At 46.4% G+C, this 131,951-nt stretch overlaps 1 protein-coding gene across 1 annotated transcript; it reads right to left on the bottom strand.

Moving 5' to 3' along the window:
* Positions 1-12,068: 12,068 nt before the first annotated feature.
* wnt2bb (wingless-type MMTV integration site family, member 2Bb) lies at positions 12,069-82,281 on the bottom strand. The gene is made up of 5 exons (XM_072480152.1): positions 81,566-82,281; positions 61,128-61,348; positions 47,023-47,300; positions 37,039-37,303; positions 12,069-13,136 (listed from the first exon to the last, which is right to left on the bottom strand). Exons 1-5 carry the CDS (start codon positions 81,751-81,753, stop codon positions 12,907-12,909), a joined length of 1,182 nt encoding a protein of 393 aa, XP_072336253.1. The 5' UTR covers positions 81,754-82,281; the 3' UTR covers positions 12,069-12,906.
* Between the last annotated feature and the right edge of the window lie 49,670 nt (positions 82,282-131,951).

The following is a 131,951-nucleotide window of genomic DNA, read 5'->3' as shown; positions in this document are numbered from 1 at the left end:
ATACGGAACCCCTTAATAAACAGCATTACCCCAATACAGAACCACTTAATAAACAGCATTACCCCAATACAGAACCCCTTCAAAAAACAGCATTACCCCAATACAGAACCCCCTAATAAACAGCATTACCCCAATACAGAACCCCTTAATAAACAGCATTACCCCAATACAGAAGCACTTAATAAACAGCATTACCCCAATACAGAACCTCTTAATAAACAACATTACCCCAATACAGAACCCCTTAATAAACAGCATTAGCCCAATACAGAACCCTTAATAAACAGCATTACGCCAATACAGAATTCCTTAATAAACAGCATTACCCCAACACAGAACCCTGAAATAAACAGCATTACCCCAATACAGAACACCTTCAAAAAACAGTATTACCCCATTACAGAACCCCTTAATAAACAGCATTACCCCAATACAGAACCCCTTCAAAAAACAGCATTACCTCAATACAGAACCCCTTAATAAACAGCATTACCCCAATACAGAACCCCCTAATAAACAGCATTACCCCAATACAGAACCCCTTAATAAACAGCATTACCGAAATGCAGAACCCCTGAATAAACAGCATTACCCCAATACAGAACCCCTTAATAAACAGCATTACCCCAATACAAAACACCTTAATAAACAGCATTACCCCAATACAGAACCCTTTAATAAACAGCGTTACCCCAATACAGAACCCCTTAATAAACAGCATTACCCAAATACAGAAGCCCTTAATAAACAACATTACCCCAATACAGAAACCCTTAATAAACAGCTTTACCTCAATACAGAACCCCTTAGTAAACAGCTTTACCCCAATACAGAACCCCTTAATAAATAGCATTACCCCAATACAGAGCCCCTTAATAAATAGCATTACCCCTATACAGAGCCCCTTAATAAACAGCATTACCCCAATACAGAACCCCTTAAATAAACAGCATTACCCCAATACAGAACCCCTTAATAAACAGCATTACCTCAATACAGAACCCCTTAATAAACAGCATTACCCCAATACAGAACCCCTTAATAAACAGCATTACCCCAATACAGAACCCCTTAAATAAACAGCATTACCCCAATACAGAACCCCTTAATAAACAGCATTACCTCAATACAGAACCCCTTAATAAACAGCATTACCCCAATACAGAACCGCTTAATAAACAGCTTTACCCCAATACAGAACCCCTTAATAAACAGCGTTGCCCTAATACAGAATCCCTTAATAAACAGCATTACCCCAAACAGAACCCCTTAGTAAACAGCATTACGCCAATACAGAACCCCTTAGTAAACAACATTACCCCAACACAGAACCCCTTAATAAATGGCATTACCCCAATACAGAACCCCTTAATAAACAGCATTACCCCAATACAGAAACCCTTAATAAACAGCTTTACCCCAATATAGAACCCCTTAGTAAACAGCATTACCCCAATACAGAGCCCCTTAATAAATAGCATTACTCCAATACAGAGCCCCTTAATAAACAGCATTACCCCAATACAGAACCCCTTAATTGACAGCATTATCTCAATACCGAACCCCTCAATAAACAGCATTACCCCAATACAGTGTCGTGTTAGGTACACTGGTCTAACACTGGCTGCAACTGTATGCAGCTTAGATCAGAAAGATACTCCAGACCTTGAAGTTAGTTCAATCAGGTTTATTGAACTAATAGCACAGTTAGCACAGTTCTCTGTGAGTTTGACTCTCTGCTATCTTAAGTGTGATTACTCTGTCTGACTGAGCCAGACTAGCTCTTAGCCACGTGGTGGATGTGTGAGATTGTAACAACACCGTTGACTGACTCTCTCGATGTTCATCAGTGGAAAGAGGCGGAGTGTGAGTGTCTTGTGTCTTTTGTAGTAAGATCTCACCCCTGAGTGTCCTGCTTGCTTATTGGTCATGTTCTGTTCTCTGTGTCCATTAGCTGCTTGTCTGTATCTCATTATGTGTGTCTGCATATCATGACATACAGAACCCCTTAAATAAACAGCAATACCCAATACAGAACCCCTTAATAAACAGCATTACCCCAATATAGAACCCCTTAAATAAACAGCATTACCCCAATATAGAACCCCTTAAATAAACATCTTCATCCCAATACACAACCTCTTAATGAACAGCATTACTCCAATACAGAACGCAGAAATAAATAAGATTATTCCAATACAGGATCACTTCAGTATAAAGCATTGTCCCAATACAGACCCTCTCAGTACCCATTCCACCCTAACCGACCCACCAAGATATGAGCAAATCCACACTATGCAACAACAACTCAAAGAAAAGGACAGTGCTGCAAACTTAGAATTCTGAAGCTTCGAGCCACGCGCCACGCTTGCGGACTGAATGGTGGTCACCCAATCTGTGCCTGGTCTCCCCAATGTCGCAATGTCGAGGGGGCCACGAATGCAGTATACTAGATTGAAAGAAGAATTTGTGGCCTTGGACTCCTTCCAGATAAACGGTGTTAGGACGGGAAACCATATGGGCCCGATTATGCCTGTTTTTCAGTGGACTATATGAAACATTCCTTGTTCGAGTCCTACTCAACTCCCCCCATCTATCAACCCCCCCCCCCCAATCATTTTCTGGTAGGTTGGTGACTTCATCAATGCCATTTTCTGCTCTCATCCTGAACTGGGTAATCTAAACAACTGTGCTTCCTAGCTTGCACCCTTCTCACACTTTCACGTGTCCCATCTTCACACTGTCACGTGACCCATCTTCACACTTTCACGTGACCCACCTTCACACTTTCAGGTGACCCATCTTCACACAGTCACGTGACCCATCTTCACACTTTCACGTGACCCATCTTCACACTTTCACGTGACCCATCTTCACACAGTCACGTGACTCATCTTCACACAGTCACGTGACCCATCTTCAACACTTTCCTTCACTTCCTTGAATTCTCTGTCTCTATTTCTGAATGTGGAGATGCCGGCGTTGGACTGGGGTGAGCACAGTAAGAAGCCTTACAACACCAGGTTAGAGTCCAACAGGTTTGTTTCGATGTCACTAGCTTTCGGAGCGCTGCTCCTTCCTCAGGTGAATGAAGAGGTCTGTTCCAGAAACACATATATAGACAAATTCAAAGATTCCAAACAATGCTTGGAATGCGAGCATTAGCAGGTGATTAAATCTTTACAGATCCGTCGACAACCCGAATGAACGGACATCGCGCAACAATCGCCAGGCAGGAATGTTCCCTTCCAGTCGGGGAACACTTCAGCAGTCAAGGGCATTCAGCCTCTGATCTCCGGGTAAGCGTTCTCCAAGGCGGCCTTCAGGACCCGCGACAACGCAGAATCGCCGAGCAGAAACTTATAGCCAAGTTCCGCACACATGAGTGCGGCCTCAACCGGGACCTGGGATTCATGTCGCATTACATTCATCCCCCACCATCTGGCCTGCAAAATCCTACCAACTGTCCTGGCTTGGTACAATTCACACCTCTTTAACCTGGGGTTACCCCATCTCTGGATCTGTAAAGATTTAATCACCTGCTAATGCTCGCATTCCAAGCATTGTTTGGCATCTTTGAATTTGTCTATATATGTGTTTCTGGAACAGACCTCTTCATTCACCTGAGGAAGGAGCAGCGCTCCGAAAGCTAGTGACATCGAAACAAACCTGTTGGACTTTAACCTGGTGTTGTAAGACTTCTTACTCTATTTCTGAAGATAGATTATCGATGAATAGACGCTATAAACCCACAGTTCCCACATCCTTATGGACTACTCTTCCTCATATCCACTTCCTGGAAAGACTTTATTCTATTCTCCTGGTTTTTCTATTTGTGTCCCATCTGCTGCGACAATGCCACCTTCTACACCAACACTTCTGATATGTCTTCCTTTTACCTCAATGATGATTCCCCATCACTGCAGTTGACAGGATCCTCCACCTTTTCCTTCCCATTTTCCTGCACTTCTGCTCTCTCCCACAGCCTCAATAAGGTTGCCCTTATATCAATTCCCAGCTTACCAGCCTCCACATCCAATGGGTCATTCTTCACCGTTTTCACCACCTTCAGTTTGATTCCACCGCCAAACTCATCTTTCCCTCTCCTCCTCTTTCAGAATTTGGGAGAGATTGTTCCCTCTGCAAACCTCTGGCCAATTCTTCAGACACCGCCAGCATCCCCACCCTTTCCCAGTGCACCTTCCCAGACAAAGTGCAGGCGATGCAATGCCTGCCGTTTCACCTCCTCCCTTCCCACTGTCCAAGACTCCAGATAGAACAGCAACTTACTTGAACTTGGTCACTTCAGAATACTGCATTCGCTGCTCATGATGTGGCCACCTCTACATTGGGGAGATCAAACATAGATTGGATGATTGCTTTGCGGATCACCTCCATTTAATCCGCAAGGATAACACTAAATTAGGTGGGATAGTAAGTTACAATGAGGAAATAAGAAATTTAAAATGGATATGGATACGTTAGGTGAGTGGGCCAAAATTTGGCAGATGGAGTTCAACGTGGATAAGTGGGAGGTTATCCATTTTGGTCGGAAAAATGAAAAAGCAACTTATTATCGAAATGGAGAGAAACTTCAAAGTGCTTCAGTGCTGCGGGATTTTGGGTGGTTCTTATTCATGAATCACAGAAAACTAGTGTGCAGGGTCAGCAGGTAATAAGGAAGGCAAATGGAATTTTAGCCTTTATAGCTAAAGGGATTGAATATAAAAGTAGAAAAGTGTTGCTGCAACTGTACAAGGATTGGTGAGACCGTATCTGGAGTACTGTGTACAGTTTTGGTCCCATCGCTTGAGGACGGATGTAGTTGCATTAGAGGCAGGTCAGAGGAGGTTCTCTAGATTAATCCAGGGAGAGAGGTTTGCCTTACGAAGGGAAATTAAGCAGTTTAGGCCTATACTCTCTCTTGGGTTTAGAAGAACGAGAGGAGATCTAATTGAGGTGTATAAGATGATAAAGGTATTGACAATGTAGACGTCGAGCGGATACTTCCTGTTATGGGGCAATCTAGAACGAGAGGGCATAGGTTTAGGTTAAGGGGGAATAGATTTAAAACAGAGATGAGGAGAAATTACTTCTCTCAAAGGGTCGTGAATCTGTGGGATTCACTACCCCAGAGTACGGTGGGTGCCAGGATTTGAGTAAATTCAAGGAGGAGATGGATTTTTGATTAGTTGAAGGGTTATGGAGATTGGGCGGGAAAGTGGAGTTGAGGTCGAGAGGCAATTGTCATGATATGCACGCATGCACATAATGAGATGCAGACAGGCAGTGACAGATACCCAGTACAGCCAATCAACACACAGGACAGAACACAACCAATCACCAGGCAGAACACCAGAAGGTGGTCTCCCACTATATAACACACGAGGCATCAACACTCTGCCTCTTCCCACTGGTGACAACTGTAGAGACAGGGTGTATATATCAGTTAGCACCTTCTACACGTGGCTCAGAGCTAGTGTGGCCTAGTTAGTTATAGTAAGTATGCTTAGATTAGTAGAGTGTCAAACCCACAGTGAACTGTGTTCACTGCTTAACAAGTTCATTAAAGCGTATTGAACTAACATCAAAGTTTGGAGTCTACTTTCAAGTACAACTGCATCCAGTTGCAGTCCGTGTTACTCCAGGGTGATTAACACGACATGGTTGCCAGCAGTCTACTATCTCTAAGTGGTTTACCTCGAGTGATTCCGTGACGACCAGCAAGTGCCTTCCAGCGGCATGGAGAAGATCCAGGCCCCTCCACAGCTATGGATCTCCGGCAATCTCGGCGCCAACTGGCGGGTCTTCAAGCAAAGGTTCCTTCTCTACATTGAGACCTCAGACCTCGAGGATGAGTCTGATGCCAGAAATATCGCGCTGCTCCTATCAACTGCGGGGGACCAAGCCATCCAGATTTTCAACTCGCTTAATTTTACCAACGGCCCGGACAAGACCAAATTCAAGACTGTTTTGGAGAAGTTCGACAGTCACTGTGAAGTCGAAACAAACGAGACCTTTGAGCGCTATATCTTCCAGCAACACCTTCAGGGTAAGGATGAACCTTTCCAATCCTTTCTATCTCATCTCCGTATATTAGCACAGTCCTGCAATTATGGTGCAACCGCTGATTCCATGATCAGGGATCAGATCGTGTTTAGGGTGCACTCCGATTCCTTGCGAGAGCGACCCCCAAATTAAGCTCATGACCCTGCCAGTCGCAATTGAGACGTGTATAGTGCGCGAGCATGCGAGAAATCAGTATTCCCGTTTCAAATCGGCAGAATACGAAAACTTGCCTCCCACGAAGCAGAGAGTGTACAGCCCATTGCCCGGATACAGCGCCTCAGTATCGATGGAAGCAGCCATTTCGCGCGCTTTTCCCGGGGCCCCACGCATGCACAACACGAACAGGAGAACGAAGTGGGCGAAAACCAAATGCGCAGGTGCGAATGTCGGCTGACCGCACTGCGTATGTGCGATGACGCACGGAGCGTAACGACATCAACGTCATGACGTGCCCGAACTGCGGCACCGCCCACTTAAAGTGGCAATGCCCTGCAAATGGCAGGTGATGTTTAAATTGCGGTAAGCCTGGACATTATGCAGCCTTGTGCAGGTCTGCACTGCCAGTCAAGGGCCAGCGATCCCAATTCCACGCAAGCGCGCTCGATGTGTACAGCAAGGTTTACTGGATTCTGATACTGGTAGCACTACGGATCCAGAGGACGACTGCCTGGAGTCCCCCTATTGTGTGGGCATCATCACTACATGTGAGTTTGCCTACTCAAATATAGCAAGATGCCTATCTATCCTCAATGTGGATTCCGCGGACGAATGGCGTGCTGTCATACACGTAAATCAATGCAGCATCCAGTTCAAGCTGGACACTGGTGCTTCTGCCAATCTCGCATTAAAAAGCATTTTGACCGCATTAAAAAGTAACCCAAAATTCTTCCGCCAGCCTGCCAGCTCCTCGATTATAATGGCAATGCCATAACTGCACTAGGATCTTGTCATCTATTGGTCTCCAACAAGACCATCAATGTCACACTGCGATTCAAAATCGTCAAGCCTGATAAGGCATCCCTGCTTGGTGCCTATGCATGCCAGCTACTCAACCTCGTACAGCGAGTCCATGCCATGTCTTCTTCCAATGTGGATCTTCAGGCTGACATTGATGACATCCTTGCTCAATATCCAGATGTGTTTGATGGAATGGGCACTCTGCCAAACTGCTACAAGATCCTACTCAGGCCTGATGCCACGCCTGTAATCCATGCACCACGCCGGGTGCCGGCTCCTCTGAAGGAACGTTTAAAGGCACAGCTACAGGAGCTCCAAGACCAGGGCATCATCTCCAAAATGACGGAACCGACTGACTGGGTCAGCCCGATGGTCTGTGTGAAGAAGCCCTCAGGAGAGTTGCAGATATGCATAGATCCCAAAGATCTTAACCAGAACATAATGCGGGAACACTACCCGATCCCGAAGTGGGAGGAACTGACCAGTGAGATGGCACACACCAAATTCTTCACGAAGCTAGATGCATCGCGTGGTTTCTGGCAGATACAACTGGACGAGTCCAGCAGGAAGCTCTGCACGTTCAACACACCATTTGACAGGTGTGTTATAACTGTATGCCGTTCGGCATTGTCTCAGCCTCTGAAATCTTCCACAGGATCATGGAGCAAATGAAGGAGGGCATTGAGGGTGTGCGTGTCTACGTAGATGATGTAATCATATGGTCCACGACCCCTGAGGAACACATATCTTGTCTCAAACAAGTCTTTCGGCGTGTCCATGCAAACGGCCTCAAGCTGAACAAGGCCAAGTGCTCCTTTGGCATGTCAACCATCAAGTTCTTGGGCGATCAGATATCCCAGCAGGGTGTGAGACCAGATTCGGACAAGGTCAAGGCCATTAACGCCATGAAGACCCCAGAAGACACAAAGGCGGTACTATGCTTCCTCGGTATGGTAAACTTCTTGGGAAAGTTCATTCCCAACTTGGCCTCACACACCACGGCTCTCAGGCATCTGGTGAAGAAGTCCACTGCATTCCAGTGGCTACCCACGCATCAAGCAGAGTGGCTCGAGCTCAAAGCAAAGCTCACCACTGCTCTAGCGTTTTTTGACGCGGACAGAGAAACAAAAATCTCCACGGACGCAAGCCAGGACGGCATTGGTGCGGTGCTACTCCAGAGGGATGACTCCTCGTCTTGGGCTCCAGTTGCTTATGCGTCAAGGGCCATGACTCCTACTGAACAGAGGTACGCCCAAATAGAAAAATAGTGCCTGGGCCTCCTAACCGGCATTGTAAAGTTCCATGACTATGTCTATGGTCTACCAACATTCACAGTCGAGACTGACCACAGACCCTTGGTCCATATCATTCATAAGGACTTGAATGACATGACGCCCAGGCTTCAGCGCATTCTCCTTCGACTCCGAAGGTATGATTTTGAGTTAGTATACACACCTGGCAAGGAGCTGATAATTGCAGGTTCCCTGTCCCGCTCCATCACCTCACCCTGTGAACAGGTTGACTTCATCCGCCACATTGAGGCACAGGTGCAGCTGTGTGCCAGCAACCTCCCGACCTCAGATGAAAGAGTGATCAGCGCTCGTGAAGAGACTGCCAAAGACCCTCTTCTGCAGCGTGTAATGCACCACCTTGCAAATGGCTGGCAAAAAGGACAATGCCCTCAGTTCTTTAATGTGAAGGACGACCTGACAGTCGTCGAGGGGATCCACCTCAAGCTCGATCGTATCGTTATTCCTCACAGTCTGCAGAGCTTAGTGCTCAAACAAATCCACGAGGGACACTTAGGTCGAAAAGTGTAGGCGCGGAGCCCGGCAGGCTGTCTATTGGCCTGGAATCAGCCAGGACATATCCAACATGGTCCTCAATTGTGTGACCTGCCAGCGTTTCCAGCCTGCTCAAACAAAAGAACTCCAACAACACGCGATCGTGACCTCTCCGTGCTCCAAGGTGGGAATCGATCTTTATCACGCCAATGGGCGTGACTATGTGCTCATCATAGACTACTTGTCAAATTACCCCGGAAGTGGTGAAGCTGTCAGACCTCACATCAAGGACAGTCATCAAGGCCTGCAAGGAGACATTTGCCAGGCATGGTATTCCACTCACTGTCATGAGTGACAATGGTCCTTGCTTCCACAGCTAAGAGTGGTCCAATTTTACCACATTACCTCAAGCCCACACTACCGCAGCCCAATGGGAAGGTTGAGAAAGGGGTCCATATAGTGAAGCAACTGCTCTGCAAAGCTGCAGACTCTGCTTCTGACTTCAGCCTTGTGCTGTTGGCGTACAGGGCAACCCCTCTATCCACCGGTATGTCTCCTGCTCAACTCCTCATGAATACAGACCTGCGGACGACTGTTCCAGTCATACACTTACCAGATCTGGATCACCTCCCAGTGCTGCAAATGGTGCAGCAACTCAGGAACCAGCAAAAGCTGACGTACGATGCTCATGCTACCGATTTGCCTGTGCTATCTCCGGAAGATGCTGTTCGGATCCAGCTACCTGATGGAGGCTGGTCAGCTCCAGCTGTTGTTGTTCGACAGGCTGCTCCCAGATCGTTTGTAGTTCGTATGGCTGATGGCTCCATTGTCAGGCACAACAGAAGGGCACTACGCAAAGTTGCCTGCCCACCAATAGATCCTACTTTTCCATATGTTGTTATGCCTCCTCCAGATACCTCACACCACGAGGCCACCAATCTGGCAGCAATCCCGCCTGTCAAGGCGCCGTCATCCCCACCTCCACCTCTCAGGCGGTCGATAAGGATCAGACGCAAGCCCCAAAGATTGGACTTATAGACATTTATCTTGTAAATTTTGTTCTGTATCTGCATGCTAGACACCTCTTATGTATATATTCATCCATTCGCTTTCATCCACTCGCCATTTAATGTAAATAGTTCTACATGTAAATACAGTCGCATATACTCCAAGCAACCAACATTTATTTTTTTAAAGGGGGAGATGTCATGATATGCACTCATGCACATAATGAGATACAGACAGGTAGTGACAGACACCCAGTACAGCCAATCAACACACAGGACAGAACACAACCAATCACCAGGCAGAACACCAGAAGGTGGTCTGGCACTATAAAACACACGAGGCATCAACACTCTGCCTCTTTCCACTGGTGACAACTGTAGTGACAGTCAGGGTGTATATATCAGTTAGCACCTTCTACACATGGCTCAGAGCTAGTCTGGTCTAGATAGTTATAGTAAGCACGCTTAGATTAGTAGAGTGTCAAACCCACAGCGAACTGTGTGCACTGCTTAATAAGTTCAATAAAGCGTATTAAACTGACATCAAAGTTTGGAGTCTACTTTCAAGTACAACTGCATCCAGTTGCAGTCCGTGTTACCCCAGGGTGATTAACACGACAGCGATCAGCCCTGATTGTATTGAACAGTGGAGTGGGTTCAAGGAGCTGAATTGCTGACTCCAGCTGCTAGTTCTTATGTTCATATTCTATTACAACAATCAATACACTGCAAAATAATATAATTCAGTTCAAAGTACTTTGAAACATCCTGAGGTTGTGAAGGGCTATGTTAACGCACATCTTTCTTTCTCAAGATCTGTGTAAGCCTCCATTCTTCTCCTCCCCATTTCTTGCATTTCTACTGTTGTGGTAAACTGGCATGGATACTTCTTACTATGTGACCGCAGTGTTGGGTGTCCGTAAGCCGCTCAGTGGAGTGGGGACCAGGATGTATCCAATCATCCCTTCTCTATACACGTCCTGTGTTCAGCTGAAGTAAATGGACAGTGATGGGGATGTAGTAATCCCAGGAGCATTGAGCCTCTTTGCTTCACCTTCACTACTATCTTGACTGAGGATCAGCTAACACAACACAGATTAGGGATGGAATCTGGGGCTGTTGGTGATAGGATTCAGCACCACACCAGGCATAGCATCAGAGGAACAGGAAGGAGCGGGAGTAGATCATCGAGCTCCTCGAACCTGCTCTGAAATTCCTGTTGTGGGGCAATCTAGAACGAGGATCATAGCTTTCTGATTGTCTACCTCAGCTTCACCTCACACTATCCCCATGCCCCTTTGTACTCAAAGAGCTAGCACCCTTCATCTTGAATCTACTCATTGATTGATTACTCACAGCTCTCTGGGATAGATAATTCCAAAGATTCATAACCCTCTGAGTGAAGAAATTTCCCCTCAGCTCAGTGCAAAATGCCCGACCCCCTTATTCTGGGGCTATGACCCAGTGAGGAGAAACATTTTCTCACATGATCATTGTGGTACCCTCAATAACGACGCTTAAAGTGTAAACAGTAAAGAAGGCTTTAATAAACTAAGAACTAGACTGGTGCTGAGACGTGTGCTAACAGCTGCACTGCCCACAAGGCGGCCCCTTATATACGGCTCCCAGATGGGCGGAGCCGGAGGCGGAATTCCCCAGGGTTCCAAGCCCGGTCTTAAAGGGGACATCACCTTACATGATGACATTACATGATGTTACAGTAACCGTTCATCACAATCATCAACCCTGTTAAGCAACTTTATGAATTAGATATTTTTTAATGAGATCACCTCAAGTCTGTTGCACCATTTGAAGACTGGCCTGTACCTCGATTCCTCTCAGTGGCCATTGCTTCATACCCTTTCACACGACAAAAAAAAAGTCCAACCATCTCAGCCTTGAACATTTCAATTTCTAGTTTCCACAGTTTTTTGAGGTGGAAGGTGTAGTGGGTTGTAGATTTCCCCTACCCTTAGTGTAAAAACGAAATTCTAATCTCACTTGCAAATTGGCTGAATTGTAATTCGAAGATTGTACTCCCTCCACCTCTGACTGGAGATGGAACCTAGAACACACATTGCAGAACGTGGGCTTCAGCCGAACTATTTTGCGAAATTACAAACAGAATACTCCAGTGGGGTGCCTTCAGACCACAGTACAAGGCCGAATTCATTTTCTTGCATCAGCTTATGACTGTAGGAAGGCCCCTTGCAGACTGCCAGACATTAACATACTGATAGCAGCGTAAGCATAATTACAATATTCTTTTTATTAAAAAAAAACATTCTTAAACCATAAAAAAGTTCAGGTGAGTTGCACTATTGAAACCAGCAGCAGCAAACCAGAGCTAAACCTCATTCTTAACGTCTTCACAGGCTTCCCATTACAGTTTGAAGGCCGTAGCTATGGACGCGAGTTAGAATCAACGGATAGATTAGTCGGAACCAGGCAAGTCACTCTATCCCTCACACTCGCTTCCTCTCCCTCTCTGCTATCCTCTTGTAGCTAATGTTCAAAGTGCAGGTTGTCTTGTTAATACAGAGTTATACAATTGCCTTCAGAAAGTGCAGGCCCTTGTTGCTGGTACAGAATTGCAGCTTCACATCCTCTGGCTGACCGTTACGAGTGGTCAGCAGCTTTTCCACTCAATAATAAGGCATTGACGTACCAATAATAATTTTTTAAAAATCAAAAAGAAATACCAGGTTGGAGAAATTAGTCGCATGCAACCGGTGTTACAGGGAGGTCCTCATCACTTGACAACTACAGAAGCCGTGCTGTGCTTCACCTTACATAGTCTCTCGTTGAATGGGCAGTTGCACTGTCCCACTCGAAAAAAAATTAACATTGCGAATGATAAGGTTCAGGATTTATGCTTTATATTGCAATTCCCCCTATCGATAAGGAATATGCGATGATTACTGAACATGTCCAGCGGTTCACCATGGTCCCCTGGGAGGTGTAGTCCATTCTTTAGTGCTTCACAGGGTATTAATTAAAAAGAAAAGCCATGCAGCTAAACTACAACTCCCCAAAATGCCACGCGCCTTCACGCATATCCCATATTAAGGCGGCTTTGCTCGCTGAAGTCATGTCTGGTCAAGCCAGTCTGCACGTTTGGGCGCTTTGCAAGTGTGGAAGTCGACTGTCTCTTGGCACTCTTTACACTTGACTGCACAGCACCAGTGGAACTTGCACTCGCACTTTGTGACTCGCGCCACCCGAGTGGTGTCATAGCCCCGGCCGCAGCACATCACTTCGCATCCATCTGTGTCCCTGGAGGACTTGTTGCACATTCTTCCCGCTGTGCCCAAAGACCCTGAAAGAAAGAAAAAGTGGGACTGTTGAAGGATGATAACTGCACTGAGCCACACAAGGCCTTTGCAAAAGTTCTATGTTAAACAGAGGTTAAGTAGCTTTGGAAACCAGGTGACTTTAATTGAGATCACTCATTGGCCAGGTCGTAAGACCATAAGACATTGGAGCAGAATTAGGCCATTAGGCCCATCAAGTCTGCTCCACCATTCAATCATGGCTGATATGTTTCTCATCCCCATTCTCCTGCCTTCTCCCCATAAACACTGATCCCCTTATTAATCAAGAACCTATCTATCTCTGTCTTAAAGACACTCAGTGATTTGGCCTCCGCAGCCTTGTGTGGCACTGAGTTCCACAGGCTCACCACCCTCTGGCTGAAGAAATTCTTCTTCATCTCCGTTTTAAAGGTTCGTCCCTTCAGTCTGTGGCTGTGCCCTCGGGTTCTAGTTTTTCCTACTAGTGGAAACATCCTCTTCACGTCCACTCTATCTAGGCTTCTCAGTATCCTGTAAGCTTCAATAAGATTCCCTCTCATCCTTCTAAACTCCAATGAGTACAGACCCAGTGCCCTCAATCGCTTCTCATATGACAAGCTGTTCATTCCAGCGATCATTCTTGTGAACCTCCTCTGGACCCTTTCCAAGGCCAACACATCCTTCCTTAGAAATGTGTCCCAAAGCTGCTCTCAATACTCCAAATGGGGTCTGACCAGAGCCTGATCCAGCCTCAGAACTACATCCCTGCTCTTGTATTCTAGCCCTCTCGACATGAATGCTAACATTGCATTTGCCTTCCTTTTTTAAAAAAAAATATATTTTATTCAAGATTTTTTGGCCAAACATAACAGTACATGGTTTTTCTTTTAAGCAACAATAAAGCAATATAAATAACAGTGGCCAGTTTTAAACAAGTAAATAAATAATATATAAACAGAAACAAAAACCAAACTAAATGGCAACTGCCTTGTCAAAAATAGTTACTCTCCAAAGATACAATCCAACAGTCCAATATACATTACCTAAAACAAATGTCTATACATATACAATGACATTCCTAAGAGCCCGCCCGGATCCTCCCCCCCCCGGGTTGCTGCTGTTGTCTTTCTTTCTTTTCATTCCCTCTATCATTCTGTGAGGTAGTTGACGAATGGTTGCCACCGCCTGGTGAACCCTTGAGCCGAACCCCTTAATACGAACTTGATCCGTTCTAACTTTATAAACCCTGCCATGTCGTTTATCCAGGTCTCCACGCCCGGGGGTTTGGCTTCCTTCCACATAAGCAATATCCTGCGCCGGGCTACTAGGGACGGAAAGGCCAAAACATCAGCCTCTCTCGCCTCCTGCACTCCCGGCTCTTCTGCAACCCCGAATATAGCCAACCCCCAGCCTGGCTCGACCCGGACCCCCACCACCTTCGAAAGCACCTTCGCCACCCCCACCCAGAACCCCTGTAATGCCGGACATGACCAGAACATGTGGGTGTGATTCGCTGGGCTTCTCGAGCATCTCCCACACCTATCCTCTACCCCGAAAAATTTACTGAGCCGTGCTCCAGTCATATGCGCCCTGTGTAGAACCTTGAATTGTATCAGGCTTAGCCTGGCACACGAGGACAACGAGTTTACCCTACGTAGGGCATCAGCCCACAGCCCCTCTGCATTTGCCTTCCTAACTGCCGACTGAACCTGCATGTTAACCTAAAGAGAATCTTGAGGTTGGAGTACTAAGTCCCTTTGTGCTTTTGAATTCCAAAGCCTTTTCCCGTTTAGAAAATAGTCTACGCCTCTATTCTTCCTACCAGAGTGCATAACCTCGCACCTTTCCACATTGTATTCCATCTGCCACTTCTTTGCCTAATCTCATAGCCTGGCCAAGTCCTTCTGCAGCCCCCTGCTTCCTCAATACTACCTGTCCCTCTGCATATCTTTGTATCATCTGCAAACTTAGCAACAGTAACCTTAGTTCCTTCTTCCAGATCATTAATGTATATCCTAACACCGACCCCTGAGGCACACCACTAGTCACCGGCTCCCAGCCTGTAAAGGACCTATTTATCCCCACTCTCTACCTTCTAACAGTCAGCCAATCCTCTATCCATGTCAGTATCTTACCCTTAACACACGGGGCTCTTAACTTATTTAACAGCCTCTTATATGGCACTTTGTCAAAGGCCTTCTGGAAATCTAAATGGATCATGTCCACTGGCTCTGCTTTGTCTAACTTCCTTGTTACCTCCTCAAAGAATTCTAGCAGATTTGGCAGGCATGACCTCCCCTTGACGAAGCCGTGCTGACCCAGTCCTATTCCAAGTCCTCTGCAATCTTACTCACTCTTCCAACTTCTTCCATCGGGCAGAAGATACGAAAGTCTGGGAACACGCACAAACAGATTCAAAAACAGCTTCTTCTCCGCTTGTGGACCTATTATGTATTTTCTTTTTCTTTTATTTTATTTTCGTATGCTAAATGATCTGTTTGAGCTGCTCGTAGAAAAATACTTTGCACTGTACCTCGGTCGGTACATGTGACAATAAACAAATCCAATCTCATCTTTTTTTAAAATATGTATTTATTCCAAAAGTAGTCAAAAATACAAAAACATAAATAAATCAGAGAACAATCTCCACATCTCACGGTTATAGTTTGTACAAGTTTTCCCACAACATCGGCCTTCCTTCCCTCCACCAGCTCCGGCATTTCCGATACTCCAAAAATCGCCACCATAGGGTCCGGCCCAGCCTCTACCCTGACAATCTTTACTAGCATCCTGAATAACCCCTCCCAGTATCTCTCCAACTTCTCACAACCCCCGAACACCTGCACAAGGTTCGCCGGTTCGCTCACACTTCTCACACTCGTCCGCTACCCCTGGAAGAACCCACTCATCCTCGCCTGAGTCATGTGCACCCTGTGTACCACCTTAAACTGTATAAAACTCATCCTCGCACCTGAGGAGGCAGAATTCATCCTGCGCACCGTCTCACTCCACACTCCCCAACCTATCTCCCCACCGCAACTCCTCCTCCCATTTCTCCTTAATCTTCACCACTTGCATACCCCCCTGCTCCACCAGCCAACCGTATATGTCCCCAATCCTACCCTCCCCTTCCACATCCGGGAGCAACAACCGTTCCAATAAGATTTACTTTGGCAGCTTGGGAAATCCTCTCCATATCTTTCGCACAAAGTCCCTCACTTGCAAATACCTGAATTTGCTTCCCTACAGAAGCTCTACCCTCTCCCGCAGATTTTCCAACTTGTAAACCTCTCCTCCAGGTATAGATCCCTCGCCCTCACCAGCCCCAACTTTCTCCACCTCCTTTACATCTGACATGTGAGAGTGCCTTTAAGAAATGGATGTTTAAGCAATGTACCTTTAAGAAATGCAGTGATGTCAGAGCGTGTGTGGAGCTGGGTTTTAGATCAGCCATTTTGCAGTTTTTAGTTTTCAGTTTTGAGGAAAAGAGCTTGTGTGTGTGTCTGTGTTTGCAGTGAGCTGGATCTGCTGTGATCTCTGCCATGAAAGACTATCTCTGGATCATTTGGGTGATTTAAACTCATAAAAGAAATGCCTTTAACCTGATATGTTTCTGTTTAAAGGCGTTAAGCCTCTTGGATGTCGAAAGGAATAACTGAAGGATTATTTAGTGTTGTATTATTTTCGGGGTTATCTTTGAAGTAAGGGGTGTTAAGAGCTCCAATGTTTATTTAAAAGGTTAAGTTGAGTTCATGGAATAAACATTGTTTTGTGTCTAAAAACCCACGTGTCCATAATTGTAATCCCACACCTGGAGAACAAGCCGTGTGCTCGGAAAAGCAACAATACATTAAAGGGGGAGGTTGGTTGAACTCCATGATACATTTTGGGGTTCTGAAAACTCCTCTCCCATAACACATCCCATCCGTCTCCCCCGGCTTGAACCCGTGGTTCCCACAAAGGGGTGTTAACACCGGTATCCCCTCCATCCTAAAGTGTCTCCTCAGCTGATTCCACACCCTAATTGTGGACTGTATGACCAGGTTCTCCGTATACCTCCTCGGTGCCAGTGCTGTCGTCACCATGGCCCTCAGGCTGGACACCCTACAGGATGCCCCTTCCATTCTAACCCATTCTAACCCCTATCCTTCCCACTATCGCCTCACTTTCTCCACATTCGCCGCACAATAATAGTGCAGCAGATTCGGTAATGCCATCCCCCTTTCTGCCTCTGTAGCGGGGCCTTTTTCACCCTTGGCATCTTCCCCGCCCATATAAACTCCAAAATCGCTGCATCCAGTCGGAATGACTGGAATGAAGACCGGGAGGGTGTGGATACATACATAGAACATACAGTGCAGAAGGAGGCCATTCGGCCCATCGAGTCTGCACCGACCCACTTAAGCCCCACTTCCCCCCCATCCCCACAACCCAATAACCCCTCCTAACCTTTTTGGACACTAATACAAATAAGGATCTTGGCAAGACATTCATTTTTACCATCTAGACCCTCCCCATCAGGTCAGGTGTAACGTATCCCATCTCCTAAAGTCCTCCTTTATCTCCTCCACTAACTTTTTTTAGGTTCCATTTGTCTATCATTGCCCACTCCCCTGTCGCCTGGATCCCCAAACACCTTAAACCTATCCCTGGCGACCCTAAATGTTAGCACCCCCAAATTGGCTCCCCGCCCCGCCTCATTCACCGTAAACGCCTCGCTTTTTCCCACATTCAACTTATAGCCCGAGAAGACACTGAACCTCTCTAATAATCCCATAATTTCACAATCTCATCTTTAATAATGGACTCTAAAATCTTAAAAAGTCAGCTAACCGGCCTATAATTTCGCTCCTACTGCCTCCCTTGCTTCTTAGACAAGGGTGTTACATTAGCCATTTTCTAGTCCTCTGGGGCCCTTCCTGCCTCCAGTGATTCCTGAAAGATCACCACCAACACCCCCACAATCTCCCAGCTATCTCCTTTAGAGATAGTTCATCTGGTTAAGGGTATTTATCCACCTTCAGATCTTTCCGTTTCCCCAGAACCTTCCCCTTAGTGATGGCCACTACATTCACCTCTGCCCCCTGATTCTCCTGAAGTACTGGTATCTCACTAGTGTATTCCCCGTGAAGATTGATGCAAAGTAACTATTCAATTTCTCTGTCATTTCTTTGTTTCCTATTACTACTTTTCCAGCCTAATTTTCCAGTGGTCCCATATCTATTCTTGCCTCTCTCTTACCTTTTATATAGTGAAAAAAACTCTTGCTATCTTTTTTTTATGTTACGAGCTAGCTTACACTCATATTTCATCTTCTCCCCCCCTTATTGCTTTTTTAGTTGTACTCTACTCACTTTTAAAGGCTTCCCAATCCCTGGCTTCCCACTAATCCTCGCCACCTTGTATATTTTTTCTTTTGCTTTTATTCTGTCCCTGACTTCCTTCATCAGCCATGGATGCCTTGTCCTCCCCTTGGCATGTTTCCTCCCCCTGGGATGAATTTCTGTTGTTCCTCCAGAATAACCTCCAAAAATCCCTGCCACTGCTGTTCCACTGTCTTCCCTGCTAGGCTCCCCTTTCAATCAACTCCGGCCAGCTCCTCCCTCATGTCTTTGTAGTTACCTTTATTCAATTTAAACCGTTACATCTGATTCCAGCTTCTCCCTCTAAAACTGCAGGTTAAATTCGATCATATTTTGGTCACTGCCTGATCAGGGTTCCTTCACCTCAAGTTCCCTAATCAGGTCTGCCTCATTATCATCACCAAATCCAGAATTGCTTGTTCCTGAGTGGGCTCTACCACAAGCTGCACCAAAGAAACGGTCATTTCTGAGAATTTCCGACTCTACCTCAAAAACAGTGTGACAAAATTACATCCAGCTGAGTAGGAGATAGAGCCATGCTCTAATGTCTTCTGACTCCCTCAGTACCCACCTTGGCCTAGATTTTGTGTTCAAGTATCATGGGATTTGAACCCACACCTTTTTGATTCAGAGACAAGAGTATGTGCAGCTTAATAGACTGGACTTTGATTTATACACTCGACAGCATAGATATGGATGGTCAAAGTTCCTGTGGAACAGAAAGAGTCCATTTCAACTGAGCTATAGGAAAGTCAAGCTGAATAATAATAATCTTTATTGTCACAAGAATAATAGAATCATAGAATTTACAGTGCAGAAGGAGGCCATTCGGCCCATCGAGTCTGCACCAGCCTTACAAAGAGCACCCTACTGAAGCCCACGTATCTACCCTATCCACGTAACCCAGTAACCCCCACTTTACATTTTTTGGACACTAAGGGCAATTTAGCATGGCCAATCCACCTAACCCGCACATCTTTGGACTGTGGGCGGAAACCGGAGCACCCGGAGGAAACCCACGCAGACAGGGAGAACGTGCAGAATCCGCACAGTGACCCAGCCGGGAATCAAACCTGGGACCCTGGAGCAGTGAAGCAACTGTGCTAATCACTATGCTCCCATGCTGCCCGAAGAAGGCTTACATTAGCACTGCAATGAAGTTACTGTGAAAAGCTCCTAGTCACCACATTCAGAATGTCCAAATTACCTAACAGCACGTCTTTCGGGACTAGTGGAAGGAAACCGGAGCATCCGGAGGAACCCCACGCAGACATGGGGAGAACGTGCAGACTCCACACAGACAGTGACCCAAGCCGGGAATCGAACCTGGGACCTTGGAGCTGTGAAGCAACAGTGCTAACCACAATGCTACCGTGCGGCTTGAATAATAGAATGTTCCACAATTTCATGTTACTGAAATATATTGAGAACCTTGAAACATAAGAAAGGGCAAAAAACAGAAAAGATAATTAAAGTTCATCCCTCAAATACTGCAATTGTCTGTTGACAGCATCCAGTTCCATTCAAAATATCCTTCATAAAAATATCTTTTTTTCTCTCCTATCCTGTACTTCAAATAAATCTAAATGCTTAGTTGAGTCAAGAATTGTTCCTAACTATCTATTTAAAATTTGTTTCTCACTAATTTCTATTTTTACCCTAGTCTTCACTTAATTACTGTTGAAGATCTTGACGTTCAAACACTTAACTTGCGCAGGCCTCATGCGGAGTAACTGTATTCAGTTCTGGCTAGCATGTATCGGGAAGGATGTCTTAGGGGATACAGCGGTGATTCACCAGCATGATAACAGTGTTTAAATTATAAGGACGGGTTGAATAAAATCTGCATGCACTCATGTGAGTTGAGGAAGGGAGCCCACCACCACCTTCTCAAGGGAAATTAGGACGGTGAGTGGCCCCCAGATCGCAGGAACGGATTTGAGGAAAAAGGGTTTGAGGGTGATAAAATCAAAGTTTTTCAAATGGCACAGGGATACGAAAAAACAATTTCCCCTGATGTGGGGAATCCAGAACACGATTGTATCACCTTAAAATTAGAGTCTGAATTAGCGCAGAAGGAGGCCATTCGGCCCATCGTGTCTGCACTTGCTTTCCAAATGAGCAATTTACCTCACCATTCGTCCCCCCCCCCCCCCGTAACCCTGCACATTCTTCCTTTTGAGACCTCTGTCCAATTGCTTTGTGAATGTTTTGATTGAACCAGTCTCCACCACATTCTCAGGCAGCACATTCTGGACCTTAACCACTCGCTGTGTGAAAATGTTTTTCCTCCTTTTGCTTCATTTGCCAATTACTTTAAATCTATGTCCTCTCGTTCTCGATCTTTTCATGAACGGGAACAATTTCTCCCTATCTACTCTGTCCAGATTCTCATGATTTTGAATAACTCTATCAGACCACCTCCAAGGAAAGCAGACCCAACTTCTCCAATATATCTTCATTTTTCTTAAAAATTTAGAGTATCCAATTATTTTTTTCCAATAAAGGGGCAATTTAGCGTGTTCAATCCACCTAGCCTGCACATCTTTTGGGTTGTGGGGGCGAAACCCATGCAAACACGGGGAGAATGTGCAAACTCCACACAGACAGTGACCCAGAGCCGGGATCGAACCTGGGACCTCGGCGCCGTGAGGCAGCAGGGCTAACCCACTGCGCCAACGTGCTGCCCCCAATATATCTTCATAACTGAAATTCCTCATCCCTGGAAACATGCTCGTGCATTTTTTCTGCACTCTCTCTAGTGTCTTCATACCCTTCCTAAAGTGCGGCACCCAGAACTCTGCACAATATGTCAGCTGAGGCCGAATCAGTACCTTCTACAAGGTCAACATAACCTCCTTGTTCTTGTACTGTCTTTCCCTATTAATAAAGCCTTGGATGCTGTTTACTTTATTGACCACTCTCCCAACTCATCCTGCTATCTTCAATTACCTATGGACAGTTAGACACTGCTCCCTCTGCTGCTACAACCCCTTTAGATTTGTATCCTTTATTTTATAATGTCTCTCCGTGTTCTTCCTACCAAAATGAATTGCTTCACATTTCTCTGCATTGAACTTCATATGTCCTCTGCCCTTTCCACTAACTTGACTATGCCCTTTTGAAGTTCTATATACCTTACAGTTTCATATCATTTGCAAATTTTCAAATTGTCCCCTGTACACCAAGGTCTAGGTCATTAATATATATCAGGAAAAGCAAGGGTCCATAAACTGATCTCGGGGAAACTCCACTACAAACCTTGCTCCAGCCCAAAAAACATCAATTAACCACTACTGTCTGCTTCCTGTCACTCAGACAATTTTGTATCCAGGTTGCTGCTGTCCCTTTTATTCCATGAGCTAAAACTTTGTTCACAAGTCTGTTGTGCGTCACTGTGTCAAATGCCTTTTGGAAATCCACATATGCCACATCAACAGCATTACCCTCATCGACCCTCTCTGTCGTTACCTCTTCAAGAAACACCAGCAAGCTTGTAAAACATAATCTTCCCTTAAGAACTCCATGCTGGCTTTCCTTAAGTAACCCACATTTGTCCGTATTTTGTCCCAAAGTATTGTTTTTAGAAGTTCTCCACCACTAACGTTAAACTGCTGCACTTTTCTTTACAGCGTTTTTTGAACAGGGGTGTAATGTTTGCAATTCTTCAGCCCTCTAGCATTACTTCCGCGTCTAAGGAAGATTGAAAAACTATGGCCAGTTGCTACCGCAATTTCCACTCTCATTTCCCTCAGTATCCTTGGATGCATCTGATCGAGACCTGGTGCTTATCCACGGTAAGTAGACAGCCTATCCAATACCTCCTCCCTATCGATCTTAAACATTTCTAGTGTCTGAACTACATCCTCTTTCACTATGACCTAGGTAACATCTTCCTTGATGAGGATAGATTCAAAGTATTTATTTCATACCTCAGCTATGACTGCTCCCTGCAATCGCAAGTCCCTTTTTTTAATCCTTTGTTGGCCCTATGTTAATTCTGTGATCATCCACCTGGCAAAAGAAGAAAGTGGAGCCAGTCTGTCTACGACATGGGTTTATTCACAAAACCCAGTAAAGTTTAAGTGTGAATTATTTTTTCCTTCACTAGTTCCTCCACACAGATGGAAACCGCTTCTTATATATGTGCCCGAACCTTTCCCCAATTAGTCTCAGCTGCTCTTAATCACAACTAGAGCGTGCACTCAATTGCCACAGCATTAAGACCCTCCTCCACCCTTTTGCTTTTATATGCCCTTTTATGTTAACTGCTGGTCTCTTTTCATGCTCCCTCTTTGCTTCTCTTATTTGCTTTTCCATCTCCTCTCTGAATCTTCTATATTCAGCCTGCTTCTCAATTGTATTCTCTATTTGATATCTGTCAGAAGCAAACATTTTCACCTTGATCTTGATTCCTAACTTTTTTTCACCGAGGGAGCTCTGGATGTGTTGGCCATACCTTTACCCTGTGAGGGAATATATCTTGACTGTGCCACTGTCTCCTCTTTGAAGGTAACCCATTGTTCAGCTATCATATTTCCTGCCAACCTTTGACTCCAATTTATTTGGCCCAGATCCGTTCTTACCCCATTGAAGTTGGCTTTTCTCCCGTTAATAATTCCCACTCTGGATTGTTCTTCATCCATTTCCATAGTCAGTCTAAACCTTATGATAGAATGATCACTGTCTCCTAAATTTTCTCCCACTGACACTTAATCTACTCACTGCCAAGAACCAGGTCTAGCAGTGCCTCCTTTATCATTGAACAGGAAACATCCGGATGTTGAAAATTTTCCTGAGCACGCTCCAGGAACCATTGCCACTCTCTGCCCTTTACACAATTACTATCTCAATCTGTATTCAGATAATTATGGTCCCTCATTATAGCTACTCCATAACTCTCTGTAATCTTCTTGAAAATCCGTTCCTCTACATTTTTCCCATTAGTTGGTAGCCTATAGACAACATCGAGCAATGTAATTGCATTTTTTCTTTTTTCTTAGCTCAAGCCAAAGAGATTCTGTCCTTGACTTCTCTGGAACAGCCTCTTTCTCCACCACTGCAATGTCCTCTTTAATAAATACCACCACCACTCATTCTCTTCGTGTAACCATAAAACCATTAGGGTGTGCAGAGGAGATTCACTAGGTTAATCCCAGAGTTGAGGGGGTTGGATTACGAGGAGAGATTGAGTAGACTGGGACTGTACTCGTTGGAATTTAGAAGGATGCGGGGGACCTTATAGAAACATATAAAATTATGAAGGGAAAAGATAGGATAGATGCGGGCTAGTTGCTTCCACTGGCGGGTGAAAGCAGAGCTAGGGGCATAGCCTCAAAATAAGGGGAAGTAGATTTAGGACTGAGTTTAGGAGGAACTTCTTCACCCAAAGGGTTGTGAATCTATGGAATTCCTTGCCCAGTGAAGCAGTTGAGGCTCCTTCATTAAATGTATTTAAGATAAAGGTAGATAGTTTTTTGAAGAATAAAGTGATTAAGGGTTATGGTGTTCGGGCCGGAAAGTGGAGCTGGGTCCACAAAAGATCAGCCATGATCTCATTGAATGATGGAGCAGGCTCGAGGGGCCAGATGGCTTACTCCTGCTCCTAGTTCTTATGTTCATAGGAAAGTTATGGCATAGAAAGAGGCCACTCAGTCCATTGTGTCTTTCCTGAACATCTTGTATCCAAGAATATTTAACACCCAGTTCTGGGTCTTCTTTGAACTAGGTCTCTGTTATCACCACAACATCATGGGCGCAATCTACCCGAATGGGGACAGAGTCCCTTAGCGTGTGAGATTAGCCGGGTGTTTCCCGAAGCTCGGAGCACTGAGAAACACCCTGCTAGCTAACGGCCCCATCCGGGTAGATCGGGGGCGTCAGCAGGGAAGGCTCAGCCGAGGCCGCACTTAGCCCCGTTTTCTGCCTCGGGTCCTAGTGTGCCTCGTTGTTATATGTCAGTGCAAGGAGACACTATAGGGGATCTTGGTAATGTAGAAGCTGGGTACCGGCAGGAGAGACTTACACACTCAGCTTCCTCTTTGCAGTAAGCTAGTTAGTGGCAGTGGATCATGGAACTACACTTGACACATAACAGCACACCGTGGCAAAGCCATTGACGCACACGCAGAGACACAAAGCTAAGAAGGGTAACACCAGGCTACAAATGAATTTTTTGCTCCCGCGACCGAGATGACGGCAACAAGTGCTGCGTCGGACTGGATAAGTATCAGAATGGAATAACAATTGTTACAATCAAAGGTGCCATGGGGCTCATTGCTGAAGACATGGGAATGTTTCCCCCAGAAAGCAACCTTCCTGCGCTGAGTCACTAGGATTGAGGTTGGACAAATATTCTGCAGTTGGTGAAAATTCAGTATGTTTTATGACCTTCCCGTTTTACCATCCAGCTGAGGACTGGTTTCACCTCCTAACTAGTCTGAGATAAGAAGAGAAATTCTTGAAATACCCAGCAGGTTTGGCAGCCTCTGTGGAGAGAGAAACAGAGTTAACGTTTCAGGTCAATGACCTTTCATCAGAACCATTTGGTGAATGGATGATATCCGTACACCCAAAGGCCTCATGTACAGTGAGTTGGCCCCTGGGCCACAACCACCCGGGCATCGATACGTCTGTCGCCAGGACACTGGGACATAGGGAACTATGATCACTCCCCTAAATATAAGGCTTTCAGATGGATTATGGCTGGATTATGGGAATGACTGCCCCAAAGAATAGGCAAGAAAATTATTTCGCGGCCACGAATTATTTCGCGATGCGCATGTGGTGATATTGACACTGAAACCTGGAAGCCAGTCACTGACAGCTGTGGCCTCTGGAGGCTGACTACTGGGAAGGGCATTGGAAGAGGAGGGCAAAAAAACGAAAAGCGCAGCCGGCCAAGAAGAGGGTCTAGAGAAAATCGAGACCAGCGAATTGTATACTTTCACAGACCACTCTCTTCCTCGGCAGCAAAGCAGCACAGATTGGCATGACAGAGTGAAGCTCCTGAACCACATCAGGCGATGCTTAACACAGAGGGGACCACCAAGGCACAAACCATCATCGTAAGAGATGGAAGCGTGCCACACGGTTGAGTCGTTGAGAGGGAACATTTTGTAGGATCGGATTTGATAACCTTTTTGATTAACATGCTTCATTTGTCTTAATGTTCTCATTACGTGCTTCTGAGTATTTGTGCAGACCTCCCTTGGCATTTTTTGAAGGCTCATTTTCTAAATTGAAACAACGTGCGTTGAAACATTAAGAAAATTCAATAATCTGGAGCTGAAAACTAGCCTTGTGCATGTCAAATGTTTGATCTAATACATGGATCGAGTGATTCTCACTTTGTGCGCTAATCTTTACATTCAAAACCTACAAAGCCTGATATGCCAAACCGCCCCCCAGTGTGGTTCTGTTAACATAATGAGTCTAATTCTTGCTTTTGTGCCAATTTAACATAAGACGCAGTAAATTACAAAGGTTACACGTCAGATGCAGTACATTGTGAACTCAAACTGCAGCTTTAATAAATTTGAGCAGAAGCCCTTCAAATATGCAGTCATTGCTAATGGTGCAGATGCACTGACCTCAGGGTGCGGAAACACTGATTTAGGGGATGTAGATACACTGACCTGGGGGGGGTCGCGGGGAGCACATTCAATGATCAAAGGTTGCAGATACACTGACCAAAGAATGCAGACACACTGCTTTAGGGGGTATAGAACAATTGATCTAGGTGAGGAGTGCAGATGTAGTAATCTTGGAGTGCCGATACATTGACATGACAATACAGATGCAGTGATCTGGGAGTGCAGATATCACTGGTTCAAGGATGCAGATACGCTGATTTAAAGGTACAGATAAACTGATGTAGGGGTGGAGATAGAGGGATCCTTAGGGGTAGATATGGTGATCTAGGGGTACAAATACACTGATAAGGGGTGGAGACTCATTGATCATGTGGTGTAGGTAGACTAATCTAGTGGTGCAGATAAACTGATTTACTGGACCAAAAATAATGATTTATGGATGCAAATACATTGGTCTGGGTGCAGATACAGTGATCTAGAGGTGGAGATACATTAATCTAGGGGTGTAGATACACTAATCTAGGGGTGCAGATGCAGTAATCTAGGGGTGCAGATACAGTGACCTAGAGGTGAAGATACATCAATCTAGGGGTGCAGATACACTGATCTAGGGGTGCTGATACAGTGATCCAGGGGTGTAGATACAGTGATCTAGATGTGGGGATACATTAATCTAGGGGTGCAGGTACACTGATCTAGGGGTGCAGATATAGTGATCTAGGGGTGCAGATACATCAATCTGGGGGTGCAGATACAGTGATGTGGGGCACAAATGCACAGATTTAGGGGGTGCATATATACTAATGTAGGGGTGCAGATACACTGATTTGGGTGCAGATACACTGATCTAGGGGTGTAGATACAGTGGTCTGGGGCACAAATACATCGATTTAGTGGGTGCAGATACACTATCGAGGGGTGCAGATACATTAACCGGGGTGGCGGGGGTGGGGGGGTACAATGATCTAAGGGTGCAGATACACTGACCGAGGAATGCAGATACACTGATCCAACAATACAGATGCAGTGATCTGGGAGTGCAGTTATCACTGGTACAGGGATGCAGTTACACTGATCTAAAGGTGCAGCTGCACTGATGTAGGGGTGGAGATATAGTGATCCTTTTTTTAAACAGGTTGAGGACTTCTTTACTCGCTTGCAGGCGCTGTTCCAACACAGAAACATGTCAGTTTCAGCCGTTTGACTTTCCCGTGCTTTTGTACACTATGCTGCACTTAACTTGAGGCATTTTCTTTTACTGAAAGCATGTGCTGCTTTCTGTGTTCTCTTCCTTAATTTGTTTTTTGTAGAAACTCCTGTTTTTTTTTACTTAAGATCTATTTTTTTAAAACTTAAAGCCACACTCTGGGTTTTCAGGGTTATTTTCTCTTGATATTTTTTCTCTATATGTTTCTAAACTTTTGACTGTACGGCCAGTTGAGGTTTGTTCTATGTCTGTCCCTCAGGGCCTGGCAATATCTCAGTGTATCAAATGGGTGTATTCGCCCAAAGAGAGACATTCGGGTTTGTACTTTTTTCCCCAGACTTCAATTAAAACAGGATACTCAAAGGTGTCAGGCTAGTGGCAAAGTCACAATAATTTTATCCTCATTACCAGATGCAATGATGCATTTTCACAACATTCATTTTTGAAAACAAAAAGGATTTATTAATAAGAACTGTTCTGCAGCCTACAGAAACCGCATGGTTGTATCTATGACTCTATCTAGGGTCCTACATGTCTCATAGAGGACTCCAACCCCTGAGGTGACTACCCACTCCCCCAAGCCAGGTGACCCTTACTCTGCTGTGTTGCCCTTAAAGGGACAATCACCACAAATCACCACACTGATCTTGATGTCCAGGTACACTCACCTAGGGGTACACAGACATTATTTTAAAAATATAGAGACACCGATCTTGGAATTCAGATGTATTGATCTAGAGATTCAGATTTAGCAAGTGCAGATACACTAATCTGGAGATGAAGGTACACTGATCCACAATGCAGAGAAACGTGCCTGGAGATGCAGATACATTGATCTATTTGTGCAGTTACACTGATCTGCTGATGCAGATATCCTGATCTAATCGTGCAGATCCTAGGTTTTATAGCTCGTGGCCGCGAAATAATTTTCTTGCCTATTCTTTGGGGCAGTCATTCCCATAATCCATCCATAATCCATCTGAAAGCCTTATATTTAGGGGGGTGATCATAGTTCCCTATTTCCAACTACAAGATAGTGTAACACAGGGGGCCAGGAGAAATATCCGGGAGGATTCTCCGTTCGTGTTGGAACTGAATCGCTTCTGGTTTGCGCCGGCATTGGGAATGACTCCCAGAAGTGATTCACGGTCCTTGCCGTGTAAATATATACGCGGAGGGAATCACAAGGGATTTCCCTCACAAATCTGGCTATCGGGCCAACAATTTGAGCAGGAAGCCCGATAGTGAGGTCCATCGGCTGGCACCCCTCCCCACAACGTGAATTCTGCCCCCTCCCCGATAAGTAGGGGCATCCTACTCCCCCTTCACTACAGGAATTACTGGCTCACTCTCCCCACAGTATGCATGCATTGCTGTATGTAGGTTCCTACATGTCTCAGAGAGGAGGACCCAACCCCGCCACGACCCCCCCCCCCACAACCAGATCCTCCATCGGACCCCCACAATAGACCCCATAAACATCTAAGAGTTAAGTGCTTTCACCTCTTCTTTCTCTCAGTGGAAAGTACTTAACTGCTTTTGATATGATCAGGAGCTGTCAGTCATACCTAGATGTTTATAAATATCGTGGTTAGTTTCACAACAGGCTACTTGAGATCCATTCAAGCCTGAAGGAAAATGAAATAAAACAATTTAGACATCTGCCTGTCTGGAAGCTGTCAATTACAACCTAGTAAATGCTATTTTCCTTTGAAGTGAAGTCTTGCAGATTAAAGGATCTGAAGAGGTTTAAAGCCTTGTGATGTGGTTTTCACTTTCTATGGATTTAGAGCTGCTACTTTCTAGACATCTGCCTGAGGCAGCAGCTGTAAGGGATAGGTGAGTGAAACAGCAGTGATTTTCTTTTCACTGTTTCTGCCTGGACCTCTCTTTAGCTCTCAGACTGGGCTATTGCACCTCAGAGGGCCGGTTTAGCTCAGTGGGCTCGACAGCTGGTTTGTAAGGCAGAACAAGGCCAGCAGCGTGGGTTCAATTCACGTACTGGCTTACCCAAACAGGCGCCGGAATGTGGCGACTAGGGACTTTTCACAGTAACTTCAGACTTGTGACAATAAAAGATTATTATTATTATTTTAGGCATCAGAAAACCAAAATTAGCAGTGATGCTGTCATCATTATGTGTGAAATACTTGACATATTAGTTATAGAGGCAGCAGCACAAACTACCAGGCAGTCAGAGGTCTCAGACATGGGGGGGGGGGTCTCTGGTGGGGAAGTCTCTGTTATAGGGGGCATCTAGTGGGGGGTCTCTGATATGGGGGTCTCCCCTCCCCCCACAATCCTGCCACCCCACCTCCAGCAGACCATCCATCAGACCTCCGCCACGATTCCTGGTCCCCCATTGGCGGTGGCATCGGGGTTCGCTCCCTACGCCCTGCACCAGCGGGAGGATGCGTGAAGGTCACGTTGATTCATTTACATCCTATTAACGGGCTGGACACCAGATTCTCCATGTCTCCGTGATTCTCTGGCCCTCTGGGCCGTGAGCATCGAACAATACAAGTATTTGCCTGTGTGGCCCTGGTGCGGTGGACCAAGGAGGTACGTATTTAATGTAGGTGCCCACAAAGTCCATCGGAGGGCTACCCTCCCCCACAACGCAAATCCTGCCCCCCCAGCCCCACCAGACTCCCCCACCAGACCCCCACGAGATAGTCCCACCAGACCCCTCGCAGCAGACCCCCCCTCACCTGAGACCCCAGAAAAGGCCCCACCAGAGGCCCCAATAAAGGTTCCCACTAAAGGCCCCCACCAGAAATCCTCAAGCAGAAACCCCCACCAGAGACCACTTTGGGTCAGAATTGGAAACGGGTGCCTATCCCGTTTTTTCCGTGAGCCTGGGTCCTCCGCCGTATTGGGAACACCGCTACTGGTGGCAGAGAATCCAGCCCACTATCTCCTCATGACATGAGCCGGATATTTGTACCTTTTGCATGTATATTTCTTCAACCTAATAAAGGGTAGACTGAGAAAGCACTTAGGCAGCATACCAGATGTGAATCATTATATGGTTTTATTTCTCAGCAAGTTAAAATGCGTAACAAAACTTCTCATAAAATTTACTAAATTCAATCAGTACAACTTGTCTTTGCGTAATAATCGGTGAAAATGAATGTACTGCAATGCTTCGCATCAGCCTTACTTGACGTAAACAAAAGGATTGCGAATGAACTCCCTAAATTCCCCTTTGCAGTCGAGCCTAAGTTTTCCCTTGCAGCTTTTCACTTTAAAATCCGATTGCTTTTCTGTGTCTCATCTCTCTCTGCTCATAGCCATGAGGGTCCGGGGACCTCCAATCAGCATGGGTATGTGATGCTTAGCAATTGGACAGACAGGCTAACAAGCGGCTTATATAGTCTAAGGTGAAACAGTCTCGAGGCTCAGTTCGTTAATATTTCAACCATCTAACATCGCTGTATCTTTCTTAATATTATGTGGAGAGACTTTTCTTTAGCAACCAAACATTTAACACAGGAACATAGGCATTAGGAGCAGACGTAGGTGTACATATGTGTCATAATATCCACTCATGCATATAATGAGATGCACACAGGCAGTGATTGACACACAGGATGACCAGTAAGCACACAACAGAGTGCAACCAATCACCAGACAGGACACTACAAAGCCAGAGGGCACTAGGTTTCCCGCTCTCTCTGGACCCAGCCACTGAGTCCCCGAGCTAGCAAGTGCAAACACCATGCGGTAGCTAGTAAGTCTGGTCAGGCTACTACAAGGTCTCCAGTCAGTTCAGTATAGTGTCGACCCACAGCTGAATATGTATATCAGTTCTATCGTTGAATAAAACAGTGTTGGATCTTCTCCAGTGTTAGACGTCTGTTTCTAGCTTCCCTGCATCGCGCGCAGTCCACATCAAACCTACCTGCCTAACACATCAATATGTATGTATGTATGAATGTATCTATCTATCTATCATTTAAAAATGATTCAACATTTTTCCTAATCATTTTTATGGAAGAGATATTGTCCTAAAATCCTGATTTGTGGTAGGGGCATGACATAACAAAAGCGGGAAACTTGTGGTGAGGCAGTGGGTACAGTTTTGCCCAGCTGGCAAACGTCTTGTCTCTGAGTGACAATGCTCTGGGTTCAAGTCCCGCTCCGGGGCTGGCACAGAAATATCAAAGCTGACACTCCATGCTGCACTGTGAGAGGTGCTGTCTTTTGGATGAAACCGAGCCCCCATCTGGCTGCTTGGGTGAATGTAAAAGATCCCATGGAACTATTTTGAAGAAGAGCAGGGAAGCTATCCCGAATGTAGAGTGTAACGTTGATCTCATAGGAAAGATCATTGGACATTGGCTGACACCTGAGATGTGACAATATGCTTATATTTAGCAAACTTCAGAAACCAGTGGTTATGTTGACTGGATGAGAAAAGGTTAGGGATGAATCTTAAGAGGAATGTTCAAAATTATGCAAGGGTTTGAGAGGATAAATACGTTATTCATTGTATCATACGCCACTGAAGGAGACCATTCGGCCTGCCGAGGTTGTGCTGGTCCTTTGCTTGATCTACCCATTTGTTCCACTCCTCCTCTCCTTTCCCACAGCCCCGTAATCTTTTTCTTTTTCAAATATTTATCTTATTCCCCTTTGAAAGTTACAATTTAATCTGCATCCATAGCCTTTATGGACAGCGCATTCCAAATGAGAAGTTGCTTCTTCAAAAAACATTTTCCTCATCTCCCCTCTGGTACTTTCATCAATTATCTGAAATCTATGTCCTCTTGTTATTGGCCTACCTACCAGTGGAAGCAGTTTCTTCCTATTTACTTTTCCAAAATATCTCTTAAGTATAGCTGGGGAGGGGGGGGGGAGGGGGAGTGTGGGAGATTTGGGGAGCAGCTTCTCTAAGCTGCAATTCCATCTTTAGTATTCATGACCTGTTCAAAAAGGGTGAAATGCAGGCAGATCCATATCATGTGATATGACTTGTCTATCAACTGCTTCTCATGGCACCACTAACCACCACCACACAACACGAACTGCCACATCAAAGAAAATACTTTCTACTTGAAAAATCAAGAGGTCATTTCCCTCTACTTTCTCCCTATTTTACTCCCAACTCTCCTTTTTCCTCCAAATCTTCCAGCAATAGAAACAATGCACAGGGTGCAGGCACAAGGCAGGGGAATGGCATTGGGTCATGATGCTCGTTTGGAGAGCTGGTGCAGAGACGATGGGCCGAATGGCCTCCTTCTGCGCCGTAACCATTCTACGATTTTGTAATTCCCCTCAGTCTCTGGGTAGACATCGAGACTCACTGTAAGGTCAAATGTGCTGACCGACATGTTGCCTTGGCCATTCACTTTGAGTGGAGAGGGTCAGGCTCCATGATTCAACAAAATGCTTTTATTCCTTCAGTTCCAGGTGAAAGATTTAAAGTGACTCCTATAATATTGGCTTGCTGCGAGTTCTGTTTGGCCCCTCTGAAAGGGGAGTTTAAGTTGACAGAGTTCAGTGATGGGATCTGCAATACGCTGTTGCTATGGTATGTTGCTGGGATTTATTAAGGTCCTGGAGACGTATCGGAGCAGCTGCAAGGTCATTGTCATTGTGTAACACGTCCTATCTTGCCACGGAAATGTAATCATGCTGCATGCATTGGGAAATTCAGTTGATCTTGTATTTGGGCAGAGAGAAAATGAGGTGTGTTTAATTTAAAGCAGCAATTGTGCTGTTTTCTAAATTACATTCAATATATTCTGGAAACTTTTAATTTCCAGGACGATTAGCTGTGATCATGTTGGAACTACGGGAATTCCATTCAACTCCCTCCACCACCACCACTATTTTACCCAGACTATCCCAATCAAAGAAGAGTACTCGATAGACGCTTTTACTCAGTCCATATTGTGATGAATGGTTACTGTACCCTGAACACCATGTAGGTGATGCCCCTTTAAGACCGGGTTTGGAACCCTGGGGGACTCCGCCTCTGGCTCCGCCCACCAGGGAGCCGTATATAAGGTGACGCCCTGTAGGTGGCACTCAGTAAGCACACATCTCGGTCACTGACTAGTTCTCTGCTTATTAAAGCCTTCATTTCTCGTGTCGTTATTGAGGGTACTACACATATACAATCACAGGGTCGGCCCCAATTGAAGTATTGCGTCCAATTCTGGGCAGCACACGTCAGGAAGGATGTGAAAGAAGTGGAAGGGGGTGCAAAAACGATTTACCAGAACAGTTGCAAGGATGAGAGACTTCAGTTACATGAATAGATTGGAGAAGCTGGGAATCTTTGCCTTGGAAAAGAGAAGGTTGAGAGAAGATTTGATTGGGGTGTTCAGAATCATAAGGGTTTTGGGCAGAGTAGATAGGGCGAGACTGCTCCGTTGGTGGAAGGGTTGAGGGCCAGAAGACACTGGTTTAAGATGACTGGCAAAAGAACCAAAAGCACCATGAAGAAGAACAGCTTTTTGCAGCGAGCGGTTAGGATCTGGAATGGACCACCTGAGAGTGTGGTGTAGAGGCGGAGTCAATTGTGGCTTTCAAAAGGGGATAGGATGAAGAGAAATTAATTGCAAGGCTTCAGGGTAAAGGCAAGGGAGGGGGACTAGCTGAGCAGCTCTTCCAGGGAGACTGGCATGGCCATGAGGATCTGTAACCGTTAACCATTAAGACCATAAAACGTAGGAGCAGACAAAGGCTATTCAGCCCATCAGGCCTGCTCCACCATTCAATGAGATCATGAACTCATGTGACAATCCTCAACTCCACTTTCCCGCCTAGTCCCCATAACCCTTGATTCCCTGACTGATTAAAAATCTATCTCAACCTTGAACATACTTAATGACCCAGCCCCATCACAGGTCCAACCTACTCAACCTCTCCTCATAAGAAAATCCTTCCATAGCCGGGATCAGCCTAGTGAACCTTCTCTGACCTTCTCCGTCTCTGCACCACGCTCTCAGGCAGTCCATCTGTGAATCTATGGAATTCCTTGCCCAGTGAAGCAGTAGAGGCTCCTTCATTAAATGTTTTTAAGATAAAGATAGATAGTTTTTTGAAGAATAAAGGGATTAAGGGTTATGGTGTTCGGGCCGGAAAGTGGAGCCGAGTCCACAAAAGATCAGCCATGATCTCATTGAATGGCGGAGCAGGCTCGAAGGGCTTCTAGTTCTTATGTTCTTATTCCAGATCCTAACCGCTCGCTGCAAAAAGACACTCTTCTTCAAGGTGCTTTTGGTTCTTTTGCCAGTCATCTTAAATCAGTGTCTTCTGGCCCTCAACCCTTCCACCAACGGAGCAGTCTCGCCCCAACTGAATCGCCAAAAATGACTCAGTTGCATCACCACAGCCGGAGCTGGCCGGGTCTTAAAGATCGTAGTTGCTGGACTGGGACTGCGGCAGGTGGTGAGGGAACAAACAAGAGGGAAAAGAACACTCGACCTCGGCCTCACTAATCAGCCTGCCGCAGAAGCATCTGTACATGACAGAATCGATAGGAGTGACCAGCGCACAGTCCTTGTGGAGACAAAGTCCCATCTTCACATTGAGGGCACTCTCCATCGTTTTGCTAAATGCGACAGATTTCAAACACGTCTAGAAGTTCAAGACTGGGCATCCATGAGGTGTTGTGGATCATCTGCAGTCGCAGACTTGTATTCAACCACAATCTGTGACCTCATGGCCTGGCATATTCCCCACTCTACCAAGCTAGGGGAGCAACCCTGGTTCAATGGAGAGGGCAGCAGACCATGCCAGGAGCAACTCCAGGCATACCTAAAAATGAGGGCCGTAATTCTCCAGACATTTGCAGGTGCCGGGGTTGTCTGGTCCTGCCGGCAGCGCACCCCACCTGTGGGTCCCCCTGTGGTGAGGGGTGGCTTTGATTGGAATTCCCATTGACTGCGACGGGAACAGAGAATCCCGTCTCCAGCAAACGACATGCTGCCTCCTACTGCCGCGAAATACTTGGATGGGTGGTCGTAGACTCCCACCCGTGGTGTCAACCTGGTGAAGTCACAACATAGGGCTACTTGTGCGCCAAACAGCATAAGTAGCAAGCGCTAGACTGAGCTAGTAATCTGTAAAGTGATGGAATGAGTCATCAATATATCGGCATTGCTTCACTGTCGCTGGGTGAGAAATCCTGGAACTCCCTCCGTAACAACACTGTGGGTCTACCTACACTTCATGGACCACAGCGGTTCAAGAAGGCAGCACACCACCACTTTCTCAAAGGCATTAGGGATGGATAATAAATGTTGGTCTAGCAGGTGAGACCTCATCCCTGAAATTAATTTTAAAAATAAAAAAATTCACATTGCTGCTGGGGTGAGCTTGCTGTACTCAATTTGACTGCCATATTTCCCAGCATTGTTATACTGGCTGTGAAAGACTTAGGGACGTCCGGATGGTTGGGAAAGGTTCTGTAGAAATGCACGTTTGTTCCCTTTCTTCAAGTCTGTCAATAGTTGTAGCGCACAATGACTTACGAGAGACGAGAAGTGATGAAGTCGATCCAGGCTTTATTAAGCGATGCTTGTCCCCAGCAGCTCAGCAACAGAATGAAGCTGCGGGGAGAAGCTCGGGTTCTTATACTCCGCCTTCAGGGCGGAGCCAGGAGTCGGCAGCCAACCAGGACCTGGAATCTGTTAGCCAATAGCATCTCGGCTTCACAGTCCCACGTGACCCCTAATACATACCACCACAATAGTGCAGTTGAAGGCCTGGAACATAGCCCTGTGCCTGCATACACTCGGTTCTGGTCTTGGCTGAGGAATTTTGTCAGGGAATAAACCGTAACCTTTTCTCCTGCGTGTTGGAGATCAGCAGGCAGATCCTACACTGGAATTTCCCACTTACCCAGCCTCATTGATACCTGATGCAACTGTGGGAACACGGTAGCACAAGTGGCTAGCACTGTGGCTTCACAGCACCAGGGTCCCAGATTCAATTCCCCGCTGGGTCACTGTCTGTGCGGAGTCTGCACGTTCTCCCCGTGTCTGCGTGGGTTTCCTCCGGGTCCTCCAGTTTCCTCCCACCGTTCGAAGACGTGCAGGTTAGGTGGATTGGCCATGTTAAATTGCCCTGAGTGTCCAATAAAGGCTATGAGGGGTTATTGGGTCAAAGCTTTAACAAAGGGTCATCTGGACTCGAAATGCTAGCTCTTGTCTCCCCCTACAGATGCTGCCAGACCTGCTAAGATTTTCCAGCATTTTCTTTTTGGTTTCAGATTCCAGCAGTAATTTGCTTTTATCCAGTGTCCAGGTCTTCCAGCCTTCCAACTCCCCAGTCTTGTTTCTCAAACACTAGTTTACAAACACCAGCTAGGACAAAGGCTCCAAGGGCATTGTGTTTTGCTTTGACCATAGCTCACTGACTCTCCTTGACCTCTCCATCAGTTTGTTGGCCACTCCATTCTCTTTCCCATCCTTCAGCTTTCCCATGCTCCATCTTCATGGTCCCGCATTCTCCCAAGTCCTCCTATTTATCATCCACAATCAAACCAAAACTATTCTTTTCAGTTTCCAGCATCAAGCATCTGATTCCACCAACTGCAAGCTCCCTGGTTTCACATTGACTGTAACACATCCGGGCCTGAGCTGACCCTGCTCTCGTTCGTCAGCTCAGGCACTGATTCTGCATTCTTTCACCTCCAGAACATTCATCTCCACTTGTCCCCGCTAAAAATGAACCCAAGTCCATATCTCGATATCTCTGTACCAAGTGACAGTTTCTACCCTGTGTGACGTAGTCTGGATCTTACCTGCTGCCTTGTCCAGGACGCAATAATCGGGTGAGTTTTCGAAGTACACCAACTCATTTTTGATCAACCTGTCTGAGTGTCTGTTGGTGACAGTGAAACCTGTCCCATCTTGGTTCATGGTGACCTGAATTGCCAGGTTGTATTTTTTCCGCAGGTAATCTCCGGTCTTTCGAAAGTCCGACATTGCTAACCAACAAGTCCTTAGCGTACACGATCCACTGACTCCGTGGCATTTACACTCCAGCTTCATGAACCTTTTCACAGCCTGCCGGGTTGGAGAGAGAGACAGAGTTATCACAAGAGACACAAACCTTCCGTCACTGCCCTTAGAGGATTTTCAAAAAAGAGAGGACGGGACCATGGAGATGGAGCATGGGAAAGCGGAAGGATGGGAAAGAGAATGGAGTGGTCAACAAACTGATGGAGAGGTCAAGGAGAGTCAGTGAGCTATAATCAAAGCAAAACACAATGTCCTTGGCGCCTTTGTCCAAGCTGGTGTTTGTATGTGAGTGTTTGAGAAACAAGGACTGGGGACTGACCATTCTGTACTCCTATCTTTGTCTGATGGAATGCCTCTGGCGGGCAGCTCTGGAACACAGCAGTTCTAGAATATTGCAGCTCTGGAACACCGCAGCTCTGGGCCGCAGCAGTTCTAGATTATCATAGGTCTGGAAAACAACAACTTTGTTCAATGAGTTGAAGCTGCTGCTGGTAAGGATCCACAGACTAACTTCTTTAAGTGGAGACCTGGCAAGGATGTCAAGTGTATTGTGTCAGCCTTGGTTCACTGGGAAACTTTATTTTCTCTGAATCACATGCTTGAGGGTTGAAACTCCACACCAAGAGATTTAAGCACTCCAACACTCCAACAGAATACTGTGGAAATTCACCATGATTTATAGGAGTTGTCACTGAAAGGAGCAAGTAACCTCCCTTTGTGCTATTGAATCAATGTGGCATGTCTTGTCTGAATATGTTATTTGCATTCATGGTCTTTGATCTCTCATGAGGAATTTGCCCCGTCTGAACTTTCTTTTTTTTGCCTCTCCTGAGAGATGCTAAATCTCACTGGGGTACAGCAAGTACTGAGTGCTACATGCTCTCTGGGATTTCATGCCATTATTATTCATTAATGTTAGCCATGGCCCAGTGAGGAGCTCTTTGTTTCTGGGCCAAGAAGCCATTGGTTCAAGAGCTTCTCCAGAGATGAGTGCAAGCTACAATAAACACAGCAGTACCGAAAGAGTGCTGTGCTGTCAGAAATGCCAGCTGGAGGGTGGCATAGTGGCGCGGTGGATGGCACTGCTGCCTCACAAAGCCGAGGACCCGGGTTTGATCCCGGCCCGGGCCACTGTCCGTGTGGAGTTTGTACATTTTCCCCGTGTCTGCGTGGTCTCATCCCCACAACCCAAAGATGTGCAGGGTAGATGAATTGGACATGCTAAAATGGCCCCTTAATTGGAAAAATAAAAAGTACCATCTATTGGAAGAGATGTTAAACCGAGGTCCAAACTTTACTTTCAGTTGAATGCAAATGATGTCAAGGCGCTATTTGGAGAAGAGAAGGGGCGTTCTCCTGGTCAAGATTCAGCTCTCAACCAACACTTAAAGCAAATGATCTGAGAATTTGTTTCATTGCTATTTCGGGGAGCTTGCTGTGCCTTTATGCACTAGTTTACAAAATCAACTACATTGGGTGTTACTGGCTATGAAGTTCATTGGAATCTCCTCAGCTCATGATAGGGCTCTGTGTGCAGGCTGACAGAACAATTAGCATTCAAAGTACAAGAATACAACAAGGGGGGTATTGAATCCTGGATATAAATAGTTAAAAGTTGGAAATGAAACACCAATACAGGGATCTCAGAAAATATTTTAAAAATACTAAGTGAGGAACTGCTGAAAGGCTAATAGTGCAGGGAGAATGGCGAGAATGAGAAAATAAATTTCAAGGGACTTGTGGGCGAATGAAAGCAGATATGTTGCGGGGCTTATTGTTGATAATCAGGAGAGAAACATTTTGAAATTTTATTTTTTAAAAATTCCACTTTAGGAACAGGGAGGTTACCCGACGGAATCAGAAATTAATAGAACAAAAAGTGGCCATTTGGATGGTAGCTCTCAAACCAGTGCAATTTACACTGATCCCACTACGCTGCATCAATCCTGGAGTCTTTTATAATCTATAGAACTGATCTTTTTTTAATTCTTCTCCCCACTCCCTTTTAAATGGCATGTTACTGTCTTGTTGCAAAGCATTTTAACAACCTTGAAAACAATTCCTCTAACTTTCCCCCTTTGCTCTCCATTGGTGGGAGGGTTGAGAACATGTTTAAAACCATTGGCAAAAGAACCAAAGGCAACGTACCGAAAAACCTGTTCACGCCGCGTGTGGCTACAATATGAAATGTGCTGCCTGAAAGAGTGATGGATGCAGATTCAACTGTGGCTTTTAAAAGGAAATTGGGTAAATACCCCAGAGAATTTTTTTTACAGAGCTTTGGGACAAGGGAGAGGCAGCTGGACTACTTAAACTTCTCTTGCAGAAATCCAACATGGTTTCAATGGATTGAAAGACTTCCTTCTGTCCATTCACAAATACACAAACTTGAAGATTGCTGAAAGAATGACAAGCTATCAAAGTTTTCCATCTTGCACGCATAATGACAGCTCACAAGAAATTGCCAACAGTAATGGGGATTAACAATTTATGCCGCATGAGAAGACAGTGCTGATCAGTTGGCAAGAAGGCTCTGATTGGTGGAAAGTGTTGCCATGGAGATTGCTGAATGGAACAGTTAATTGCTCAGTTTTGATCAAATTCAAGCAGGGCAGGTCAACTCTGATTGGTTCAAGCACTGCCCTGGGGAGTGAACCAGGGAATGGCTGTTTCCCCCAAGCTTTTGTTCAGCTGGAAAAAGTGCAATGTGTTCACCCAGGGCAATGCCTTGACACATTGGTAATTTCCTGCGAGCTGTCCTGGTAATAATAACAATAATAATAGCTTATTGTCACAAGTAGGCTTCAATGAAGTTACTGTGAAAAGCCCCTAGTCGCCACATTCCGGCGCCTGTTCGGGGAGGCTGGTACGGGAATTGAACCCGCACTGCTGGCATTGTCCTGCATTCCAAGCCAGCTGTTTCGCCCACTGTGCTAAACCAGCCCCTAACTGGTGAGTCTGAGACAAAACGTTTTGATAGTTTATCTCTTTTTTTCAACAAAGCTCAATTTCTGCACTACCAAACGACAATTTAATTCTATAAACCTATAACTCAATGAAAATTTGAAACTCCTTCACCCAACAATAGATCTTAAACCTTACTTCGAAAGCCAAAGGAAAGGAGCTGCAGATGTTGGAAATCTGAACTAGAAACAGAAAATTCTGGAAATGCTCTGCAGGTTTGGTGGTATCTGTGGACATGTTAACTCCGCTTCTCTCTCCAAATATGCTGATGCCTGCTGAGATTTTTAAATTAAACCCTCTCCTCTTATGACAGTGTGACATTAGGAGATTTGTTTCAAAGTTGCTGCTATTTACTAAGGTGACAAGTTTCTGATGCTGGACAGTTTGGATCCGAGACCATCCTTCCTCCTCCACTCACATCTAGATTCTTAAGAAGCAATGAACAAGCGGGGATAATGTCCTTTATTAGTCAGATTGGATCAGTAATAACCAGAACCTGAATATGATGCCCCAAAATATCTAAAAGGACAGCACAATGAGTGAAATATTTCTTTATATTTCCTTTGAGATTTTTTGAGTTCTTTTTACTGTGCTATAAACTATACAATTGCTGATGAAATACGCTCACTATGATAACTGGTGCAAATTGATTTAAAAATCATTAACCCCTTGAGGTTAGTGTTTCCTCTGCATGTTTCGAACATGTGGATGTCGTCTGCTATACATCTGATACCAATCTCACTTCGCTGGCCCATTGCCCGATACAGAATTCAACAGATTTTTAAAAGAAGTCTATTAAAGGCTATTTTTGTCTCTGAACAAAATGTAAGAGGATGGGCAGGGAGTCTCACAGCTGGGCAGGAGGAGGCTATCCAGTCCATCGAACACATTCCACCATTCAATGCAATCATGGCTGATATGTAATCTAACTTATCTACCACCGTTGCCCCACTTCCCTTAATACCTTTGGCTAAGAAAAATCCATCAACCTCAGATTTAAAATTAACAATTGGTACCGCATCAATTGCCGTCTGCAGAAGAGAGTTCCGAACTTCTACCACTTTTTGTGTGGGAAAGTGTTTCCTCATGTCACTCCTGAAAGATCTGACCATATTTTAGACTTGGGACTCTAGTCCTTGACTCCCCAACCAGTAGAAATAGTTTCTCATGATCTAATCAACAGTGCCGCTTCATATCTTGAAACCTTGGATTAAATCACCCTTTAATCGGAGATCTGTGGAACATGGGCAAGGCAGTTCCAGTCTACAGTTTCCTGGAACCCAACTATTGTTTTAATTGGGATAGAGTGTTATAAGAATATTATGAGTGGGAGTAGATCATTCAGCCCCTCGGGCTTCTGACCTTCAACTAGATCATGGCTAACCTGAACCTCTACTTTATTCATCCACCTTTGCTCCATATATTTTGCTATCTTTACCTAACAAAAATATCTGTCTTGAAAGATTCAGTTGATCCCCCCACCTCCCTCCCCCAGCCTTTTGGGACAGGAAGTTTTAGATTTCTGCCGCCCTTCACGTGGAGACGTGCTTCCTGATTTCCTCTCTGAATGGTCTAGCTCGCACTTTAAGCTTGTTCTTCATTGTTCTGGACTCCTCCTGCATCTGGGAAAAATAATTTCTCTCTTACCAAGTCCGGAATTCTCCGGCCATTGCGAGTCACTTTTCCCATCGGCAGTGTACGCCCCACCCGTTGGTTTCACGTGGCGCGGGGTAGGCTCAATGGGAAATCCCATTGACAAGCGGTGGGAAGATAGAATCCCACCACCAGCGAATGGTGCGGCGCCAAGAAACACCCGGTCTGGGAGCTGGAACCCAGAGAATCCTGCTCCCAGTGTCTACTATCTTTTATCATATTAAACACCCCAATCAGGTTTTTAAAAAAAATCATTGACGGGATGTGGGAGTCGCTGGTTAGGCCAGCATTTATTGCCCATCCCTAGTTGCCCTTCAGAAGGTGGCGGCAAATTGCCTTCTTGAACCGCTGCAGTCCTTGAGGTGTAGGTACACCCACTGTGCTGTTAGGGAGGGAGTTCCAGGATGTTGCCCCAGTGAAAGTGAAGGAACGGTGATATATTTCCAAGGCAGGGTGGAGAGTGACTTGGAGGGGAACCTCCAGGTGGTGGGGTTCCCAGGTATCTGCTGCTTTTGTCCTTCTAGATGTAGTGGTCATGGGTTCGGAAGCTGCTGTCCAAGGAATGCAAAGGAATGCAAATCCGGGCAGCATGGTAGCGCAGTGGCTAGCACTGTGGCTTCACAATGCTTGGGTCCCAGGTTCGATATCCCACTGGGTCACTGTCTGTGCGGAGTCTGCAAGTTCTCCCCGTGTCTGCATGGGTTTCCTCCGGGTGCTCTGGTTTCCTCCCACAGTCCAAAGATATGCAGGTTAGGTGGATTGGCCATGCTAAATTGCCCTTAGTGTCCAAAAAGGTTAGGAGGGGTTACTGGGATAGGGTGGAAGTGAGGGCTTAAGTGGGTCGGTGCAGAATCGATGAGCCGAACGGCCTCCTTCTGCACTGTATGTTCTATGTTATGGTACCTGTCATTTAATTTAACCCTCTAATCCCTGGTGTTATTCTCGTTCAATTCTATCTTCGGGTGAGGTGAGGGACAAAACCAAATGGGGACAGATGAAATGGGGCAGAGGGAGGGAATGTGATGTTTGTTGGTGTTGAAAGGTATCAGAAGACCTTAATGTCTTTTTATGAATAACTAAAACCTTTACATCAATAAATTAGGACTGTACATCAATAGCTATATTAATAGCCTGCATGTTTGCTTCTGGGGCAGAGTTGATGAGCTGATGCTCCATCATCCTTATGGGTCAGGAGGGCAGAGTTAGGACAGGTCTGCAAACCCAACCTGGAAAAAACTTCCCGGGGACTTCAAATTCTTGGTTCAGGAAGATGTGTGAAGATGGGACTTATGATAGGAAAGAGTTCAGAGACTGGGCAGAATGGCTACCCCGGTGGCCCAGCATCTTGGCGAAGACAGCAAAAAATGGATAAAACAAAGAACAATCTTCCAGCCTTCACCCCTCAGACCACCTTACCCCACCCATACACTCCCAGTGCCCTATCTCCTCAAACCCATGCTTCTTCATGCCCTTCATGCCAACCTATGCCCCTCCCCATAGTCCTTTATAGCCCCTATCCCAATCCCAAGGCCCATTATAGTCACTCTGCCAACTTAATGCCAACTCATGTCAACTTATGCCCCCTACCACCCTTTGCCCTTACACCTACTTGTCAACTGACTGAGTAGCCACCATAGGTAGATCTAGGGCCCATGCTGAGACCCTTAAGTTACTCTAATTGATAAAAATCTAGTCACTATATTGGCCATTCATAATTTCCCTTTAAAAGGTGGGTTTGAGTCGTCTTCTTCGACACTGCAGTCTACGTGGTATAGGTACGGCCACAGTGGTTAAGAAGATAGTTCCAGGATTTCGACCCAGTGGCAGTGAAGGAATGATGATACATTTCCAAGTCAGGTGGTGTTTGACTTGGAGGGGAACTTGCAGGTGGTGGTGCTCCTATGTATCTGCTGCCCTTGTCCTTCTAGATGGTGAGGGCCATGAGTTGGAAAGGTGCTGTTGAAAGAGAGTTGTTAAGTTGCTACAGTGATCTTGTATATGGTACACACTGCTGCTACTGTGAGTTGGTGGTGGAGGGAGTGAATACATAAGGTGGTGGATTGTGTGGCAATGAAGCGGGCGGCTTTGTCCAGTTTCTGATCATTTGGTACCCCCCCCCCCCCCCCCCAACCCAGGATGAGATAGTGGGGGATTCAGCAATGGTAATGCCATTCAAAGTCGGGGAAGGAGATGGTTAGATTCTCTCTTGTTGGATATGGTCATAGCCTGGTACTTGGCATGAATGGTACTTGCCACTTAGCCTACATATTGTCCTGGTGTTGCTGCATATGGACATGGACTGTTTCGGTATTTGAGGTTGTTAATGGTGCTGAACATTGTGCAATCATCAGCGAACATCTCTACTTCTGACCTTATGATGGAAGGGAGGTCATCGATGAAGCAGCTGAAGATGGTTGGGTCGAGGCCGCTACCCTGAAGAATTCCTGCAATGATGTCCTAGGACTAAATGATTGACCTCCAACCATCACAATCACCTTCCTTTGTGCTCAGTATGACTCCAACTAGTGCAAATATTTCCCCCCAATTCCCATTAACTCCAGTTTTGCTAGGGCTCTTTGGTGCCAAACTTGGTCAAAGGATGCCTTGATATCAAGGGCAGTCACTCTCACCTCACCTCTTGAGTTCAGCTGTTTTGCCCATATTTGGAACAAGGCTGTAATGAGGTCAGGAGCTGAGTAGCCCTGGCAGAAACCAAGCTCAGTATCAGTGAACAGCTTATTGCTGAATTGGGCACCTTCCATCACTTTGCTGATGATTGAGAGTAGACTGATGGGGCGGTAACTGGCCTGGTTGGATTGTCCTGCTTTTTGTGGGTAGGACATATCTGGGCAATTGCCGGGTAGATGCCAGTTTGGTGGCTGTACTGGAACACTTGGCTGGAAGCGCGGGGAGCACAAGTCTTTAGTACTATTACTGCAATATTGTGAGGTCCCGTAACCTTTGCAGTATCCAGTGCCTTCAGCTGTTCCTTGCTATCATGTGCAGTGAATCGTATTGGCTGGTGACTGACATCTGTGATGCTGGGGACCTCAGGGGGAGGCCGAGATGGTTCATCCGCTCGACACCTCTGGCTGAAGATTGTTGCAAATGCTTCAGCCTTGTAATGTTTTGATTGTTCTGGACATCCCATTAGCCAAAATCAGATCTGACTGAGGCAGCTGCACTTTAACATGTGTATTTCCTCTGTGAATCATGGATGTGCACATTACAACCCGGCCCCATTTTCTCTCTGCGGAATTGGTGGGCACCGGATGCGGGGGCAGGACTTTTAGATCCAGGCCTCCGCTCCCATTTGACTAAGATGGAGAACCTTCCCATCTGCACAGAAAGCCTGAGCTTAAAATCAATAGATCGGAACATTTCCTCAATAATTAAAAAGGCAATAATAAATTCTTCCTCCTCTTGCGCCAGGCTTAGCCTGACACAATTTAAGGTTCTTCACAGAGCGCATATGACAGGGGCGAGGCTGAGCAGGTTCTTTGGGGTGGAAGACAGGTGTGTGAGGTGGTCAGTGAGCCCAGCAAATCACGGCCACATGTTCTGGGCGTGCCCGCCGCTGGATGGTTCTGGAGGGGCGTTGCGAGGACTGTGTCTAAGGTGATGAACACCCGGGTTAAGCCGACCTGGGGGTTAGCACTATTTGGGGTATCGGACGTGCCGGGAGTGCAGGAGGCGAAAGTGGCCGGTATTCTGGCCTTTGCGTCCCTGGTAGCCCGGCGGAGGATTCTGCTACAGTGGAAAGATGCGAGGCCCCCGAGCGTGGAAGCCTGGGTCAGCGACATGGCAGGACTCATTAAATTGGCGAGGGTAAAATTTGCCTTGAGAGGATCTGTGCAAGGGTTCTTCAGGCGGTGGCAACCGTTCCTGGACTTTTTAGCGGAGCGTTAGGAGGTGGGCAGCAGCAGCAATCCGGGGAGGTGTACTTTGTGTTTACTACTGTGGTTATTATGGGGGGTTTGTATATTGGGGGAATTCGTGATGTAGTTGTAATATGTTTATTTATGTGTTCTTTGTTTTTCTTTTTTCTGTAAGGGGGGAGGGTTTGTTGAAAATATGTAAAAATTTGAATAAAAATATTTTTTTAAAAGTCAAGAATGAATTCCTCGATATCCGTTGGAGATGATTTAGTCTCAATAGTTAATAACTTTATTCCAGTAGTTAATATTTTCCTTAATAATGACTGCATATATTAATAATTTGTTGCTTCAATTAACTACCCATATTATAATCCCAATAGTTGTTTTTCCATCACTAATTGACACTTTTAGATCAATTATTAATGATTTAATCACTCTGACTATACATTTCAATAAGTAATACCTTAATATCAAGTTAATATTTTATCCTGAATAATTAACACTTTCAAATCAATAATTCAGGCTTTGATGTAACAACTAATAAGTTACAATGGATACCTTTACAGTGGTGGTGAATGACTTTTCCTGAATAATTTGGTGTGTTGCATCAATTATTGATCTCATCACTTCAGAAACTGCTTTTCCGTCAATAATTAACACACTGATATTACAAAACATGGAAATTAATGGAAAATGCAGCAATTTTAAAAAAAAGGTTATTGCTGCATAGAAATCATAGGAATCTTAGAATCCTACAGTGCAGAAAGAGGCTATTCGGCCCATCCCGTTTGCACCGACCCTCCGAAAGAGCACTCCGCCTAGGTCCACTCCCCCACCCTCTAATCCCCTAACCCCACCTAATGTCTTAGACACAAAGGGGCAATTTTATCACGGCCAATCCACCTAACCTGCACATCTTTGGACTGTGGGAGGAAACTGGAGCACCCGGAGGAAACCCACGCACACACGGGGAGAATGTGCAAACCCCACATAGGCAGTGACCCGAGGCCAGAATTGAACCCGGGTCCTTGGCGCTGTGAGGCAGCAGTGCCTCTCACTGTGCCACCCTGCATAGTTTACATCTTATTTCCAAAGCCTGGTTGAACTCTGGACTGGTTGGCTGAGTGCCAGTTCGGTTTTGTGGATGGAATGTACCTGTAAAAATTGGAGGCCATGTGCGGTTAAGTCTGAATGTGAGCTTATTTCAAAAAGAACCTGATTGCCATGTAAGGTTTCATTGGAAAGGTCTATCTATTATCTGCTACTCACCGTCCTGCCACATCGGTTGTTGTGGAGGTTCATCAGTGCCCTGGCGTCCTTCTCCTTCTTCTCCTTGGCGTCCACAAAGGCTTTAGAGAACTTGATTCCATAGTTGATGTTGTCGCTGCAGCCTCCCCAGTCAAACTCCCCTCTCAGGTCCCGGGCTTTGCCCCTCTTGCGCGGGTCACAATTGCAGCTGTTCAGGTCTCCCTGGCTGCAGGCCCGTGTGATAGCGTACACAACCCCAGCGGACGAAATCGCATAGACAAAAGCTGCCTCTTGGCTACCTGAGGGGTGCAGGAGGAAATAGGGGGAGACATGTTTATAAATCGGATAATTGGGCATTTTCCTTTCCTAATTTAGAACATGAGTGAGGAACAATCAGGTCCAGTTTCCTTTATCTTATTCATTCACAGACATGGCATCTCTTGGCAAGATTGATATTTATCGCGTCTGCACAGTCACCCTCGAAATGGTGATGGTTTGTTTTTGTGGTGATCTGATCAAGGTGATCTGAGAGAATAGATAGTCTATTTCCTCTGTGGGAGAAGGGGTAAAGTGAAGAACTGGAGACTTAATCTTAAAATAACGGCCAGATTGTTCCGACTTCACCTTTTCACATGAAGGCTGCTGGAAATCTGTGAAAGTCTTTTTCTCAAAAGGTTGAGTGTGCGGGAGAACGACTGGAGCTTTCAAACTGATGTTGACGGATTCAAGGGACAGGAAACAAAGGTAAATGATGTGGCGATGGCGACCAGTTATGATCTAACTGAATGGTGGAATAGGCTCGAGGGGGTGAAACTCCTTCTATTCCCAATGTTCCCAAGGTGCTCCCACAATTCTGTTATGTCGTTGCAGGGTTTTGGTGCAGCGAAGGTGAAGGAATGGCGATGTGCGTCCAAGATGTGTCCAGGCTAGGGTGGTATGGGTGACTTGGCGGCAGGAGGGGGGTGGGATTTAACTGTCGGTGGCTGTGTCCCCACATGCCTGCTGCCCCTGTCCTTTTAAGGTGGTGTGGTGAATGTTATCACCATAGTATAAGCTGTCTGTGTAGCACTGTGGCCCAATGGTAATGTGATCTCCTTACAGCTATTGTACTGGAACCTGGTGGACTCCGCCTCTGGCTCCGCCCCCCCCTCAGACAGTATATAGACCGGCTGCCTGGGGGCGGTGCTCATTTGTACAGCAGACACAGGCCGGCAAGTTCTTGGTTAATAAAGCCTATGTTCACTCACTCTCATCGTCTTGCAGTGAATTAATGGTACATCAGGTGGTAGATGTCATAAACTTTGGGAAGGAGCCTTGACCCCAGTTGCTGGAGAGAATCCGCAGATAGCTCAGACCGCAGCCACAGTGCTCTGGCAATGGAAGAAATTAATGTTTTGCTGAGTGGGTCAGCTGCTCGTCAAATGGACTGTTTTGGATTCAGGAAATGGACAGTTTGATAGCTCAGCTATGTGACAGAAGTTGAAGTAAACATGAATGCAGTTTTACCCTCTCAATAACCGCAGCTGGATTGCACAATTGAGTGAGTGTGTTGGAGGGGGTGAGTTTATTTGGAGTGAGGCAATGTTTTGTTAAATAGCCCATGATAGGCGTTCTGAAAGCGTGAAAAATTAACCATTGTACAACAGCTTCAAATGCACTGATCACCAGTATCCCTGGGTATAGTGATTAGGATGATGTGGAGCTACCTGATGAAGGAGCTACGCTCCGAAAGCTCGTGATTCCAAATAAACCTTTTGGACTTTAACCTGGTGTTGTAAGATTTCTTACTAGAAACGGTGAGACTGCCTCCAGCATTTAACAACAATGACAATTAGTGTTAGTATTAAATTACATCTTTAACATCATGAAGCCTCCCATGGCTCTTCACAGGCATGTTACCAAACAGAAATTTGACACACAGACACGTAAGGAGAACGGGTGCCGAAAGGTTTGGTAAAAGAGGTGGATTTTAAGGAGTGTCTTAAAGGAGGCGGGAGGAGCGAGAGGCGGCAAATTTAGGGAGGGAATTCCAGAGTTTAGAACCTCGGCAGCTGAAGGCATGGGCATCTATGGTGGACGATTAAAATCGGGGATGCTCAGTAGGCCTGAATTTGATCAAGTGCATGAGGGGCATAGACAAAGTGGACAGTCAGAGATTTTGTCCCAGGGTAGAGGGGTCAATTACTAGGGGGCATACGTTTAAGGTGTGAGGGGCAAGGTTTAGAGGAGGTGTAAGTTTTTTTAGAGGAGAGGCAAGTTTTTTACACAGAGGGTAGTGGGTGCCTGGAACTCGCTGCCGGAGGAGGTGGTGGAAGCAGGGACAATAGTGATGTTTAAGGGGCATCTTGACAAATAGATGAATAGGATGGAAATAAAGGGAAACGGAACCGGAAGTGTAGAAGATTTTAGTTTAGATGGGCAGCATGGTCGGCGCAGGCTTGGAGGGCCAAAGGGCCTGTTCCTGTGCTGTACTTTTCTTTGTTCGTTATTCTTTGATCTTGGAGGCTTGTAGGACTGGAGCAGATTACAGGAATAGGGAGGGGTGAGGCCATGGAGGGTTTTGAAGTCAAGACGAAAATGTTAAAGTGCTATTTAACTCGGGGGAAATGTAGGCCTGTGAACAGATGCGTACCACAGGCAAAGCTTTAAATAGGAACATTTAATGGAACTAATATTTTTAAAACATAAAATAAGATGCAAAAGAAAAACGTATTTCCATTCCATTTTTCCCACACACGCAGTCTTTTACTATTCATTTTCTTGTGAAAGGTGTCAGGTTGCGTGTACATAATTTATTGAGGGCAACTAACTGCTAAGAAGGAAGCATAAACAGCAGTAAATCGGCAGGAGTCCCTCACTCACCAGTGGACACGTTATGTCACATTCTGATTTCACAACACATTCCGTCTATCACTGCTCTGTGCGAATGCTGTCATTTCACCGTGTTCCCACTCTCAGATTGCATCTGTCTCATCTATGACTGTTTTTATACTCTATTCCTCCCATTTGTTCTGATCCTGTCCTATTGCCAACACACACTTTGTGCACAGTTCCATAGGTCAGTAAAGCATTCTTCAAAACTGTCCTTTCCCTGTCTTCCGTTTTCCTTTACTCTTATCGGTCAGAGATCCAAGATGTTATCCTGGAATCCTGATACACTAGAAAGAAAACTTGCATTTATTGCACCCTGTGAAGAGGAGTGTTAGAGGGCAAAATTTGACACCACGTCACAGTTTATTCGAATAGGTGAGCCAAAGAGGCAGGTTGTAAAGAATATCTTAAAGGAGGAGAAGGGACAGCGAGATGAAGAGGTTTAAGGAGGGAGTTTCAAAACTTAATGGCCAGGCAACTGGAGTCATGGTCACCAATGGTAATGTGATAATTGGCTACAGTCTCCAAAGAGGCATCTCTCGCCATTAGAGAGAGAGAGAATTGAGTTATATATAGCTTGAGGGGCACCACTCCGCAAGTGTGGGGCAAAGCGAGGCGGCATGCCTCCATGAATTATCACCAATGGTTGAGTAATTAAAATTGGTGATGCTCAAGAGCCCTCAAGAATTAGAGAAGTCCAGATATCGCGAAGAGCTGTGGGAGGAGATTATAGGGATTAGGAGTGGCGACGCCATGGAAGGGTTTTCAATCAGAAACAACAATTTTAAAATTGAGTGATTGATTGATCAGGGATAAATGTGGGTTGGTTAGCAGAGGGGTGATGGGTAACACGGTGGCGCAGTAGGTTAGCACTGCTGCCTCACAGCGCCGAGGTCCCAGGTTCGATCCCGGTTCTGGGTCACTGTCCGGGTGGAGTTTGCACATTCTCCCCGTGTTTGCGTGGATTGTTGTAAAAACCTATCCAGTTCACCGATGTGTTTCAGGGGAGGAAATCTGTCATCCTTATCTGGTCTGGCCTACATGTCACTAGTCTGTCGCCTGGGGCTTATACCTTGAGCGGTGCCACTCCACATCGAGTGTGGCTGACCAGGAACCTCTCTCGCTCTTACCACAAGTCATTGGCGTGTTTGGAAGGGTTTTTCAGGTTGACACACTCAGCCTGTTAGGCCATGCTAGTAACACGTCTTCCTTGGACATCAAGTCCTAGGATGGGACTCGAACCTGGAGCTTCTGGTTCGGAGGCAGGGACGCTACCCACTGTGCCACAAGGCAACCACAGCAATGTGGTTGACTCTTAACTGCCTTCTGAAAGAGCCAGCAAACCATTCAGTTTTAAGGAAGACTGTGCACGGTTATAGGGGGAAGACAGGAGAATATATAAAGTAAATAGCTCCTATGGGTGCTGGTGCAGACATGAGGGGCTGAATGGCCTCTCTCTGTGCTGTAACAATTCTGCGATTCTGTGCAAAAGCTGTAAATCTGAATTGAGTCATTCCCAGGCCCGCACCTGTCCATACCCAACATTCAGCAAATGTACTTTCCATCCCTCTCTCCATATCGTCCTCCAACTCGATGACTCTCTGAGATATCTGCGCTCCTTCAGTTCTGGTCTCTTGACAATCCCCAAATTTTGATTGCTCCACCCTTGGTGGCTGTGCCTTCACTTGCCCTGACCCAAAGCTCTGCAATTCCCTCCTTAACACTTTCAGCCTCTCTACCGTACCTCCCTCCTTTAAGTTGACCAATCATCTGCCAGAATACCTCCTAATGGGGCCCATTGTCAAATTTTGTTTGATGATGCTCCTGTGAAGCATCCTTTTATACAATTGAATACCCTAAAGGTGCAAGTTGTTGACATACAATTGAAACATAACCTCCTCCCCTTTGTATTCTTCCCCATTGCGATGAGGGCCAACACTTCATTCGCCTTTTTGATTGAATTCGGCACCCATCCTCGAGTTTAGCCGTTTGAGTACTTGAACACCCGAATCCCTTTGCTCCCCCTACCTCCCTGCTTTCTCGCCATTTAGCAAATGCACAAGATCTTTTGTGGATCGAGCGTGGACAAGTTCACACTTCCCCACAATGAACTTCATTTACCACTTATGTCCACCCATGTCTCTTTGTAACGTTCTGCTCTGATCAATGTATTGTGTCACTGAACATAGTGTCAACGACAAAACTTTGATACAACTTACTATTCCTTCATCTAAGTTGGTGAGAAATATGAAGGAGAGCTAAAACCCTGATAAGGATCCCTGGGAACCCCAATTGTCTTCCACCACTTGGAGACTCTCCCAAAAAACTGATGACGAGTTTCACAAGATTATTTCCAACTCTGTATGCATTTAATTTTCTTTAATGATCTCTTTAATGATGGAGGTGTAGACTCCATCTACACCTCCCACTGCCTGGGGAAAGCGGGCAGTATAATCAAAGATCCCTCCCACCCGGCTTACTCACTCTTCCAACTTCTTCCAGCGGGCAGGAGATACAGAAGCCTGAGAACACGCACGAACAGACTGAAAAACAGCTTCTTCCCCACTGTCACCAGACTCCTAAATGACCCTCCTATGGACTGACCTCATTAACACTACACCCTGTATGCTTCATCCGATGCCAGTGCTTTTGTAGTTACATTGTATATGTTGTGTTGCCCTATTATGTATTTTCTTTTATTTCCTTTTCTTCTCATGTACTTAATGATCTGTTGAGCTGCTCGCAGAAAAATACTTTTCACTGTACCTCGGTACACGTGACAATAAACAATCCAATCCAATCCAATCTTGGGCAGAACCTTATCAAATTCTATTGGAAGTCGACATAGTCAACATTTATTGATAGGCCCCATTTCATCATCTTTGTGACCTCCTGGAAAATCTCAACCAGATTAGTCAGACATGACTCTTCGCAAATGCACGGCGATTCTGTTTGAGTGGCGGATGCCTGTCCTGTCCAAGTGTTCAGTCAATCTATCGCCAATGGCCAATCCCAGTAATTCCCCTATAATTCACATTTGATTAATTGCGTGATAGTCTGTTGAATGTGAAATTTGCCATGGAACCACACCAAGAGGGATTCGACTGAACATTTCTGGGGCTGGGCTGGTGGACCTGAAGGTGATGGGAGCTGAGAAAAGAGCTGCCTTTTAAAAATAATAATAATAATCTTTCTATTGTCACAAGCTTACATTAACACTGCAATGAAGTTACTGTGGAAAACCCGTAGTCCTCACAACCCCAGCATCCACAGCCTTCTGAGGCAGAGAGATTTAATTCAGTACCCTTTGTATGAAAAAATGCTTCCTGAATTCACACTGGTGTGGCGGGCTCTAATTTTAAGACTATGCTCCATTGATCTGGACTCCTGCACTAGAATGGGTGGCATGGTGGCACAGTGGTTAGCACTACTGCCTCACAGGGCCAGGGACCTGGGTACGATTCCCGGCTTGGGTAACTGCCTGCGTGGAGTTTGCACGTTTTCCCTGCGTCTGTGTGGGATTACCTCTGGGCGCTCCGGTTTCCGCCCATAAGTCCCGCCAGACATGCTTATTAGGTGAATTGGACATTCTGAATTCTCCCTCTGTGTACCTGAACAGGCGCCGGAATGTGGCGACTAGCGGATTTTCACAGTAACTTCATTGCAGTGTTAATGTAAGCCCACTTGTGACACTAATAAAGATTATTATTAAAAAATATTTGTTCGAGTCAATGATTGCTTATATTCCCTTGAGCTTAGACAGTGGATTGAATCAAGGTGCTTAAAAGGATAATAATATTCTCTCTATCTGCAGAATCAATTTACTTCACTATTTTAAACACAGAGTAGATTACCCCTGAAACAGCATTATGTCAAGTTTTAATTGCAGCTTATGCTTGGACTTTCTCAGCACCATAGCCCTATAGAATGGACAGGGGGATATCTGCCCTGTCCCCAGAGGGGTAGTGAAGTCTTTACCATTACAGTTACTGACTGGGGCCCTGCAGATTTGCAACAAGTTACTCCCTGAATTATTTCTGTTTGACTTTTCACCAGTTTGTCTGTGGAAATATTTACATCTCTTATTACTGTTTACACAACTTGGCATAAAGACATGCTCCAACTTTAGCTAGTTTAGGAGAGCAGCCCGCTGCCTGACCCCTCGTAAAACACGTGCTCCCTCTCTCGATCTCCCTCTCTCTCGCTCAGAGCTGTTTAAGCAGTGATGATACACAAATATTGATCAAAACAGCATCGATGAACATTTATGGTGTTTTCCCCTGAGCATGCTGATACCCAGAACCAATGACAACTATTTGTGTGTGAGTGAGTGTATGTCTGAGTCTGTGTGTGTGTACATATCAGTGTATGTGTGAGTGTGTGTGACTGTGTTGTATCAGTGTGTGTGTGCATCTGTGAGTGTTTTGTGAGTGCGTGAATGTTTCTGAGTGTATGTTTGTGTGTGTATATATGTGAGTGTGTGTGACTGCCTGTGTGTATATATGTGAATTTGTGTGTGTGTGAGTGAGTGTGTAGTGTATGTGTTTGAGTGCGTGAGTTTCAATGTGTGTGTGTTTGCGTGTGTGCAATTGAGTGGTGCGGTGTGTGTGTTTGAGCATGTGTGTTGTGTGTGTGTTGCATGTGTGTATGAGTGTGTGTCTTTGAGTGTGCTGTGTGCATGTGTGTTTGAGTGTGTATGCATGTTTGAGCATGTGTGTGTGTGTGCCTTTGACTGTACGTGTCTGAGTGTGCTGTCAGTGTTTGAGTGTGCGTTGTTTGTGTTTGAATGTGTGCGTTTGAATGCGTGTTTGAGTGTGCTGTGTGTGTTTGAGTGCGTGTGCATGTGTGTGTGTGTCTGCCTTCCAATTAAAATCAATGTGACATTTCTAATGTGTTAATTATTAAAACGTTTTTTAAAGCATTAGTTTCAACAGCGTCATACACAGCATGTCCCCGAGTGATTTGCAGCTAATGAAGTACTTTGAAATACAGTCACAGTTTCTCACGAAGGAAACACGGCAGCCAATTTGAACACAGGAAGATCCCACAAATAATAATCTGTTTTAGTGATGTTGATTGTGGGATAAATATTGATCAATACATTGGATAGAACCCCTCCTACTCTTCTTCAAAATAAAACCCATGGGAACTTCCACCTGCACCTGATGGGGCCTCTGTTTAACCTCTGATTAGGAATAAATGCCATCCACAGTGCAGCACTCCCCCAGCAGTTGTAGATTTCTGTGCTGAAGTCTCCTGGAGTGAGAATTGAACCCACAACCTTCTGACTCAGAGAGAAGTGTGGCCGGTAATGCAAATTGCGGCAGAAGTGACTGAGATCCTGCCCCTTCAATGTAAATGATCACCAGGAATCTGTGGCCACTGCTGATGGAACACCCTGCTCAGGCTTGTTGATGTCTTGTGCATGTTTGCTCCTGTGAAAGGAGCATTATTTACTCCAACGTGAGATTTCAATCCCTCATAGATTTCATTCCTTACACCTTTAATAAAACAGCCATTTAGGGTGGGATTTGCTGGCTGTTCACTGCGGCAGGAAAATCCCAATCCCACACCGGCACACGGGTTTTCCGGGAACGAGGGGTGCTGCCATCCCCGTTGACAAAGGCGGGGTGGTGGGGCGCCTGCCCTGCCGAAAAACATGTGGCGGGCTGGTGGGTAAATCCCGCCCTAATTGATTATGGGCGACTGATAGTTTGATCGATTGAATACCTGCAGAATATTCCGCACACACCATCAATGAGAGGCCTGAAATATAGGATAGGAGATTGCAGAATTACAGAGAATTACAGCACAGAAGCAGGCCATTCAACCCAACTGGTTCATGCTAGCATTCATGCTTCATACGAGTCTCCTCCCAACCCTCTTCCTCTCACCCTATCAACAGATCCTCCATCTTCCTCCCACCTGGGTTTTATTTAGCTCCCTCTTAAATGTATCTATGTTATTCACCTCAACTATTTCCGCATAGGGGCTGGTTTAGCACAGTGGGCTAAACAGCCGGCTTGTAATGCAAAACAAGTCCAGCAGCGCGGGTTCAATTCCCGTACCGGCCCCCCCCCGAACAGGCGCCGGAATGTGGCGACTGGGGGCTTTTCACAGTAACTTCATTGAAGCCGACTTGTGCCAATAAGCGATTATTATTATTCCTTCTCAAACTATCCCTCTCACCAGGCTGAACACTTCCCATGTCCCGAATGAAGATCTTCACTTTGTAAAAAGAATGGTTCTTTCATGTGAAGCGGGCCTCGCTGGCTGGCCCAGCATCTGTTGCCCATCCCTAATTGCCCTTGAACTGAGTGGTTCGTTCGGCCATTTCAGAGGGCACTAAAGAGGCGACCGCATTACCCTGTGCCCGGAGTCACAGTGTAGGCCACACCAGGTTAGGACGGCAGATTTCCTTCCCTAAAGGCCATTAACGGACCAGATGGATTTTTAAAACAATTGATGGTAGCTTCATGGTCGCCATTACTGAGACTAACTTTCAATCCCAGATTTATTGACTGAATTAAAATTCCGCCAGCTACCGGGGTGGGATTTGAACCCATGTCGCCGTTAGCCTGAGCCTCTGGAGGATTAGTATTCCACTGACAGCATCCACTTCTCCCGTTCGATTCTTAAAATTTGCGGATGATTTGTGTGCAGTCCCTTTAATTCAGGACGGCGCCTTTGAAGAAAACATTTCCAGAAAGTAGTGTGCTGGCCAAGATTCTGCACCCAGCAGCTCGAGGGAGCTTTTGATATTCTGCAGACTGTTGGCTTAGAGTTGCCACACTTGAAAAGCACAGCCAGCAATTCCAGCCAGGAATCTGAGTGCCTGCCATTTGCCTTCATTGCACGAGATCTGCAGCAGTGCGCATTCTAAGAACCAGCTTACAACCTGTGGCACCTCACAGGATTCAGCCATTTGGCTGCAGTAGAAACACATCTTAAATGGGGCAATGAGCTCAAATATTTAATAGAGAAAAATAATTTACATTTATGGAGGGCCATTCAAGGCATTTTTTCCTTTATTCTTTCATGGGATATGGGCAACATGGCAGCAGAAGTGGCTAGCAATGTGGCTTCACAGCGCCAGGGTCCCAGGTTCGATTCCCCGCTGGGTCGCTGTCTGCGTGGAGTCTGCACGTTCTCCCCGTGTCTGCGTGGGTTTCCTCCGGGTGCTCCGGTTTCCTCCCACAGTCCAAAGACGTGCAAGTTAGGTGGATTGGCCATGATAAATTGTCCTCACCAAAGAAGGTGAGGAGGGGTTATTAGGTCACGGGGATAGGGTGGAAGTGAGGGCTTAAATGGGTCGGTGCAGACTTGATGGGCCAGAGACCTCCTTCTGCACTGTATGTTCTAAGTTCTATGTTCTAACACAGGAGGGAAACAGTCGCTCATTGGGGTTTTCACAATGATTGGCCTGCGGATAGGGCAGTGAGTGAGCTCTCGGATATAGACCGTCAATTAAAGGTCTTTGTGCTTGGAAAGGAATGGCAAAATGCCACAGTGGGTAAGGGAGGGTGCGCTTCAATATGGAAGCACCAGCTCTCCACATTTTTCAAACCTCAATTAATAAACAGTTTTTGCGCCTTGGCCACCACTGTGGGAAGGGGGGTGGGGGTTAGGGGGGGGGGGGCGGGGGGCATTTGTAGGGCAGCCTGTGGCTACTCCTGCTCCCAGGCAAAGGGCTGCCTGGAGCACTGGTACCCGGCCGGTTGCTGGGAGGCCACGGGCTGGATTCTCCGCCCCAGGATGCCTGGAATGCGTTCCCCGTTGGGACGGAGAATCGGGTGTTGGGGCAAAATTAGGATCGGTGCTGGGCGCCGACCTGAACGTGATGCTCTGACCTCTCACTGGCAAGGTGAATGAGTTCATAATGACCCATTTGCATCTATTTAATGGGCCCAGCGCCTTATGCTCTGCTCTCCCGTGATTCTCTGTTCCCCGCCACAGGAAATCACATGTGCGCGGTTCACGTGTGGTCTGTATTATCGTGGCCCTGGCATGCTGCACCTCCACCATGAGCTCCCCCATGCCAGCGTCACGATGGTAGACACCATCCGAGCCCATCTGACGGCCCAAACCCCCCTGCATCGCACATCAACCCCGCTCTCCCCACCCCCTGACACTGCACAGCAGCCCTCAACCACTGGATTGCCTGGATGTGCCAACCCCACCCCCAAGGTCAGGGGTGACCCAGCCCGCCTCCTGCAGGGACCCCTGTAATAGGGAAACGCCCCCCAGAGACTCCTGTGATAGGGATCGCAGTCTAGACTGGGGCAGCGGGAAGCATTATAGCTGAAATATAGCAGTTCCATGTGTCCATTCCTCGAAGGAGAGAAGCTATACCTGTGTCTGGTTCCCATAGGTCCACTATCTGCAAGCCATTCATAGCTTTTGAGTAGTGGTCTGTGATTTACAACTCATAAAAACCATCTGCAGCTTTGATCCAGTCATATTCTATCACACTTCAGTGGCCTAAGTGGTGAAACCCCAATGTTTTTAATCATTGACCACATCAAAGAGATGTAAGTGCACTAAGTGCATTCCAATTGCTCAAGAGTATAATTTTACTGCACTTTTCTCAAGGTGGCGGCCTGATATTGGGAGTCCCTGGGAATCCTTCCTAATCCACACCATGCATAAATTTTCATGACGTGGAACACTGAATTATATCCCACTTTACGAATGTGAAGGGGATGGTAAAACTGGCGCAACTCAGCTCCGGCAGTAGAACATAGTCTCCCAAATGAAGAACCAGCCCCATGTTCTGGGCATCAAAATGATTTCTTGCTGCCTGTAGAGTCTGATGACTAACTGGAAAAAACACGTTGAATTCAGCTCAATAGGCTCTTAATGAACGTGATTTGTACTTCTTGCTACACCCAAATTATCTCTGCAAAAGTGCCCCAGAGGCCTTAAGCCGCCTTTTAACTAGCGTGCCTGTTTTTTTAACGGTTGTCCACCACTGATTCCGGCCTTGGCAGAGGTTCAAATCCAACCCTATTTCTTTTGTCAGGTTTTTCATTACCTGTCCTCACGTCTTTGATTTTGGTTTGATGGCCATTTTGGTCTGAGTCACCGTCGATGGGACATTTTTCAATATTTAGGGAATTATATAAATGTAAGTTGTTGCAATGTGGGTAATCATGGCAACCAATGTGCAGGTCAGAAACATCGCACACACAGAAATTAGATAAAGGAACAATTGGGCGGCATGGTGGCACAGCAATCCGCACTGCTGTCTCACAGCACCAGGGACCCGGGTTCGAGCCCGCCCTCGGGTGACTGTACGCGTGGGTTTCCTCCGGGTGCTCTGGTTTCCTGCCACATGAGCAGGTTAGGTGGATTGACCATGCTAAATGTCCCTTAGTGTCCAAAGGTTGGGTGGGGTTACAGGAATGGGGCAGGTGTGTGGACCTAAATTAGGTGCTCTTTCAGAGGGTTTGGTGCAGACTCGATGGGCCGAATGGCTTCCTTCTGCACTGTAGGGATTCTATGAATTCATCTGTTTCAGTAATAGTGATTCGTTGATAAATGTTAACCAGGACAGATAGAAACCCCCTGCTCTTCTTTGTATACTGACATGGGATTATTTATGTCCACCTAAACAGGCAGATGGAAGCCTCAATATAACATCTCAACCAAAAACATCTCTTCTGATAGTGTGACACTCCTTTTATACTGCATTGAGATATAAAACTTAAGAACCTACACTGCAAAATTCCAAAATACCACAACCCATCCATGCTCTTATAAATAAAGCCACCATAATCCCAGATGACCATAGGCTGCTTTTCCCATTCAGGGGAAGAGCTGACTGGTGGTGATTTAACCTGAGGGTCACCGCACCTCAGGCGAGGGGCATGGTTGAGAAGGCAGGGCTTTCATGAATAACCTCAGCCGGTACGGAGTATCGAACCCACGCTGTTGGCCTCACCCTGCATCACGAACCAGCTGTCCAGCCAACTGAGCGCATGGGGAGACATAGCGGTATTGTTTCTGGATTAGTAATCCAGGGACCCAGGGTGATGTTCTGGCGACCTGGGTTGGAATCCCACCATGGCAGATTAGTGAAATTTGAAGATAATAAAAAATCTGGAAATAAAAGTCTATTGATGACCATTGAAAGTCTAATGACCATGAGCGATTGAAGTTCACTAATAATCTGATTCACCAATGCCCTTTCGGGAAGGAAATCTGCCATCCTTACCTGGCCTGGCCTCCAGATCTGCAGCAATGTAGTTTAGTCTTAACTACCCTCTGATAATGGCCTAGCAAGCCATTCAGTTCAAGGGCAATTAGGGATGGGCAATAAATACTGGACCAGCCGGCGACGCCCACATCCGACGAACAAAGAATAACAAAACTATTTGAATCATCCGAAGAATAACATTTAGAAATTCAAATGGAATTGAGTCACCTCCTGCTTGGAAGTGAGTCCATCCCTGTTAATATTAGGGTGGTTAACTGTGGCTGGACATATATTTCTGGAGTTTCACATGATGTCATGCCTTCACATACCAATTGGAAATGGATAGACTTTTCATTACCCCATTAGATGATTCTTGATTCCCCCATCACCTATATTTTTTTTATTACTGGCAAATCATAGAATCTACACTGCAGAAGGAAGCAATGCGGCCCATCGAGTCTGCACCGGCCTTTAGAAAGAGCAACTTACTTAAGCCCACACCTCCACCCTATAGCCATAACCCAGTAACCCCACCTAACCTTTTTGGACACTAAGGGGCAATTTTGCATGGCCAATCCACCTAACCTGCACATCTTTGGACTGTGGGAGGAAACCGGAGCACCCGGAGGAAGCTCACGCAGACAGGACATGCAGATGCCACACAGACAGTGACCCAAGCCGGGAATCGAACCTGGGACCCTGGAGCTGTGAAACAACAGTGTTAACCACTGTGCTACCGTTCCACCCATTTATAAAATAAAGCTATGAAAGAGTCAAAAAAGTTTTACAAATATATAATTATTTTTCGTGACCATTTGATTTTTCACAGCAGTGTCCTGAAGTCTCCAGGGAAATCCTAGAGGGTTGGCAACCCTAGTTACTATTAATGTAAGGGTTGAGTTTAAATTGAATAGCCAAATGAGAGTTTGAGTGGGGTGTATATTAAAATGGTAGACATTTTAACACCAATGTGTTTCCTTTCTTACTCCAGGCATTCTCCAGCTTTGCTTCCTTACCATTTAATCTTGAAAGTTTTTTGGGGAAAAAAACAACTTACTACGCAACATTACTTTGCCAAATACAGTGTGGTCCCGGGCCAGGGTGCTACAGTTCCATCGATGGTGTCGGAATTGGTGCTGGCATTCACGGATCCACTCCTTGGCTCCTTCTCCAATTGACTGCATGATATCCGGGTGCTTCTGACACAGCTGCCGCTGTTTGTTGACCAGTCCTGGGATGTTGTCACAGATCACTCGTGCTCCAAGAGCTCCAATGTACCTGTGGGAGAGATCAGCGCCATTAGATCACATCACATTACGCAAACGTCCCGAATACCATTTCAAATAATCTGCTTAAGTGTTATCGAATTATACAGCACAGAAGGCAGCGATATGACCCATCGCGTCTTTGCACTCTCTTTGAAAGAGATATCCAGTTTGGCCCCCTTCCCTCTGCTCTTTCCCCATAGCCCTGCAAACATTTGCTTCCCAAGTTGGAAAGAATACAACACAGGATGTGGGCATCAACAATTTCTTTCCCCTCCTCAATGGCCTTGAACTGGGTGGCATTTCAGAGGGCAGGTAACAGTCAACTACATTGACCACGGGCCAGACCAGGTAAGGATGGCGGATTTCCTACCGAAATGAGGTTAGTGAACTAGACGGGTTTCTACAACCATTAATGATAGTATCAGAGTCACCATTACTGAGACTAGTTCCAATTTCAAGTTTTATTAATAGAATTTAAATTCCACCAGCTGCTCAGCTGGGATTTGAATCACTGTCCCCAAAATGTTAACCTGGAATACTAGTCCACTATTACCACCACACCACCTTTTAAAAGTCAACCACATTGCTGGAGTCACATGTAGGCCAGACCAGGAAAGAACAGCAGATTTCCTTCCCTAAAGGAAATTAGCGAATCAGATTGGTTTTTATAACAATGGTTGCCATTTAACTCTTAATTCAGATTTTGGTTTAATTTCCATCACCTGCCGTGGTGGGATTTGAACTCAGGTCCCCAGCGTGTTACCCTGGGTCTCTGGAATAGTAGTCTTGCGACAATACCGCTATGCCATTGCCTCCCCCTTGATGCTAGTGAATCTGCTTCTCTCGGGTAACACTTCTAAATCATAACATCTCGCACCATAAAATAATTTATCTTCCTCTCCCTGGCTTCATTTTGCCAATAATCTTCAACCCTGCTTACCAAACCCTCCCGCCTCTAAAACGTTTTGCCCTATTTATTTTACCGAGCCCCTTCACAATTATAAACTCTTAAATCTCCGCTGCGATCGACTGCTTAATGAAATGAAAAGAAAATCGCTTATTGTCACAAGTAGGCTTCAAATGAAGTTACTGTGAAAAGCCCCTAGTCGCCACATTCCGGCACCTGTTCGGGGAGGCTGTTACGGGAATTGAACCGTGCTGCTGGCCTGCCTTGGTCTGCTTTCAAAGCCAGCGATTTAGCCCTGTGCTAAACAGCCCCTAGTTTAAATGATTTAACCTGAGAAAATTATAATTAAAATAAAGAAAATTGGGGTAAGTTTTCGGAAGCGGGAGGGTGCAAGTGAAAGTGGGTCGGCTGCCCATCACACTCCCTGCTGGAGCTTTGTTCCCAGTCTTGAGTGGGGTCTATTAGAGAGACTGATGTGCTATCATCGTTTACCTCCTGCTGAAAGCAAAGACATACTCCCACGTATTCACGTGGCTCCTGCCCACTATTTTCCATTCGCAATTCCCATGTCTCCACCTATGATGGGAGCTCCTCAGATGAAAGATATCAGACTGTAATTATGTCCTCCTGCCATTGGAGGTGCTGCAGCAAGAGGGTGCATTTCTAACATGAGGGGGGAGGATTCTCTGCTGCCCGCCGCTGTTAGCGGAGTTTCCGATATGGCGGAGCTCTCGGGTTGGGCACCCATCCCGTTGCGATGCGCCGGTCCCCGGCGGTGGCGGCATCGACCTTCGTGCCCCGTGCCAGCGGGAGGGTACATATGGGTCATTTGGACCCATTTAAATCCTATTAACGAGCTTCGCACCATATTCTCCTTGCCTCCTCTGGCCCTCTGGGCCGGGATTTATGTGGGTGTGGATTGGTAAAAGTGTTTGCCAGTGTTGCCCTCCCGTGGTAGACCTTGTGGTTAGCCAAAGTATTTAATGTAGGTGCCTCAAATTCCATCAGAGGGCCCCTCCCCCCAACAACGCAAATCCTGCCTAGCCCACCCTCAGCCCCCCATTAGACCACCCCATCAGACCCCCCAAGCAGAGACCTCCACCAGACCCCCCCATCAGAGACCCCCAACCAGAGACCTCCACCAGACCGCCCCATTAGACCCCCATCAGAGACCCCGACCAGAGGCCTCCCACCAGGCACCCATATAAGAAACCCCCCCATGAGACCCCCCATATCAGAGAATCCCCATCAGAGGCCCCCATATCAGAGGTTTCCCCATCAGAAACCCCCATATTAGAGACCCCAATACAAGAGACCCCCCCCATCAGAGACCCTTCATCAGAGACCCCCTCCATATTAGAGACCCTTCCCATAACAGACACACCCCATCAGAGAATCCTCCACATCAGGGACCCCAGCTCCCCCCCCCTCCCCCCCCCCCCATCCCCTTCACAATCAGCCATTCCTGCCTGGAAGCTAAAGAGCAGTATGGGCAGAAACAGTGAAACATCATTGCTTTTTCACTCACATGTTCCTTACACCTGCTGCCTCAGACAAAGGTGCAGAAAGCAACAGCTGTTACTTCATAGAAATCCAAAACATCACAAGGCTTTAAATCCTCTCAGGTCCTTTAATCTGCATGTCTTCTATTTACTTTCAAAGAGACAAAGCTTTTAGTAGGCTGCAATTGTCAGGGTAATAGCTTCAAGACTTCCAGGTGCCTGTATTGTTTATTTTCATTTCCCTTCATGCTTGAATGCACCTCAAGAACACTGCTTTGAACCTAACCTCAATGCTTATAAACATCTAGGAGTTAAGTGCTTTCACTTTCTCTTTTCTCAGCAGAAAACACTTAACTGCGTTTGATGTGGTCAGGAGCTGTCATCATAGGGAGGGTCTCTGATATGGGGGTGTCTGTAATATGGGGAAGTCTCTGTTATGGGGGTCTCTTGTGGGATGGTATCTGATGGGGGGTCAGTGAGGCACGTCGGGTCACCCTCGTGTGCGTGGTGTGTAGCGGGATGCAGTGTGTGTAACTTGACCCAGCAATTCCCATGGTAGGGAGGGGGGAGAAGGATGCCCCTATTTGTCAGCATGGGGCGGGGGGCAGGATTTGCGTTGTTGCGGGGGAAGGGTCCAGCCGCCGGACCATGCCACAGGGCCTCCGATAGTGGGATTCAGAACGGAATCCCTTGCTCTCACAGCCATGCTTGAATTTGCATTGTTAGGGAGAGTGAATCGCTTCAGGGTACCCTGCATAGTGCCAGCACAATCCAGAAGTGATTCAGTTCCAGCAATCTCCCAAATGGAAAATGCAGCCCATGATGGTTACAGAGTTTGTATTCATTAGAGTGATGAACGGAAGGATTTGTAATACAAATACAAACAATAAGAACAGAAATTATAGATTTAAAGTGAGGACAGAATTAAATCTGGATGACTTGGTCCACTTATTGCTCACCCTTCAAGATCCTCCACATGGTACTCTGGGCAAAGTCATAACACTCTGCCTTTATACTGGAGCACAGGGACTTTTCAAAACATATTAAATGTTATAATTAATTTAAAAGAACAGTTCTGAGTAAGGTCACTCAACCTGAAACCTTGGGTGCGTTTTAATGACCTCTTCGCGCCCGACATGGTGTCGGGACGAAGACGTTGAATTTCACGAGAAGCCTCTTGTGAGATTTGCGATGCTCGAAACACCTCATGAGACTTGACAAAATTGCATTAAAATCATTTAAATATGCGTTTGCGGGATTCTCCCGGTGCCCAGGACCTAATCTGGTGCTGGCCTCAACTGCACTTTCCTCTTTGCCCGCATAACCCTTGTCTATCAAAAATCTGACTATCTCTGACTTGAATAAATTCAATAACCAGCCTCCACTGCTCTCTGTGGAAGTGAATTGCACAGACTAACAAATCTCTGAGAGAAAGTAATCCTCCTCATCCCTATCTCAAAACTCTCCTTATCCCCTCTTATTCTTAAACTGTGTCCCCTAGCTCTGGTCTCCCCCAAGAAACAGCTGCCTGGTATCCACCTTGTCGAGCCCCCTCAGGATCTTAAGGGTGTGATCTACCGGCCTTGTTCCACCGGAATCTGGGAGGGATTCGGCCGCTAGATCCTGGGAGAGGCCTCCCTCGGGATTCCTGATGGCCGTATGTCTCGCATGAACCAAACAGATCTTGTGAGACATCGCGATCTGGATCCTGTCCACTATGGGCAGGACCCAGTCTGCCACGGCTCAGTGAGCTAAGAACCCATTTAGCCGCACTGATGCCGAATAGAACGGCCGCCCGGCATCTATCGGCCTCACCGAGGAGACCTCAGCCGGGTGCCATTCTGTACTGGTACCCACACATGGGAACCAGGCGGAATGGTACCTGGGGGGTCTCTCAGGCAATCGGAGGCCCCTCGGTGGTTGGCCTCCAGGCAGAGTGGTTCCCTGGCACTGCTAGTGCCAACTGGGTACCTTGGCACTGCAGCCTGGCATCCTGGCAGTGCCACCTAGGTGCCAGCCTGGCACTGCCATGGTGCCCAGGTGGCACTGTAAGGCTGGCAGGGGAACTTCCAGGGTGCAAGGTTGGCAGTGCCAAAGTGATAAGTTGGCATTGTGTCCAAGCTGGGGATCGGGCCCAGGGGTGCCCTGCTTGTATGAGGTGGGGTGCTGGGGTGGGGGTCCGAGGATTCCCCCAAGTTGAGTTGGGGCGTTGGGGGGTTGCATCGGTGGGTCGAGAGATTGGGCGCCATTTAAAAATGGTGTCTCAATCTCATCCTGCACTGAGGAGCTCGGCGCGTTGGAGTTCCTCAGCGCAGGAAATGAAGCTAACTGCGGCCTCGGGGCGTGTTCCTCGCCGGGGCACGGAACAAGACAGACTGCCATTAGAGTGCCTCGTAGCACCTGAAACGACCACGCTAATCCCGCCCAGAATGGAGTCTGTTTATTTTGGTTAGATCGTGCCCTATATGTTTCAATCAGATCACCTCTCACTCTTCAATCTCCACTGGGTATAGGCCCAACATGTTCAACTCTTCCTCATAAGGTAAGCCCCTCAACCCAGGAATGAGTCAAATGGACCTTCTCAGAACTGCTTCTAATGCAATTAAATCCTTTTTTACAAATAAGGAGATCAAAATTGTACACAGTATTCCAGATGTGTTCTCATTAAGACCCTGAACAGCTGCAGTAAAACTGTCCTACTTTTATATTTCATTCCCCTTGCAATAAATGTGATATACAAATGAATTTGAGTGGAAACTCGAGCAAAAGAAATTTGCTTCTTGACAGGGGTCTCTTTTATGGGGCATCACTGGGAGGGGATCTCTTTATTTAAGGGGTATCTGGGTGGTCTCTTTATTTTGGTGGTCTCGATGGGTGGGTGGGAGTATCTGGTGGAGGTGGAATGGGCAGGTCTTGAATTGTGGTGGAGGGGGAGTGGCCCTTGGATGGACTTTGGGGGCAACTCCCATAAAGAGTTACCCCCTTGAGCCACTGCAAGATCCACCACATCAGGGCCACACTGTGTCCGCACCTGTAGTAACTCTCGCCCATATGATTCGCGGCCCAGAGGACCGGAGAATCGCGCGGATCTGGATAATATGGCACCCAGGTCACTAAGTAGATGCAAATGAGTCATTAAGACTCATTTGCGTCCTCCCGCTGGTGCCTGGCATAAACCTTGATCCCGATGCCAGCAGGGGGCTGGAGCATTGGAAACTCTGCCTCACTCCGGTGCGGCACGAGGAGCAGAACTTTGCCCATTAAGTCTACAATCTCTCTCAAGTGGAGATGCCAGCGTTGGACTGGGGTGGGCACAGTAAGAAGTCTTACAAAACCAGGTTAAAGTCCAACAGGTTTGTTTTGAATCACTAGCTTTCGGAGGGTAGCTCCTTCCTGAGCTGAAGGAGCCTGAGGAAGGAGCTGTGCTCCGAAAGCTAGTGATTCGCAGCAAACCTGTTGGACTTTAACCTGGTGTTGTAAGACGTCTTGCTAATCTCTCTGAAAACAGACGAAGCATACATTTCAATCAGTGCAACCTTTCACTGATTGGTACAAAGTAAAGGATATGCCACATCAGTGGGTCACCCTACTTAAGATGGTGTAGATAATTCCTCACTTGAAGCTGTAGGAGTCGAGATTGTAGGAGGTCCCTGATTGGCTTGTAAGGTGTGGAGCTGTCTTCCCTTTATAAGCCAAATGGTGGCAAGGAGACAGAACCAGGATCTGGGATTCCCGGCGCTGGGAGTACTTGCTTGATGGGACTGTGACATGGCTTGTCAGAGGATATTGGCAAAGCTGAATGACTTCTGATGCATCAGCCTTTGCAAGGGACAGCTGTGAGCTCCACTAATATCGCCACAAGCTGCCTAGATGCCCAAAGACAGTAATTAAAAAATGTATGCCTGATTCACTGATTCCAGGGAGCAGCAGGAAGCCAGGATGTCCGACCAATGACATGTAGTGGCTGAAATCTGTTGGCAAATGTTACAGGTGGGCAGCTACGAGGCACTGAAATGACCCTTGTCCCTGTCTTCTCCATTGTGGTTAGCTGCTTACCTAGAAAACCCTATAAATCTACATGTTTGGGCCCCAAGGAATGTCTTTGAACTGGTCCTCCAGATCCTCTTACTTTCTCTTTCTCCAACCTGGCTGCTAACCTGAGAGTCTTTACTTGCCTCTTCCGTGTCCCTACTTCCTGGGGCTCACTTCCTGGTGCCTCGCGCCATAGCTTGGGTGAGGGGTGGGGTTAGCGGGGATTGGCCAGAAGAGCTGCTACGCAGACTGGCTTCCTCTCCTATTCCTCTTTCAGCTAGATTCCTGAAAAGCTCAGCCGGATTAGCCATTCCGTCTCCCGAAACTGCGAATGTTTGCGGGGCGCCCTGGGGAGGAGGTACTAAGCTCATTGTTGATCCTGATGACCTTGGATAACAGTGTCAGTGTCTGGCTTTAGCAAACACTCTCCTTTTCATCCCAGTCCAAATCCACTTTGTTGTAAACACCATCAGTTAGAGGTAGCTCATCATTTTCTAAATTGTTTCTGTGTACAAACGGTGAACAGACAATTCCAAACAGTGACTACACCAAGCAGAGAATGTATGAAACTCTCCCAACATAAGAGGTAAATAGAATCTATAATAAACCCAATACCAAGATTGGCTCTCCAACAGAGAGTGCAGATGTAGGCACATACCAAGTGTGTGCACACATATAGACATGTACAGAGTCTCAATACACAGAGACATACACAGAGTCACAAGCACAAAAAGGGCAGGAACCTCATCTAAATAGATTTTAATGAATTTAAACATTATTAATGGGCCCCCTGCCGCATGATACCCCACCCGCCTCGGTAAATATACATACCTGACTGACATGATGACAGGTTTGGCCAAAAGTGAATCAGTCGAGGGGATCAATGCGGGTGCGCAGATGTAAGTAGAACCCCCGGGGTGGGGAGAGGGACATTTTCGGACGCTGTCCCCTGGCACAGGTTGGCATTGCCAGGTTGGTACAGTGCCACGCAGTGGTACATACACACTACTCACACACTTCACACAGAAATACACAAACTACACTCGCATATTACATACTCACACTACACTCACAAAGTACACAAACTCACTACACACACTACACAAGCACACTACACACGCATACTACGCAAGTACACTACACACACTACACACACAAAGTACACAAATTCACTACACACACAAATTACACACACAGTACATACACACTACACACATATTACACATGCACACTACGCACACAAAGTACACAAATTCACTACACACACAGACTACACACACTACATACACACTACACACACACTACACATGCACACACTACACACACACACTCCACACATGCACACTACACACATACACAGGCACACACTATACAGATACAAACACACACACTACACAGAAATACACACACACACTACAGACACACAGCTACACACACATTATTGTGCAACACACAAACATACACACGTACTCTGAGTGATCAGAGAGAGTGAGGCTCTGAGTGCAGTGAAAGAGCGAGGCTGAGGGCAGCATGGTGGCGCAGTGGATTAGCCCTGCAGCCTCACGGTGCCAAGGTCCCAGGTTCGATCCCGGCTCTGGGTCACTGTCCGTGTGGAGTTTGCACATTCTCCCCGCGTTTGCGTGGGTTTCGCCCCCACTACCCAAAGATGTGCAGGGTAGGTGGATTGGCCACGCTAAATTGCCCCTTAATTGGAAAAAATTAATTGGGTACTCTAAATTTATTTTTTAAAAAGAAACAGCGAGGCTGGGAACAGAGTTTAATAAGGAATGTTTGAGCTGGTTAGACGTTTACTCGGTGGAGTTTTAAACAATAAGAGATGATTTTAATTAAAATGTATAAAGATTCGGAGGGGGTCTTAAAACAGTCGATGCTGGGAGGATTCTGCCCTTTGTGGGAAATCTAGAACCAAGGGACACAGTTTTAGAAAAGGGAGTTGTGTATTTATGTCAGAGATAAGGAGGTATTTCATCTCTCAAAGGGTCATGAAAATTTAGAGTTTTCTACCCTGGAGAGCGTGGAAACTGGGTCATTGAATATACTTAAGGTCAAGCCAGACACATTCTTGAATAGCCTGGGAGTCAAAGGTTATGGGGAACAAGCAGGAAAGTGGAATTGTGGCCAAAATCACTCATGATTTTATTGAATGGACGAGCTGCCTACATGATCCTTCTCCTGCTCCTATTTGTTATGTTCTTTCCAGTTAAACAACATGAACATAAATTAATATCCCGAAATTGTAAGTGTTGAGGTTGTTCAGTCAGATGTGAAGGAACTGCAACAGGGCTTGAGTAGATTTACTTTGAATGGACACGGGCGGCACAGTGGTTAGCACTTTTGCCTCACAGCGCCAGGGACCAGGGTTCAATGTCAACCTTGTCTGTGCGGAGTCTGCACGTCCTCCGCGTGTCTGCGCGGGTTTCCTTCGGGTGCTCCGGTTTCCTCCCACAGTCCAAAGATGTGCAGGTTAGGTTGGATTGGCCATGATAGCTTGCCCCTTAGTGTCCAAAGGTGTGAAGGTTACGTGGGGTTAAGATGATGGGTGGGAGAGTGGGCCTTGGTAGAGTGCTCTTTCAGAGGGTCGATACAGACTAAATGGCCCAAATGGCCTCCTTGTGCACTGCAGGAATTCTATGGTTCTAACAACTAAATTTTAGCATGAGCATTGGGAGCTTGATTCAGGGGGTGGTTTCTGGATTGTGAATCCACTTGAGGCGGCAGAGCGCATTCTGGCTGAGTTTTACAGGTAGTGGCCAATTAGCAGGTGGTCTCTGCATTTGCTGCTCAATGGGGGACGGTGGGTTAGGGAGGCAGAAGCTCAGGTCTGTGTGGCCCATGCACGCAAGCCGGCAACATTCACTCTCTGACTCACAGCAGTGCTCCTGAAACCCAAGCAACAGGATTGGCAGGGGACGACTGAAGTCACCCATTAGCATCAGGGGAGTGAGCGACTGAGGCTTCCATGAAGATCAGAGACATCCATTCCCGGGAATTCTACACCCAATGGCAAGACTTTGACATGGGAAGACTTGTCTTTTCCTACAAGACGTCTCCAGCTGTAAGGCAGCCTTGACCTCTTCTCATTTGTCCGGGGTGAGACACACCGGCAAGGGGCCGGAGCCATATTGGCAATAATCACTGCTAAGTGACTCCTTAATTAGCTTGATTGCATTGCCATCGGGCAGGTTGGCATCACTGATGCCTGTCCAAAACGGTGTGAGGAGAGGAACAATTTTCCAAGGCCAGTCTAATGCTTTTTACTGGCAATATCTCCCGCCGTCACCTCCAACTCCAGTGGCAGTAAAGTCCCAGATGTCCATAGGCTACTTTCCCCTTTGAGGGGAAGAGCTGACTGGTGGTGATTTAACCTGCGGATCACCACACCTCGGGCGAGGGGCAAGGTTGAATAACCTTAGCCGGTACGGAGAATTGAACCTGCGCTGATGGACTCACTCTGCATCACAAGCCAGCTGTCCAGCGAACTGAGCTAAACCAGCCACCATACTGCATTGTACACAAAGAGAGCTGAGGGTCGGCGAGTGTTTGGCTGAAAATATGGAAAGTAGGTTGTTTATAAGGTGAGTAGTGGAAGGGTTTAAGGAGGGTGCTTCAGGTATATGGCGAGTCAACCTGGTGAGGAGGTTTAACCTTAGGATCACAGGAACCAAGATGGCCCAATGAGACCAGGTGCAAGGGGCAAGCGAAGGGTAGAGAATGGAGAGGGGTGCGGTTTTAGAGGAAGGAGGGAGGATACAGAGAATGGGGGAGGAGCGTTAAGTGTGGTGAAGGACAAGGTTGGCTGAAGATGTTAATTGTATATTAATTGCATTTAATTGTATGCAGGTGTTGGGCATTAACTGGGGAATCACTTGTGCTTCTCTTAATAGGGATTGACTACAACTCTGCTGATTGAGTTAAGAGATACACGCTTGTAATGTGTATCTCTGCAAATAAATGTTTACAAAAGTGTGTAAAGATTGGTTTCAGTTTTATCCTTCATCATCAGACTTTCTGGAGTATAATTGAGGACAAGAGATGGGTAGGTTGGGGGAATGAGGTGACTGGAGGTTTGATGGAAAGGGAGTTATGTAAGAGGGCAACATGTGAGGAGGACATTTGAGAAATTGTATCCAGAGGTAACACAAACATACGTATAGTTCTCAGTTCTGGAATGGCTGGGATTGAGAGAGGGGCAAGTGAGGTGACAATAGCCAGTTTTCCTGTTTGACGAGGTGTGGGGTTTGAAGCTGAGCTGTGGGGAGAACAGGGCCCCATGATTTCACACAGTCAGGTTCAGCTGAGTGAGTGGTTGGGGGAGAGGGAGAGAGTAACTGGGCGCAATTCTCCCATCGGGAGACTAAGTCCCGACGCCGGAGTGAAAACCGGAGTGTTTCACTCCGGCGTCGGAGGCCGTTCCCAGCCCCCTATTCTCGCACCCCCTGCCCCCCCCTTCCCGGGGGGGCGAGGAATGGCGCCGCGTCCTTTACGCGCGCTGGGCCTTGGCGGCGCCGCGTAAAGGACATCACCCGCGTATGCGCGGTTGCCGTCCTCCCCACGGATGCACGGTTGCCGTCCTCCCCGCGGCCGCCCGGCAAGAAGATGGTGGATCGGTATTGCGGGGCAGCGGAGGAAAGGGGGTCCTCCTTCAAAGAGGCTGGCCCGCCGATCGGTGGGCACCGATCGTGGGCCAGACCCCTTTTAAGCCCCCCCCCGGTGCAGGAACCCCCCCCAGGCCGCCCCCCCAGCGTTCCCGAGCTGTTCCCGCCAGCAGCGACCAGGGGCGTCATTCTCCGACCCCCCGCCGGGTCGGAGAATCACCGGGGGCTGCCGTGAATCCCGCCCCTGCTGGTTGCCGAAGTCTCCGGTACCAGATATTCGGCGGGGGCGGGAATCGGGCCGCACCGGTTAGCGGGCCCCCCCCGCTCGATTCTCCGGCCCGGATGGGCCAAGGTTCCGCCGATAAATTGCCTGTCCCGCCGGCGTGGATTAAACCACCTTTTGAACGGTGGAACAAGGCGGCGTGGGCGGGCTCCGGGGTCCTGGGGGGGGGCGCGGGGCGATCTGGCCCCGGGGGGTGCCCCCACGGTGGCCTGGCCCGCGATCGGGGCCCACCGATCCGCGGGCGGGCCTGTGCCGTGGGGCACTCTTTCCCTTCCGCCTCCGCCACGGTCTCCACCATGGCGGAGGCGGAAGAGACTCCCTCCACTGCGCATGCGTGGGAAACTGTCAGCGGCCGCTGACGCTCCCGCGCATGCGCCGCCCGGGGATGTCATTTCCGCGCCAGCTGGCGGGGCAACAAAGGCCGTTTCCGCCAGCTGGCGGGGCGGAAATTCCTCCGGCGTCGGCCTAGCCCCTCAATGTTGGGGCTCGGCCCCCAAAGATGCGGAGCATTCCGCACCTTTGGGCGGCGCGATGCCCGTCTGATTGGCGCCGTTTTGGTCGCCAGTCGGCGGACATCGCGCCGTTTCGGGAGAATTTCGCACCAGGTGTGGATGGCGCCGGCGGGAACCTGTCGTGTTGCGCTGACCGCTCGGCCCATCCGGGCCGGAGAATCGCCGCTCGCACATTACCAATGGCAAGCGGCGATTCTCCCAGCGGCCAGCCGTGATTCGCGCCGCGCCGGTTTGGGGGGGATGGGAGAATCGCGTGCAGGCATCGGGACTCGTGTGGCGCCCGGGCGATTCTCCCACCCGTAGAATTCTGTCCAATGGTCGGGGAGCTGATGGGGGCCAAAAGGAATGTGTTCCATTATCCTAGTGTTCAGATGGAGAAAATTCTGACTAATTGACAGCTATCTGTCTTAGCTCGACAGCAGAGAAGTGGGCCTGGGAATTACATAGAAACATTTAAAAATAAATTTAGAGTACCCAATTCATTTTTTCCAATTAACAGACAATTTAGCGTGGCCAATCCACCTACCCTGCACGTCTTTGGGTTCATAGATTATCATAGAATTTACAGTGCAGAAGGAGGCCATTCGGCCCATCGAGTCTGCACCGGCTCTTGGAAAGAGCACCCTACCCAAGGTCAACACCTCCACCCCATCCCCACAACCCAGCAACCCCACCCAACACTAAGAGCAATTTTGGACACTTAGGGCAATTTATCATGGCCAATCCACCTAACCTGCACATCTTTGGACTGTGGGAGGAAACCGGAGCACCCGGAGGAAACCCACGCACACACGGGGAGGGTATGCAGACTCCGCACAGATAGTGACCCAAGCCAGAATCGAACCTGGGACCCTGGAGCTGTGAAGCAATTGTGCTATCCACAATGCTACCGTGCTGCCCCTGAAAAATCTCTTATTGTCACAAGTAGGCTTCAAACAAAGTTACTGTGAAAAGCCCCTAGTCGCCACATTCCGGCGCCTGTTCAGGAAGGCTGGTACGGGAATTGAACCATGCTGTTGGGCTGCCTTAGTCTGCTTTAAAAGCCAGCGATTTAGCCCAGTGTGCTAAACCAGCCCAGGGTTGTGGGTGCGCAACCCATGCAAACACGGGGAGAATGTGCAAACTCCACACGGACAGTGACCCAGGGCCGGGATCGAACCTGGGACTTTGGCACCGTGAGGCAGCAGTGCTAACCACTGAGCCACCATGCTGCCCATTACATAGAAACATAGGAATAGGAGAAGGCCATTCAGCCCCTCAATCAAGTTCTATCGTCCATTTAGATCTGTATCTTGGCTCTATCTTCCTGCTTTTGTTCCAACATCCTCATTACTGTTAACCCAGCAACAATATAGAAATTACAGTTAACACTGCGCCCCCCCCACCCCCCCACCCCCACCCCCCCAGCCCCATATGGGGGAGAGAATTCCAGATTTCCACTATTGTCTGTGCGAATAAATGCTTCCTGACAACACCCCTGAAGGGCTTGGCTGTGCCTGCCTATTAATGTAAATAGGCCAAGAGGCCTCATATGGGCAAGGAAGGTGGTGGTAGAGGAGCGGGGGGAGGAGATGGAGGAATTTCAATAAGTGAAAGTGATGGGAAATGATGGCAGAGGAATCATTACCCGAGATACTTGAGCTGTGTCCTCACAGGAAGGAGCAGAACCATCCAGGGAAAACCCGGACCATCCAGGGAAAACCCAACACAGCCCGTCAGCAGAAGAGAGGCATTGAAGGGGCATTACATAGTCAGGGGTGCAGGACACTACAACTAGGAATAAAACAAACCTGCATTTCTATAGCACCTTATAACAATCTCAATCCATCCCCAAGTGCTTCACAGCCAATTAAGTACTTTTGAAGATTGTCACTGAGCGACTGCATTGTAACTAAGGTGGAGGGTGGTTCATATTGGCACCAAAGACAGATGGAGAAGGAGGGTTGGGGTCCTGCAGGCAGTGCTTAGTGAGCTAGGGTGGAATCTAGCGAGCAGAACCTCAAAGGCCGTAAGCTCCAGATTACTCCTTGCAACATGCGTTAGTGAGAATAGAAATAGGAGGATGTAGCAGATGAATGTGCAACTGGAGAGATAGTGCAAGAAGGAGGAATTTAGATTCCTGGGTCATTGGAACCACTTCTGGGGGAGATGGGGGATCTGTGTGGGCTGGAGGGGTTGCACCTGAATAGATCTGGACTAATGGCATTGCAGGGGGCTTTGCTAGTGCTGTTGGGGAGGGCTTAGATTAACTCAGTGTGTGTGGGAACTAGGTAGTAATATTGGCGAGGCAAAACAAGGTACAGAGAATGGGGAGAGCACTACTGTAGGAAATAGTATTTTATTAGGAAGGGTCAAAGTAAAAGGGAATGTAATAAGGTCTAAAGTAGGCTTACTATCCTTGTATGACAACGCATGGTGTGTGGTAATTAAGGGCGGTGAACTCAAGGTGTATATCACCATGTGGAAATATGACAGAGACACAAACAGAGAGAGACCTGACTCAAAGAAGGGCAGGACTGTGTGCTAAATATTCCTGGATACAAGGTGTTTGGATAGAAAGGGGAGGGCGGAAAGTATTAATGAAGGAGAACATTGCAGTGCTGGAGAGAGGGGGCGCCCTAGAGTGGTTAAGGGCAGACTCTATCTGGCTAGTCCTAAGAAACAACAGTGGCACCATTACACTACTGGGCGCCGACTATACAGGCCACCGACTAGTGGGAAAGATGCAGAAAGTCAAATTGACAAGGAATTTCCCGGGTACATCTCTGGCTCAATGAGGACGAGGCATTGCTGGATCAGTTCTTGAGAAGGAGCTGGGTCAATCAAATGGATCAGGTAGATTAAGTGATCGTCTGGGAACATTTAGGGAACAGTGATCATAGTACCATAAGGTTTAGGTTAGCCATGGAAAAGGACTAGGACCAATCCAGAGTAAAAGTAATTAACTGGGTGAGGGACAATTTCATTGGAGTGAGAACGGCTCTGCTCCAGGTAAATTGCGATCAAAGATTGGCCAACAAAACCTTAATAAAACAATGGGCTGCTTTGAAAGGGAAGATAGTTTTGGTTAGAGTCAAGGTTCATTATCAGGAGCTGGGTGGTAAGACCAGCAGACCCAGATCTCCCTGGATGATGGCAGTGATAGAGGATAAGATAAAGCATAAAAAGGCTGCACGTGATGGGTGTCAGGTGGATAATACAATTGAGAAACCAGGTTGAATATAGAAAGTGAAAAGAAATAAGAGAAGCAAAGTGAGAGTCTGAGAAGAGGCAGGCAGCAAACATAAAACGGAATCCAAAAATCTTCTCTAGGAAGTTTCATCGCACAATGTGAAGTGACCCTGCCTCTGAACCAGAAGCTCCGGGTTTGGGACCCACCCCAAGAACTGATGGCCAAGAAGGTGCATTTATAACGCGGTCAAACTTGCAAAATCCTTCCAAATACACAAATGGCTAGCAGTAAGAGCGGGAAAGACATACTTGATGGGGAGTGGCACCCCTCAAGCCATACGCCCCTGGTGACAGACTAGTGACCTGTTCCAGGAATAACTAACTATGGAAACAGGAAAACGTCTGCCTTAGAGCACCACTAGGTGCAGGAAGAAAATTGGAATGGAATGAAAAAATCTTCTCTAGGCTTATAAATAGTAAAAGGGTAAAAGGAGAGTGGGGCTGATTAAGGACAAAAAAGGGAATTTCTGCATGAAGGCAGCAGGGGACATGGCTGAGGTATGAAATTAGTTTGGAAGAAAGTGCTACCCAAGTCATAGTGAGAGAGGGTTTAAGATATTAAATGGACTAAAAGTTGATTTAAAAAGAATGTAATAGGAGTATTTAAACTAGTGTAGCAGGGGGCTAGGATTAGATAGGTCAGATTCAGATCAGGAAAATGGAGGTGGAACATTCTCTAGTGATATAGAAGATATAATGATAGACTTGGAATTACAGGGGAAGCAAAGTTTTAAAAAAGTGTCCGGCAAGGGAAATTGATGGGGTTAAACTGTCTATACTTCAATGAAAGGAGTATCACAAACAAGGTGGACTAGTTAAGGACACAGGTAGATACATTACAGCAGGATGTCATTGCTACAACAAAAACCTGGCTAAAGTAGGGGCAAAATTGGCAACTCAGTATCCCCGGTTATAGAGTTTTCAGACACGATAGAATGGGAGATTAATAAAAAAAAGGGGGGATAGCACTAATGGTTAAAGAATCCATTCCAGTTGTGAGAAGGGGTGACTTACTAAACGGGTCAACAAGCGAGGCTTTATGGGTTGAATTTAGAAATAGGAAAGGGACTGTCACACTACTGGGGGTATACTACAGATCCCCCAAATAGTGAAAGGAAGATAGAAGAACAAATTTGTCAGCAGATTTCTGTCTGTAAGAACAAGAGGGTAATAATAGTAGGAGACTTTAATTATCCCAATATCAACTGGGATTCAAACAATATAAGGGGAACTGAGAGAGAAAAGCTCATGCAGTGTGTTCAGGAAATTGTTTTCAATCAATTAGTGACAAACCCAATGAGAGGAATTGCAATTCTAGCCGTAAACTTGGGGAACGAAGAACGGCAAGTAGGTGAAGTGACAGTTGGCGACAATATGGGGGATAGTGATCAGAATTCAGTTAGATTCAGTCTTGCCATGGAAAAGGACAGAGACAAAGCAGGAGTAAAAGTTTTGAACTGGGGGAAGGCAAATTTTGCAGGATTGAGAAGGGACTTGGCTGAGATGGATCGGCCAACATTGCTAAAGGATAAATCAGTGGAAAACCAGGGGAAGCACGGAAACGTGAGATCCTAAAAGTGCAAAATAGACATGTCCCCGCCAAGAATAAGCGTGGTACTGCCAAACCTAGACCCTCCAGTTATCTAGAGGAATGCAGGGGAAGATCCAACAGCAAAACAAAGCTTACGATAGGCACAAAGAACTAATCACTGCAGATAGCATAGACAAATATAGGAAATGCAGAGAGGAAGTAAAAAAGGAAATAAGGAAATCAAAGAGAAGACATGAAAAAAGATTAGCAAGTAAAGTTAAAGAAAACCCAAAGATGTTTTGCCAATATACTAATGGGGAAAGGTTAGTTAAGGAAAAAGTGGGATCTATCAGAAATGAAGAAGGGAATTTGTGTGCAGTTGCAGAGGGCGTGGAAAGGGTCTTAAATGAATATTTTGTCTTCATGTTTACAAAGGAAAGGGACGATGCAAATACAGTAGTCCAGGAGGAACACATGCGCATTGGACAGATACTCATAAAGAGAGAGGAAGTACTCGAAGGGTTGGAGTCCTTGAAAGTTGGTAAGTCGCCAGGGCCAGATGGATTGTTTTCGAGGCTGCTGAAGGAGGCCAGGGAGGAGATAGCAGATGGTCTGAGGATGATTTTCCAACCCTCGCTGAATATAGGGGACGTACCGGAGGACTGGAGAAATGCAAACGTAGTTCCATTGTTTAAAAATGAATCAAACGTAATGCCAAACAACTATAAGCCAGTTAGTCTTACGTCGGTGGTGAGAAAATGAGTAGAATCAATTCTGAGATAGGATTAGCTGTCACATAGCAAGGCATGGCCTAGTTAGGGATATGTCAGCATGGGTTTGTTAAAGGAAGGCCTTGCCTCATAAATTTGATTTAATTCTTTGAGGAATTGACAAGAAGGGTTGATGACGGTAGTGCAGTGGACGTGGTATTCAAGGATTTTAGCAAGGTGTTTGACAAGGTCGCTTATGGCAGATTGGTCAAAAAAGTAAAAACCCATGGGATACAGGGTAATGTAGCAAACTGGATAAAAAGTTGGCTTAGTAACAGGAAAGAAAGGGTAATGGGCGATGGCTGCTCTTGCGAATGGAAAGTTTTTTCAAGTGGTGATCCGCAGAGCTCTGTCGGGACCCTTATTTCGATACATGTATGCGCCAGAGGACTGGAGAATTGAAAATGTTACACCTCTGTTTGAAAATTGGTGTAAAGATGAACCCAGTAACTACAGTTTAACCTCAGTGGTGGGAAAGCTTTTAGAAATGTTAATTCAGAACAAGATTAACAGTCACGTGGACAAATGTGAAATATTTAAGGAAATAGCCAGTTTGGATTTGTTTAGGGCAAATCATCTTTAAATAAATTGCTTGAGTTTTTGCTGAGGCAACAGAGATGGTTAATGAAGGTAATGCAGCTGATGTGGTCTACATGGACTTCAAAAAGATAGTGCCTGAAAAAAAAACTTGTGAGAAAAGTTGGAGCTTATTGTCTAAAAGCGACAGTAGGTACCATGAATGCAGAATTAGCTGGTTGACAAGGAACAGAGAGTTGTGATGAATGGCTGCTTTTCAGACTGGAAGAAGGTATAGAGTGGGGTCCCCCAGGGATTGAGTTAGGAGCCTCATATTAATGACGTAGACTTGAGTACACGGTAGAATTTCAAGACTTGTGAATGACACAAAACATGGGCGTATTGTGAATTGTGAGGAGGATAATGATAAAATTCAAGAGGACACAAGCAGATTGGCGGAAGGTGCGCACAAGTGGCAGACAAAAGTGTGAAGTGATTCATTTCGGTAGCGTAACTGAGGAGAGATAATATAAAAATAAGGGTACAATTTGAAACGGAGTGCAGGAGCAGAGGCACCTGGGGGGGGCGGGTGGTATACGTGCACAAATCATTAAAGGTTGCAGGGCAGGTTGAGAAAGTGGTTAATAAAGCATACAGGAACCTGGACTTTATAAGTCAGAGTGTGAGGTACAAAAAGCAAGGGAGGAATTATAAATCCGTAGAGAGCAATAGTGAAGCGTCTACTGGAATACTTCTGATCATGACACTTTATGAAGGATGTGAAGATATTGGAAAAGGTGCAGCAAAGATTCACAAGAATGGTTGCAGGGTTGAGGAACGTCAGTGACATGGATCGATGCGAAAAACTGGGGCTGTTCTCCATGGAAAAGAGAAGAAGAGATTTGATAGAGATGTTCAAAACCATGAGGGGATTCTGGAGTGAATAGGAGAAAGTGTTGCTGTTGGCAGAAGGATTGAGAATCAGAGGAATGGATTTATGCTGATTGGCAAACAAAGCAATGGGAACATGAGGAAAAATATTTTTACGCAGCGAGTGGTTAGGCTCCGGAAAGCTCTGCCTGAGAGCGTGCTGGAGGCAGATTTAATCATGGCTTTCAACAGGGGGTTGGATAATTACCTGGAGAGGAAATATTCGCAGGAATAGGGGAGAAAGACGGGGGGAGTAGGACTAGCTGATGTGCACTTGGAGAGAGCAGATACGATGGGCCGAATAGCCTCTTTGTGCTGTAACCATTCTATGATTCTATCAAGTGGTCGCTGCTGTAATTTAGGAAACACGGCAGCCAATTGGCACACAGTAATTCCCAGAAAGAGCAATGTGTTAATGATTAGATAATCTGTTTTGTTGAATGTTGGTTGAGCAATAAATATTGGCCAGGGCACTAGGGAGAGCTTCCTCTCTGGTCTTTGAAATAGTACCGTGGGAGCTTTTCTGTCCACCAGACAAGGCCTCGCTCTGACGTCTCATCTGAAAAGACAATCTCTGGATCTCGACTGTACCCACGACCTCCAGACTGCGAGGTGACTGAGACATTGCCGTTAGCAGAAAGGTCGGGGGGGGGGGGGGGGGGGGATTAGGAAGGATAAAGCTTCAGCGTCCCAGTCACAGAGACTGATATTTTGGCTCTCTCCAGCCAGTTCACGGAGTCGTGAGCAGGTTGGTCAGGGAATGAAAAAGGGTTGAAATAAGAGTTGGGAACAGTACAAAGTATCACACAGCATTTGCAACACAGAAATAGGCCGTTCAGTCAAACTGGTCTACGCTCGTGGTTGAGTTCCACATAAGATTCCTTCCACCATAGCCCATTTAACCTTATCGGCATATCCTTCTATCCCTTTCTTCCTCATGTATTTATATTGCTTCCCCTTCAAAGACACCTACGCCAAAAGCCTCAGCTACCAATGAGAAAGATCCATACTCTCACCGCTCTCTGGGTAAGGCTGTTTCTTCCTGAGTTTCCTACTGAATTTATTTATGACTCTCTCATATTGAAAGCTCCAAATTCTGGTCTTGCCCACAAGTAGAAACATCTTTTCCAGTCTACTCTATCATGTCACTTAACAACCCTGAAGGTCTCCCTCCGCTCACTCTTCAGCTTTCTGTTTTCCAGAGAAAATATCCCCAGCCTTTTCCGAGGTTATAACCTTCCAGCTCCGGTATCCTCCCAGTAAATATCTTTGCACCATCTCCAGTGCCTCTATATACATTTTTCAACCTTGAAATAAAAGGACTCTCCATCCCACAAACCAGTCAGCAAAACAAGAGGAAAGGATTTTGGCCATGATTTTGAATGAATTGGACTTACCACCAGGAAGATTCCACTCGCGGTGTCAATGTGAGTAATATTAATATAAAGGCAAGGTAAAGTCTGGAGCAGGTACTTGTCCCATCATTTCCTGCTGTCCTATTAATCTGCCTCACACCGTCTTGTCCAGAGGTATGGGTCATTTTCCAGTGCAGCCTGGATTCCTCAGCTCTGGTCCACCCAGACATTGCGTTTTAACAACAAGAAAACCTCCCACAATCTTGCAGAAGATCAACAAGGTTTGTGCACAAACAATTCTTCTCGATATCTTCAAATTGTCAATGGTTGTATTTCAAAAATCCTCGCGATTTTAACGTACTGAATTCATCCTCTGATGTGGTCGGATTTTCATCCTCTGAGCTGACACCTCAAATTAATCTGTAAATTTCCCTTTTGTAAAGTCGGGGCTGAGATGAGTGATCGTGGCTTTTAACTGAACGTTTTTTTCTTTCTCCTCTCTCTCTCTCTCTCTCTCTCTTTCCCCTCCTCTGTGCTTTCTTGGTTGCTGAGACAGGGAGCACCTTGTTCGGATCTACAGTGAAGCACTGGCAGTGTGCAACTGTCTCTGTTCCTCTCCTTCTGGGTTGAGTCGATAACAGTGCTGTGCCGTAGAAGAGCCCTGGCACTCTTGGCTGTTGACTGGCGATCCACTTGCTGACACCAAGGCTGGGGCTAGAGCTGCAGATTCCAAAAAGCACCACATCCCCACCTGCTGGAGTAAAATTACACACTCTCACACACGCAGACACACAGAGTTCAGAAGATGTACAAAGGCTTAAATACCTAATACTAAACATGTTGCACCTGGGTCCTAGAGCCCAAAGGAATTTGTTGAACATGCTGCTCTTGAACGTTACTTGCCAATAATGCATATTTAGAATGTGATGACTTTCTTTTAATAGCCACATTTAAAAAACTTGCATATATATATAGGATGACCTCAAAATGTCCCAAAGCAGTTTGTAGACAAATGAGATACTTTTGAAGTGTAGTGACTGTTGTCATGTGGTAAAAATGGCAGCCAACGTGCTCACAACAAGCTCCCACTGACAGCAACGTCTTCAAGACAGAATAAACTTTTTTTTTAATGATGTTTGCTGAGGGATAAATGCTGGTTAGGACACTGAGGAGAAGGCGCCTGCTCTAATTCCAAATATTGACATGAGTGGCAGGATTACCTGGTCCTGCCTGCCAGCCGGATTTTCCAATGCCGCAGAAGTCAATGAACTTTTGGCTGGCTTGTCACATCTGCCATGGCGGAGGGCACAAATCCCAGGCGAGATCGTTCACACCCTGAGGGCAGAAAGCACTGTGTTTTAACACCTCACCCAAACAAAATGGCACCTCCGACAGGGCAGCACACCCTCAGTACTGCACTGGATGTGTCAGTCTAAATTATGAGCTATAAATCTCTGGAGTGGGGCCTGAACCCACAGCCCTCTGACACCAAAGCAACGGTGCCATGGTTGACATGCATGCAATGATATGGGTTATCATATACAAATGCATGCTTCCAATTTAAATTTCAAACTGACTACAAGTTATTAAAATGGAACAGCTTGAATTTATACAATACTGCAGGTTCTTGGAGGACTTCACTTTAACGTAAAATGCTGGAGCTTTCTGACTTTTGTAATGCAGAAACAGATTGTCAACGGGATGGACTCTAAGCAAAACGTAATCAAGACTTTCAATGATCTAATGGATCTTCAAGAGAAATATTTGTGTAGTAATGTGATGGATAAGGAAAACAACATTCTCACTGTGTCTGCGTGGGTTTCCTCCGGGTGGTCCGGTTTCCTCCCACAAGTCCCGGAAGACATGCTTGCTAGGTGGATTGGATATTCTGAATTCTCCCTCTGTGTACCCGAACAGGCGCTGGAGTGTGGCGGCTAGGGGATTTTCACAGTAACTTCATTGCAGTGTTAATGTAAGCCTACTTGTGACAATAATAAAGATAGTTACAAAAAAGGAGTGGGGGAAGCACAAGTAGCCAGATGTGGAGGCTGAATCAATCTCTTGCAGGCAAAGGAAGGTAAACTGGTTTACAGAAAATAATCTCATTTTCCTTATTTATAACGTTATTGGAAAATTGTTCTCACACTGTAGAGGGATATGTTTTCTGGATATTCGAGAAAGGCGACCATGGCTGGAGGCAGTCTGCGTGGTAAGTGAGGCCGATATTGCTCAGTCTTCAGGTTTATGCGACAGAACATAATTCGCTGCTTGACATATACAGATGACACAGGCACTGAAGACTATGACAAACTATCATCACACAATTGATAGATCATGTGTAGGAATGGGCCCAGTCAAAATAGACAGCTGTTGGCTGAGTTACAACCCAGTCGCATGAGATCCCGAACTTAGAATACAAATAAATAGACAAAGTTATCCTCTGGATGGACAATTCAGCTGGGAATAGAACTGAAATGAGACCTGCCTTTCCATCTTTCAAAATGTCCACAGTGCATTCCTCCGAACACCAGGGGGTGAAACACCAGGCATATCTCAGGATATGATTTCCTGAAGATGAATAATTTGTGTTTTGTAAGGACAAGTCTGACCTTTTCAGCCTTTCTCAAAGTGCCAGCCATAGCTCAGCTGGTAACACTCTTGGCTCTGCATGTGAAGGTTGTGGGCAGAAATCCAACTCTCGGGACTTGAACACATAATCTTTGCTGATGCTCTCAGTGCAGTACTGAGCAGAATGCTGCACTGTTGAAGGTGCTGTCTTTTGAATGAGATTTTAAACAGAGACTCACCTGCCCTCTGAGGTGGATGTAAAAGATCTTATAATAATCTTCTATTGTCGCAAGTATGAAGTTACTGTGAAAATCTCCGAGTCGCCACATTCCAGCACCTGTTTGGGTAAGCTGGTACAGGAATTGAACCTGCGCTGCTGGCCTTGTTCTGCATTTACAAACTACCTGTCTAGCCCACTTAGCTAAGCTGGCACCAATTTAAATAAGAGTGGCACAGTTCTCCTCAAGGTCTTGGGCAATATTTATCCCTCAACCAATATCACTAAAGAAGAGGTGATCTGGTCATTATCACAGTGATGTTTGTGGGAGCTTGCTGCGCACATATTGGTTGCTGCATTCCCTACATTATAGCAGTGACTAACCTTTAAAAGTACTTCATTGGCTGCAAAGCATTTGGGATATCCTGAAGATGTGAAAAATACTATAATACTGCAAGTTATTTTCTTTCAAAGCAAAATATTTGGCAAATATTGATAAAAGGTTTGTGAATAAATGTTAAAGTATTCAGGAAGTATAAATGAGTGATTAACTCCAATGAGTCGGTAAAGTTACCATAGTCCCAGATGGCCATAGTCTGCTTTCCCCTTTGAGGGGAGAATTGACTGGTGGTGATTTAACCTGAGGATCACCACACCTCAGGTGAGGGACAAGGTTGAGCCTTCATGAACAACCTCAGCTGGTACGGGAATTGAACCTGTGTTGCTGATCTTCCTCTATATCCCAAACCAGCTGGCTAGCCAAGTGAGCTAAACTGGAGTGGATAAGTTTATCTCAGTGGCCTGACCAATATTTATCCCTCAACCAATACCTAAATCAGTTGATTCTGTTATTTATTTCACTGCCCTTCATGGGATCTTGCTGTGTACACACTGGCTGGCACGTTTCCCACATTGCAACGACAATTGCATGCCAAAAAAATGTCATTGGCTATAAAGCGGTTTAAGATATCTCCAGGTCTGGAATATTATGAAAAATTTAAGGATAGGTTGGCACCTCTGATGGTGGGGATGTTTGAGGAGGCGATAGGGAAGGGGGTGTTGCCGCAAACCTTGGGGCAGGCATCGATTTCACTGTTGCTAAAAAAAGATAAGGATCCGACGGAGTGTGGGTCGTATCGGCCCATATCACTTCTGAATGAGGATGTAAAAGTGTTGGCGAAGGTACTGGCGGGTAGGCTGGAGGAGTGCCTCCCGAAGGGTGATAGGGAGGATCAGATGGGGTTCGTGAAAGGGAGGCAGCTGTTTTCAAACATTAGGAGGGTTTTGAACGTTGTTATGGCACCGGTGGAAGGGAAGGAAACAGAGGTAGTTGTGGCATTGGACGCCGAGAAGGCGTTTGATCGGGTAGAATGGGGGTACCTGATGGCAGTGCTGGAGCGGTTTGGGATTGGACCAAGGTTTGTGAACTGGGTAAAGCTATTATATAAAGAGCCGAAGGCGAGTGTCCGCACAAATAATATCAGTTCGAGATACCTTTCTCTCCACCATGGGACGAGACAGGGATGTCCTATGTCCCCCCTGCTGTTTGCACTTGCGATTGAGCCATTGGCCATCGCATTGAGAAGTTCGGGAGCATGGAAAGGAATAGTGCGGGGGGGGGGATAAAGCATAGGGTGTCCTTATATGCCAACGACTTGCTGCTGTATGTGTCGGAACCGAGTGCGTCGATAGGAGGAATATTGGAGCTACTGAGGGTATTTGGGTCTTTCTCGGGGTACAAGTTGAACCTGGACAAGAGTGAGTATTTTGTGGTGTCTCGGCCGGGGGTGGGGGCACGGGTGGGGGGGCTGCCATTCCGTAGAGCAGGGACTCATTTTAGGTATCTGGGGGTGCAGGTTGCCCGGGAGTGGGGAGGCTTTGCAGGTACAACATCACTAGTTTAGTGGGGAGAGTGAAAGCCGATCTGGCAAGGTGGGACGGCCTTCCTCTGTCACTTGCGGGTCGGGTGCAGACGGTTAAAATTAATGTGTTGCCGCGATTCCTTTTTATTTTTCAATGCCTATGATTTTCCTGCCAAAGTCTTTTTTCAGGGAGATTGAGGGAAGGATTACCTCATTCATATGGGGAGGGAAGGTGGCCAGAGTGAGAAAGGTGCTGCTACAGAGGGGAAGGCAGGCAGGGGGTTTGGGTCTCCCGAACCTGTTGTACCAGTTTCAAATTCCTAGGGGTGCACATCTCCAAAAATCTGTCCTGGTCCACCCACGTCGACGCTACCACCAAGAAAGCACAACAGCGCCTATACTTCCTCAGGAATCTAAGGAAATTCGGCATGTCCACATTAACCCTTACCAACTTTTACAGATGCACCATAGAAAGCATCCTATCGGGCTGCATCACAGCCTGGTATGGCAACTGCTTGGCCCAGGACCGCAAGAAGATTCAGAGAGTCGTGAACACCGCCCAGTCCATCACACGAACCTGCCTCCCATCCATTGACTCCATCTACACCTCCCGCTGCCTGCGGAAAGCGGGCAGCATAATCAAAGATCCCTCCCACCCGGCTTACTCACTCTCCCAACTTCTTCCAACAGGCAGGAGATACAGAAGTCTGAGAACACGTACGAACAGACTCAAAAACAGCTTCTGTCACCAGACTCCTAAATGACCCTCTTATGGACTGACCTCATTAACACTACACCCTGTATGCTTCATCCTATGCCAGTGCTGATGTAGTTACATTGTATATGTTGTGTTGCCCTATTATGTATTTTCTTTTATTCCCTTTTCTTCTCATGTACTTAATGATCTGTTGAGCTACTCGCAGAAAAACACTTTTCACTGTACCTCGGTACACGTGACAATAAACAAATCCAATCCAATCCAATCCAACTACCTGTTGGAATACTTGACCCTTGGGCGGCGAATGTGGAGAAGGTGCGGAGCTGGGTCAGAGGGGTTGATGCTCAGTGGGTCAGAATGGAGGAGAGTTTGTGCAGGGGGTCGGGGCTGAAGGCACTAGCAACAGCGCCGCTCCCGATAGCTCCAGGGAAATATTCAGGGAGTCCGGTAATAATAGCTTCATTGAAAATCTGGAGGCAGTTTCGCCATCACTTCTGGTTGGATTTAGGGTCAAGGGAAATGCCGATTCGGAGGAACCACAGATTTGAGCCAGGGAGGTGCGATGGATGTTTTCGGAAATGGGAAGAGAAGGGGATTAAGACGCTAAAAGATTTGTTTCTTCGGGGTCGGTTTGCAGGATTGAGGGAGCTGGAAGCGAAGTATGGGCTACAGCAGGGAGAAGTGTTTAGGTACATGCAGGTTCGGGATTTTGCCAGGAAGGAGATACAGAGCTTCCCAGAGGAACCAGCCTCCACATTGCTGGAGGAGGTGTTGACGACAAGGGGACTGGAGAAGGGGGCAGTGTCAGTGGTGTACGGAGCTATTTTGGAAGAGGATAAGGCACCACTGGAAGGGATCAAAGCAAAGTGCGAGGAAGAGCTGGGAGAGGTTATAGAGGAGGGGGTCTGGTGTGAGGTGCTCCGGAGAGTGAATGCCTCCACGTCATGTGCGAGGTTGGGGCTGATACAGCTGAAGGTGGTATATAGAGCGCACCTCACGAGGACGAGGATGAGCTGATTTTTTGAAGGAGTAGAGGATGTGTGTTGCGGGGGGGGGGGGGGGGGGGGGGGGGTGCGCTAATCACGTTCATATGTTTTGGTCCTGTCCAAAGCTAGAGGAGTACTGGAAGGAGGTGTTTAGGGTAATTTCCAAGGTGGTGCTTGTGAAACTGGACCCGAGTCCCCAGGAGGCCATATTCGGGGTGTCGGACCAGCCAGGGTTGGAAACGGGAGCGGAGGCAGATATCATAGCCTTCGCCTTGTTGATCGCCCGAAGGCGGATCCTGCTGGCATGTAGAGCAGCTTTTTTATTTAGTGCTTTGGTGTGGCAGGGGGACCTGTTGGAATACTTGACCCTTGAGAAGGTTAAGTTCGAACTGAGGGGAAGGATGGCGGGGTTCTACAATTCATGGGCACTATTTATTATGCACTTTCAAGAACTGGATAACATCGAACATTAGCTGGGGGGGAGGGGGGCTGTGTAGATTAAGGGTGACTATGAGTAATCCCTGATTCCTTTTTGTCATTTGTTTGTGTAAACATGCGGGCTGATGTTTGGGGGTTGGTGGGAGGATGGGATTGTTGTTATTATGGGGATTGACATATCTTGCTGATTATTGTTTATTGTTGATGGGTGTAAATGCGGGAGAAAATGTGAAAAAGGAGGAGAATAAAAATATTTTTAAAGAAAAAGATATATCCAGGTCATGAAAGGCACTATATAAATGCAGATGTTTCATTTTTCTTGCTTTTCTATTTACTGATCCCCAATTTTCTCTTTCTATCCATCTATAATATGCAAAATATTCCACAACCAATAATTTTCTTGCAGTTGTCCCTACTCCCTTGCTGTGATTTGGAGCTTTACATGTGTAAGTTTCTTAATGATCTTCTGGTTACATTACGATGATTGGCACAAGCCACTCCAAGAAAATTCCCAGCCCACATCTGCACATACTTCCTATTGATCCTTCTCATTAGAAATTCCTATGTCTCTATTTACAATAGAAATTTACAATCCAAACATTTCACTGTAATTACACCCTCTGGTGTGTGAAGATGCCAGTCACAGCCAGTCACCAGGAGCTGAACTGGACTACCGTATAAATACTGTGGTTACAAGAGCAGGTCAGAGTCTATCCACCATCTACAAGGCTCAAATCAATATGTGTGATGGAATTCTCTCCACTTGCCTGAACAGCGCAGCTCCAACATTATTCAGGAAGCTTGACGCCACCCAGGACAAAACAGCCCGTGCGATTGGTGCCCAGCCACCACCTTCAATATTCACTCCCTCCACCATGGATGCACTCTAGCTGCATTGTGTACCATCTATAAGATGCACTGTCACAACTCACCAAGGCTCCTTCAACAGCACTTTCCAAACCTGCGATCTCTACCACCTAGAAGGGGAAGGGCAACAAATGGCTGGGAACATCGCCACCTAAACGTCCCCTCTTCACACATCTTTATTCATGGTTATAAAGAACAGGATCAATACTTCCATTAAGTATCACTGAATTCTCCATCTTGTCCCTATTCATTTATATTCCATCTCTGTTTCTAATATTTATAATAATTATCTATCTATCTAATATCTATCTATCTTTTGTTTATATTATGATCTGTTTATGTCCCTATATTTTGATTACCTGACTATCATCTATCATTCATTTCTCTATTGATTCATCAATGTCTATCTCTCTCTAGGATGGTGCACACACATTACTAATTATGGAAAATTGGTCTTGAATTGAGGACGAAGACATTATTGACAGGTGTGTAAAAATAGTCATGCATTGGGGTAGCGGAGAGACTCTTCCATTTCCCCCCTTCCACCTGCTAAATGCTGTTGCGAAATTGGGTTTCAATATTTGGAGAATCTGCTCACAGTTTTAACATCGATTAGATGAAATGTTTATCATATTTGAATATTTCTGTATGTTTGGCATTACTTCTTTAACTGGCATAGTCATCGGTGTGCATGAGAGACAGACTCACAAAGAGAGAAAGAAAGACAACAAAATGTAGGGCAGATAACTCAAAATAAACAGGTGGGAATCTAGGAAGAGAGAGAGAGCAGAGTACAGAATAACCAGATGGAGATAAGGACAGATCTGGGCGGGATTCTCCAACCCCCCGCCGGGTCGGAGAATCGCTGGGGGCTGGCGTGAATCCCGCCCCCGCCGGTTGCCGAATTCTCCGGCACCGGAGATTCGGCGGGGGGGGGGAATCGCGCCGCGCCGGTTGGCAGGCCCCCCCCCGGCGATTCTCCGGCCCGGATGGGCCGAAGTCCCGCTGCTGGAATGCCTGTCCCGCCGGCGTGGATTAAACCACCTCTCTTACCGGCGGGACAAGGCGGCGCGGGCGGGCTCCGTGGTCCTGGGGGCGGGGGGGGGGGGGGGGGGGCGCGGGGCGATCTGGCCCCGAGGGGTGCCCCACAGTGGTTTGGCCCGCGATCGGGGCCCACCGATCCGCGGACGGGCCTGTGCCGTGGGGGCACTCCTTTCCTTCCGCTTTCGCCATGGTCTCCACCATGGCGGAGGCGGAAGAGACCCCCTCCACTGCGCATGAGCGGGGATGCCGTGAGTGGCCGCTGACGCTCCCGTGCATGCACCGCCCGGCAATGTCATTTCCGCGCCAGCTGGCGGGGCACCAAAGGCCTTTCCTGCCAGTTGGCGGGGCGGAAATCAGTCGGCGCAGGCCTAGCCCTTCAAGGTTAGGGCTCGGCCGCTCAAGGTGCGGATGCCGGACTGATTTGCGCCGTTTTTGGCGCCGATCAGCGGACATCACGCCGATTACGGAGAATACCGCCCAGAGTAACATTCAACAACGTGGAGAGAAAGAATGAGGCAGGCAGTGAGAGACAGGTTGATGGATTGGGAGAAATGAAACATCTGTACCAAAAAACATGTTGGTGACCAGGAACTTCCATTGGATTGGTCCATAATTATGTTTGGCAAAGTACCACAATGGTTTGCCTTTTAAACTCTGTCGTATGGCCGATCAGGGAACTCTTCCCTCTTGCTGCCCGCCACCAGGCGTATCGGAAGGATTTACAGGCTGATAGTCAACCTGTTTGGTCACGGATGGACACACATTCCGTGACCGGACTTGAACTCAGAGCTCCTGGCTGAGAGGTAGGGGCGCTGCCCATAAATAAATGTATAGGAAGAAACTTTGCAGATGAGATGAGAGGGAGAGCGTTGCTGCTTGCTTTTTACTCCGGCTGAGAATTCAGACACCCTCAAGCCCCAGCTGTTGCAATTCAACCTGGACCATGAAAAGAGCACTGAGTCACAAACCCCATTGTTGGGTCGGAGTTACTCTCTCTCTCTCTCTCTCTTTCTCTCTCCTATGTAACAATGCAATCAGCTGTCAGCTCACAGAGTTCAAACTGGAATAGTTGCAAATAGCCTGAACTCCAAGCACCTCCTGCTGCTCGTAATGTAATCCTGTCTAATGCCTGGCCTGGCGGTTAAGGACAGGGAAATAGAAACAGTCTGCACACCATATTCAGTTATGTACTAAACACAATCCCCAGCGACCATCGGCTATTACTGACATAATAGGAAACAGAACGTAAGAGAGGGAGAGATAGGAACACAAGGGGTGGGGGAGACAAAGTGAAAGAGATGGAAGGGGAAGAGCCGGATAAAAATAAAGAGTGAGATTGAGAAGCATAGGGAGAAAGAAAGACGACTGAGACACACACAAAAAAGGATTGAATAGTGATAGGGACAGTGATAGACACAATGCATCAAAGAGACCAGCTTGTGAGTCATCTGCACTACAACTTCCAAGGTGTACATGCACAGCTTATAGGGAATATTGCTTTTGATTCATTTAAGAAACAACCATATCGCCACTGGCGAGAGATGACCCGGGAGGAATAAACAAAGTTCCAGTGGCCCAATTCAAGGAAGAAGAGGGGAGTTTCCAGTGCTTAGCGAAGGGTTACGTGATAGAAAAATACCACTGAAACTAAAAGGAAGAATCTACCAGACAGTTGGGAGGCTGGTCTTGATATATAATGCAGAAACTTGGCGCAACATCAATAAAAGAGGATCAATGACTGGATACTAATGAGGTGCGTGGACTGAGATGGATTTGTGGGTGTAATGAGAAAGGACAACATATCAGGGGGTTGGTGAGAATTGTCGGGAGCATTGAAGAAAGTATCGGAGAAGAGATTGACATGGTCTGGTCATCTGTTGCAGAGAGAGACGCAAAACGGTGAGGCGAGAGACAGAGATGGCTCACCCAGAACGCAGGCAAAAGAAGGCCTATGAACAGATGGAAAGATGCAGTGGTGAGAGGCTTAAACACAGCGGAATTGGAAGAGGAATGGTGACTGACAGGTGGAGATGGAAAAGGATGACCAACCAGTATTGTGATACTCCTTAAAACCTCTCTCTTTGACAAACAGCATGCTAGCAGATGTCAACAGATAAAGTTAGTCAACAGATATTTCTTGCTCAAGTTTTGGCTTGTAAGTAGCCTATTCCCGAGTAAACACATTAGTTTATACGTTACGCTGAGTGAACTATTGGAAGTTGAAAGCGACTCAGTCACCCATCTCCAGCCGGTCATTGAGGTTGACCCAATGAAGTGTTTATATTCATTTAAGCCTTTGCAAACTATGATTCCATTATAATGCATTAATAGAAGAATTTAGAATCCATTGACCAATTTCTGGTTTTGTAAAAGATGCAGTTTAACTCTATGAGTCCTAGATGTAGTGGCAGAATTATTAGCACTATGTCCTCACAGCTCCAGGGACCCGGGATTGATTCCGGCCTTGGATGACTGTCTGTGTGGAGTTTGCATGTTCTCCCCATGTCTTGTGGGTTTCCCAAGCACCCTCCGGTTTCCTCCCACAGTCCAAAGATGTGCAGGTTAGGTGGATTGGCCATGCTAAATTGTCCCCCAGTGTCCAAAGATGTGCAGGTTAGGTAAGGTTGTGGGCAAGGGAGGGGGTATTGGACCTAGGTAGGGTGCTCTTTTGGAGGGTCAGTGCAGACTCGATGGGCCAAATGACCTCCTTCTGCACTGTAGGGATTCAATGGATTATAGGGAGCTCGGATTCCAAATTGCAAATATTTGTACAACATATGGGATACTCTCTTTGTGACATTTATTTATTGACAGGACATTGACATAAATGGAAAGGCCAGAATTTATTGACCATGAGAAGGTGGTGGTGAGCTACCCTCTTAAATACAACTGTGTTGTTTACCAGGACATTTTAGAGGGGTGTTAAGAGTCACACCAATTTGCTGTGGGTCTGGAGTCACATGTAGGCCAGACCAGGTAAGGGCAGCAGATTTCCTTCCCTAAGGTATATTGAAAGCAATGCACAGAGGTTAGATGTCTCCTCTGAACCATAATAAGGGCTGATTGGGTCCAAACTTACTCAGCCATTCTAGCGGGCTGTCACCATAACCAGGGTGGAGATTCAGCTGATATATGGATATGCCAAACACTGGCCTTATAGGGAGTTTCTTGTGGGTTTAGGTTAAAGACAAAGCATTTCTTTAGCTCAAGCGCTTCTGCTAAGTGTTCGGGATTAGGGTTGAGTCTCTGTGTAATATGAGCTACCGCTTCTTGAGTCTAATGGGGGCATCAACGATGTACATTTGTGCTCAAGTCTGGGGAGGGGGACTTGAACCTTCAACCTCAGAGATGAGGGCACCATCCAAAGCCATAGCTGACACATGTAACAGTAATTGACAGTAATATCAAGAGCACCAAAGAGGCAGTAACAAATGAGCATCTTTAACACACAGACCAGTAATAACTGTACAATTAAAAAGCGCCAATGGTAAATTGCAAGTGAATGAGGAATGAGAGGCAGCAAACTGTTTCTCTGGCCTCCATTTTGAGCCTAATACTAACAGAGGGACTGGGATCTTACCGAGTATTGATCAGATTATGATATTTCCTGTCTAATAGTATGAAAGACAAGTTTAATTACATCAACAATGCATGACTAAACTCTCTGGTAACATGGTTAACGAATTTAGGAAAGGTTCCAAGGCATTACTATTTTATTACTAATGGATGCCTGAGGTGATGTGCTGTTTGGGTCACTGTTGGCACTGTCCGTTTCTTTCTCTACAGCCAGAATTTGTGGTCACAGATCACTCTCGTCCTCCTGACAATGGGGAGCTGTACGGCTATAGGACCATTGCTTCAGGCCTGTGAGGTAGACCTGCGACTTAGCGACCTCTGCTTCTAACCTCCGATCGCAACTGTACTTCGGTCTAGGCCTTTGCTGATTCAGGTACTCACCGCCCTTTCAGCACAAGCCTGGAGTCTGCACAGGGTTCATGTGCTATCATCCTGCAATTGGGTGGAGCTACCCAGAACACATGGCTGAGCTGATGCACATTAATCGTCTCAAATCCACAAGCATTAGTCATAAACTTAACAAAAGGGCCAGGAACAATGCAGCACCCTAAAAATAACTCCAGTCCCATCAGCTCAGAAAAAATATTGTATCCAGTTTCGACTCTTATCCTTGTGCCTCTACCCCTTACAAGAGAGGGAGACCACAACAAAGTGTTATAAAATTGTTAGTCTGGAAACTTACCCATCTCCTATCCTTTCCCGGAACAAAGATTCTGCATCCCAGCTCTTGAGTGCGCCTGCCACTGAAGGCATTCACTGCGAATCACAGAATCCTGTGAAAACATTATACGCATTCAGTGGACACTGCTGATTCCCTGGGATGTCGGTGGCAGCTTTATTGACAGACGTGCATGTGATACCGATGTACTGCACAGCAAAAGGTCGCTCTCTGATGGATGCACACAGGAGACACGGGGCTGGAATTTTCTGCCACAGTATTGAGGTATTTAATGGTGCTTGCTGTCATTAAGGTGGAAACCACTCAACAGTCTGGGATGAGGAAGTGATTCTCGTGGGTTGTGAATTTCCACACGTTGTTGGACGAGTCACGCGGCTCTGCCCTTGGCATCGTAGATGGTGGCGTAGTGATAATGTCACCCACCTGGTAATCCGGAGACCCATCATAATGGGTCTGGGGACGAGGGTTCAAATCCCACCACGGCAGCTGGTGGAATTTAAATTCAATTAGCCATTGGTAATGGGGAGCCGTGTCACAAACAACCCCGAGGCGAAGGCAATCTGCTGTCCTTACCTAGTCCACTCCACATGTGACTCCAGTCCCACACCAATGTGGTTGCCTCTTAACTGTCCACGGAAACTGACCTAGCCAGACATTCAGGTCAAGGGCAATTAGTCATGGGCAACAAAAGATGGCCTTGCCAATGATGCCCACACCCCATAAAAATAATAAAATAAATAAATGCTTGCCATCAACCTCCCCATGGGTTTTATTACTGTACTTACACTTTAATTGCCAACCAAACAGGTACTGAACCGTGTACGTAATTTCTTAGTCTGGAGGTTATATTCCTGCAATGTCACTCAAACTCTCCAACCCAGAGAGGGAATAGCTGAGAGTGTGAGGTCTCATTCAAACAGGTGGTAAATTATTGTTGGACAACTTTTAAGTGAAAAAACTTTTCCTTTCTCTCTGTTTTTCCAATATTTTATTCTTTATTTCTCTTTCTGTGCCAGATTTGGCTCTAACTCACCTGATTGTTTCTCTTTACTTTCCCTCAATCCTTGAACCAAATTACCGAGGGCAACTTTGACGAGATACAGCGTTTACACGGTGAGAGATTACATAGATTACATAGATTACATAGAACATACAGTGCAGAAGGAGGCCATTCGGCCCATCGAGTCTGCACCGACCCACATTAATCCCTCACTTCCACCCTATCCCCGCAACCCAATAACCCCTCCCAACCCTTATGGACACTACGGGCAATTTTTAGCATGGCCAATCCACCTAACCTGCACGTCTTTGGACTGTGGGTGGAAACCGGAGCACCCGGAGGAAACCCACGCAGACACGGGGAGAACGTGCAGACTCCGCACAGACAGTGACCCAGCGGGGAATCGAACCTGGGACCCTGGCGCTGTGAAGCCACAGTGCTATCCACTTGTGCTACCGTGCTGCCTATGATCTGAAATGTGCTACCTGAAAGTATGGTGGAGGTAGGTTCAATCGTGCTTTTCAATTTGCAGGGCCACGGGGAAGAGACATTGGGTGGAACTAGCTGAGTTGCTATTACAGAGAGCCAGCACGGATATGGCAGGCTGAATGGCCTCCTTCTGCATTGTAACCATTCGATGGAATCTTATTGGCTAAGGAGACAGATTGTTGGTTCTGTTGTTCCGAGATCCCAGGTGCCCTTCGCCCTTGCTGCCTCGATATCAGCTTTTATTTAATACAACTTATACAGCAAAACATTTTGCGTCGAATATGAATAAAGATGCCGAACTAATGGGATAGACCTCCAAATATCCAGGAAATTCTGGACTATCGTTTATCTCCTCCATCATGAAATACTTTTTAACAAATTAAACCAACCAACCTGTGCTTACAAAAGTCAAAACATAGTGCTCAATATTCTGCTCAACCAGCACTCTATTATCATGCAGTATAAATTGTTGTTCCCTTTTACTGTTGGTATTCTTGCAAATCTGTCCTGATGATTGCAAGATGAAAAGCTTCGACAGCATCTCTCTTTTTTTTTTAACAATACTCAATTTCTGAACCACCAAATGACAATATTTAAAAATGTTTTCTTTTATTAAATTTCTGCTAAAGGGTGTAATTGATGTCATAGCAATCATTCAATTAGCCTTCCTATCCTTTGGTTCTGTCTTCCTCTGCCCCCTTTCCTCTTTCTTGACTTTTCAAAATGGAATTGGATAAATAATTGGAAAGGAAAATGTTACGGTGCTTATTCTGCTTCTGCATTAGTTGTGTCAGTATCTCAGTCTAATGCCTGTATTCTGCGAACATGTATGCAAGTAGTGTAGTATGAAGGGTTAATAGCTATGATGTTATAGCTAGAGTGTTGCCAGATCATGTGTAACTGGAATGAAGGAAGTGGTTCTCATGGAGCCCTGCTAAAGTCTGTCTCTGTAAATAGTGAGATTAGTCAATAAATATTCACTAGTTTCTAACAGCATGGTTTCCAGTTCTCTTCTAACAAAGGCACACAGAACCTGATTATGATAATAATACTTGCAGCGTTAGCTAAACCAGGATTATATTAACTTCCGGTGGTGGCCATGAGCTGAGCGGTCACGCAATGGTGGCTCTCTCCGAGTAACATTCGACTTTCTAACACTACCAAACGGCACCAAAATGCAAAAGGTTCCCCAGCTTAACGCCCCCCCCCCCCCCCCCCATCCACCGCTGAGTCAACCCGGATGCTGGCAAGCCAGCACTTAGGCCGTGAAAACATTAAGAGCAGGAAGAGGAAAACCTCAACCCCTGAATGGAGACTCATGTGGTGGCCCAGAACTGTCCATGGCGGACCCAACAGGTTCACCAATGCCAACCAAGGAGATGATGCTGAAGGTGATGGAGTTCACCACAACGGAACTCTTGAAGCACAGAGAGGCGATGAAAGAGGACCAGAGATGTACTTCTGAGGCTGTATAAGGCTCTGGTCAGATCCCATTTGGAGTATTGTGAGCAGTTTTGAGCCCCGTATCTACGGAATGATGTGCTGGCCTTGGAAAGGGTCCAGAGGAGGTTCACAAGAATGATTCCTGGAATGAAGAACTTGTCGTATGAGGAACGTTTGAGGACTCTGGGTCTGTACTCGTTGGAGTTTAGAAGTATGAGAGGGGATCTTATTGAAACTTACAAGATTCTGCGAGGCCTGGATAGAGTGGACGTGGAGAGGATGTTTCCACTTGTAGGAAAAACTAGAACCAGAGGACACCATCTCAGACTGAAGGGACGATCCTTTAAAACAGAGATGAGGAGAAATTTCTTCAGCCAGAAGGTGGTGAATCTGTGGAACTCTTTGCCGCAGAAGGCTGTGGAAGCCAATTCACTGAGTGTCTTTAAGACAGAGAGAGATGACTTCCGGGTGCGGCGATGACCAGCTGAGTCGCACGTTTCGGCAGCTCCCGGTGAAACGGACTTTTGGGCTCTTGATAGGAGCCCCAACGGCAATTTTGACGGCTAAAAACACTGTGCGGTAAACCAGAAGGGAATCCCCCCTGCATACGGATGAAAAAAGGAGGAGAAAGTGGCCGGATTGCAGTGGATCCTTTAGAACAGCGGCAAGGAAGGCAAGCAAAAACCAAGATGGCGTCGGAAGGTGGCAGTTTAACATGGGGCCCTGAACAACAAGAGTTCTTGAAATGCTGTGTGGAAGAGCTCAAAAAGGAAATGAAGAAAGAGCTGTTGGCCCCGATACTACAGGCGATCGAAGGGCTAAAGGAGGAACAAAAGACCCAGGAGCGGGAGCTTCGGGTCGTGAAGGCAAAGGCAGCCGAGAATGAGGACGACATACAGGGCCTGGTGGTGAAGACGGAGACGCATGAGGCACATCAGAAACGATGTGTGGAAAGGTTGGAGGCACTGGAGAACAACGCAAGGAGGAACAACCTGAGGATTCTTGGTCTTCCTGAAGGTGTGGAGGGAGCGGACGTCGGGGCATATGTGAGCACGATGCTGCACTCGTTAATGGGAGCGGAGGCCCCGGCGGGTCCGTTGGAGGTGGAGGGAGCATACCGAGTGATGGCGCGAGGGCCGAGAGCAGGAGAAATTCCCAGAGCCATAGTGGTGAGATTCCTCCGTTTTAAGGATAGAGAAATGGTCCTTAGATGGGCAAAGAAAACTCGGAGCAGTAAATGGGAGAACGCGGTGATCCGCGTTTATCAAGACTGGAGTGCGGAGGTGAAGGAGGGTGAGCTTTAATCGGGCCAAGGCGGTGCTTCATAAAAAGAAGATAAAATTTGGAATGCTGCAACCGGCAAGACTGTGGGTCACATATCGAGGGAGGCACCACTACTTTGAGACGGCGGATGAAGCGTGGACTTTTATTGTGGAAGAAAAACTGGAATGAGCGGGTTATTAAAAAGAACGTTTGAACAAAGTGATGGGGCGAATGTGGGGGGCAAAGAGGGGGGTTAAAAAGGGGGGAAAGAGGAGTTTTATGTACTAATCCTGCGATGTGGTAACTTTTCTCTCTTCCACAGGTGGTGATGGGGGGAGGAGGGGAGGTGGAGGAGATGGGGCGTTGGCCATTGGGGGCGGTGCAAGGGAGAAGCGTGGGCTTGGTTCCCGCGCTATGATAATCATGGCGGGAATAGAGAAGCAGGAAGGAGGGGGCGTCGCACGGTGCGAGCCGAGGTCACGGGGGGAAGCCGAGGTCGGCCAGAGTTTGCTGACTTCTGGGAGCAACATGGGGGGAGTAATTACGCTAGCGGGGGATCTAGCGGGGGGGGGGTGGGAGGGGGGAATTACTGGGTTGCTGCTGCTGGGGAGAGGGCGGAGCTGGTATGGGAGTGGATGGGCGAGGGGGCACCGCCTGGGGGAGATACAGCTGCGTGGGAACCGGGTGAGGAGCTGGAAAAAGGGGATGGCTAATCGACAAGGGGGGGGGTAGGAAGCCCCCCAACCCAGCTGATCACGTGGAATGTGAGAGGGCTGAACGGGCCGATAAAGAGGGCACGGGTACTCGCACACCTTAAGAAACTTAAGGCAGATGTGGTTATGTTACAGGAAACGCACCTGAAACTGATAGACCAGGTTAGGCTACGCAAAGGATGGGTGGGGCAGGTGTTCCATTCGGGGCTAGATGCGAAAAACAGGGGGGTGGCTATATTAGTGGGGAAGCGGGTAATGTTCGAGGCAAAGACTATAGTGGCGGATAACGGGGGCAGATACGTGATGGTGAGTGGCAAACTACAGGGGGAGACGGTGGTTTTGGTAAACGTATATGCCCCGAACTGGGATGATGCCAATTTTATGAGGCGGATGCTAGGACGCATTCCGGACCTAGAGATGGAAAAGCTGATAATGGGGGGAGATTTTAATACGGTGTTGGAACCAGGGCTGGATAGGTCGAAGTCCAGGACTGGAAGGAGGCCGGCAGCAGCCAAGGTACTTAAAGATTTTATGGAGCAGGTGGGAGGTGTAGACCCGTGGAGATTTAGCAGACCTAGGAGTAAGGAGTTCTCGTTTTTCTCCTATGTCCATAAAGTCTACTCACGAATAGACTTTTTTGTGCTGGGAAGGGCGTTGATCCCGAAGGTGAGGGGAACGGAGTATACGGCTCTCGCCATTTCGGATCACCCTCCACACTGGGTAGACTTGGAGATAGGGGAGGAAACAGGAGGGCGCTCACCCTGGAGAATGGACATGGGACTAATGGCAGATGAGGGGGTGTGTCTAAGGGTGAGGGGATGCATTGAAAAGTACTTGGAACTCAATGATAATGGGGAGGTCCAGGTGGGAGTGGTCTGGGAGGCGTTGAAGGCGGTGGTTAGAGGGGAGCTGATATCAATAAGGGCACATAAAGGGAAGCAGGAGAGTAAGGAACGGGAGCGGTTGCTGCAAGAACTTTTGAGGGTGGACAGACAATATGCGGAAGCATCGGAGGAGGGACTGTACAGGGAAAGGCAAAGGCTACATGTAGAATTTGACTTGCTGACTACGGGCACTGCAGAGGCACAATGGAGGAAGGCACAGGGTGTACAGTACGAATATGGGGAGAAGGCGAGCAGGTTGCTGGCACACCAATTGAGGAAAAGGGGAGCAGCGAGGGAAATAGGGGGAGTGAGGGATGAGGAAGGAGAGATGGAGCGGGGAGCGGAGAGAGTGAATGGAGTGTTCAAGACATTTTATAAAAAATTATATGAAGCTCAACCCCCGGATGGGAGGGGGAGAATGATGGGCTTCTTGGATCGGCTGGAATTTCCCAAGGTGGAAGAGCAGGAAAGGGTGGGACTGGGAGCACAGATCGAGGTAGAAGAAGTGGTGAAAGGAATTAGGAGCATGCAGGCGGGAAAGGCCCCGGGACCGGATGGATTCCCAGTCGAATTCTATAGAAAATATGTGGACTTGCTCGCCCCGGTATTGACGAGGACCTTTAATGAGGCAAAGGAAAGGGGACAACTGCCCCCGACTATGTCTGAAGCAACGATATAGTTTCTCTTAAAGAAGGAAAAGGACCCGCTACAATGCGGGTCCTATAGACCTATTTCCCTCCTAAATGTAGATGCCAAGATCCTGGCCAAGGTAATGGCAATGAGAATAGAGGAATGTGTCCCGGGGGTGGTCCACGAGGACCAAACTGGGTTTGTGAAGGGGAGACAGCTGAACACGAATATACGGAGGCTGTTAGGGGTAATGATGATGGCCCCACCAGAGGGGGAAACGGAGATAGTAGTGGCGATGGATGCCGAGAAAGCATTTGATAGAGTGGAGTGGGATTATTTGTGGGAGGTGTTGAGGAGATTTGGTTTTGGAGAGGGGTATGTTAGATGGGTGCAGCTGTTGTATAGGGCCCCGATGACGAGCGTGGTCACGAATGGACGGGGATCTGCATATTTTCGGCTCCATAGAGGGACAAGGCAGGGATGCCCTCTGTCCCCATTATTGTTTGCACTGCGATTGAGCCCCTGGCGATAGCGTTGAGGGGTTCCAAGAAGTGGAGGGGAGTACTTAGAGGAGGAGAAGAACACCAGGTATCTTTGTATGCGGACGATTTGCTACTATACGTGGCAGACCCGGCGGAGGGGATGCCAGAAATAATGCGGATACTTGGGGAGTTTGGGGATTTTTCAGGGTATAAATTGAACATGGGGAAAAGTGAGTTGTTTGTGGTGCATCCAGGGGAGCAGAGTAGAGAAATAGAGGCCCTACCGGTGAGGAAGGTAACAGGGGACTTTCGTTACCTGGGGATCCAGATAGCCAAGAATTGGGGCACATTGCATAGGTTAAATTTAACGCGGTTGGTGGAACAAATGGAGGAGGATTTTAAGAGATGGGATATGGTATCCCTGTCACTGGCAGGGAGGGTGCAGGCGGTTAAGATGGTGGTCCTCCCGAGATTCCTCTTTGTGTTTCAGTGCCTCCCGGTGGTGATCACGAAGGCTTTTTTTAAAAGGACTGAAAAGAGCATCATGGGTTTTGTGTGGGCCGGGAAGACCCTGAGAGTGAGGAAGGGATTCTTACAGCGTAGCAGGGATAGGGGGGGGCTGGCACTACCGAGCCTAAGTGAGTATTATTGGGCCGCTAATATTTCAATGGTGAGTAAGTGGATGGGAGAGGAGGAGGGAGCGGCGTGGAAGAGATTAGAGAGGGCGTCCTGTAGGGGGACTAGCCTACAGGCTATGGTGACAGCCCCATTGCCGTTCTCACCGAGGAACTACACCACAAGCCCGGTGGTGGTGGCTACACTGAAGATTTGGGGACAGTGGAGACGGCATAGGGGAAAGAATGGAGCCTTGGGGGGTCCCCGATAAGAAACAACCATAGGTTTGCCCCGGGGGGAATGGATGGGGGATATGGAATGTGGCAAAGAGCAGGAATAACGCAACTGAAAGATCTGTTTGTGGATGGGAAGTTCGCGAGTCTGGGAGCGCTGACCGAGAAATATGGGTTGCCCCAAGGGAATGCATTCAGGTATATGCAACTGAGGGCTTTTGCGAGGCAACAGGTGAGGGAATTCCTGCAGCTCCCAACACAAGAGGTGCAGGACAGAGTGATCTCAAAGACATGGGTGGGGGATGGTAAGGTGTCAGATATATATAGGGAAATGAGGGACGAAGGGGAGACTATGGTAGATGAACTAAAAGGGAAATGGGAAGAAGAGCTGGGGGAGGAGATCGAGGAGGGGCTGTGGGCAGATGCCCTAAGCAGGGTAAACTCGTCGTCCTCGTGTGCCAGGCTAAGCCTGATTCAGTTTAAGGTATTACACAGGGCGCATATGACTGGAGCACGGCTCAGTAAATTTTTTGGGGTGGAGGATAGGTGTGCGAGGTGCTCGAGAAGCCCAGCGAATCATACCCATATGTTTTGGTCATGCCCAGCACTACAGGGGTTTTGGATGCGGGTGACAAAGGTGCTTTCAAAAGTAGTGGGGGTCCGGGTCGAACCAAGCTGGGGGTTGGCTATATTTGGAGTTGCACAAGAGCCGGGAGTGCAGGAGGCGAGAGAGGCCGATGTTTTGGCCTTTGCGTCCCTAGTAGCCCGGCGCAGGATATTGTTAATGTGGAAAGAAGCCAAGCCCCCGGGGGTGGAGACCTGGATAAATGACATGGCAGGGTTTATAAAGCTAGAGCGGATTAAGTTCGTTCTAAGGGGGTCGGCTCAAGGGTTCACCAGGCGGTGGCAACCGTTCGTCGAATACCTCGCAGAAAGGTAGATGGAATGGAAAAAAGAAGGCAGCAGCAGCAGCCCAGGATCGGGGGTGGGGGGGGGGTGGGGGGGGGGGGGGGGGGTGGGGGGGGGGGGGGAGGAGGAGGAACCAGAAGGACTCGCAGGGTTGTTAATATATACTGTATAATATGTATAGGTCGTTGCGACAGATAATTATATATTGGACTGTTAAATTATATTTTTGGAGAGTGTTACTTGTGATAAGGCAGTTGCCAATTAGGGTTAGTTTTCATTTTTGTTATTTATTATTTATTCATTTTTTGTTTATAAAATAGGTCATTGTTATTTGTGTTGTTATAATATTGTGTAAAGGATGCACAATGTACTGTGTTGGTTGACCAAAAATTTTCAATAAAATATTTATTAAAAAAAAGACAGAGAGAGATAGGTTCTTGATTAATAAGGGGATCAGGGGTTATGGGGAGAAGGCAGGAGAATGGGGATGAGAAAATATCAGCCATGATTGAATGGTGGAGCAGACTCGATGGGCCGAGTGGCCTAATTCTTCTCCCATGACTGATGGTCTTATGGTCTCATGGCGGCTGTGGGGTCAATAATAGAGGCCGCATTGGCCCCATAAAGGAGGCAATGGACAAAGCAGAGCAGAGACTTGGGGCCCAAGAGGCATCGGTGTGGGACCTGGAAAAGGCAGCCACGGACCAGGGAAACTGGATCGCCTCGCTCGAAGCCGAGGTTTGCAAGGTTGGTCATGACCCAGAAGGCACTGAAGGGAAAGGTTGATGAACAAGTCGTGCTGGCAGAACCTTTGGATCTACGGGCGTCTGGAGGCAGGGAGGGGAGGAATCCGACAGAGTTTGTGGCATTGATGCTGGGAAAGCTGGTCGGGGAGGAGGGCTTCGCCAATCCCTCGGGGGGTAGACCGGGCATGCAGGCCGCTCCAACAGAGACCCACCCTGGGTAACGATACTGAGGCTTCACAGATTCCATTATAAAGAATGGGTCCTGAGGTGGGCGATGAACACGCAGTCGTGCAAGTGGGAAGGATACACCATCCGCTTGTACCAGGGCATTGGAGCTGACCTGGCCAAGCGCTGGGCAGAATTTAACTGGGCCAAAACTGTGCTGTTTAAGAGTGAGATGCGATTTGGTACGCTGTGCCTGGCCAGACTATGTGTCACACACCGGGGCAAAGAACACTATTTTGACTCGCCAGAGGACCTAAAGGATCAGAGGATTCATCTGAAAGAATGAACTCGAGAAGCAGTGAGGGACAATAATGTGGACTTTAACGATCTAGGGGGGAAAGGGGAAACTGTTCTTAGTGACGTGGAGGAGAGTGGAGAATCAGATGGAGAGGTTACAATAGAACCTGGTTCTAGGGGGTAGTTGCTACACCCTCGAGCAAGCTGGTGCATGGGAGTAAGAAAGGGGGGACTTGTTGTACCTGCCAGGATGGAGGGAGTGCCTGGCAGGAGTGGGAGGGGGAGTAGAGCAACAAACCAGGTGGGACAGGGTTGAGAGGCAAGAGAATAGGGAGGTAGATAAGGGGGAAGGCAAGGGGTGAACAGGGAAAGGGGGGGGAAACGGCAGCATACAAGAGCTCCAGGGGGTTGGGGGAATAGGAAGGGTGATGGGAGGGGGGAAGCGTAGAATGCTGGTCACAAAAGGTCGCACATGGAGACATTTGGAAAGAGGAAGGCGACGGCGACCATCTTGGATGGACCATGGACAAAAGGCAACCCTGGCATGCAGGGGCACATCCACGAGGTAAGTATGGCTGACCCCTCAGGAAGGGGTGGGTGGGGGACATAAACCCCCATTAGAATAGTCACCTGGAATGTGAGGGGACTCAACGGGCCCACGAAAAGTTCCAGAGTCTTCGCCCGGTCTATCCCTGCACTGGGGAGTCCCGGTGAGCAGAGTTCCTCATTGCAGAAAACGGGACTAAGTGCGACCATGGCCACACATTCCCCGCTGAGGCCCCCAGTCTACCCGAATGGCCGTTCGATAGTGTGGTGCTTCTCGCCGCTCCGAGCTATGGGACTCTATTCCCATTCGGGTAGATCGCGGCCATTGTTTTTTCCATTGTTCTCTGTATATGCTTGATAACATTAATATAAACTCTGACCACAGCAAAGAGATGTAAATTATTTATAACCTTGGTTTGGGGGGGACGTATGGAACTATAAGAAGCAAAGACTCAGCTGTATTAAATGAAAAATTCCAATAAAAACATATTTTTAAAACAATGGATGACAAAGTGTCAGCACAGAAACAACTGGCCGAATGGCCTCATTCTGGATACTGGATACTGCTTGTTCATTATCGACGAATTAGAGCAAAAGATTGGGAACAATCATAAATTGTCAGGTTGTAGAATCTAGACGACATTAAAGGGGAGGTCATTTAAAGGTACTGACTACTCGGTTAAAGATTTTTAAAATATTCGCTCATGGAATCTGGGCTTTGCAGGCTAGGCCAACATTTATTGCCCATCCCTAATTTCCCTTTAGAAGGTGATAACTGCTGCAGTCCATGTGGTGTAGGTACACCCACAGTGCTGTTAGGGAGGGAGTTTCAGGATTTTGACCCAATGACAGTAAAGGAACGACGATATATTTCCAAATCGGGATGGCGAGTAGCTCGAAAGGGAATTTGCAGGCTTTGGTGTTCCCATGCGTCAGCTGCCCTTGACCTCCTCCTGGTAGCAGCCAGAGGTTTGGAAGGTGCTCACTCAGGAGCCTTGGTGAGTTGCTGTAATGCATCTTGTAGACAGTACACACAGCTGCCACCGTGCGTCGGTGGAGTTTATTGTGGTGGATGGGATGACAATGGCCAAAAGACCTAAAAATCTTAATTTTTAATTCCCACTCTAAAGAGTTGGCAGGACAAAACTGGAGCAGTTCTATTATGGTACAGCTAGATATATATGGGGTCAAATTAGACAACTGTTCAAAATTTACAAACTTCCAGTAGTTAGTCGCTAAGTTGCTGCAGTTGCCACAGTAAAAAAGTCTAAAGGGATTTCGTAGTCTGGGTTTAATCTTTTTCAATAGTAATTTAAATAGCAATTTGGGGACAAAATTTAGGAGCATGAGCTCTTAGGGTCCGAACATTGTCATTAGTGCAGCTTCAATCACAGTGCAATGATTCACTGCTGTGGACTGACCCTTCCTGCAGTGAGCGCTGACTCATAGGTGCAGAGTGACCCCTAGTGCAGTGTCTGGTGTGGTGCCATCTTTGGGAAAATTGAACGAATATAAGTCAGGAGAGTAGGTAAGGTAAGTGAAGAAGTTGGTTAAGTGACACCAAGTTTGTTGTTTGAAAGGCTGTGGGTTTTAAGAGGAAGGGGTAACCAGAAGAAAGAATTGATTCCGCAGTTTTAAAACCTTGGAAAGAATGAGTGGTCGTGATGAGCCCAGATTTTAACATGATAAGCGAAGATATTAACCACGTCTGGAGCAGTGTGCACACTGGGGGAATAAAAGGGAGGTGGAATTGAGAGTAGGGATGTGGATGTGCAGGGAGAGAGAGAGAGAGAGACAGAGACAGAGATGAAGAGCAATTGAGAGAGGGTGAGAGAGGGTTACAGAGTGAAATAGAGGGAGAGACAAACACCCCTGTTTAAGAAGGGCTGGAGGCAGAAGACGGGAAATTATAAGCCAGTTAGCCTGACTTTGGTTGTTGATAAGATTTTAAAGTCTATTATTAAGGCTGAGATTGTGGAGTACTTAGTAGTGCATGGTAAAATAGTACTGAATCAGCACAGATTTGTCAAGGGGAGGTCATGCCTGACAAATCTGTTACAATTCTTTGAGGAGGTCACAAGGAGATTAGACAGGAGAACCAGTGGACGTGATCTACTTGGATTTCTAGAAGGTCTTTGACAAGGTGCCATACAGGAGACTGCTAAATAAGATAAGAGCCCATAGTGTTAGGGGCAAGGGGCGAGATTCTCCGACCCCCCGCCAGGTCGGAGAATCGCCGGGGGCTGGCGTGAATCCCGCCCCCGCTGGTTGCCGAATTCTCCGGCACCGGATATTCGGCGGGGGTGGGAATCGCACCGCGCCGGTTGGCGGGCCCCCCCCCCCCCGCGATTCTCCGGCCCGGAGGGCCGAAGTCTCGCTGCTAGAATGCCTGTCCCGCCGGCGTAGATTAAACCACCTACCTTACCGGCGGGACAATGCGGCGCGGGCGGGCTCCGGGGTCCTGGGGGGGGGGGGGCGCGGGGCGATCTGGCCCCGGGGGGTGCCCCCACGGTGGCCTGGCCCGCGATCGGGGCCCACCGATCCGCGGGCGGGCCTGTGCCGTGGGGGCACTCTTTTCCTTCCGCCTTCGCCACGGTCTCCACCATGGCAGAGGCGGAAGAGACTCTCTCCACAGCGCATGTGCGGGGATGCCGTGAGCGGCCGCTAACGCTCCCGCGCATGCGCCGCCCGGAGATGTTATTTCCGCGCCAGCTGGCGGGGCGCCAAAGGCCTTTTCCGCCAGCTGGCGGGGCGGAAATTAGTCCGGCGCGGGCCTAGCCCCTTAAGGTTGGGACTCGGCCCCCCAAGATGCGGAGGATTCCGCACCTTTGGGGCGGCGTGATGCCCGACTGATTTGCACCGTTTTGGGCGCCGGTCGGCGGACATCGCGCCGATACCGGAGAATTTCGCCCTTGGTTCTGGCATGGATGGAGGACTGGCTGACTGGCAGAAGGCAGAGAGTGGGGATAGAGGGGTCTTTTTCAGAATGCCAGCTGGTGACTAGTGATGCTCTGCAGGGGTCAGTGTTGGGAGCATAACAGTTCACAATATATATTAACTATCTGGAAGAAGGAACTGAGGGCATTGTTGCTAAGTTTGCAGATGATACAAAGTTATGTAGAGGGACAAGTAGTATTGAGGAAGCATGGAGGGTGCAGAGGGACTTGGAGAGTGGGCAAACAAGTGGCATATGGAATATAATGTGGAAATGTGAGGTTGTGCATTTTGATAGGAAGAATAGAGGCATAGACTATTTTTAAATGAGAAAAGGCTTCGGAAATCAGAAGCACAAAGGGACTTAGGAGTCCTAGTTCAGGGTTCTCTTAAGGTTAACATGCAGCTTAAGTTGGCAAGAAATGCAATGCTAGAATTCATATAGAGAGAGCTAGAATACAAGAGCCAGGATGTACTCTTGAAACTGTATAAAGACTGTAGAAGACTGTGGAGGCCAAGTCACTGAGTGTCCTTAAGACAGAGATAGATAGGTTCTTGATTAATAAGGGAATCAGTGGTTGTGGTGAGAAGGCAGGAGAATGGGGATGAGAAATATAGCAGTCTTGATTGAATTATGGAGCAGAATTGATGGGACGAATGGCCTAATTCTGCTCCTATATCGTATGGTTTTATGGAATCAGAGAAGGAGAGAGGCAGATGGACAGATTGACATCTTTTAATGTTGATGTTTATGAGCATGCTAACTATTTTATACGCACCATTGTCTGTGTAAAGCGTTTAATTAATCAGTCAGGCTAGAGAGGCAGAGTAGAGTGGAGAGAATGTGGAGCTCTACAGTACCTCAAGCAAAAATTAATTACGGGGAAAACCAAAAATCTGGACTTAAGCATTTAAGATCCATTAAAAAATATAGAGAACTATAACGGGCTGGGAGAGAAGAACACATATTGAACAGTGATCAACGTGAACACTGGGATTGATAAATGTGAACACTGGGAATGGTCAATGTGAACACTGGGAATGGTCAATGTGAACACTGGGATTGATCAATGTGAACACTGGGAATGGTCAATGTGAACACTGGGAATGGTCAATGTGAACACTGGGAATGGTCAATGTGAACACTAGGATTGATCAATGTGAACACTGGGAATGACCAATGTGAACATTGGGATTGATCAATGTGAACACTGGGATTAATAAATGTGAACACTGGGAATGGTCAATGTGAACACTGGGATTGATCAATGTGAACACTGGGATTGATAAATGTGAACACTGGGAATGGTCAATGTGAACACTGGTAATGGTCAATGTGAACACTGGGATTGATCAATGTGAACACTGGGAATGGTCAATGTGTACACTGGGAATTGTCAATGTGTACACTGGGAATGGTCAATGTAAACACTGGGAATGGTCAATGTGAACACTGGTAATGGTCAATGTGAACAGTGGTAATGATCAATGTGAACACTGGGAATGGTCAATGTGAACACTGGGAATGATCAATGTGAACACTGGGAATGGTCAATGTGAACACCGGGATTGATCAATGTGAACACTGGGATTGGTCAATGTGAACACTGGGATTGATCAATGTGAACAGTGGGAATGGTCAATGTGAACACTGGGATTGATCAATGTGAACACTGGGAATGGTCAATGTGAACACTGGGAATGGTCAATGTGAACACTGGGATTGATCAATGTGAACACTGGGGATGGTCAATGTGAACACTGGGAATGGTCAATGTGTACACTGGGATTGGTCAATGTGAACACTGGGAATGGTCAATGTGAACACTGGGAATGGTCAATGTGAACACCGGGATTGATCAATGTGAACACTGGGAATGTTCAATGTGAACACTGGAAATGGTCAATGTGAATATTGGGAATGATCAATGTGAACACCGGGATTGATAAATGTGTACACTGGGAATGGTCAATGTGAACACTGGGAATGATCAATGTGAACACTGGGATTGATCAATGTGAACACTGGGAATGGTCAATGTGAACACTGGGATTGATCAATGTGAACACTGGGAATGATCAATGTGAACACTGGGATTGATAAATGTGAACACTGGGAATGGTCAAGATGAACACCGGGATTGATAAATGTGAACACTGGTAATGGTCAATGTGAACACTGGGATTGGTCAATGTGAACACTGGGATTGATCAATGTGAACACTGGGAATGGTCAATGTGAACACTGGTAATGGTCAATGTGAACACTGGGAATGGTCAATGTGAACACCGGGATTGATCAATGTGAACACTGGGAATGATCAATGTGAACACTGGTAATGGTCAATGTAAACACTGGGAATGGTCAATGTGAACACTGGGATTGATCAATGTGAACACTGGGAATGGTCAATGTGAACACTGGGATTGATCAATGTGAACACTGGGAATGGTCAATGTGTACACTGGGAATGGTCAATGTGAACACCGGGATTGATCAATGTGAACACTGGGAATGGTCAATGTGAACACTGGGAATGGTCAATGTGAACACTGGGGATGGTCAATGTGTACACTGGGATTGATCAATGTGAACACTGGGAATGGTCAATGTGAACACTGGGAATGGTCAATGTGAACACTGGGAATGACCAATGTGAACACTGGGAATGGTTAATGTGAACACTGGGAATGGTCAATGTGTACACTGGGAATGGTCAATGTGAACACCGGGAATGGTCAATGTGAACACTGGGAATGATCAATGTGAACACTGGGAATGGTCAATGTGTACACTGGGAATGGTCAATGTGAACACCGGTATTGATCAATGTGAACACTGGGAATGATCAATGTGAACACTGGGAATGATCAATGTGTACACTGGGATTGATCAATGTGAACACTGGGAATGATCAATGTGAACACTGGGAATGGTCAATGTGAACACTGGGAATGATCAATGTGAACACCGGTATTGATCAATGTGAACACTGGGAATGATCAATGTGAACACTGGGAATGATCAATGTGTACACTGGGATTGATCAATGTGAACACTGGGAATGATCAATGTGAACACTGGGAATGGTCAATGTGTACACTGGGAATGGTCAATGTGAACACTGGGACTGATCAATGTGAACACTGGGAATGGTCAATATGTACACTGGTAATGGTCAATGTGAACACTGGGATTGATCAATGTGAACACCGGGATTGATCAATGTGTACACTGGTAATGGTCAATGTGAACACTGGGATTGGTCAATGTGAACACCGGGATTGATCAATGTGAACACTGGGATTGATCAATGTGAACACTGGGAATGGTCAATTTGAACACCGGGAATGGTCAATGTGAACACTGGGAATGATCAATGTGAACACTGGGAATGGTCAATGTGTACACTGGAAATGGTCAATGTGAACACCGGGATTGATCAATGTGAACACTGGGAATGATCAATGTGAACACTGGTAATGGTCAATGTGAACACTGGGATTGGTCAATGTGTACACTGGGAATGGTCAATGTGAACACTGGGAATGGTCAATATGTACACTGGGATTGATCAATGTGAACACTGGGAATGATCAATGTGAACACTGGGAATGGTCAATGTGAACACTGGGAATGGTCAATGTGAACACTGGGATTGATCAATGTGAACACTGGTAATGGTCAATGTGAACACTGGGAATGGTCAATGTGAACACTGGGAATGGTCAATGTGAACACTGGGAATGGTCAATGTGTACACTGGGATTGATCAATATGAACACTGGGAATGATCAATGTGAACACTGGGAATGGTCAATGTGAACACTGGGAATGGTCAATGTGAACACTGGGATTGATCAGTGTGAACACTGGTAATGGTCAATGTGAACACTGGGAATGGTCAATGTGAACAATGGTAATGGTCAATGTGAACACTGGGAATGGTCAATGTGAACACTGGGATTGATCAATATGAACACTGGGAATGGTCAATGTGTACACTGGTAATGGTCAATGTGAACATTGGGAATGGTCAATGTGAACACTGGGAATGATAAATGTGAACACTGGGAATGATCAATGTGAACACTGGGAATGGTCAATGTGTACACTGGTAATGGTCAATGTGAACACTGGGAATGGTCAATGTGAACACTCGGATTGATGAATGAGAACACTGGTAATGGTCAATGTGAGCACTGGGAATGGTCAATGTGAACACTGGGAATGGTCAATGTGAACACCGGGTTTGATCAATGTGAACACTGGGAATGATCAATGTGAACACTGGGATTGATCAATGTGAACACTGGGAATGGCCAATGTGTACACTGGGAATGGTCAATGTGAACACCGGGATTGATCAATGTGAACACTGGGAATGGTCAATGTGAACACCGGGATTGATAAATGTGAACACTGAGATTGATAAATGTGAACACTGGGAATGGTCAATGTGAACACCGGGATTGATAAATGTGAACACTGGGAATGGTCAATGTGAACACTGGGAATGGTCAATGTGAACACTCGGATTGATGAATGAGAACACTGGTAATGGTCAATGTGAGCACTGGGAATGGTCAATGTGAACACTGGGAATGGTCAATGTGAACACCGGGTTTGATCAATGTGAACACTGGGAATGATCAATGTGAACAGTGGGATTGGTCAATGTGAACACTGGGAATGGTCAATGTGAACACTGGGAATGATCAATGTGTACACTGGGATTGATCAATGTGAACACTGGGAATGATCAATGTGTACACTGGGAATGATCAATGTGTACACTGGAATTGATCAATGTGTACACTGGGAATGATCAATGTGAACACTGGGATTGATCAATGTGAACACTGGGAATGGTCAATGTAAACACTGGGAACGATCATTGTGTACAGTGGAATTGATCAATGTGAACACTGGGAATGGTCAATGTGAACACTGGGAATGGTCAATGTGTACACTGGGAATGACCAATGTGAACACTGGGAATGGTCAATGTGAACACTGGGATTGATCAATGTGAACACTGGGAATGATCAATGTGAACACTTGGAATGGTCAATGTAAACACTGGGAATGATCAATGTGTACACTGGAATTGATCAATGTGAACACTGGGAATGGTCAATGTGAACACTGGGAATGATCAATGTGTACACTGGAATTGATCAATGTGAACACTGGGAATGGTCAATGTGAACACTGGGAATGGTCAATGTGAACACCGGGATTGATCAATGTGTACACTGGGAATGGTCAATGTGAACACTGGGAATGGTCAATGTGAACAGCGGGATTGATCAATGTGAACACTGGGAATGATCAATGTGAACACTGGGAATGGTCAATGTGAACACTGGGATTGATAAATGTGAACACTGGGAATGGTCAATGTGAACACTGGGATTGATAAATGTGAACACTGGGAATGGTCAATGTGAACACTGGGATTGATAAATGTGAACACTGGGAATGGTCAATGTGAACACTGGGATTGATCAATGTGAACACTGGGAATGGTCAATGTGAACAATGGGAATGGTCAATGTGTACACTGGGATTGATAAATGTGAACACTGGGAATGGTCAATGTGAACACTGGGAATGGTCAATGTGAACACTGGGATTGATAAATGTGAACACTGGGAATGGTCAATGTGAACACTGGGAATGGTCAATGTGTACACTGGGATTGATAAATGTGAACACTGGGATTGGTCAATGTGAACACTGGGATTGGTCAATGTGAGCACTTGGAATGGTCAATGTGAACACTGGGATTGGTCAATGTGAACACTGGGATTGGTCAATGTTAACACTTGGAATGGTCAATGTGAACACCGGGATTGATCAATGTGAACACTGGGAATGGTCAATGTGAACACTGGGATTGATCAATGTGAACACTTGGAATGGTCAATGTGAACACTGGGATTGATCAATGTGAACACTGGTAATGGTCAATGTGAACACTGGGAATGGTCAATGTGAACACCGGGATTGATCAATGTGAACACTGGGAATGGTCAATGTGAACACTGGGATTGATCAATTTAAACACTGGGAATGGTCAATGTGAACACTGGGAATGGTCAATGTGAACACTGGGATTGGTCAATGTGAACACTGGGAATGGTCAATGTGAACACTGGGATTGGTCAATGTGAACACTGGGATTGGTCAATGTGAACACTGGAATGATCAATGCTCACATTGATCTTTCCCAATGTTCACAATGAACATTCCCGGTGTTCACAATGACTATTTCCTGGGTTCAGATTGACCTTTCCCGGTGTTCACATTGATCACTGTTGCTCTTTTTAGCCTTAGTTTTATTAGCTCTGATTATGTCACCTTTGGCCGCGAGTCGCCAGGTATCTTTCTGATACCGCCACGTGGTTCAAGCTCGAGTTATGATTAATAAGTCAGCACACTGCTTAGTAAGATTGAAATCAACGGTCATTTATTATGTACAGCAATCAATAAATACTTACACAATAATCCTACTATCTATATCAAAACCTACCACTACTGGGCAATACTTAACTTTAGGAGATGGCCCCCCAGGTCAGGGAAACAAATAGTTTATCGAATTGGATCTGGCCTGCGGGATTCAAAAGGCTGATACAGGTCGATGGCTAGGAGTCTCTATCGGGTAGCGATCGCTGGAGTCAGACTTACGGTTCTTTGTCGAAGGTTCTTGCGAAGGTTGCGAGCAGGTGAAGAAGGGCGAGAGAGAGAGATCTGAACTTGGCCCCTCACTTTATAGGGCCCAGGGGTTTCCCGCCTCTCGGGGCGGCCCTTGACCCTGAGTCCCAAGTGATTGGACTTGTTCCCAATCACTGGGTTCGATATGCTCCAATAATGGGGCGATTCCTCGATCGGGGTGTGGTCGTTCACCTGTCTTTGTTTCGGCCACTGCAGGCGCCAAAAGGTCTGGCCCGGCATTCAATTGCTAATATGTTGCAATTGTTCCCGGGAATAGCCGATTAAATGGCAGATGTCTGTGTTGATGTGCTGCTAATAGTCTTAGGTATCGATCTGGGCCGACTTCCCCAGATCCGAATACGCTATTCTGTCTGCAGCTGTCCATTTGTGTCCTGTTGGCTGCTTTTCCCATCAGCCTTTTCAGTTAGCCATTTTAAATCGGGTTTTGGCCAAATTAATAGGGAATCAGCCATTTTAGGTGGCTACATCACTCCCAGTGTTCACATTGATTATTTCATTTTTCACATTGATCCATCTCACTATCAATGTTGATCACGCCTAATGGGTATCATGTTTGCCACCAAGTCAGAAGCTTGTGGTTTTGTAGCCCTTCTCTTGGAGACTTCAGCATGAAAATCTCGGCTGACACGCCCAGTGGGGACCCGAGGGAGTACCCCTCTGCCAGAGGTGCTGTCTCAGGCATGAGATATTAAACTGAAGCTACCCTCTGAGGTGGATGGGAAGGTTCCCACGACCACTATTTCAGACCTGAGGATGGGATTTCATCCCGTTGTCCTGGTCAACAGTTATCCCTCAACTAAATTCTAAAAGTAATGGAAGTCTGGACATTTTGTACTCCTGTTTGTGGTGGTTTCTCTACGGAAATTGACTGCAATTTTTCTTACATTACAATATTTACTGTGCTTCCAAAATATTTAATTGGTTACAAAGCAATTTGGTTTGCACGGCAGCCATGAAAAAGTTGCGAGTCTTTATTTCAAATCCAGGTATGCCTATGGGGATTTCAATTGCTACTTCTTTTTATCACTTTTTAAAAACATTAATTCATTTTTCAATGAATTAATGGAATGTGGGGTTCACTGGCGAGGCTGGCATTTAACGCCCAATCCTAATTGTCCCTCAGAAGGTGGTGGTGGGACATCTTCATGGATACAACTGCATAGTTTGCTCGGTCATTTCAGAGGGCATTAAAGTGCCAACCACATTGCTCTGTGTCTGGAATTGACTCTTGGCTTGACCGGAAAGAGGAATGCAGATTTCTAATCCTCAAGGATACCAGTGAACCAGATGATGATTTATGACAGTCCAGTAGTTTTCATGATCGCCATTGTAAAGCTATGCGCCTGCATGCCTTATAATGTGCAGGAGCTTGGCAGAGCAAGGGTTAACATGGGATTGGAATGTGACACCTCCCACGGTTTGATGTATGCAGTCACATGGCAAGAACGGGCTGGAAGCAACACTCTGTATGCAGCTTGCCTCCATGGTGGAGCAACACCATGCGTGACCATACTTGGAACTGTTGATAGTTAAAGCCTACCAATTAAGTTGTTTGTCTTTAAACACACAAGTCTCAAAATCTCTTCAATGAGCCTCCACCTCAGCAGCATAAACAACCCAAGTTACGTCAGCGATCACTGATACCAGTTTTTTATTTAAGATTCTATTGAATCAATTGAATTTACATACCCCAGCAGGTGGGCTGGGATTTGAGACCATGGGCGCGATTCTCTGCTCCCGCGCCGGTTGGGAGAATCGGCTGGGTCGCCAAATTTTCCCGCGACGCCGGTCCGATGCCCTCCCGCGATTCTCCCAAGCGGCGAGCAGGCCCCGTCGAGTTCCGCGCGGCGCAGGCGGGAGAATCGCCCGAGACACCCAAAATGGCGATTCTCCGGCACCCCTGCTATCCTCATGCCCGGATGGGCCGAGCGGCCAGCCCAAAACGGCGGGTTCCCCCGGCGCCGTCCACACCTGGTCGCTGCCGTCGGGAACAGCGCGGGAATGCTGGGGGGGGTGGCCTGCGGGGAGGGGGGGAATCCTGCACCGGGGGGAGGGTTTCAAATGGGGCGTGGCCCGCGATCGGTGCCTACCGATCGTCGGGCGGTCCTCTCTGAAGGAGGACCTCCTTTCTTCCGCAGTCCCGCAAGATCCGTCTGACATCTTCTTGCGGGGCGGACTCGGAGAGGACGGCAACCACGCATGTGCGGGTGACGCCAGTTATGCGGCGCCGGCCGTGACATGTATGCGGCACCGCCTTTACGCGGCGCCAAGGCCTGGTGTGCGTAAATGACATGGCGCCGCTCCTAGCCCATTATCGGGCCCTGAATCGGTCGGGATAGGGGCCGTTTTGCGCCATTGTGAACCTCGACGGCGTTCACGACGGCGCGAACACTCTGCCTCCATTTCGGAGAATCCCGCCCCATGTCTTCACTAATCAAGGTCTCTTGATTACTTGTTCAGTTGCACCACCATAATGCTGCCATGTCCTAATCTGCACTCGCTTCTCTTAATCAGTCAACTTGTTTGTCCAATCTCCCTGTATGCAAATCTCTTTGGACTTTGTTCTCAACTGTTCAATCTTCAGGGTCTGGTATTAATATTCATCGAGCGTGGAACCTGTCCCATTTATCAGAAAATGGTATTGATTGAACAACACTGACATCTGTGTTGCCTGAGCACCCTAACATGATACAAACAATTTGAATCAATTGGCCATGGAGAAGTCTCGCTTCTGAAACTTCATGAATCAAGTCGCCATTCATTTTGGAGGCAATCTATCAGGAAATTCAATTTCAGCGAGAATCAGAGTGCATGAAAACATTTTGGGAAGGGATTTACAATCCTTGGGGCCAAGTAGACATCATAGTGACGTGATTCTCTCGGAGGCACTTCTATGTCAAGGGCAGCATGGTAGCACAGTGGTAGCACTGTTGCTTCACAGCGCCAGGGTCCCAGGTTCGATTCCCAGCTTGGGTCACTGTCTGTACGGAGTCTGCACGTTCTCCCCGTGGGTTTCCTCCGGGTGCTCCGGTTTCCTCCCACAAGTACCGAAAGATGTGCTGTTAGGTGAATTGGACATTCTGAATTCACCCTCTGTGTACCCGTACAGGCGACGACTAGGGGCTTTTCACAGTAACTTCATTGCAGTGTTAATGTCAGCCTACTTGTGACAACAAAGATTATTATTATTATGTTGTGTTCAGACTATATCCGCAGGTGACTTTGTAATATTTGTCTCACCTGACACCGTCTCATTAATAATTAACAGCTGAAAGTTATTTTGATCAATGTCTCAGCCTTGCAGTCTCTGTGTGTTTCTGTATGTTTCGTGAGTATTTTTTGTCTGTACGCCATAGAAAACCGGCATTGAGAAAGAATTGATGTCATGGCTCAGCGGAAGTGTGGAAGTAGATACTTTGGGGGAAAATGAAGCTCAGGGAAACTATAAAACCTCCTGCGCTTGAAACCCCATCACAGAAATTTGAATAGGACGCATCACTATAAACTATGAGCTTCAAGTGCCTACGGTCACCTAAAACCGGGAACTTCAAAACACACTCCTGCATTTTTAGTTTGGCCAACGCTTTATTTGCTCTTATTATGTCTTCCACTTTGGGATCATTCATTTTTGTACTCAACTCTAAGACATCAAAACTCACGTCCGGTCTAGTCTGTCTACCTAACCAGTTCAGTTGCCCAATTAAACTTCGCAGTTGCTCTTTTTCTATCTTTGAAACCATTGCGTCTTTTTGTGAAACCCGGCCACGACTAATTGCTATTGGGCTGATGTTTTCCAAATAAGACTGTTGACGTAAAGTTGCCCCTAACTTAGTCTGTCCAATTTCCAGTCCAATATATTTAAATGCACCGGAAGCCTGACTTCCAACCCTGAATTCTTTCCTCAAACCAGAGATTACAATAGCTTCAAAATCACTAGTCCCACCCCACAAAAAATCATCGACATGCATCATAAAAATGCCAGAAAGATTTCCTTTATAGTGCCAGTAAAACATTGCAGGATCTGCTTTCAACTGGCAACAGCCTAACTTTAACAAAACTGACCTTCCCGAAAAATACCAGACTCTAGATGCATCATTTAATCCATATACACATTTGTTCAGCCTCCAGAGTACCCCTTCTGTATTAGCTGCTTCTTTAGGAGGACGGAGAAAAATATCTCTCTGGAGCTGATGCCCCTGCAAAAAGGCAGCTTTTATATCTATAGATTTGCATTCCCATGCCTTTGTGGCTAATAGAGCCAAGAAGATCTTTAAAATAACCTTTCCTGCTGTAGTTGAATCTACCCTTAAATCCTGATCTTCTAAGTTTTCAAATCCCCTTGCCACAAGCCTGGCCTTTGCCTTATAAGTTCCATCCGGAAGGACCTTTTCCGTGCAAATCCATCTGTGGGATAGCGCTCTTTGTCCCGTATCCGGTACTTCCGTGTATACCCCAAATTCACTCCAAGTATGCAATTCTTGCTGTTTAGCTTCTTTGATAACTTTTTCATCTAATTTATTTGAAGCCACCAAAATCTCACGTGCATGTGGGTTTCTACTCCTATTAGTATTCGTAGTCTTCCTCATGTTCCGAGACCTTGATAAACTACGTCCCCTCTCCCGCCTGGTATCTCGTTCTGTACTGCTACTGCTTGATCTTTCCCTTCTGCTGTGGGATGTCCTTTCAATAGTTCTCGACCTTTTCCTGCGAACCTGTTCACTATCCGATGTACTATCTGAACTGGCACTGCGTTTCTGTGCCCTCCATTTTTGAACTTCGTTTTCCCAATCCATTGTCTTGACTCCTTCCCCTGAATGCTGTACATTCAACCAATGTTTATACTTTCCAGTGGCCTTCCCTGCTCTACTAATAACAGTTGCATCCATCCATTGACTAGACCCTTCAGGCAAGTATGTCACTTTTGTACCAACTTTTGGCAGTTGCCCTTTCGGAGAAATGGCCTCTTCTAATTCATCAGAAGTGTTGTGTTCCTCCACAGAAACCCTGTCTATATCAGTTAATTGGTCCTCATAGTTCTGTAACACATGCGTACCAGATGACTCTGGTTCCTCGTCATGTCTGTCTGCTTTGTCTAAATTTGAAAATTTGTAATCTGTACCCATTATCCTTGATGAATGTATCCTAACAGTTTGATTACCATGTTGCAAAATAATTGTTTTGCCATCTATACCTATGATCTTCCCTGGGCCTTTCCATTCATTAGAATTGTCTCTCTTATAGTATACCATGCCTCCTTGCCGAAAAACGGCATCTGATGGCTGTACGTTATGTCTTAAAGCTCTGCGAATTCTTTCAGAGACATCTGCTTCCAAAAAAGCTTTTCTACTGCTATGTAATGCATTTAAATGCTCAGCAAAACCAGAGCTAATTGTAGACCCCTCCCAAGCTGGAGGCTGGTCATCCAAAATGGATGGAATTTTAGGATTTCTACCAAATACTAATTGATAAGGACTATAGCCCCCAACCATCTGCAATGAATTCTTTGCATGTACTGCCCATGCTAAAGCTGAATTTAGCCTGCAATTTGGTTGATCTGCCAAAATTTCCCGAAGCATGTCATCGATGACAGCATGATTTCTTTCGCAGCCACCATTACTAAATGGGCTTTCTGCAGCCGTATTCATAACTCTGATATTCATGTTTTCACACATATCCCTAAACTCATCATTAGCAAATTCTCCCCCATTGTCCGTAAGGAATTTGCCGGTGGATCCATTCCTGTCCCTATCCATTTTTCCACGATTTGATCCAGAATTACTCTCTTTTCTTTACTTCGTACAATTGTTGATTGACTAAATCTGGTTGCTAAATCTACAAAATGCAAAATAAATATATTATTTGCTTTATCCCAGATCTTAAGGTCCATGGCCACAATGCCGTTAAAATCCCTGGCCAAAGGTAGGGTTACTATCGGTGGTGCTGGTGTCCTTCTGTACTTCCTACAAACTTCACAGCGGTCACTAACATGTTCTATCAGTTTAGTATAGTCATCATCCCTTACCCCTGCATCCTTTAATTAATTTTTCAGCCTCCGAGGAGACCGATGTGCAAATTGCCTATGCAGTTTTAATACCACAAGCTTTTTATCAGCTAAAGTCCAATTTTCAACTGCCATTAACACATCCTTAACCACTCTACTTGAAATATTATTTGTCAGTAATGGAATACAATAGTGTCCCGACTGTGTAAATTGTAAGTCAACCGTCTTTCCAAAAGCTGTTGCCTTATCCTGTTCCATATCCAGTTTCATGTGTGCTTTCTTCATCGACGGTCTGCTCAGAAGCAAAGGTATCTCACTTGATACAACATCCGTGCTAATGAAATGATTCACTCCGGCAATATTGCAAGGGATCACCACTTTTTTCAGCGACTTCAGAGTATTATCATCACCAAACCTGAAACTTGTGGAACTTTCAAATTCCTTAACCTTGTTACGATTTTTAGCATTCAAAGAGTCCAGGTAACATTTTAACCTGTCAATTCCACACACAGTAGATGTTCAGCCACTGTCTAATACAGCACAGTTGAAGGATTCTGCAACCAACACCCTCATTACTGGCGTAAAACTGCTTGCCAATAGGACAATGCCTTCTTTCTGGTCACTATCCTTTTCCTTTTCTGACTCTTCCGTGTCATGTGTCGCTTCAAACACTCTATCATAACGAGCTGGACAGTTGAAAGCATAATGGTATTGAGAGTCACATCGAAAACATCGATTTATCATGCCCCGTGCATTTCTGGGGTTCATCTTCCCATTGTAGGTTCTAACTGGGTTTCTGTCTTCATAATTTCCTTGTCTCGGTCTCCTTCTATAGTCTTGAGCCCTGTTCGTAGACATGCGATTTTGCCATCCTGTTAGTAGTGTATCTTCCATATTCTGTCTTATTGCAGGCTGACCTATTTGGGTCATCAGAGCCATCGGAATCGAATGTTTCCCCAGAAACTTTTGTAAAACTTTTGTCATCTGTTTGAATAAGGTATCCTTATCAGTAAACTGAACTCCTGTCAAAACCAGGAGCCTATCCATGTTGCTCACTCTAGCACAGTCAAGTAATTTAAAGGCCAACACAGACTGTGGAAATTCCAGATTGTGTTTCTGCAGCCTTTTATAGTCTGCCAAATTCCATTATATAGTCTTCCATGGAGATATCCTCCATTTTCCGGAACTTATCAAAATCCAACCATGCTTCATACGCACTTAACAAGTCATCTTTCTTATAAATCTTATCCATATAATGTAATAAAGTCTCCAGGCCTTGTTCTGAGTCTAACTCTTCCAATTCCAGCTCAGAAAGCACTTTGTTTCGGATTTTACTGTCATAAGGTAAAGAAAGAGCCAATGCCATACCTTGTTTTCTCTTTCCCAAAGCAGTTACCTTAGTCCACATAACTACTGCACTTCTCCATTGGTCGTACGATTCCCTTTCAGAAAATAAGGAAGGATAGTCATATCCAGCCATCTTTATCCTCGGTTCAGCCATATATCCCTTTTTCTTTTTTTTTCACACTCACTCCTTGGTTTGATCTGGAAAAGTTGTATCTTTCAACCCTTCACATTTTCACAGCAACCATCCTGAAATGAAATTAAAATTGCTTATTGTCACAAGTAGGCTTCAAATAAAGTTACTGTGAAAAGCCCCTAGTCGCCACATTCCAGCGCTGTTCCAGGAATTGAACGGTGCTGCTGACCTGCCTTAGTCTGCTTCAGCTAGAAATAGTTTAGCCGTGTGCTAAACAGCCCCTCTGTGCTAAACAGCCTCTCCGCATCCTCTGCTACCAATTGTTAGACGTTTTAGTTGCTGTGATATGAAGTCTAAAGTTCTGTTCCTTTTTCACAAACACACATTTATTTCATTCCAACAGCCTTTGCACAAAACTCTAGCTATACATCACCTGACAGAGGCCACCTGAAGCCCCTTTACATATCAGTGTCAATTAATGGATACTTAACATAAATGAGACAACTAATTGCAATGTCTCTTAACCCATTACTTAACTGGGACCCTAGTACAACGTGTAAATAGTTACTTCAATAAGAAATAATCAGTTTCTTTACACCTCTCACGTGGACTCTGTTGTCACAATAGTTGGTGTGTGTCCAACATAGATGGATCATTGGTGACAGTCCTCTCAGTCAGTTTAGGCTCCCAGTTAAAGGGTGGATCCATAGAAAGGTGCCAGTGAATATCTGCAGAATCAAGTTGCAACATGTTTCAGTGCCATTGCATCACAGGAGATTAAACTGGGGAAAATCAACAGCAAAGTGGAAAGGAGGCTGGAGAATTCACCAAACTATGTTCTTACTGTCAAGAAGCTGGGATAAAATAAAGATTAAGCAATTGGATAAAAGAGAATTGTTAGGGACTCAGCTACTCTGAGGTTTTTTTTGATGTCAAATTAGCTCAGCTGCAGGATAAATAGCTATTTACTTAGGTGAGGTGGAGAACAATAGAGCATAGAATTGTAGGTGTTAAAATTACAGAAGGTGGGAGTTCAAATTGGAGATATAGGAATGAATGACTTACCTCCTAAAAGCATGCCTTCTGAAATGAGTTGTTTAGATAGGATAAGATCAAAAGAGATAAACAATATATCAGTGGCAGGGTTAGTTCTGTACTGGAGAGAGAAGCATAGCTGATGAGCAACTAGGATCATACAGCTAGAAATAGTAGCTCTCCCGAAAGCAAGCTTCTAGGCTGAGAGGCTGCTGTTTTGAAAACCTCAAAGATTCTACACTGAACCAGAAGGCTTCCTAAAATAAATATACAAATTGTGTGTATAATAATCGATTATTGTCACAAGTAGGCTTCAGTGAAGTTACTGTGAAAAGCCCCTAGTTGCCACATTGCAGCGCCTGTTCGGGGAGGCCGGTACAGGAATTGAACCTGCGCTGCTGCCTTGTTCTGCATTGTAAGCCAGCTGTTTAGCCCAGTGTGCTAAACCAGCCCCTAAGTATTTGCTGGATTTGGCTCATAAAGTTAAACTTTATGGGATGTTGTTTTCATAAAGGGACATTCTCAGAGTTTAGGGATGTAGGTAGATGTGGAATGGGGTTAATTCAAGTTTCCTGTGTGTGGAATCATTACTGTAGCGAATGTGTTTGGTTTTGTGGCCCTTCTTGTGTATTTTACAGTTTGTTGAACATTATTTTCTTTAAATGATTATAAGAAGACTGGACCTTTCCTCACTGCTTTGCATATCTTTCCTCACATTATACCAAATTGCAAAATAAACACTTAATAATGATAGTGACATTTAAGGGGCATCTTGACAAATACATGAATAGGATGGGAATAGAGGGATACGGACCCAGGAAGTGTAGAAGATTGTAGTTTAGTCGGGCAGCATGGTCGGCACGGGCTTGGAGGGCCGAAGGGCCTGTTCCTGTGCTGTACATTTCTTTGTTCTTTGTTCTTTGTTCTAAACGGCGTTCCAAGTTACCCTCTTGGGTTTTGATATACACTCGCAACTAACATCAGTGAGATTCTTTACAAAAATCGGAAGCTCTTGGCGGTAGATTAAGAGCATAATTCCTTGGGTATATTAGAATTTGTGACTTTAAACACAACGAGAGAAAGGTGAGTGTTGCACCAGGTTTAGCACAGGGCTAAATCACTGGCTTTGAAAGCAGACCAAGGCAGGCCAGCAGCACGGTTCAATTCCTGTAACAGCCTCCCCGAACAGGTGCCGGAATGTGGCGACTAGGGACTTTTCACAGTAACTTCATTGAAGCCTACTTGTGACAATAAGTGATTTTCTTTCATTTCATATTGTATGATTTTAAATAAGGCGACTGCAGCATGGCTGCAGCAATGGCTAACACTTGTTTGAGAATAGACGATATTACTTCGGAGAGTTTAAAATGTGCAACTAAAGTTAAGTTGTTGGAATTTGAAGATGTGTTACAAGTAGGATTACCTGCAGGGATTGAGAAAGTTGGTGTACTTGAAAGAATAGTTAAGCATTAAATGCACAAGGGGTGACTGATAGACCAAGTTCTCCGAAAGGTGAGGCAATTGAATTGGCAAAAATTAAATTACAAAGGATAGAACCTGAATTGGAAACAAAAGAAAAAGAAATGGAAAAAGAGAGAGCTTTTTAAAAGTGATGCACTATCAATTACGACGAGACGAGAGTAGAATGTAATCGAGGCTTTATTACACAGAGATGTGTGGCCTCTTACAGCAGCTTATGAAATGGCTGCTGTTCGGAGAGCACACACCTTTATACTCCGCCTCCTGGGCGGAGTCAGCAGGCAGGGATCTACCCCCGTATCTGTAGTACAGGGGCCTTACCGTAATACCCATATATACAATATAATATAACAGTGGTGACTACCACAAAAAGGAAATAGAAATGAGGAATCTTGAAATGCAGGAGAGAGGTAGAAGACAGGATAGGGATACGGAAATGAGAAAACTTGAAGTGGAAAGAGAGAATATAGAAAAAGAAGGAAGAGAAAAGGAGGGAGACAAAATTTCAACATAAAAAACTGATGGTTAGAGTAGTCACCAGGGCAGGTTGAGGCACAAGAACCTAGTGGGGTGACCGTTAGATTCATACAGGCACTTTCAAATTTTGATTAAAAGGATGTGGAAGCATTTTTTAATTCATTTGAAAAATTAGCTAGACAATTGAAATGGTTGCAAAGGATTTGAACGTTGCTTTTTCAGAGTAAACCCATAGGTAGGGCTAGGGAAGTATATGTGCCTTAGTCAGAAGGAATGTCTGGGGAGTACAGGCAATCCTAGACTGAGTAACGTGCAATGAGAAAGGAATAATTGGCAATCTTGTAGCGCGAGGCCCCTTGATGCCATACAGAATTCTTCATCAAGATGGAGCGTAACGTGGTAGATTCTGAGACTTAGGTCCTGAATCTGAATGAAGGAAACTGCGATGGTATGAGGTGCGAGTTGGCCGTGATAAATTGGGAAACATTATTTAAAGTGATGACAGTGGGATAGGCAACGTCAAACATTCAAAGAGCAAATGAATGAGCTGGCGGCAAAATAAAATGGGAACGGTGGCCAAACCCTGGCTTGCAAGGAAAATTAGAGATAGTATTCGATCCAAGAAAGAGGCCAGAAATAAGCAACACACCTGAGGATTGGGAGAAGTTTAGCATTCAGCCAGGGGACCAAGGAATTGATTAAGAAGGAGAAAATAGAGTATGGGAGTAAGCTTGTGGGGAACATAAAAAACTGACTGTGAAAGTTTCCAATCGGTTTTTGAAGAGAAAAAGATTGGTGAAGACAAGGAGGTCTATTAGATCAGAAATGGGGGAATTTATAATGGGCAACAAAGAAATGGCTGACCAACTAAATGCACACTTCTTTTCTGCCTTCATAAAGGAGGATGCAAATAATGTAGCATAAATATTGGGGAACACAGTGTTTAGTGAGAGGGAGGAACTGAAATAAATCAATCCTAGTAGGGAAATGGCGTTGGGGAAATTGCTGGGATTGAAGGCCACTAAATCCCAAAGGGCCTGATAATCTACATCCCTGAGTTCTTAAGGAAGTGACCCTAGAACTAGTGGGCGCATTGGTGGTCAGCTTGCAATATTCTATAGACTCTGGAACAGTTCCTACAAATTGGAGGATAGCTAATGTAACCCCACTATTTAAAAAGGGAGGTAGAGAGAAAATAGGGAATTATAGACCAGTCAGCCTGATGTCAGTAGTGGGGAAAATTCTAGAGCCTGTTATAAAAGGTTTAATAACAGAGCACTTGGAAAACAGCGGCAGTGATGTGCATCACTGTAAACAAATGTGTTGAAGTTATCTACACGTCTCGACCTTCCTTTGACAAATGCAACACAAGGAAGCCGCTTATGTTACAAAGGAAACATAACAAAACATGGTACCAGTAGTGAACTGTTTAAGTCCAGATAGCCATACCTCAGCGTACAGTGACAACCAGCAATACCCAGGCAAGATGTTCGAGCTCCCGGTTCCGCAGCAGCTTCAGTGCCACGCCGATCTCCGCGAAAACTGGCAGATATTCCGGCAAACGCTTGAATTCTTCCTGGCGGCAGCCGAACTTAAAGACCTGGCCGATGATGAAAAAACAGAGCTTCTCCTCACCATCGCCGGTGCCAGAGCAGAAGAAATCTATTAAAAATTCAAGTTTTCCAAGGGGCAAAACAGGTGCGACTTCCAGGCAGTCCTGGACAAATTTGGTAAATACTGTGAGGAAAACACACCTTAATCAGCAAGAAAAAGTAAGAGAAGCGCCAGTACTCACCTCGAGGCCGAAATCCTGGACCAGAGAATGATTTGGGTCGGGGTCGGCAGCCATCTTGCTAAAGGGACTACACTAGCGCAGTTGTGCGAGAAGTGCGTAGAACCGAAAGGTTCGTTTGCGCATGCGCGAGACGCCGTGCATGCGCAATCAAGAAAATGGCCATCGATAAAGGAACAGCGATCTGCGCATGCGCAATCGCTTCTGACGTGCTACGTCACGCGCATCATGACGTCAGAGGCCCTAGACTGAACCAATTTAAAGGGGTAACGTCCCAAATCAAAGAAAAAATCTTTTAAAGCTGTAAAACAACCTTCCTTCACCTGGAATGACAGCACAATGCCTCAAATTGAACCAGGAAATGAATTTAACCTCCGAAGAACCCGGCAACAAGCAGTCACCTACGCACAAACCGATGATTCTGACCTTGAATACTTCGATACCGACCTTTACATTTTCTCTGGACCTCGCGAGCCCAATGACAGCTCCATCGTCCTAGACGACTACGACTCGGACGAACCTTTCACCTTGAGAGGCTACCCCAGTACCAAATCCGAACCGCAACTGGACGTGTTGCACATTGGCGACCCCCGCATTGTATCCGACGCAGATGCGGATTCATTCTTCGGATTTGAGGATCTTCAACCCAGCAGATATGACGTCCCAACTCATCAGTGCAGGATGATGCTGCAGCCTGAAATTAAGCGACAGAGAGCGGTACAAGCCCACAGAGAGCGGCCTGCTGCCACACAGAACGTGGTCCACGCCCCGCTCAGGGTTCCCGACTCTACGAAAGAAGACATGCAAGACTCTACACCGCAGTCCTTGCATGTACAAGAAGTGACTCCAGTATCACAAGACTCCACAGCAAGCTCGTGGACAGACTCCACAATGGCAGAAACGCATGACTCCTATGCGCAGTCCTTGCAGGAACAAGACCATGAGGGTCTAGCAACCTCCTCTGACCAACTAGCGGCAGACAAAGCAAGTCTGCCATGCTCACATAAACACCAAGAAGACTAGAACAGTCTACCACGCTCCACTGCACAGCAGGACGACCATGACGGTCTATCATGCTACAATGAAGGACAAAGCGATGATGACTGTTCAAGCCAAATGAAGGACAACGGCAAGACAATGACAGTCCACCCACATTGTTTGAACCACCAGATGAAAACTCTGACAATTTACCCAACCCTGGTGAACAGCAAGCAGCTACTGAGGATCTACCCACGGTGTGTGAAACGAGTGACGATAACATCCCACTTCCCATGCAAGAGGTACAAAGTGACAGACCTCAGCTAGTGCATACAGAGGTACTCGACGATCACGGTGAGACCACTGGTGACACCACACTACTTTCACCCTCAATTGCTCGAACCTCTCCACAAGTCGATGCATTCCTGCATGTTCCGACTCCAGACGTGCAGCTTCAAGAAATCTCAGCTGACTCCAGTGAACCTGCTAAGACTCTGGACGAGGAGCATCAACAAAAAACAGACCAGACTCCAGATGGGGAACAACCAAACGCCGACTCTGATTCACGTAAGCCAGACTTTACTCCAGACAGGCAGTGTCGCAACCTCAGTGATGGCACGCTCAGGGTGACAGCAGATGCCACAACGACAGGAGATGGATCACGTGACTATCACACTGGGTCAGCAATAACAAGCAGCGACCACAGTCCAGGAGGAATACAGCAATTTTCACCACAGCTATGTCCACACATTTGTTCCACACCGACAGTGCGGCCAATGACAGCTCATGCTGGACAAACCCAGTATTCAGGCATGCAGCAGCCAGCAGTCGATGCAGCATATTCTCAAACAGGCCAGCACTACGGATTGCCCACTAATGGAATCAAGACCGAAGGAGGACTACCGCCAGCGCAATCTGCACTACAGACTGGCTGCCTTAGTTACAGCCCAGGATTTGCTGCACCATAGCCTGGCCAGACAGCATATTCCTATCAGATGCAAGGTTCTAGTTTCACACCATCACCAGACATTGATGCGAGCAGCAATTCTGTCTCCAAATCGACATGCTTCAACGCTTCTCAGCAGAATCACCCTTCCAGCACAGCATGTGGCCAGAACCAGCATGCACAGTCTCATCCGACTTCAACATCTGGCACATCCATGACCTCGAATGATACTGTTGATGGTACCTCTTCAATGCCACCGACCTATCAGCTACAAGATGCCATCCGACAGCACCACCACAAACATAAAAAAAGAAAAACACTCCAAATCAGACAGCGAAGTGATTTGACCACTTCTTGGTTCCTGTGGCTCGGAAACGTTGATGGCGTTCATAACCAAGAGAGACATTTGACCATGATGATTGATGGTTTATGGACTCACATGAATGATTTGGACTTATTGTTTAATAACCGTTCCCATGAGTTGTATATACCTTACCTTATCTACCTGTTCTTTGTTCAGTTTTTCTTAAAGTGTACAGAAAATATGAACATATAAAAAAGGGAGGATGTGGTCATGTGCATCACTGTAAATACATGTAAGCTAGCCAGACACTAGAGGGAGCACCAGAAACATCACACACACACGCTCAACCAATAGATAAGTTAGATAGGAGGCGACCAATGGACATTCACGATACACAAGGAGGTGACGCGACCACAGGGGGGGGCATTACACCAACCCATATATAAAGGACACCACACACATGATCTCCCCTTTGGCCAGTGGAGACAGTCAGTGAGGAGAGGCACAGGGTTGATTCAATATTACACCCACCACGTGGAAGACAGCAGCTGGTTAGTCAGTTTAGGTAGCTATAATAGGATTAGCAGTAGTGTCGAACTCAAGTTATAAAAGTGTACATAGTGTAAATAAATGTGTTGAAGTTATCTACACGTCTCGACCTTCCTTGACAAATACAACACAAGGAAGCCGCTTATGTTACAAAGGAAACATAACAAAACAAGCTTGCAATATTCTATAGACTCTGGAACAGTTCCTACAAATTGGAGGATAGCTAATGTAACCCCACTATTTAAAAAGGGAGGTAGAGAGAAAATAGGGAATTATAGACCAGTCAGCCGGATGTCAGTAGTGGGGAAAATTCTAGAGCCTGTTATAAAAGATTTAATAACAGAGCACTTGGAAAACAGCGGCAGGATTGGGAGTCAGCATGAATGTATGAAAGGGAAATATTGCTTGATAGATTTACTGTTGAGGATGTAACTAGTAGAGTTGATGAGAGGGAGCCAGTGGTTGTGGCTTATTTGGACTTTCAGAAGGTTTTCAACAACACAGGAACACAAGAACAGGAGTAGGCTATTCAACCCCGCGAGCCCTGCCATTTAATGAGATCATGGCTGATCTGGGGCCTAACTCCGTATACCTGGAGGCCCATCTCCTCTAATATCTTTACTTAACAAAAATCTTTTTATCTCAGACTTAAAATGAACAACTGTTCTAGCATCAACTGTTATCAAAATCCCACGTAAGAGATTCGCGTGTAAAATTAAAGTGTACGGGATTGAGGATAGTGTGTTGAGATGGATAAAAAACTGGTTGGCAGACAGGAAACAAAGAGTAGGAATAAAGCGGTCTTTTTCTGAATGGTAGGCAGTGACTAATGTGGTACAGCAGGGGTCATGCTGGAACCCCAGCTATTCACAACATATACGCTCCATTTTCCTCCCACAGTCCAAAGATGTGCGGCTTGGCCATGTTAAATTGCCCCTTAGTGTCCTACAGTTAGGTAGTGTTACGGGGATAGGGCGGCTGAGTGGGTCTAGGTGGGGTGCTCTTTCGGAAGGTCGGTGCAGACTCGATAGGCCGAATGGCCTCCTTCTGCAATGTAAAGATTCTATGATTTCCCTGTTTCTGTTTGGGTTTCCTACGGGTGCTCCGGTTTCCTCCCACAGTCCAAGGACGTGCAGGTCAGATGGATTGGCCATGCTAAATTGCCCCTTGTGCCGGGGAATGTGCAGGTTAAGTGGGGTTGGCCATGATCAGTGCATGGGATTGTGGGGATAGGGCGGGGGAAATGGGCCTGGGTAAGGTGCTCTTTCAGAGGGTCGGGGCAGACTGGTGGGCAGAGGGGGCGGGATTGCCTTGTTAATTAGGAATGAAATTAAATCAATAGCACTGAACGACATAGGGTCAGATGATGTGGAGTCTGTGTGGGTAGAGTTGAGGAACCACAAAGGCAAAAAAACCATAATGGGAGTTATGTACAGGCCTCCTAACAGTGGTCAGGACCAGGGGCACAAAATGCACCACGAAATAGAAAGTGCATGTCAGAAAGGCAAGGTCACAGTGATCATGGGGGACTTCAATATGCAGGTGGACTGGATGAATAATGCTGCCAGTGGACCCAAGGAAAGGGAATTCATTGAATGTTTACAGGAGGGCTTTTTGGAACAGCTTGTGATGGAGCCCACGAGGGAACAGGCCATTCTGGACTTAGTGTTATGTAATGAGCCAGACTTGATTAAAGATCTTAAAGTAAGGGAACACTTAGGAGGCAGTGATCATAATATGGTAGAATTCAATCTCCAATTTGAAAGAAAGAAGGTAGAATCAGATGTAAAGGTGTTACAGTTAAATAAAGGTAACTACAGGGGCATGAGGGAGGAACTGACAAAAATCGACTGGGAGCAGAACCTAGTGGGAAAGACAGTAGAACAGCAATGGCAGGTGTTTCTGGGAGTAATTGAGGACACAGTACAGAGGTTCATCCCAAAGAAAAAAAGGTTATCAGAGGGGGGATTAGGCAGCCATGGCTGACAAAGGAAGTTAGGGAATGCATCAAAGCAAAAGAGAAAGCCTATAATGTGGCAAAGAGTAGTGGGAAGTCAGAAGATTGGGAAGGCTACAAAAACAAACAGAGGATAACAAAGAGAGAAATAAGGAAAGAGAGGATCAATTATGAAGGTAGGCTAGCCAGTAACATTAGGAATGATAGTAAAAGTTTCTTTAAATACATTAAAAACAAACGGGAGGCAAAAGTAGACATTGGGCCGCTCCAAAATGACGCTGGTAATCTAGTGATGGGAGACAAGGAAATAGCTGAGGAACTAAATAAGTACTTTGCACCAGTCTTCACAGTAGAAGACATGAGTAATATCCCAACAATTCAGGA

This window comes from Scyliorhinus torazame, chromosome 17 (genome assembly GCF_047496885.1).
Source record: "Scyliorhinus torazame isolate Kashiwa2021f chromosome 17, sScyTor2.1, whole genome shotgun sequence".
Classification (NCBI taxonomy): domain Eukaryota; kingdom Metazoa; phylum Chordata; class Chondrichthyes; order Carcharhiniformes; family Scyliorhinidae; genus Scyliorhinus; species Scyliorhinus torazame.
This window is presented reverse-complemented; position numbering and strand designations above follow the sequence as displayed.

What these genes read in the sequence shown, in the direction of transcription:
- wnt2bb (XM_072480152.1), bottom strand. Translation starts at nt 81,753, where the DNA reads ATGTCTGGGTGGACCAGAGCTGAGGAATCCAGGCTGCACTGGAAAATG. An exon ending in CGAGTGGAATCTTCCTGGTG is followed by an intron (nt 61,349 to 81,565) that starts GTAAGTCCAATT and finishes TCTCTCCCACAG; the next exon opens with GTACATTGGAGCTCTTGGAG. An exon ending in TGGCAAAGTAATGTTGCGTA is followed by an intron (nt 47,301 to 61,127) that starts GTAAGTTGTTTT and finishes TGCACCCCTCAG; the next exon opens with GTAGCCAAGAGGCAGCTTTT.